Source organism: Lemur catta, chromosome 11, assembly GCF_020740605.2.
Source record: "Lemur catta isolate mLemCat1 chromosome 11, mLemCat1.pri, whole genome shotgun sequence".
Taxonomy (NCBI): domain Eukaryota; kingdom Metazoa; phylum Chordata; class Mammalia; order Primates; family Lemuridae; genus Lemur; species Lemur catta.
The window spans coordinates 23,163,477-23,307,655 of NC_059138.1; positions in this window are offsets into that span (position 1 = coordinate 23,163,477).

Genomic DNA, 144,179 nt, shown 5'->3' on the forward strand with positions numbered 1-144,179 from the left:
TAGTAAGATGAGCCACAGTGTTCCAACTAATATCACATTCACAACATTGGAGGGAACTTGTCCCAGAAAGAAAGTGATAGGATTTACTTGATGTCACATGTAATAAGAAATGGAGCTACGCCTAAAATCAGAAATACTTTGAATTTTCATTTATATTATTCAGTAAATTTGCCTTTTGCTTAAGTCAATTTAATTTAGTTTCTGCTTTGTATACTAACAATTCAGAGCTGATGCAACACTTGTACTAGTAGAATATTTAGTGAGATTTAGCCAAGATACACATCAAAAGATGTTTATGATAGCAAATCTAGAAAATACACAAATCCCTGAAATAAATTTTGATAAACTATAATAATACAATGAAAAACTATGTGTTTGAAATAGAAAAATTTTTAAGTCATGTTATTAAGTGGAAAAAAATAGGTACAAAACTATATATATAGAATAATTAATTTTGAGTAAATTACAAGAATATATTATGATATGAATAAATACATATATGTTAACATATAAGTATAAATTCTGGAATTACAAATACAACTTTCAATAATAGTTACATTTAGAAGGAGTAGAGATCGAGAAATGAGAGAGGAAATTTTGTAAATTTTATCACTTTCCTTACCTTGGAATTTTTTATCATATGTATATATTATTTTTAAAATGTAAATACATATTATCTTTTGGTGGGATTGTGAGCCATTTTTATTCTTTTTTGATAATTCTAACTTAAAATTAGTAATGAATATTATATATTTTTTAAATGTTTATTCTGAAGGCAGCACAGAGTGATGTGTGATAATATATATCAAACCTTCTCAGTAAGATGGTAGCTTCTTGAAGAGAAGGATCATGATTTCTTTTTCTCTTCTCCTTCATGGTAGCTTGTAATAGGTTCTGCATAAATTAATTTGATATAGTATTGATCAATCCATTTTGATGAGATGTGTTAATTGAGAACTCTCTTATAACAGCTACTATCCTTATTTGACAACACAAGATTCTTCCATAAAAATTGCCTGAAAATTTACAAAATTGAAGATGAAACAATCACTTAATCTATTATATGCTCAACTTCATGCAGAAAAATGAACTTAAAAGCAAGAGGAATTGTGTGATTTTGGTAAAATGTCAAAGACTTTTCTTTTTAAAATTGTCTTCCAGTGAATGGATTTCTTAGGTTCCTGGACAAATTGCAGGGTTCATCGAACCTTGAACATTCAGTCCATTTTCAATTTCTTTTAAAGAAAGCACTAGTATGCTGCTTAAGTAGCTTGTAGTCACATATAAATATAGGGAACATAACTTGAATGGTGAATCTCAAATTCTACTATATTGCTACATCTGTAGTTAATGAATAATGTAAATGAAAAATTCAAAATTTTCTATATAGCACATGCATTTTAATCTCTACTCTTTTATTTATGAATAGTTATAGCAGCTTGTGATTTTGTATCTCTGCAAGTAAAAATGAGCAGCAATTGTAACATGACTATAAAATATACCATAGTAACATTTTAGACAATCCTCTAATTTTTAGAGTACAAATGATGTTCTTTATCTCCCCAAATCTTTTTGTTAAAGTTTAGCTTTTCTTTAAGATTTATAATTGATCTATAATTCAGTGACAATGTTGCCTGAATGGTTTATTTTTACTATGTACTACTAAGGATAAAAATATGTTAAATGAATACTTACATAGTAAATGACTTGAAATGTTATCAGTTTCTGCATTCTAGTGCACTCAGGCATGTGAACACCTAAAAAAATACAGGATTTAGAATTATTTCCAAGGAAAATATCTAGTATGTCTCTTAGTGGCCTGATCAGAATTATATCACCTTAATGGTGACTCTTATGTACAATAAAATTCATTACCTTTGGGCTCATCCCTTAATGGCATGGAGAAAAAAATATACCACAGTAACAAAGTAAAAACTATTATATATTTAACGGCACTATCGTTTAACTATGTTCTTTAAATTACTCCCCACCAGTTTGAACTCTCTAATAGAATCTGTTATGCTGCATACCACAATAATTACTATTTCTTAAAGGAAATCCCTAAAATAAGAGACAAATTTTATGCAAATAGTCCATTTTATTCAAAGATAAGTTTCCTTTAATTTTGAAATGTAAGATTTTAGGAATAAAGCTTTTAAGGCAGCTTTGCAACACTGGTGTAACTAGGTGGTATTCAGGTATCTAAAATTGGGCTACATTTTTCCAAGAAATATATTCAGATGAATATCCAAGTAATTTCTGGTAAACCTACCATTTTTTAAAGGACCTTTTGAAACAAGGCAAATGTTATAGGAATATGGAGTATCAGATTATTTGGACAAAGAGTCAAATGGGCTTGCCTTGTTCCTCTATTAATAACATCAAAAGCTGCAATTAGTTTTAAATTTAAAAAAATTAGAGAGTACATCTAGACATTGATGATCTCTGAATAATTATAGAGTGAACAGTAAAATCTGGATTGGCATAATAAATTTTAATCTTCAGATATCTTTGCACAAATTCTATCTTTATTCCCTTACAGTTATTTTTAAATTTACATTTTTGCAAGTATTATTGACAGAACAAGTCTATTAGACTCATTTATTAATCAGGTTGACTTCTGTGTACTTGTATATTTAATTTCTCTATAACATATTCAAATTATCTCTTCGCCCAGGGATTGATGGTAAAACTTCTTTCAAAACTGGAGACTTTCTTATAAAACCTTGCTGCTGCTTCATCAATTAAGTTTATGGAAAATTCTGAATCCTTTGTTGTAATTTCAACAATGTTCACAGCATCTTCACCAGGACTAGATTCCATCTCAAGAAACCACTTTATTTGCTTATTCATAAAAGACAACTCCTCATCTGTTCAAGTTTGATCATGAGACTGCAGCAATTCAGTCACATCTTCATGTTCCACATCTAATTCTAGCACTTTTTCTATTTCCACTATATTTTCATCTACTTCCCCCACTGAAATCCTGAACCCCTCAATTGATTCTTGAGTGTAGAAATCCACTTCCTCCAAACTCCTGTTAATATTGATATTTTCACCTCCTCTCCTAAATCACAAATGTCCTTCATGGCATATAAAATGATAGTTTTTTTCCCAGCAGGTTTTCAATTTACTTTACCTAGATCCATCAGAGTAATCATTATTTGTGGCAGCTATAGCCTCATGAAATATATTTCTTAAATGATAAGACTTTATTATCTTTAAAAGTCAAAATTACTCCTTGATCTAGGAGAGGCAAAATGAATGTTGTGTTAGCGGCTTGAAAACAACATTAATCTTGCACAGCTCCATCAGAGATGTTGAGTGACCAAATGTATTGTCGGTGAGCAGTAATATTTTGAAAGGAGTCATTTTTTTCTGAGTAGGAGATCTGAACAGTGGGCTTAAAATATTCAGTAAACCATGCTATAAACAGATGTCCTATCATCCAGGTTGTGTTGTGCCATGTATAGAGCACAGGCAGAGTAAATTTAGCATAATTCTTATAGGCCACAGGATTTTTAAAATGGTAAATGAGCATTGGCTCCAACTTAAAGTAACCAGCTGCATGAGCCCTTGACAAGAGAATCAGCCTGTCCTTTGATGCTTTGAAGCCAGGCATCGACTTCTCTCTAGCTCTGAAAGTCCTAGATTGTATGTTCTTGTGATAGAAGGTTGTTTTGTCTGCATTGAAAATCTGTCTTTTGTTGTAGCCATCTTCATCAATGTTCTTAGTTAGATCTTCTGGATAATTTTCTGGAGCTTGTACATTAGCACCTGCTACTTCACCTTGCCCTTTTATGTTATGAAGACTTCTTTCCTTAAACCAACCTCTGCTAGCTTCCAACTTTTCTTCTGTAGCTTTCTCATCTCTCTCAGCCCTCTTGGAATTGATGAGAGTTAGGGTCTTGCTCTGGATTAGGCTTTAGCTTAAGGGAATGTTGTGCCTGGTTTGATCTTCCAGGCAGACCCCTAAAACTTTCTCCATGTCATCAATAAGTCGGTTTCACTTTCTTATCATTCATGTGGTTACTGGAGTAGCACTTTCAATTTCCTTCAAGAACTTTTCCTTTGCATTCATAACTTGGCTGTTTGGCATGAGAGGCCTAGATCTTTGGCATATCTCTTGGCTTTTGACATGTCTTCTTCACTAAGCTTAACTGTTTCTAGCTTTTGATTTAAAACGAGAGATGTGTAACTCTTCCTTTCACTTGAACACTCAGAGGCCATTAATTGTCCTAATTTCAATATTATTATTAGTGTGTTAGGGAATAGGGAGAGAGAGGAGCAGCTGGAATATATACAACATTTATCTTTCAAGTTCACCATCTTATATGGGTGAGTTCATGGTGCCCCAAAAGAATTACAATAGTAACATCAAAGATCACTAAGCACAGATCACCATAACAGATGTAGTAACAATAAAGAAGTTTAACATATTGTGAGAATTACCAAAATGTGACGCAGAGACATGAAGTGACACATATTTTTGGATATATGGTGCTGATGATCTTGTTTAATGTAAGGCTGATACAAACCTTCAATTTGTAAAAATTCCACTCTCTGTGAAGCACAATAAAGCAAGGTGTAATAAAATGAGGTATGCCCTTGTTTAGGAAAAGGGACTCCTAGAATAATTTAAGAAACTTAATTACAATACTCAATCAGATTTTATGTATGTTTTAAATAACAAGACATAGTTCAAAGTAACACTTCAATTTAAGTAGATCCCTAATAGATTAATGCCATCTCAGTGGATTGAGTTCTTGCTCTCTAGGGACTGCATTAATTACTGAGACAGTAAGTTGTTTTAAAGGTAGGTTTCTCCTTGTGTTTGTTTCTTTGCACATACCCTTTTCTCCTTCCTTCTGCTGTCCACCGTGAGTTGAAGCAGCACACAGCCCTCACCAGATGGGCTACCCAATCTTGGATGTCCCAGCCTGCAGAACTGTGAGTTAAATAAACTTCTTTACTTTATAAATTACCCAGTCTCAAGTATTCTGTTTTAGCAACACCAAATGGACTAAGACATACATAAAGCAAAAAATCTAGAAAATAACATGCCAAACAGGTATATAAAGAGGTAATGTCCCTCTTTATAGAGGAACATTAGGCTTGGGCCTGGTGAAGTGGCCCTATCAATTTTGGTTTCATATACATCTGAATTGTAAGGAAAATTTGTAAGAACCATGTTTTTGTGGATTATTTATTATTTAAAAAATCTTAAAACTTAAAAAGAGTGAAAATCATGCTATATCATTTTAGTAGCCCACTCTGTTTTAGTAGTCTGGAATTCTGAATCATATCAGCTAAAACTTTCCAGGGACAGCATTTATTCTTTACAGAGTATCTTTTGGAGCACTTATGTCATGAGATTTTTGTTACAAATTTATAATTTGTTAAAACACAGATTGACTAACAATTTCGCAAGGCATTTTCATATGCCAATGGGCATACATGGGTTTCTTTTTGCTGAAAAAATGTGCACTGGTTTAATTATTTATATTTATTCCTATGTATACCCACTTTTTCTATTATTCCCAGAGTCACTACACTAAGAGAATATAAACATCTGCCTGAAGTAAATACACTCATATTTTTTACACTCATATTTTTCTCTATAGACAAGATTTCCTGAAATAAAGAACAAAGAGTATAAAAAAAGAAAGAAAGAAAGAAACTAAATGTAAAATAATATTGACTCCACATCTTAATTTCCACTAAGCCTGTCCTCATTTCTTTTTGACTATGGGCATATTTTCTTTTGTAGCTAATATAGCAATAGTAAATAATATTTTAACATTGTAAATGCATTTTTAATTTGATAGATAAAGAGAAAATGTTATTTGCTGTTTTTATTCCAATGTTCACTATAAGAATTATCCAAAAGGGGAAAACCTCAGAGTAGTAGTAATAGTCTTTAAAAATTCTAATATAATATTTTCTTGGGCTTTATAACTAATTTACTTTTTCTTCTGCTCTCTATCACATTTCTACAGATAAAAGTTATGAATCTCAAATAGGTTCTTAAAATCTATTAGGAGATTTCCTCAGAGATAAATCAATTTCTTGACAACATAAAAATGAATTCAACATTCTGTGATTACAAAGAAAATTATAGGAAATAAATTATTATGTGTAATTTTATCAAGATATTAATGATGATAAAAATAATAATTGGCAAAAAGAAGACCATACATTTTACTATTACTGTATATTATTTTTCCAGATAATATATATTCTGAATGACTAGCTAATAGACATAGTTCCAGCAAAAGTATTGCTTGCAATTTGCTGACAAAGTTATCCTGTTGATATTTAAATATTAAGAAAAGTTAATGGCTTTGAGTATACATAAATTATAACCAAATTGTTGTTTTCAAATATTTAATAGGAAAACTTAGCAAAATAAAATTACAAGGACTATAGAATAATAAAGCAATGTAATACTCATTTTTCATAAAATACATATTTTAAAAACAAGAAACATAAAATATAAACAATGACACATGATATAATGACATACTTTTACACTACAAGATGGAGCATGAATTCATTTGTAGGCTTTACCTACCTATCTTTGATGCAAGGGTCCAAGATAGCCAAATAACTTGTGTCACCATCATACAAGGTCACCACACTAAGGAGGTATGAAGATGGATGAGATAAAATGCTGACTAGTTAGTTTTAGGACTGTATTTTTCTATACTTGCCAAAAGAAAATAAATTTGCTAATAAATCACCATTGCCATTCTTATACAAATACTATACAAAATTTGCAACTTGTTTTATCCCTTACTCTCAATCTTGATCTCTTATTTTGAGTTCAATTTTGAGAAAAATATTTTTATCTATTATAATTTTCCCATGCCTTCTTTTGAGTAGCTTCTCTGACCCTATTATCTATGACTTTTAGTTTTTTTCTTTTTAAAGCCAGACACAGATTATGGTTGATCTTATAAAGATTAAAGAGAATATATGCAAATATACACTTTTATTGTTCTAATTCTGAATGAAACATGAAGTGCTTAAGGATACAAATAAGGGAAAATTATGGTAAACAAGAAGAAAATATCTATCATTAAATTCAAACAAAATTTAATTTGCATTAATCGTACATCTCTGGCTCAGAAGATATGGAATGTCATAGCTGTGGTCTCATTTAAAGGGGACATTAAGCTTTAAAAAACACATAGGCCAATTGACACTGGAGAACACTTGGTTTTTATCTTGAGACCTAATTATACTTTCATAATACTCAAACTATTATTTAATCTGGTCTTTATGCAATGTCTCATAAGAACTGAAGCCAGGCATGATAGAATTGATATTTATTTTCATTTTGTATCTATTATTATTGCTACTGCTACTCTTTTTCTGTGGTAGGACATTGGCTCTTCATAACCTTTAGAGGGACATAAATTTAAATAGTCAGATGAGTGAGAAGAGACCAAGCCTCATTTTAAGTCATTGCTGATGAATCATAAATGAATGCCCACAGCAAATTATTAATATTAGACTCGGTTATTAATTTTTGGAATTCCAATTAAATTAATTATAACTTTAATGTTTAAAGCAAACATTCAAGGAAATGCCTACTCTAAAATTTTGACTTATAATAATAAATCTCCACATTTGTATATTTACCATTATGACAATTTTCCTCATTAAAAAAAGTCAAATCTGGGTTTGCTCAGCCATATAGATTCTTTCAAAGTAATAATAACAGCAAAAAATTACTGTAATAGTCACTGTATCTGGTACTAATCTAAGCATTTTACATAAATTATGTTATTTCATTTTTATCACCATTAAGACTTTTAATATACAAATGAAAAATATGTGGCTCAAAGAGTTTAAATAACTTTTTCCTACACATTTACTTAATAAGTTCATTGTCTTGATTCATAATCTGTTATTTATTCATTTTTTGAAAATTTGTGAGGGAGTGCCATTGCTAATCATGTTTTACAGCTGTGGAGAACCATGTTTTGAGAGTGAAGTAATTTTCTTGATACTGGCCGGGCACAGTGGCTCGCACCTGCAATCCTAACACTCTAGGAGGCTAAGGCGGGAGGATTGCTTGAGATCAGAAGTTTGAGACCAACCTGAGCAAGAGCGAGACCCCATCTTTACTAAAAATAGAAAAAAATTAACCAGGTAACTAAAAATAGAAGCAAAAAATTAGCCAGGCATGGCAGCCAGTGCCTGTAGTCCCAGCTACTTGAGGGGCTGAGACAGGAGAATCGTCTGAGCCCAAGAGTTTGAGGTTGCTGTGAGCTAGGCTGACACCACAGCACTCTATTCAGGGCAACAGAGTGAGACTCTGTCTCAAAAAAAAAAAAATTCTTGGTACTAACACTGATAAAAAGCTGTAGATCTAATGTTTGAACTCAAAATAATATATCAAAATAAATAGACAAACTAAACATCATTGAGGTAAGGACCATGGAATGAAAGTCTAGAAATTTCTATGCACATCAACATGATCAGACATATGTTGATATTGCATATATGCATTAACTATAACACATTCACTGCTGCATATCTTTTAATAATTATGTAACTGAAACTTTGTCTTTCAGATTTAAAGTCCAATAAGTTTTATTATTAAATAAACAATGTGATAAAAGAAAAATTGTGAAATAGGGAAAAGTATTTTGTAGCTGTGAGCAGAGATACCAAACTATTAATACAATGACAAATCCTACAAATAAAGGACATAATCCTAGTTGAAGGGTATATATTACACATGAGTTGAACTACCCTTTCAATTTATTTCTCTGTTGTTTATACCATCAAATCTTTTCCCTCCACTGGATACATGACCAACAAAAATGCATTAGTCCTCTCATTTTAAAATTTAAAAATCCCGTAGGTTCTATATATTCTAACTAGCACCAGAGTCAGCATAGCGCTGCTATTTCCATTCATAGCAAAACTCAAGATGGATGTTTATATGAGAAGAATCATTGCTGTCAGTGTTCTAGAGATACTCATAAACTTTTGGTTCAAGAAAAGTTTTATAAATTCTATGATTTTGATTATCAAAATTTATGGCAAATATTTGTAGAAATAACATGTGAGGGAACTAGAGTGATTAGATTGTGTGTAATAGTGGAGGTGAAGGATAAACTATTATACCATAACAAGAAATAACCTAAAGTACGATTGAAGGCAAACACTAGTCTGAATCTCTCTTATATAGCAGTCCCTAGGTAAGTATAGTTCAGTTTAGCGAGACATCTTTTCTTGCACCTTCATCTACTGACATATTTTTATAATCTGTGAGATTCAAGCTTTACTTCATTAATTTATGGTCCCAAGAAGACAGGGAAAATCCAGAGTGCCCTTATTCTTTGAAGTGAGTGAGGCAAAAAGTTCACAGATTACTTCTGGTCCTGTTCCACTTGTGAGGTCTTAGTTATGTAATCACAGCTATCTGCAAGGGAGGATGGGAAGTATAGTCAGTCTCTAGCTACGTGGACAGTTATTCGTTTGAGTACCATGCACTGTGTTGTGTGCTGGTTTTACAAAATGAGGTAAATGCACACAAATTTCTGTCCTCATGTGGTTTACATAACATAATAAACAGGGACACCGTGTAGTATTAATATATTAAAAAGAGGAAAATGGTTTGGAAAAGAATAAACAAGGTGAGCGGCATTGCAGTGTGCTGAGCATGTTGCAGTTATGGTTGTTACGGGCCTCACTGAGGTGGAGAAATTAGAGAAAAAACTTTAAGCCCTACAGACATCTGGGGCGAGGAGAATCATTCCAGGCATACGGGAAGCGATTGGAAACATACAGAGGTAGGAAAATACTCTGTGTGATTCAGAACCAGCCATTAGGTCCAGTGGTTGGAGCTGAGTGAGTAAAGCAAGGAAATAATAAAATTTTAGGTTAGAGCAGTGACAGAGATCACTTAGGTCCTTGCAGGGTTGTTATATAGACTTTGGATTTTGCTCTGAATGACTCTGAAAGTCAATTGGAGGTTGTTAAACAGAAGACTATTTGAGAAAGTTTGAGAATGGATTGTTGAGAAAAACTAAAATTCTGCCACAACCAAATTTTTGGATTAGGCCAAATTAATTTATATGAATTTGAGAAAAAAAGGTGGTCCTTGACATCCAGAAACTTGTCGGAGGCCTAGAGCTAGACTTCAGTGTTATTACAAGCATTCCTATACGAAACATTCTTATAGTGCCATAAACAAGCGACATCTACTTCTTTACCAATTAAGCTTGATTCTTACTCTGTCTACTCTGTTCTCCACATAGGGAAGATTTATTGAGCTACCCAGACATAGTAGAACGTCCCCACTTTCTGACAATACTGAGTCTAGCTTAAACCCCTGCTTCCTTAGTTCCTTCCCCAAATTACCTACCGAAGCACAAATTGAATAAAAGCTTCTACTATCATCCTCTTTCTGAGATGCCTGGTGGTTACCTATGTTGTATATTCTCCCATCGTGCAATGAATTATAAATCCAATTTTTCCAACTGTAAGTATGCTCATGGCAAAGGCAAAACCATACGGACAGGGAGCATTTCTGTGGTTTACCCGATTTAAGGGTGGAGGAGGGTAGTTTTGATTAGAGAGAGACGTGAGGGGTTTTTGTGGTCCTCTTCTATAGCTTGACTGTGACGGAGGTCACATGATTTTATGTATTTGTAAAAATACATAAGGTATACCTATAAGTGAATTTTAATATGTGTAGGTTATAAATTCAGTATATGTAAGTTAGGGATAAAGTTTTTTTAAATTAAGAATGATTTTAAAAATTCAGGATATATAGAGCCTTTGAAAGTGTGAAACAACTAATTCTGTAATGCTGATTACTGCACTTAATTAAATATGTGGAATTTTGAGCTATCGATAATATCAGCTTAGAGATTGTCAACACTTAAATCTCTTTTCAATTCAGCATTTTTTTAATTGGTGGATCATCAGTGAATAAAGCAAACTAGTCATGCTGCTCTATAATGATCCTCTTTTAATTACTTTTACTGTTTTCTACATGGCACTATTTCTTAACATCTAAAAGATCACCAATATTTTTTGAACTGGAAACATTAAAAAGGAGAATTATCTTTATAGCTCAGCTTTTATTCCTTTATGTTCATGCTTTCTTCTCAGAAATCTCTTAATACCTAGCCAATCTTCTAATTAAGCAATTATCACTACTTGTTTTTGAGGTAACTTTATGTTCTGCTAAAACTGCTAAATGGCTTTATAGGCTCTCTATGTTCCTATTTTTAAGCTTCTGTTATTTTAACTCTTTACAAGCCTTGAGGAAGGAAATAGAGACTGCACATTCCTCTCAAATCACCATCATGGATCACAGCAGTTGAATCTTGACTCTGCCTGTCAATACTTATTAGTTTCTGGGGTATAATGATATGGAAAGTAAGAAACATTAAAAAGAAAAGGCCAAGAGAAAAATACTAAGAAAAGAACGGTGTAATACATAAATATTTGATACATTTGTATATTCCCATTTAAGTAAAGTCATTTAAGAAAGAATCAGAAATTGATTAGACTGACTCCTATTGCCGGAAGAAATTTAATAATAATAATAAAACATTTTTATTCTATTCTGTAAACAATACCTTGGGAGTGAGGAGAAGGTTCTGTTTCCAGATAATAGGTCCATGAAAACAAACGGCTTCTTTGTAAAAGAAATACATTGTATGAGATACCCTGTACAGGTGAACATAAAATACAAAGACTCACTTACACAAATGAGTACATTGTGGAATTTGGTTTGCTTTTCCGGCATGCCTTGGCTGTGAGAACACAGCTAACAATAGCTTGTCAGATTTTTTTCACTAAATTCCAGGAGAAAGTTACTAAAATAGTAACTTCTGCTGTAGTCTTTTGATCCGTCCAACCAATAGCCCAACCTCAACAGGTACATTGATCCATTTGATGATATTGGAAGTAAAGAGGGGGAAAAAAGAGTCACATGACCAAAAATTGGAAAGAAAAAGTCTGAAAATCACTGCATTGTAGTCTACCCTAATGAAGAAATGAGCATGGACTGAAAAGATTATGAATGATACTTATTTTCATAAAACATCATATTTTGAAAATTACATCCACAGTAATTATTTTGATGCTTAGGGAGTCTTCTAAAGCAGACAGATCAAGCAAAATCACTGGTTTGTTGCTGTGATAAAATTGAGTTTCAGAATAATATATCAAGTTAGTGGGACAGTCACTACTGGGATCTATGTCCTGTCATTTGGGCCTAGGTCTGTTTTCACAATACTCAGTAGCCTATAAACAAATATAAACAAACCAGAAGTTCACCATTTTTTAAAAATCACTTTCTATCTATATTTCAGTTGCTTCTCATTCTCCCATTTATTCTTAACAATAATACTAATGTTCTTAATAATAGCAACCATCTGTAGTTGTGGATTCTGGGGTGGGAAGATACTTTCAGTATCTCTTCTTCACTACCTATTTCTGATATCAAAGGATAAAATATAGTATCTGTGATGTCTATTCTCTCCATGTCTTCATTTTGTCTATTCTCACCCTTCTTAAATCTTTATTATTGAAATTCCTGATATTTATTCTGACATCTTATTACATTCAGCAATTTTGGGTAAGATCAGGACTGATCATTATAATTATTCTGGATATTTTTCTTAATCTAATTGATAAAGTCATTATTGACTTTTTTTCTGATGATGTAATGAGAGCTTAATGGAATAAAACAATGATAAAATGCTTGAACTTCCTACTATGCCAGAAGTAATCAGCCCCTATTGAGATGAGCAATTATAGCTAATCATGGTCAGGCACCTATGTAGTTAGTATTCTATTCATTTAGTTTTATGAAGCCTTTTGTTGATGATTGCATGGTGTTGATTCCTAGATGTCATTTTGGACCTTTATGTGAGATAATAAAGAAGAAGTTCTGCCACCTGGGTCATTGAAAATGTGCAAAGTTTCCATTGCATCGTTCGTCTGAGGAAATATCGCTATTGATTGCTGTGTAACTTATCTTTAGAGAGCACTAAAAATGATATATTATCTTACCTTGCTTCTACCCCAGAAGTCTTAACATTGCAAGGTTTCACTTGCAGATCTGGCTTAGTGATATCATTTACTTCAACAATTTTGAACAAAATATGTGAAAAGAAAATATAAAAATAATGGCTTTCTTATGATATACCTGCATTTACTTACTCTTACTGGAGAGAATCCTCCAAAAATTAGTGTGTGTGTAATTTTCTGTAACAAAGAACTCTTAACAAACCAGAATATGTTTGGAAAATGGAATCTTACCATAATTCAAATTTCAGCCCAATTACCAAATGATTTAAATATTTCCCAGAATCACTAGCCACAGTTAGTGTCTTTCTGGTATTTTTCCTGTAGCACTTTATATATATACATATATATATATATATATATGTATGCATTATATATATATATATATATATTACTCAATAGACTCTGAACTCCTGGGCATTAGAGACTATGCTTTATTATTGTTTTAGTAGTACTATTAGAGTGCCTAAAATATAGTAGGCACTCAATAAATTACTTTGAAAGAATCCATGAATGATTACAAATTATAAGTAATCTGCTTGTAAAGAATTCATGAAATTGACGTTAGGATCAATAGGGCCCTGTAAAAATTTTCTTTCCATAGATTACAGCATGAATATTAGAGCTAACTGAGAATAACAACTCAGTTCCAGAGCTCAGTACCCAAAGCAAAGTATCTGTATGTATGTCTGCCTATCAGTCAAACTATCTATCTACAGAGTTGCATATGTGTATACATACACACATATTACATATTATGCCTTTGAAAAATCAGATTATATTTTTAAGTAAGAGTCTTTTTTTTCCAATTTGGATTCATATTTTATGCTTGTGTTAAATGCATTTACACACTGCTCTCGTTAAAATAATTCATATTGATTAATCTATATGTTTTCAAATTATTTCTCCCCATCAAATGTCTACAAACACCAATCACACTATTTTCTAATAATAGCAAAATAGGATCTAATAGAATAATTTGGCTTCTTAATATCACAAAGCTGGATTGTGCTTTTTAAAAAATACCATGTCTTAAGAACACTTTAAATTCTTCCTTAGATAATAATTGCTTATATCAAAAGATGGAAATGTGTATTTTAAGATATAAAATTGAAAGCCTCAAAAATAACTTTAATTTAGTCATACATGATACAATATTAATGTGACAACTTTAGTCACTCTGATTCTGGAAGTCATGTTTCTAATATATAACCTTTAATACTAAAAGTTTAAATGAAGTTGTAGCATGCATTATGAAATATAGTAAAATTGCATAAAAGGATCAAAGATAATTTTTTAACTCTGCTCACAAAGAAAATGCCTCTAAAGTTTCTTCATGGCAAAGCTACATTATCACAGCCAAAATAAATAGATGATCATCTCATGAGAGATTCACAAGCAAGCAAGGATTCAGGGTTATTATAAAACTTTGAAAAATTTATATTATTCCCTAAATAATGTTGTTTTTTAGGTAGTCACTTCTATCTTAAGCATTTTAATGCTCAATTCTATAAAATACAACATACTCTGAATTTAATTATCTAACAAGACAGTTTGGTTTCCCAAGAACCTTGTGCCCTCCCTCAGGTGTGCCCCCTCCCCAAATACAACCATTGTAATCTGGGCCTTGGAAAATACTTGGTGGGATATCATTTTTTTCTCTTGTAGATAAGGACTAAACGTGAGACAAAATAAATTGATATACAAATACTACTTTATTAAACTTATCTGATGTAATCTCAATCAGATATAGATAGGAAAGGAGGCTAGTATAATTTCCCAAAGGGAAACTCACCATACAGAAAGTGGAAGTCTTCTCAAGTAATCATATTCAATTTTAGAGACTAGAATATATTATAAAAACGAGTGTCGGTTCTCTGCATAGAATGTAGCTAACGCAGAAAGAGTGCCCCACTCCAAAAAAAAAAAAAAAGGTAAAAATTACCATCTGAGCATTAGTGCCACATGAGAATTTGAGGAAGTTTGATTAGTTTAATTATAAAAAACTATAACATAAAAGACATCTCTGTGACCCTCCCTATTCTGTTGAAAAGAGTTCTGGTTTTCATCCCTCAAGGAGCCAACCTCATCTGCACAAATAAGCAATTAGAAGTGTCCATGATGAGGAAACACTGGGCTTTCAGTGGCAATGGCTTGTCTTGCTCTGTCCCAAGAATGAGGCCAGGATGATGAAGGGAAATGAGCCCAGCAAGCCACTGCTTTCAGAACCCAGCCTAATCAACACACCCAAGTTCCTAGGAGCTTATTCCAGGTAACCATGAAAAGACTGATCCAATGACAACTATAAGTAATTCTGGAGACCCTCAAAACTATATTTGAAATAAAACTCTGAAAAAAGATTGAATTTCATACTAATAGATAGACTTTTATAAATATTTATTTAATAACAGCTATTATAATTAACCCTAGCAGTTTAAGCCTAATTATATGGTACTTACTATGGGCCAGCCAGCCTTCTGAATTCTGAATTCCATTTAATGTGCCCTTCAATCCAATCCATTTAACAGATAGGTAATTGGGGTCCTGAGATATTAAGTAACTTGCCCAAGTACCCACATTTGGTAAGAGGTAGAATCACTGTCAGAACCCAAGTGTTCCGATTCCAGAACTCTACTTTTAAAATCTGGAAATGGAAATTTACTGTGGAGATAAGGCTAACAAGATATGGGATATTTGAGTTTCAACTGAACCCATCTTATTTACTTTAGCTTGTTTGAAGATTATTCAACTTATAAGACATAATTTCTTACATATTCCCAACTAAAAATGTAGTCATTTTTACCAATGGAGCTTGAAAAACAAATCTTCTTCTGATAAATAATCATCTTGCTTTCAGTATATAAAACTTATTACCAGAAACATACCTTCTGCCAGACAGACAAATGGTATTATTTTTTATCCCAATGCCTTAGGGTATGATAGGCATTTTGATTGTTATTATTTTTTATTGTGTTTATTTCTGGAATATTCTATTTCTTTGAGGTTACCATCCTTGTCATTAGCTGGAAGCTACAATATAAATTTTGCATTCAAATCTTTGTGCTTTTCCCTTTGCATACAAATACTATACAGTTTTCAAATGATAATATAATCTGTTTGCATTTTTTATTGGAAGGACTCAAACATTAACACTTTGTTCTCTTTAAAGATGGTGATCTAAGTTTTATGTAGTAAACATTTCAATCAAATTACTAGTTCAAGAGACATTTTATATTTTGATGTAAGATACTTGATAATGCTTTTGTAAGATTAAAAAGGCATAGCTTTACTTGTTTTTCAAACTTTATTTTGATACATGGATAGATAGCTTTGCTTTGATTCATGGATAAATTATTTTCAAGAATAGAAACATTTCCAAATTTCAGGTATATATTTAAGATGAGTATAAACATGCTTAGGTTGTTGCAACAAATTCACTATCTTTAAGTGAAGATTTGGATGAAGAAACTACTCTATTTCTGTCAATGCTCCTAACATTTCACAGAATATGAGTGATTATATAGAAGACCTAAACAAAAAGCTAAAAACAATATTATATATAAAACTAAAACCTATTTTCACTGCATATTTATAAAAGTAAAATTGGCAATTCATAAGAAGATATATACTGACATTTTGTAGAGCAGATGAATCAATTAGTATTAAAACAAAGAAACTGCATTCAACCAGGTGTAAGAGAATTAAACAAAATCCTTACCAACATTGCGTCTTCATTAACAAACCAGCTAAAAGATTAACAAATTCACTGCCTGTCTGGAGATATTCAAAATATCCCAGTGTGATGATTCAGGAATTATGAGAGGATTTTAAACAGCAAAATCTTTTGAAAACTTCCATGAAGAGCACCTCTGAAGTCTGAAACCTACATTTGACCAGGATTTGTTTGACATTCTCCATTGCCCTTTGTGATTGGATAAGAGGGGAACATACGGCACTGAATCAGACACTCTCTTATATGCCATGGTCTAGGATGGTCAAGAAAGGAACACCACTTTCATTTTTATTCCCGCTTACGTTTCTTATAAATTTGCCTCTTGACTTTAGGGAGCATTTACTAAGGATCACCAGACTTTGTTTCAGTAAAGGCAGATTGTGATTTAGACCAATCTTCTGCTCAGAACAATTAGAAACTCTAGACAAAAACACCTACTTGAAGATGTAAAAGAAACAAGATTGTGAAAAATAACCAGGCCAGGACCTAATGGGAGGATAAAGGCCCGGAGAGGCAAGTTCAGGGCGTCTTCTAAGTATTTTATGCCTCAGGAGGAAATGGCAGAAAAGATGAGAAGGTAAAAACGAAACAAACAAACAAACAAAAATGCTTTTAACAGTCCTGCTGTGTTAGGAGACAGAAGTCAGAGTTCAGAGATGGTAATCTGGTGAGACCATCTTGATGTGAAATAAGTATGACCAATGAGTAGATAGAACTCACAAAGACTGAAGCTCACCTTTAAATCTAAACAATCCCTGAAATTTGATTAAGTAGAAACTGCATTGCTGGTGTCTCAAAGTGCCTGGCAGAAACAAATATGTATTACTTTGAGAGAGGATAGCTTTATGCAAGGCCTTACTATTTCTACAGTAGTAGGAGTGCTGGACTGAATGGTATGCCTACTTTTAGAAGTCGTTTTATCAAAAAGACACTTGCCCGCAAATGTTTGTTACAGCAAAACTCACAATTGCAAAGATGTGGAACGAACCAAAATGTCCATCAATTCATTAGTGGATTAACAAAACGTGGTATATGTATACCATGAAGTACTACTCAGCCATAAAAAGGATGAATTAATGCCTTTTGCAACAATTTGGATGGAACTGGAGACCATTATCCCAAGTGAAGTATCTCAAGAATGGAAAAATAAACACCACATGTACTTGATATTAAATTGGAACTAAGAGATGAGCACACATTTGCACAGAGGTAAGTAAACTCAGTGGAAATCACGCAGTGGGGAAGGGGAAGAAGGGGATGGGCACAAACCTACCTAATGGGTGATGGGCACACTTACAGCCATGATTCAAGCATTACAAAAGCAATCCATATAACCAAAATATTTGTACCCCCTTAACATTTTGAAATTAAAAAGGGAATAATAAATACCAATCATTCTCAACTCTTCCAAAGAATAGAAAAAGAGAGATTACTTCGAAACTCATTTTACCAGACCAGTATTATCCTAATACTAAAGTCAGACAAGAAAATTAAAGACCAGAACCCCTGATGAGTATGGATGCAGTGATCTCAACAAATACAATAATCAGCATGAAGTAAAAATAATTAACAGATAATATGCTTTGGATGTTTGCCCCCTCTAAATTGTGCATTGAAATTTGATCCCCAGTGTTGAATGTGGTGCCTGGTGGGAGCTGTTTGTGTCATGGGGGCAGATCTCTCATGAATGGCTTGGTGCCCTGCCCATGATAATGAGTGAGTTCTTGCTTTATTATTTCATGTGAGAGCTGGTTGCTTAAAGAAGTCTGGCACTACCTCCTCTCTCATGCTTGCTCCCTTGCGCCATGTGACATGTCTTCTCCCCCTTCACCTTCTGCCTTGATTGGAAGCTCCCTGAAACTCTCACCAGAAGCAGATGCTGGTGCCATGCTTCTTGTGCAGTCTGCAGAACCATGAGCCAAATAAACCTCTTTCTTTTATAAAAAAAAAAAAAAAAAAAAAAATACAGGGGCTGGGTGCGGTGGCTCACACCTATAATCCTAGCACTCTGGGAGCCTGAGGCAGGCGGATTGTTTGAACTCAGGAGTTCAAGACCAGCCTGAGCAAGAGCGAGATCCCATTTCTACTAAAAATAGAAAGAAATTATATGGACAGCTAAAAATATATAGAGAAAAAATTAGCTGGGCATGGTGGCACATGCCTGTAGTCCCAGCTACTCGGGAGGCTGAGGCAGGAGGATCGCTTGAGCCCAGAATTTTGAGGTTGCTGTGAGCTAGGGTGATGTCACAGCACTCTAGCCGAGGCAACAAAGTGAGACTCTGTCTCAAATAAATAAATAAATAAATAATTTACTAATTCTATAATATTGCTAATATGTGTGGCACACAATATTAAAAAAAAAGGGGAATATATCTGAGGAAGAAGACAATGCTATACAATCCAAAATAATCAATGTAATAAGTAGACCTAAATATAAATTCATTACAATAGTCATACAAGCCAAATAAAATAAGAGACACCTTGTTAAATTTGAATTTCAGGTAAACATTGAATATCCCATGCAACATTTTGGAAATATTTATATTATTAATAAAAATTATTCATTGTTGATCTAAAATCCCAACCTTTATCTGAAGTTCAAATTCAACTGGGCATTCTGTATTATATCTGGTAACACTACGCATGGGGGACTCAAATATTAGACTTCTCAGAACCAGATTTTAAAATAACTACACTAACAATACTCAAGAAGTTAAAAGAAAAACAAGAGAGAAAGGCCTTCACAAGGTCACCAGCTAGCAGCAGTTGCCAGCAGAACAAGAAATGATTAGACAGACAAGAGACATCATCATTGCAGAGCCCTATGAACAGCACAATGACAGCTGATTCAATTTTAAAGTAGATTGAATACAGAGAGTGAAATGAAACTTTTTAAAATGAAGAGAAGGAGATTTGAACAAATGGAAGTTTCTTTTTTTTTTTTTTTTTGAGACAGAGTCTCACTTTGTTGCCCGGGCTAGAGTGAGTGCCATGGCGTCAGCCTAGCTCACAGCAACCTCAAACTCCTGGGCTTAAGCCATCCTACTGCCTCAGCCTCCCGGGTAGCTGGGACTACCGGCATGCGCCACCATGCCCGGCTAATTTTTTGTATATATATTTTTAGTTGGCTGGATAATTTCTTTCTATTTTTAGTAGAGACTGGGTCTCGCTCTTGCTGAGGCTGGTCTCGAACTCCTGACCTCAGGCGATCCACCCGCCTCGGCCTCCCAGAAGGCTAGGATTACAGGTGTGAGCCACCACACCCAGCCCAAATGGAAGTTTCTTTACTCCTCATCAGAGTAAGAAACGGTGAGGAAGACCAGATGAACCAGAGAGGTGATTTTGTCTCCAAGCCACATTTTTGAAAATTAATTGCTAATTCTACCCTTATTTCTCACAACTTTTTCTTGTTATCCTGATTTTTTTATAATTTATCTCTGTGAAGACATTCTGGTTTTTTTGTTTGTTTGTTTCCTCTACATTTTTGCAATGGTGGGAAGCTGATCTGTGACCTGGTTTGAACCCAAATACCATGCCTGTACCTAAATACCTCGTGTGATTTACGGAGCCTACTCTTTTTCTGTTCTTTTCGTTTTTTTCCTTTTATCATAATGCATGTCTAATGTTAAGACCTACATTGAAATCAGCTTTCAAAATTCAAAAAATTTCTTTCAAATGAATATAGTAATATTGTCTTTTGGCTAAGATTCCTGGCATGTCCTGTGAAAAAGGCAGGTACTGATTCAGAGGCCTTGCTTAGAAAATTTCCTTTTTCTTAGGATTGCTTAAATATTTTCTCTCTATTCTATTCTTCTCTTCCATAAAATTCAGAGAGAAATAGGTAAAAAATGAATTAAGTAAAAGTTATACTGTTCTAAGCATCGCCACTAATATTTCACAGATGGTGTAAAACATTATCTACAAAACCTTTTCAAGAAGCTAAAACAGGATTATAAATACACAAGAAGGGCATTATTTGTCCTAGATATTTTCAGTTTAAATGGCTCATTCTTTGGGTATCTTCTATTGACAACAATGAAAGCCCTAAACATTTGAAGAGATGATCAGAAAATCAATAAAATTTCAGTAGAAATAAAATCATAAAGCACCATGTAAATGAAATATATAGTTATATAAATATATGATGTATAAGAAAAAGGACATTTTCTTATAGTATGATTTAGTAATTTTATTCAGTTAAACATCTTAAGCAGTTAATCTTTCTCAATCTAGCAGTTTGTTTGCCATCCCCATTACTCAGGGGGAGATAAGAAGAAAAAATACATTTTTCAATTGTATAATAATCGGTAATGGTATTGCATTTAATGATTTATAAGTATATTTAATGAATACAAATTTACAGTTTACAAGGCTCATGTACCCTAGCAATCCCTATGGAAGTAGAGATATATGTGACAATTGTCATTTCACAGGCACAGATAAGGAGCTTGAAGCCAGAAGAGTTCAAGTTACTTGTTCCAGATAATGTTCAGATTTAGAAATGGAGGCAGGATTAAGATGGAAGTCTTTTTCATAGCAAATACAGTGATCTTTTTGCTATAATGTTTCTCTGATTCTTCTGAAAAGTTTATATTTCATAGGGTTGTAGTTCCCTGACGGTATGATAAGAACGTTTGTTATATTTTGCATTGATCTCGTTTAAAAAGAAAAAAAAGAAAGAAAATTGGCACATGCTTTTTTAATTGACAGCTTATAATATTCCAGCACTTTTTAAAGTGCTTGACATACATTAATTCATTTAATCATCCCAACATGCTATCAAAAAATACTACTATTAAACCTCTCTCCAAAAGGGGACCTTGAAACTTAGAATCTTGCAGGGCCAATAAGCAGAATATTGAACAGACAGAGTACAGTCTTAATTTGTTTGAAACCACTGGTCTCCAACTGAGACCACACTCCCTTGGACTCATTTGTTCTCTGTCTCCAGCTGCGACAGGACCATGTCTGTGACCAATGCCTATGCATCAGGGAAAATGTGTGGCTCTACTCTTAACCAAAGCACATTTCTTTCAGGCTTCAGACACGTTCTGCAAAGTTCAAATGGCTACTATTCCCCCAAAGAATGTTAGGGAGGAAATAGACCATGATAGTCAATATACCTGTTTTCCTTCATCAATGCCTAAAAAACAAGTCCCTGGTATATGCTGCTATCATCACAGGGCTCTGGGCTTTCTTGTCCTTAATCCAGAGCTCAACACTTCTGTTTACAAAAGCCTAAACACTGTGACTTCTATAACATCCACAGCATTACAGAGGGAACCCAACCTCCTCCCACGTAGTGTCTTATCTTCAGCATTATTTTTCAGGATTCCTGAGACCTGGGTTTTCCTTGAGAACACCACTTGCTATGTACCCACTTAAGTGAAGGCTGTTTATATTCTCAGAAAATAAGTAATCCAGGTAGTGTTCTTCTACTCCTCCAAAAATTAAGCATTCAAAGCATTTTAAGAATACTAATAGCTAACATTCAATAAGCACTTACCATACATCCAATCTGTTTTAAGCTTTTACATGTGATTATACGGTAAATACTCAAAATACCTATAAGAGAGAATTATTAATATACTGAAAGATTTTACATGTCTTAAGTCACGTAACCAGGAGGTGATCATTTTAACCCCAATTATTAACCTCTATGCTATACTGCTTCTCTGCATTTGCTGTTTTCAACAGTACTTTAAAAAATAGACAATCTTTTTTTTGCATAATAATTTACTGTTCTTATCCCTATTAAATAAACATTTTTTTCTTTTCTCTTCCTTCAATTATTTTCTACCACAAATTACTTGCATTTTTAATGAGAAAGAATCTTTTTTCATTCCTTGTCATTCATTCCTTTAAATTAACATTCAAAGCAAATTTAAGTAAGAACAATGTTGTTATAACATTTGTTATATATTGCTATTTAGTTTATTTTTGCTAGAGCTGTTAAACTTTCTCATGAAGAAAATAAGCTACAGATGAGAAGTCTGATGGAATATAAACTCTATTCTTTTTAAACCTTAATAAATAATAGCTGCAAAGAAGGAAAAGATTTCTGGGAGTCCAATTGTAACAAATATCCATTTTCTGATTGTGGCAAGATAGTATGGCTGCTCACTGGTGCATTAACTGACTTTGAAATAAAATCTACAAGCCACGCCATGGCTCAATATGACTGCAATAATTGCTGCACTTCTGCTATTGAACCGACTTTTAGTGTCAAAGATAACTTTAATGCACACATGTTTAGATTGTGTTTCTATCTCTAATAAAAGCTAAATAATTGTGGAAATGTGTCAGGACTTCTAACTAAACAATCACTTTGAAACTAGCTTCAGGATGGTATGTTATTATGTCAACATACTATAACATTATTTATGAAGAAGTCACCATTGAAAATATGCACAGAAACTTACAGCAAGCATCTAGTGGGAAAGAACTTTTATAACTTTTTTAATAGGATTTCAATAAAAAGCATTTGCCACCAAATTCATGTGGTAATATTGTCTGACAGCACTATGACCAAATTAAGTCACAAAGCAAGTGCTATGGGACCTCATACAACTTTCATGTTGACTTCTGGATATGTACATTTTTTGCTAAATGATGCTGCCTTGTAATGCTCTTTTTTAAGAACAAACAGTTCCCCCTAGCAATAAACCTTAGCTGAAAATAAAAGAAAGAATTGAAAAGTCATCCATATATTGTGGAAATTATTAAAAGGAACTTTGAAATTAGCATTATGGAGATCAGGTTTCATGAATTAAGAAAATGAGTAAAAAATCAGATTTATTATTATACTATGCAATATCACTTATAAGGTACTTTTTTGATTGACAGATATGCTACTGGGTTTACCTACTTTATTCTTTTTTGTTGTTATTTCTTTGTTTTTTGTTACTATAATTTTTAAAAGATTAAATGTTTTTCTAAACTTCAAAGATGTTTTTAAGTATCATTACCCTGAAAATTATGTTAGTATGTATTATTTGAAGTCTTTTCACCTATATTTATTAGTATTATTCTCTCATTATTACTCTAGTCATTACCATCTAATTCATATTTATCAACTGAGAACATATCATGTACTAAACAGTTTCCTAGAGTTTGGAAATACAACTGTAGTACCATATGATTGCACTTATAGGAGGTATGTAAAATAGTCAAATTCATCATAATGGAAAGTACAATGGTGGTTCCCAGGGGCTGGGTAGAGGAGGATAATGGGAAGTATTTTTTTAATGGGTAAAGGGTATCAGTTTTGCAAGGTGAAAAAGTTCTGAAGATTCATTGCACGACAATGTTAATGTACTTAATAGTACTAAACTGCATACTTAAAAATAGTTAACATGGTAAACAAAAATTTATAAAATGACATATTTGAAACATGCATAGTTTATTGTATACCAATTATACTTCAATAAAACTGTGTAAAAAGAAAAGACATGAAGGAAACTTAAATACATATTACTAAGTGAAAGAAGCCAGTCTGAAAGGGTTACATACTGTATAATTCCAACTATATGACATCATGGAAAAGGGAAAACTATTGGGACAATTAAAAGATCTGGGATTACCAGAGGGAGGAAATGAGGGAAGAATAGATGGGTAACAGGGGATTTTTAGGGGTAATTAAACTAGTATATGATATTCTAATAGTTGACACATTATACATTTGTCAAAACCCATAGAACTTAAAAACATAAATGTAAATTATGGACTTTATTTTATAATAATTTGTCAAATGTTTTTGTCATTTTTAACAAATGTACAATACTAATGCAAGATGTCAATAATGGAGGAAAGTGTCAGGGTGTGGAGAGGGTATATTGAATATTTTTATACTTTTTGCTCAATTTTTTAATATAAAAGTACTCTAAAATCTATTAATTAAAAAGAAATACTCTCAAAATTAAAACATAATCCAACCAGTTCTCACCACCTCCACTTCAGCCACCACTATCCTCATTTTTCACGTCGTTTGCCCTGCTCCGGTGCAGGGTGTTCTCAGTGTAGAGGCCAGAGTGAGTCACTTAAAACATGTCTCTCCTCTCTACAAAATCTTTATGTGGATTATAAATCAGAGTAGGATAACCTAAAGTCTCCACAGTGCCCTCCATGCCTGTAGATGATTTTGTACCACATGATCCCATACACTTTAACTTTAGGCATCATCTGTTCATATTCTTTGCCCAGCTCACTCCACTCTGGGTTCACTGTCTTTCTCTTTCTTGAACACATTAACTACCTTCTAATTTCAAAGATTTTTTTTTATACCTCCCTCTTACTGGAATGATCCTCTGCCAGATATCCTAATAAGCTTCATGTCTTCATGCTTTGATTCCTCCAGGTCTGCTCCATTGTCACTTTTTTAATAAGCAAAGACTTCCTTGATTGCCCAGAATAAAATAGCAAACATTCCTTCCCAGCACCTTCAGTCTCTCTTCCTGCTGTATTTGTCTCCATAGTATTTATCATAATCAGATATGCCATCTGTTTCACTATCCAACAGTCTACACTAAAATATGTAGGGAAGGAGGGAGGGAGGAAGGAAAAGAGGAGAAAAACAGAAAAGAAGAGAAAGAAAATGATAATACAAATTTTAGAGAAAACTAGACTTGCTATAGTTATCACACCAAGTAGGTACAGGACCAAGATTCAGACTTATTCTTCCACCCCCAAATCCAGTGAAATATGACTAATCTAAGAATCATGTATGACCATATATATATATGATTTTAATACTCGTATTTGTAGTTCTTACCTAATTTTGTTATCATGAAATATCTCAGAACATATCTATTTGGTTACTTTCATGTTATTTTATGGAAGAACTATGTGAATTTGGGAGAAATGTATTCATCCAGGGCACTTAGATAACGTTGTCTTTAAGTAGACGAAGAATGTTTTTTTTAAATAAAGATTGGAGTTTGGTTAAGGCTGATGCTCAGCCAGAGTTGGGTGAAATGCAAAAATAGCCTTTGCTTTATCATGATTGGCCCAAAAGAAGTCCTTGCATTTATTCATCAGGGGTATTCTTAAATGGGTCTGTCTAAAAAGCACATTTTCAACAATAGATTAATCCCCATGGCATTTTAAATCTTTGGGTGAGCTGCTTCAGGTTAGACACTAAAACATTCCATTATGTATCTACCAAATGGAGTTCAGTGCTTCAGGCTTTGAGCTTGTCTAAAAGTCTTGCAAAGAGTATCTGTTTTGTAAATGTCTTTTATAGCAAAGTATGAAGGGAAGAGTTTAAATGTTAAGACAAAAAAAAAAAGAAAGGCATTTGGAGAATAATAAAACCATAAATTTAAGGTCATGACAAATGCCATCATTCTTTTTTTTTCCTCCTATATCCCAAGTCATCAAGCAATACCATTATTCTTAAAAAAGCAACTAACTTGAATTTTGAAATATCAAGAAACATTAAAATTTAATTTAGGAATTTGTTACTTTGTACTTTTCTTGTTTAGAACCAAAACATTTCTGTACAGTTTAAGAAGGTTAGTCTGTCTCTTCATGCCATTACACTGCAGTGTTATGATTTTTGTTTTCCAATGTGTAATTTCTTTTCTTGGATGGACAAATCATCCTTGTTTCCCCTGCAGCCAACTCTAATGATTTCCACTGACTACAATAATGAGGCCAGAGCTGATTAACTTTAGGCTTTTCTTCTACTAAAATTAACAAGCAACCTATCCAGCAGCACATATAGCTAAATATATATCTCATTATGCATATAGTGTATGTCTGTGTGTATATATGTGTGTGTATGTGTGTATATATCTATATACATACACATATAAAGAAGATTCTTATTTTCCCTTCCAGCAAAAGAGAGAAAGAAAATCAATGAACCTACCAACGTGACAACTGCCAGTTGGCCAGAGGATCAGGTCACTCGTATGTCCTCTCTCAGCATGAGAGGATATTTGCATACTTGGCTGCATCCTTGTTTTGAGGGACAGCTGTGCTGGTGGTTCTAGTCTCTGAGATACAGAGACATTGTCTTCAACAGTTTTATTTTAACCCATTTAAACAAAGAGTTAAACTAGAATATAGAAGAACTGTTTTCAAGGAAAAACGTTATAATTCAGATGCATAAATGTTTAAATTGACCTTATTTTACCCAAATACCTAAAACATATCTTTTCTACTTAGCACTTGATCATTAGTCATTTACCTTGTTTCAGAGATGGAGGAAATGTACTTGGTACCACCTACTGTTTTGTAGTGCTTCTTCCCTTGAACAAAAGGCCACTCTTCTCTAGATGATTATTTTGGGCTTTGCAAAAGAACAAGGAAGTTTTATGAAGAATCGTATACTCAGAATTTGCTTTTATGCCTCTACTGGAAATCGCACATTGGTTAAATATACAGATAGAGATTTCCACACTTCCATCAGTATATTGGATCATCATTATATGCTTTGCAGTTTTCTTAGTTCTATGAGGGCAACAAAGAATTAAAAGAAACACAGCCTACTCTAATAAAGTTTCCACTTTAGATATTGACCAAAAGATATGTAGAATATGCAGTTACTATATTAGGTACTCTTAAGTTTTTATACATAATACTTCTAAACCATTTTTTTTTTTTTACACTTTAAGGTAGTTGTTTACATAACTCTCAAGTTTTTTAGTAATTTCTAGGTAGGGGCTAGAAATTGTTTAATCTCCAATCAGTGACACAAAATCAAGCTTATAGTAGGTATTTAATAACAGTGTTTTTGTATGATAAAATGTTTGAATTTCATAAGCAGAGATTTGATTTCTTTCATACTAGATACATATATTTTATGTAATATTTATATGCTCTTTTTATATCTAAACACATTTGTGTTTATTTTAGTTAAAAGGCCAACCAAAGAACTAAAGAGTCACCCTTCATTCTTTTCTTTCTTTAACTCACATAGCTAATCCACTTGTAGGTTTTCTAGACCCAGCAAAATATATGTTAAATATTTTCACTTCTGTTCTGTTATCAAAATCACACTACCATTATCTATTACCTAGACCTCTGTAATATTTTATACCAGTGGATCACCCTGTTTTCACTTTTCCTTCTCCAGTGTGATTTCTTTAAAATGTTAATCGGAGAATGTCACTCCCTAGATTAGAACACTTAATGCAGTACTCTTAGAATATCAAACACCTTATCCTGACTAACAAAACCCCACAAAACTGGCTCCTACTATATCTCTAACCTGATCTTTGTTTACTCTCACCCTTCCCATTAAGCTTTAGGAACAAGTTCTTTTTCATAAAGCTCATTCCAGCCATAAGTCTTTTGGACTAGCTGCTTTCTCTGTGTGGAATATATTAAATACTTCTTTCTAACTTTGTTGTAGATGGCTTGTTAAAGCTGGCTCTTCCTTGTCATTCATGTCTCAGATTAAATGCTACTTTTATAACTGTAAGAATGTTTACACTGCAATAAATAAAAGATGCAATTAAGTGTAATTTTATAATGGGTTTAATTATTTCACTTATAAGAATTCTGGAAGGAAGGCTATTACAATGTTAGTTAATAATGTAGTCCCGGGATATCAAAGCATTCATTCAGTTGCTCTACTCATTCTCTTTACTTTCTTTTCCAGGTTACTATAGTTTCAGCTAATTCAAGCATCTTTTCCAGGAGTGAACAAGTGAATACAGTCAATATTCTTTCAGGAAAGAAGCGTCAAGAGAATGACTGCTAGGTTTGCAACTGAAGATGTTTGCCATGCTTCCTCAGAGAGAGAATCTCTGACAATCAAGTTTACTGTTGCACTCAATCTTTTTTAGCATATCACCCATTTGCATTTTCTGCATAACATTTATGGTCATCCGGTATCTATTTTTATTTTTTTATTTGTTGTTTTGTTTATTATCAGCATTCCTTAATTAAAACATAAGCTGTGGGTTGTCTATTTTGTTCATAGTTGTATTTCCAGGATCTAAGATAACTGTATATGTCTTTTTGTGGCTGCCTTATTTTGTTTAGCATAATGTCTTCAGAATCCATCTATGTTGTAGCATATGACAGAATTTCTTTCTTTGTTAAGGTTAAACAATATTCCATTTTATATATCTGTCACATTTTGTTTATCCATTGATACATCAGTGCACATTTTATAAATCAAATCAAAACCATAAATAAAATATCACCTCAACCCCATTAGGATGACTACTATAAAAAATAAAAAGAAAGAAAAAAATAGGTGTTGGCACGTATATGAAGAAATTAAAACCCTTGTGCACTGTTGGTGGGAATGTAAAATGGTGCCACTGTTATGGAAAATAGTATGATGGTTCCCCAAAAAACTAATAATAGGATTACCATATGATCTAATAATTGCACGTCTGGGTATGTATTCAAAGAAATTGCAAGCAGGCTATTCAGAAGGTATTCACATACCCTTGTTCATAGCAATTTTGCTCACAATACCCGAGAGATGGAAGCAATCCTCCATGTCTTTCAGTGAAATACAGCTCATTTCTTTTTATCACTGAACAATATTGTACTGTGTGGATGTACCACAGTTTATTTATCCATTGACCTCTTGAAGGACATCTTGGTTGTTTCCAAGATTAGGCAATTATGAATAAAGCTGCTATAAATATTTGTGTGCAAGTTTTCATATGGACATAAAGTTTTCAACTAATTTGGTAAATATCAAAGAGCTTGATTTTTCAAACCATATGGTAAAACCTATGTTTAGCTTTGTGAAAAACTACTGAACTATCTTCTAAAGTACCCATAACATTTTACATTCCTACCAGCAATGGAAGAGAGTTTCTGTTGCTCCCCATCCTCACCAACATTTGTTGTTGATAGCATTTTGGATTTTATACAATATAATAGGCAGGTAATGGTATCTTACTTGGTTTTAATTACAATTCCCTAATGACACATGATGTTTAGCATTTTTCCTTATGATTATTTTGCTATATTTATATTTTCTTTGGTGAGGTATCTGTTTAGATCTTTTCCCCATTTTTAATTGGATTGTTTTTTGTTGTTATTAAGTTTTAATAGTTTTTTAATATATTTTGGATACAAGTCCTTTCTCAGATATGTGTTCTGCAAATTTTTCTCCTAAATTGTGGCTAGTCTTTTTACTCCCTTATCGGTGTCTTTTGTAGAATGAGAGATTTTTAATTTTATGAAGTTCAGCTTATCAGTTTTTTCTTTCATGGATCATGCTTTTTGTGTTGTATCTGAAAACTTACCACTGTACTCAAGGTCACCTGATTTTCTCTTATGTTATTTTCTAGATATTTTATAGTTTTACATTTATATTTAGGTCTATGATGCATTTAAGTTAATTTTTGTAAAAGATGTAGGCTCTGTGTCTAAATCCTTTTTTCTTCACATGTGGATGTGCAATTGTTCCAGTGTCATTCATTGAAAAGACAATCTTTCTGCATTGTATTACCTTTGATCCTTTGTCAAAGATCAGTTGTCTATATATACATGTGTGTATTTCCAGGTTTTCTCTTCTGTTCCACTGACTAACTTATATATTCTTTAGCCAACACCACATTATTTTGATTATTGTAGCTTTATAGTAAGTCTTGAAGTTGGATAGTATTCTGACTTTGTTCTTCCATCTTCAGTATGATGGTGGCTATTATAGGTCTTTTACAATTCTATGTAAATTTTCTAATCAGTTTGTCAATATCCTTAAAATATCCTCCCGGGATTTTGATTGTGGTTGCATTGAATCTATAGATCAAGCTGAGAAGAACTGACATCTTAACAATACTGAGTGTTCCTATTCATATTTGTGGTATATATCTCCATCTATTAGACCATCTGATTTTTTTCACTAAAGTTGACAGTTTTCCTAATACAGATCTTATTTTTTATTTTTATTTATTTCAGCATATTACGAGGGTAAAAATGTTTAAGTTACATATATTGCCTTTGCCCCACCCAAGTCAGAGCTTCAAGCGTGTCCATCCCCCCGATGGTGCACACCGTACCCAGTAGGTGTGAACATACCCATCCCCTCCCCCCCATCTGCCCGACATTCGATGAATGTTATTATTATATGTGCACTTAAGTGTTGATCATTACTGGGGATCTACGCAAAAGATCAAAAGACATTCTATAAAAAAGACATCTGCACTAGAATGTTTATAGCATCACAATTCACAATTGCAAAGATGTGGAAACAACCCAAGTGCCCATCAATATATAAGTGGATTAGTAAAATGTGGTATATGTATACCATGGAGTAGTACTCAGCCACAAAAAACAAGGGTGATCTAGCACCTCTTGTATTATCCTGGATAGAGCTGGAGCCCATTCTATTAAGTGAAGTTTCACAAGAATGGAAAAACAAGCACCACATGTACTCATCATCAAATTGGTATTAATGGATCAACACTTATGTGCACCTATAGTAGTAACATTCACTGGGTGTCGGGCAGGTAGGAGGGGAGAGAAGGAGATAGGTATATTCACACCTAATCTGTGAGGTGTGCACCGTCTGGGGGATGGACGCTCTTGCAGCTCTGACTCGGGCTGGACAATATAGGTAATCTAAACATTTGCTCCCCCTGTGATTTTCTGAAACTAAAAAAAAAAGTAAATTGGGGTCCTTATCTACTCAATGACAGAATATTTGAAAGTTATACTCAAAGATTTTTATTATGTTGGTTTTTAAAATAAATGACTATTTGGCCTTTTGTTACAAACACACAAAAGTGGATTAATTTATTTCGTTAAAGTTCCCCTAAATTATTTATTCTTTCTCTATTTTCTTTCTTCATTATTTTCTGTGACTGACTTATTTAAGACTCACCTAGGCCGGGTGCAGTGGCTCACGCCTGTAGTCCTAGCCCTCTGGGAGGCAGAGGCCGGTGGATCGCTCGAGGTCAGGAGTTTGAGACTAGCCTGAGCAAGACCCTGTCTCTACTAAAAATAGAAATAAATTATCTGGACAACTAAAAATATATATAGAAAAAATTAGCTGGGCATGGTGGCGCATGCCTGTAGTCCCAGCTACTCGGGAGGCTGAGGCAGGAGGATCACTTAAACCCAGGAGTTTGAGGTTGCTGTGAGCTAGGCTGATGCCACGGCACTCACTCTAGCCTGGGCAACAGAGTGAGACTCTGTCTCAAAAAAAAAAAAAAAGACTCACCTAGTTGAAGGGCTATAAAATTGTTGGTAACAATATTTGTTGTTAGCTTGAGGTATGCATAAGAAAAAAGCTGAGAAATTTTTTGGCAGTTTGTTTGTTTTAAATATTTCCTGAGGATTCTGATTCAGTAGATCTGGGGCATGGTCCAAGTATTGATATATTTCTGAAGTTTCTGTGGATAATGCTGATGCTGGCTGCCTTCTCCCAGTGATGTCCACTGGATTCCAACAAATTGAGGGGGAGGGGAATATAGGCATCCACGATTTTTCAACTTATATATTCTATCTACATTCTCTTAATATATTAAAAGAAAACAAACAACAGAAACACCATCGTGATTTTTACTGAACTGTAAAGAAGAAGTATTCTGCAAATATTTTCTCAAATAAAAGTTCTATTTCTATTTCATTACTGTTTTTCTACCATAGGTACCTTGGCATGCTTACTCTTTACCTTTAAAAACATTCCAATACTTGAGGTTATTTTTTTAGTGTCCTTCATTCCAACTGTCCTTGAAGACCACAGGAAAAGCCAAATGAAGTAATCCATCTTATAAAGGGCACTGTCTTCAAAGACAAGCTGTCTCCCTGGAAGAGGAAAACATCCAAGCACTTTTTGGTCTTTTTGTCCTTAGCTGTTTTAACTATTAATTATAGTTGAAATGTCTCTTTGAGTATTTGAGATACCCCAGAAGTGAACTCTAGCTGTTGAAAAATGATGTCTGAGTAACAGTAATACAAATAGTTAATGATTAAGTATTCTTTTCCTATCACTTTTGAGTCAATGATAGGTATATATGTAAGTCTATGTATTACATATATTTACCATGTGAATGTCATTCTATTATCTATCTATATATGTGAGTATAATGGTACAAAAATCATAAACATTGAATACACACACACATTTTTGTGTATCCACAGTGGTTGCCATCAAACTGATAGGAGTGTTTGATTAACATACTGAATATATGCATTAATGGACAAATTAATGACTAAATTGACTTAGAAGAGTCTGACTTTCAAAAGGTCACACACACACACATACATGCACACACACACACAGTGCGTGTTCTATCTGGTGTGCACATGTCTAGTTTTAGGTCCATATTATGCAAGTTCATTACTTCAAATCTGAATGAAACTCAAATCTCTTTGTCCAGCCAAGACTTTTTTTCAAGTGCCTTTTAAAACAACCTACTGAATATTTCAGAGTAATTCCCATTCAGGCATTTTCTCAAACAATTTCTATTCTTACATTTCAACATGATTTCTTCTGAATGTCCCCTTTTTTGCCACCATTTCATCTTTGAATTGAACGGATCAAACTAGAAACCCAGAAGTAATTTACGTTCATCCTTTTCTTCACCTCCTTCACAATTAATTTACTGATAATCTTAATATTCTTTATTAAAAATATTTCTCATATCTAGACCACATTTTCAATTCCTACATCTTGTGATATCATCACTTATTCCTAAACTATAAATGTTCCTTAATTTATGATGGGACTATATTTCAATAAAGCTATTGTAAATTGAAAATATATTTAATATACCTAACTACTGAACATCAAAGCTTAATTTAGCCTACTCTAAATGTGCTCAGAATGCTTATGTTAGGCTACAGTTGGGCAAACTCATCTGGCAACACAGTACACTGTAGAATGTCTGTTGTTTACCCTTGTGATTTTGCGGCTGACTAGGAGCTGCAGCTGTTGCCCAGCGCTGAGAGAGAATATTGAACCGGATATTGCTAGCCTAAGAAAATATCAAAAATTAAAAAAAAAAATCAAAGTATGGTTTCTGCTAAACATATGTCTCTTTCTCACCATCATAAGGTTGAAAAGTGTAAGTTAAATCATTGTAAATCAGAGACTGTATTAAAATTACAGACATGTGCCACATAACGTTTCAGTCAATGAAAGACTGCATATATGACGGTCATCCCATTAGATTATAATACCATAATTTTACTGTATCTTTTCTATGTTTAGATATGTTTAAGTACACAAATACTTACCATTGTGTTACAACTGCCTAAAGTATTCAGTACAGTAACAAACTGCATGGGGTTTGTAGCCTAGGAGCAATAGGCTATAACATACAGCTTAGACGTATAGTAGGCTACTCATCTAGGTTCCTGTAAGTATATTCTATCATGTTCACATGATTATGAAATTGCTTAAAGTTCTTCTCTCAGAACGTATCCCTGCCATTAATCCACATATAACTCTATTTAACTGCTTTTTCTGTCTCCAGTGTGACCTTTACAGCCATAATCTACACTACTGCTGGTAGTTTCCTGGGGATGCTAAAACGAAGTACCACAAATCAGCGGCTTGAACAACTGAAATTTATCGTCTCAAGGTTTAGGAGCCTAGAAGCACAAAATCAAGATGTGAGATGGGTTGGTTCCTTCCAAAGGTTGTGAGGGAGAATATTCCATGCAGCAATCCTAGTTTCTAGTAGCCTTATATGTTTCTTTGGCTTGGAAATGATGTTCTTTCTGTGTCTTCACATCATCTTTCCTATTCTGTCTGTTTCTATGTCCAAATTTCCCCCTTTTTCTTAGGGTACTGGTTATATCAGAATAGGACCAACCTTAATGAACTCATCTTAACTTGACCACCTACAATGACCCTGCTTTGGACTGAAAATTTGGGCCCTCTCAAAATTTGTATGTTGAAATCTAAACCTCAGTGTGAATGGTATTTAGAAGTGGGCCTTCGGCAAGCTTAAGTCATGAGGGTTAAGCCCTCATAAATGGGATTAACACCTTTTTAAAACAGACCCTCTGGTCTGAGGATACTAGGAAGGTCAGCAGTCTACAACCCTCACCAGAACCTGACCATGCTGGCATCTTGATCTCAGATTTCTAGACTCCAGAACTGTGAGGAATATATTTCTGTTGTTTCAAGCCATCCAGTGTATGGTACTTTGATATAGCAGCCAGAGGGGACTAAGAATACGCTATTTCCAAATAAAATTATATTCACAGGTAATGGGGATTAGAACTTCAACAACTTTTGTAGGGAACGCTATTCAACCCATAACAACTGCATAAAGATATCACTATAAAAATCCTTTTCATCTGCTCCCTGTTACTTGTAAGAAAGCCCAATTTCTTAGGAAAGAGTTAAGGCTGTTTTCAATCTACTCTCAATGTACCTTTTTCATCTCATCTTCTGTTAATGCCTCTCAATGGCCCCTTGCTACAGCCAGTATATTTCTGATGGTATGAAGCTTCTGAGCTTTGCTAAAACTACACTGTTTACCTAAAACATTTTCCCCATTTTCCCTTGGCTATTGAAATTTTGCTTAATTTTCACCAGCAAAACTCATATAGTGCATTCTCTAAAAAATGACGCTCGTTTCTCTGAATCCAAATCTGCTATCCCATATTCACATGGCATTTATTTAAACCTTTTAAATGGTACAAAAGCAATTTATGTAGCCAAAATATTTGTACCCCCATAATATTCTAAAATTTTAAAAAAAGAAAAAAAATGCAATCTTTACTAAGCCTGACTTCTGCCAGTGTCTTATCATTTTGTTTTCATTCTTTGATCAATGCTATTCTATTATTTTCAGCAGACCAAAATGGCAATGTAGATGGTAGATATTAAAGAATATTTGATTTATTTAATTGGTCTATGTTTAAAAATAGAGCTTCTGCAAACTTTCAAACCTAAGAGAATTGCAGAACCACTGATGAAAATGGAAAAGCCAGATACAGCTGCCTCTGTGTCAGAAATTATAATGAGTTTGACTGATAGAGGATACCTGTTGAATGTATCCTGGCAGAATTCACAAACCATTCCTGTAAATGTGAGCATCAAATTTTTCATATGAAATCTCCAAATGGAGAATATACAGAGAGTAAACAAAAACACTTAATGATCTTTGGGGAACCCTATATGGATTTGGTGGAAGAAGAAATAGTTTCCAAATACAGAAAAAGTGAAGAAATGAAAGGTCAAAAGAAAGAAAGGATGTATCTGGTATAAGATATAAATTTGATAATGATTGATTCTCATCTTAGTTCTACATTATAGAATGTAGATATCATAAAATTGGAAATATAAAGTTATACATATAAACACACACACACATATGCACACACATACACACACAGAGAACTAGCTACCTAACTTATTTTGCACTGGAAATGTTTTGGCAGACTTCAGCTTAAATATATGTACAAGATGTATTTACAAAGGGGTGTTTTTCCAACTATCTACCTTAGGAACTGAAGTAACAGCAAGGAGAACATTCTCCTTATAAAACTAGCCTATTTTTTTTCTTTTTATCTATGTTAATTCTCACATTAAGTCATAACATTTAGCTGCACTTTAATGTTCACACTTAACATGAAAACCTAAAATGCACATTTAATGAAATTCTTAAATCATGCTACTTTATGATGCATGATTTAAGAGTTTCATTCCAATTATGTATAAAGCTATAATTATTGCCAGTCTGCTTATTTATCTATACTTTTACCCTTCCTCAAAAGGCTTAATGAGTTTATTGGATAATTTGAGGAGATGAAACCTAAATCTTATAGCTTCGTTATATCATTTGAAATTCTAAAGACATTTCACTTTCAGCGTTTGGTTACAAAATGGCTAATGCGGTTAACCCATCTTTCCCTGATGATAATTCTGGCCTTTACTTAAAATGTATCATAATTTAAATGTTATCAATATAGCAAGTAGATGCTAAATTTTTTCCCTAGGATTATAGCAAGTCAGTTTGAGAGTAACTTCTGAGTTTCTCTCACCATCTGGCAAGAGCAGAGGAGCACTTCTTTATGGCTCTTTTCTTAATGGGAAAATGAGCAGGTTTATGTAGATCTCTGGATAATTTGGGGCCAAATATATCTCTTAAGAATCTTTGTTTCGTTTTAGAGAATGTTAATTCGGAGGCAATTACAGCATGACAGGTGGAAAGCACAGGAAAAACCACAGCTGCACTCTTTTACATGATGCCTGTAAACAACTGGGATATTTCCATGATCTTACAAGATAGGGTTGACAGAAACCCATTGCTGATCTTCCCAGTGGAAATCCCATGAAGACAGCAAGTGATGTTTTACATGTTGCCAAACTACAAAATACAATGTGATCTTGTTTGCTTTTCCCAGTGACCTGCCAGTGTGGAATTCCCATTTGCTTCTTTTGGGGATTGCAGTCGGCATTCTTACTTTTGAAATATGTCACCTTCTCCACTATGTATAGAATTCTTTGATTCTATACATGTATGTAAATACTGATATCTGAAATATTTTAGAAAGTAAAATGTTCAAAATTCCAGAGATACAAAACTTGAAATAAAAACAAATGCTATATTTAAAATAGAAATACTGTTTTATCGTCTCATGAAAATGGATTCCACTTATAATTTTGAATAATATCAAAATGATACATAAACATTTAAATTATTAAACACATTTAATAGAGTTTTGAATATTTCATTTCAGAGGAAAGAAAAATATCTTATGAACTTGAAGGTTTAAGAATTCCAAGATTTAAGTGTTAATACATGTGTGTGATATCAAAGAAAAATTATATATTCCATAAGTAATTGGTGAATCTGCTTTATAATTAAGGGATAGAGTCTTAACATCTTGTTACATCATTCAAGAACCCCTAACTTTTTTGAGTAGGTGAATCATAATAATTATCAATATGAGCAAGTAGCTTAAATTCTCTGAAAAGATAGAAGAATAACTGTAGCAATATGCTCACTGATAATTTTATGTTTAGTATTACTTGTTTACCTTCAATAGTCTTTGTTAGTTACATTAATAAGATGCTATACTTCTGTCCTGATTGCCTCTATGTCCTGATTGAAGCTATAGACAAGATGAATAGGAAGCTGGGAATTGGAGATTGACCCTGCAAGCTGATCCTGAAAACTTGCTGATTTCAAGTCATTCTATGAAACAAAGCACACACTCATGATTTAGCAGTCTCGCCCTTTGGAATTAGTAATATGAGAAAAAGTTTTTCCTTTCTTATTTGATGAGATTTTATCTTCCTTTATACAAAATGCTCTAATTCCCTTACCCAAGAGAATTGTTTTCCAACAGTAGAAGAGAAGAATTAACAGTGGTTTTGAGTTTTCCTCTAGCCTCAGGTATGTCTGAAGATTTTGAACCTTGCTAATTCAAATAATTGCTACTAGTTTACTTATACCAAATCTAAAATAAGGACTAAATACCACACCACTCATCTCTTATCAAATAATGAGTGATTCATATTGATAAGATGCAACTACCAAGGGCTAGTCACAGGAAGGGATTGCAAGACTAGTCACACTAGTAATAAGTACATGAGTAGGCTCTGTGACTAGCTAGATATAAAAGTCAAGGAATGTACTTTTAAATAACTCATGGATCAAAAAGAGACCAAAATTGAAATTAGAAATATTTTAAGAATCCACTTCTGGAAGAATACATTTCCCAAATGGAAACCAGGAAGCCTAGTTCCCTAGTCAAAAACTTGAATGAAAATGGCTTAGATTTGCTCTCAGAAATGTCAGTCTATGATCCCGCCAGATGAATTTCTAGCAAAATGGCACTGAATATCATCACAAAATATCATCCATATTTTAATGATTTGGACAAGCAAATTAAGAAGATGTAGTTTCTTGACAAAGTTTCCACCTTATATCAAGAACAGATAGTTGTATTTTTATTGTTAACTCTATTTTTGTCTTGTATATCTTTCTTTGTTGTAAAATTTAAGCTATATTTCATCTTCTAATTTCAAAAGTATAACTTAAAAATGTAAATATTCTATATAAATTTAAATATAATCTATATATGTGTGTAAAACAAAAAGAAACATTTTAACTGAAGGTACTTAAAGTATGATATAGTATGATATATGAAAACTTAGAGTATGCAGCTAAAGCCATACTTAGAAGGAAATGTTTTGCTTTAAATATGCATATTAGAAATAAGCTAAGACTAAACAAAAATAATGTGAATATCCATCTCAAAAAGATAGAAAAAGTATCCACCTCAAAAAATTAGAAAATGAAACCCAATGAAATAGAATAAAAATATAATAAAAGCAGAAATTAATGAAATACATCCAATTGCAATTGAGAAAATAAAGCTAAAAGTTGTTTCTTTCAAAAGGCCTAATAAATTTATATACTTTTAGTAAGTCTGATTAAAAAACTAAAAAAAATCAATCTTAGGAATAAAAATGTGAAATGGAATATCACTAAAGATTTTTCAATCATTAAAAATATGAGAGGTTATCCTAAGTGAAGTATCCTAAGTGAAGTATCTCAAGAATGGAAACACAAATACCACATGTACTCCCTAATAATTTGGAACTAATTGATGGGCACACATGGGCACAGAAAGAAGTAAAAATCTTTGGAAATCAAGAAGGGGGCAAGGAGAGAAGGGGAGGGGTAAAAACCTACCTAACGGGTACAGGGAACAATATTGAGGTGATGGACACACTTATAGCCCCGACTAAAGTATTATAAAGCTATCCATGTAACAAAAGCATTTGTATTCTTTTAATATTTTAATATTAAAAAATTAAAAATATATTTAAAAATGACAGGTTATTATAAAACACTCATGCAAAAAAACAATGAAAATTTAGATGAAACAATTACACAACGAACTCGTTAACAAAAATGACCTAAAAAGTTTGAGAAAAGTTGAATAATCTTACATCTGTTAAAAATAAATCTATAATGAGAAGACTCTCAACCAAGAAATCTCCATACTCGGATGTCTTTAGTCATGATTTCATCAAAATATAGACTAAATATATGAATTGAGTCTTACATACACGCCTACAGGGGAATCAAATAAAGCTGCAGTCCCCACCCCTGGTCCAAGGCCTGTCAGAGGCCTGCAGCGAGTTCCGTCCCCCCACCCTCCACCCTGCGCCTCCAGACACATCGTGGAAAAATTTTCTTCCGTGAAACTTAGGAATGGGCAGAGGGGTGCTCAGCTGCCCCATCGTTAGCATTATTGTCCGAGCTCTGCCTTTCCCTGCAACCCCGGTCCAGAAAAATTGTCTTCCATGAAACTGGTCTCTGGTGCCAAAAAGGTTGGGGACCACTGAAATAAAGGAAAAGCCTTCCCAACTTAATTTGGGAGGCCACCCTAACTTAGATATTGCAAAGAAAGAATATTGCAAGATAAAAAACTAACAAACAAAACCCTCTGGGGCACAGATATGTAACTATCCTAAACAAATTATTGACAAAATCTAGTAGATAAATCATGTAACCTCATAAACATTTCATAAAACTCAACATCCTTTATTTATAAATATATATAAAATTAATAAGAGAGACAAACTTCTTCTATATAGGTATCTATAAAAAGAAAAGAAAAGCTACAGCATACATCATATTTAATAGTGAAATACTGAAAGCCTTTCTCCTAAAGGAGAAAAGGATGTCTACTATCTAATAAACCACATCTAATAAACACTGAACTGGAAGTCATAGCTTCAGTAATAATAAAAGAAAAAAATAAAGGTATAATGATGACAAAGTGAGAAATAAAAACTTTCCTTTTTGGCAGACAACAGAGAAAGCTAAGTCTTCTAGAGATTTTCTAGTGATAAGTATTAAAATCAGTAAGGATTTACTGATATAAGATTGATGTATAAAAATTAATTGTTTTTCTATTACTGACTTAAAAATATCATTTACAATAGTAATCAAAGGCATCAAATAGTTATAAATAAATCTAATGTAATTTGGGAAAGACCATCTCACAGAAAACTGTGAACAGCTTCTGGTCTTTTTAGGACTTTCTTCTTAGCTTCTCTCATTCCGAAACTCCACTGCTTAGAAATCAAAAAATGTCTGATTCACTTCAACTTGAACTGAATTCTCCAACACTTTAAAATAGATTTTTGTTTGTTTTGTGTTAGTTCCATTACCCAGCTTTCCTAACTGTACTCAGAGAGAAATGTTCTACTAAAAGTTAGATTGCCACAGTAAGAAGCAGTAGTCAAAAGTTTTCCAAAAGCCTATTTCATTCCAGCAGATATCTTTCCTTTCTATATAGTCATCATAAAAATGTTAATGTCTGATATGAGAGCACTTTGCAAATACTTGCAAAGTATTTACACTTTAAATAAAGAAAGCTAATTGTGTGACATATTTTTACTTGACTGAAGACAATTAAATTATCAATTAAATGTTTGTGATATCTGTGCACCTATTTGAATAACACATACATTAGTTTTTATACAAATATTGTTTGCTCTTGAAATTTCACATAACATAGGAGAATGCATGAAATATTAAATTTTAAACTGAAGGTTTACATTCAGAAACTGAAAGATAATTTGATAAATGTTTCCATGATTTTTAATTGCTCCCAATATTTTAAGGCTTAGCTTTTTATTCATATAGCATAGCAATGGTAATCTAAATGTGTAGGTTTTAGATTCTCACTGCTCAGATTCAAATCCTGGCTCCATCACTTACTTGATTTACTTAAATCCCCCATATCTTAAAGGCAAAAGGTCATTTAACACTAAACCTACATTATAGGATGGGTGTGGGGTTGAGATAATGAATATAATGTGGTGACTTTAATGTCAGGCACAAGTAAAACTTTGGATAGCCAATTTGAACTGTATTATCTTTGTGATTTTACACAGAACATTCAGTCATTTTATTCTTATTACTAAATATGAAATTATATAATAGCATAATATTTTGAACTGAAAATGTATTCTGATACTTGAAAGGCACCTATACCCAAAATCTCCCAATTCACATCTAATTAATTATTCCTTCAACCACACATATCCGCTTTCTAAATGTAATGAAGAACCTGGAAATTTACAACATAAAGCATCAGTCCTAAACAATAAGTTTGTCTTGGAGTGCTAATGCAAAATGATTTTATTTCAATCATAAAAGTTTCCTTTCTTTTACTTTTCCTTCCTTTTGTTTCACTCACATCCATTAGATGCTGTTTTAGGAGCTCAGAATTCAGACATAAAAGCTAATTCCTATTGTCAAGGAATTCATATAGTATAGAAGAGACAAGAGTTGAAACAATTTACATGGAACGTTGTACGTATGATAAGAAGATGAGGACAGGAATACAAAGTGACAGTGGTGGTTTTTCCTGCAATTATTATTTTGTGTTCATAGTTCTGTTTTGTTTCGTTTTTATTACAGTTTGATATTATTAATATAAAAATTATTTTAAGTAGAAAAGAAAAGAAACAAGGTGTGCTTGAGTAGAATAATGATGGGGCTATTTATTGCCTGTCTTTAGAAGAAAATAATTAAGACAGTCATTTTTTAGGTAAAGAGAATGATGTGTTCTGCCAAAGATGACCTGCGTTCTAAAAGAACTGAAGGTCTCAAAAACAATGACATTTTTGATTTATGTTTAGTAAAGTAGTTTTTAGGAGCTCCTAAAATATTACTAGTGATTTAGAAAGAGTAAAAGTACTTGCCAGTAACTATTACTTGAAACAATAAGAAAGTTTGACTAGTAAGTAAAATGATGTCATGGATATACTTAGAATTCATCTTGCCCTTCAGAGCACATGTGCATGAATAGAAAATCTACAGGTATAATTTGCCCCAATCCCGTCCTATGTGAATATGTCAAAAATGTTTTTGGAAAAGCTATGGCCTGAGGAGCTCTATTGCCTGTTCCTGGCTTTTCCACAGGGACTCCACGCCTGGATTCCTAGGCTTGCTTGTAACATTTCCAGTCTTTAGATTTAGAGAAAAATTGTTTATGAGAAAAATAATATATGCTATTATTATTCATTATTATTATGTAATGTATAAAAATATATTCTGGGAATATATTTTTGTTTAATCATGCTCCAATCCTCCTTTACACTGAAGAGTAGATATATCACAGCCAAGCCTAGACATCCAGGAGGGAGCAGTTGTGGAAAAGCCAAAGAGGAGGTGATGGGCTCCTCAGGCCACACTTTTCCAAAAATGTTTTCCACATATTCACTGTTTAGGACAGGATTGTGACAAATTATACCTGTAGATTTTCTATCCACACAAATGTATTCTATTAAAGGGCAAGATGAATTCTAAGCATGTCCATTACATCGTTTTACTTTCTCATAATGCTTCAAATGCTAGTTATTGGCAAGTACTTTTTCTCTTTGTAAATCACTAGTAGTATTTTGCAAGGAACTCCTAGAAACTGTTTTACTAAACGTCAATTTACAAGGTAATTGTTTTTGATGCCTTCAGCTCTTTTAGTATGCTGGCAGGCCATCTTTGACAGGACATTATTGGGTATAGATCCAAAAGAAAATAAATCAGTATGTTGAAAGGATATCTGCACTCCCCTGTTTACTACAGCACTATTCATTATAGCCAAGGTATCAAACCTACCTAAGTGTCCATCAACAGATAAATGAATAAAGAATATGTGATATGTACACACATATTCAGCCATAAAAAGAATGAAATTCTGTCATTTGCAGCAACATGGATGGAACTGGAAGTTATTAAGTTAAATAAGTCAGGCACAGAAAGACAGATGTTGCATGTTCACACTCATATGTGGGAGCTAAAAAAAATGATTTCATGGAAGTAGCAAGTAGAATGGTAGTGGGAAGGTGGGTTAACGGGTATAAATATACATACGATCAGATAGAAGGAATAAGTTCCACTGTTTGATAGCACAATAGGGCAACTATAGTTAACAGCGATTTATTGTGTATTTCAAAACAGCTAAAAGAGAAAGTTTGGAATGTTTCCAACACAAAGAACGATAAACGTTTGAGGTGATAGCAATCCCAGTTACCCTGATTTGATCATTTCACATCATATGCATGTATCAAAATTTCACATGTACCCTATAAATATGTACAACTATTATGTATCCATAAAAGTTAAAAATATTTCAAATGAACTTTGAATGTCAGAAAAAATACTTGAAAACTCTTCAAATATTCAATTCTATAGGCTTTAGCTTTCTCTCTTTTACTTTTGTCCTAGTCTCTTCTCTACTTTAATGGTGATAATCTTACACAGGTCATAGCGCATTGTAGAGGATAGAGACCTGAAAGACTGGCCAGTGGGTCCATCACAGTTTGCTGCCAGCACCAGTTGGTCTTCTACAGCCTGAGGCCATCTCTGATATTTTCCAGACTATACCATGGGAAAAGATCCTTATCTCTACGGCACTCCATCGAAAATCAGACCCATTTAGAGGAGTCCCAGGAAGGTTGTTATGAAAAATTAAATGCCATCAATATTTTCATGCCTATGAAACACTACTCTACTAGATATTGAATAAGATTAGGTGCATTCTGTACTAAACTCTGAAATAATCTAAACATACAACAGACATTCTGAAGCTTAGTAGAGCACCAGATATCCACACAGTCCAAAGCCTTATCAATGTTGTAAACCAAGTAACACAGTAGCATGAAGTTTATGACATCCTTCCTTATATGAAGTAAAAAAAGAAAAAAGGTATCTCTTCTAAATGAAACTGAAATATGACATAGGTATTCCTGTATTTTTTGGGTTAAAAGCTGATAAATCAAGGAAAGCAAGGAATGCATCCTTTCATATACTGTCTCCATTAGATTAAACAGGTATAAACTTCAAATAAAACAGTTTAGCTATGCATATCAAGTCTTAAAAATATCCATAACTTTTTTTTACTAATTCCACATCTAGAAGTTTATAATAATACAATAAGAGATATGTAAAAGTCTAAATGTACAAAGATGCTTATTCTACAATTTTATAATATAGTAAATATAAAAGAAATTAAATGTCCAAAAAGAGAAAAATTATTAAATAATTTATATTAAATAATTATGATGGAAAACTATACCATTATTAAGATAATGCTAACAAATACAACTTTAATGGCAACTTTAACTTAATACTTAATGTGAAGTACAATAACGCAATAAAAATATCAGTTACAGTATGATGATATTAAAAGAGATATATATTGTTTGTAGGCAGAGAAAAAAATCATTTGTTTAATAAATTAGCAAATATCAAAATAAAGTTATTCAAATATTAACTTTAGTTTGCTTTGGGTGATAACTTTACAGATAGTAAGTATATTTATTCTTTTTTAAAATGTTTAATTGACAAATAAAGATTACATGCATGCAAAATGTACAATATGATGACTTTATGTGCATATACACTATGTAAATGATTGCCACAGTCAAATGGATTAGCACATCCATCACCGCCCATGCTGTAGCTTTGATCCCCAGAATTTGTTCATCTTGCAACTGCAAGTTTCCCTATCCCCCAGGACCTGATAATCACTGTTTGCTCTCAATTTTTTCAGATTCCACATATAAGTGAGACTATGCTGTATCTGTCTTTATGTGTCTGGCTTGTTTCACTTAATGTAATATCCTCCAGATTCATCCACGTTGTCACAAATGGCAGGATTTCTTTCTTTTGTTTGACTGAGTGTATAGAGTTACTCTGTATTCTAAATTTTTTTATTAATAAACATTTATGCTTTTTAAAATTAGGGAAAATACCTGTAATATTCAAGCCACTTACAAAGTTTTTATTTAGTATTTTCAAGTAAATATTTTCAAATATAACTTACCATGATTTAATATGGCACTCATTATCATTCAGGATTATCCATTTGTTAGTACCTCATACAGCCCACAGAACATGAGACATAATCTCCATGAAATCAAATGTATTTATGTACTTTATAGGTGATTGTAGGATATGTAGCACCTTGCTAATACTGCCATGGTGCATTTTTTAAAGTTTAATTTGTATCTTCTGAAATATAATAAATGGCCCAAATTATGCAATTTTAACAAAAATAAGTAGAAATCAAATAATTTGACAATAACCCCCCTTATATTGGGGAGAAATGTCTGCAGAGACCATTTTAATGTAATGCAATGCAAAAAATCTGGGCAGTTTATGCTTTGCTTTCTAGCACCTGCTACCTTATGTCCTCTGGGGAGGCGTCCTATGGCGTGTAATCTTACAGCTCTGCTGTCTATTGTGAGATCCCAGGACAGAACTTAACATTGAGAAACGTGATTTTAATTTGTGATAGGCCCAAAGAATTAAGGGTCTATAAATCAAAAAATATAATCCTTCATTACTCATTTTGTGAGCACCAGACTTTGTTTATGTGGTGTATATACTGTTGTTTAAATGGAAGCCGGTATCAACAAGTTTAGAAAGTTACAATATAAACCAGCCGAAAGTTTACAACTAAGTTGAAAAAAGTTTAAAACTTCTGCCAGGGAAAAACAAATATGGTTTATTTACTGAAGCAATAGCAGAGTTCTTGTTTCGAGTATAATATTTTTTAATAGAAAGATCACATATTATATTCCATTATATGTCTCATATGTGTATATAGACTGCCATTTTGTACTTTTATAGTCTTCTGTTGAGAAATTCAAGTCAAAATCAGTGTTAAAACATAAAATTTGACCAAAAATTTTGAAATGCAATGCCTATAGCCAAAATGCAATGGGAGAAAATAATAAAATACTCTCCTGTAATGATATTTTCTTTTTCTTTTTATGCCTTGATTTCTTTGTACTAATTCAATACATTGAGTCAATTACCTGAAGCACAGAGCAGGAAACATAGCTTAGAGAGTGAGGTAAGATGACCAAAAATAAATAAACGAATAAAAGAGAGAAGGAAAAAAAGTAGAGAGTATTATAGACTCAGTATGGGAGACGATACTCAGTAAACATGCTAGATTGCTAAATTTCTGTATAATATACATAGAGAGGCTAAGAAAACAATGTTGTCATTTTAAAATGGCGTAAAACTCCCCACACATTCTGGCCATCCTTTCTCTTGTCATATGTAAAATCACCTCTTTTTTATATCATGATCCAGTATAAGCAAAAGCATTCTCTTCTATCATACACGTTACCCATATATTAATAGTTCATCCTTACACTTTGTTTTGACAATGCCCAGAATGCTGCTCTGCTGGTGCTGTTCTTTCGTTGTTGTTGTTCAGTGTTGCCTACCCATTAAAATCATTACAATCAGCCCAGCCTTTGTTTGAATACACTAGGTAGCTACTAATACAGCTAGTGATTAGAAGTCAGAGCCTAAAAAGTAAGAAAGTACCGCAAGGTAACTCCAACTTTCCTCATTCCACTTTTGCCCTTGGGATGTTTGTCAATTCTTAGAATGAGGAACAAAAAGCTGATAAGTGCCTCAAAGGACCTCTGCTAACAAAAAATAAATAAATAAATAAATAAATAAATAAATAAATAAATAAATAAATAAATAAATAAATAAATAAACCAGCAGAGCTCAAAGCAATCAATGGAAACCTCAGAGGCAAATATTGAGTTTGAGATAACCAAGATATCCAGCAACTGAAAAACTGAGATGCCCAAGAAAGGGTAACAGAGAAGTGAAACAGACACTTCACAGTTTTTTTTTCTTAAGATATTTGTCAAAGGTAAGGGACTAAGAGGCCAAGTAGAAAATATCTGAAATGCAGAGGAGAGATTTAGGGTAGCTCACAGAATTAGGGCACAAAAATTGAGGTCCAGAGGTCACTGCATAGGCAAGACGCTGCAGAATTTCCATAATACACATCTGTAACTAATGGGGATTAAGGAGACTACAAGATAGGAGTGAGGGCAAATCCAAGAATAGAAAAACAACAAAAAATGAGGGGGTGGGGAGAGAGAGGAAAGAAAGAGAGAGAAGGAGAAAGAAAGGCAGGTGGGGAGGGAAGGAAGGAAGGATGGAAGGAAGAGAGGGAGGAAGAAAAAGAAAGGAAGGACTCCGAAATGGGATGATCTACTCCTCTGAACCTGGCAAGTAATAGTTTAGATTATCTTTGGGTAGAAACATAAGAGAAACATTAAAATGGCTAACATTGAGTAAACAAGAGTTCTAGACTATAGAAGAGAAAGGAGAAGAAGAGATATTTAAAGAAATAACAGTCAAAAACTTCCTAAAGCTGACAAAAGGCATCAAGTCACAGATAAACAAAATTTTACAAAACCCACATGAATGAATTAGAAGAAAACTACACCTAAACTGCTCTTGGTAAAATTGCTGAAAACTAAAGAAAAAAAGAAAAAATATTTTTAAAGCAGTCATAGGCAGGAAAATGCACTTTCTTCAAAGGTATGCAATAAAACTACCGGTCAATAAAATCACATCTTTAAAATGCTGAAAGTAAACTATTGCCAACCAGGAAGGAGTTCTAGACCTAGTTAAAATATACTTCAAATGTGAAGGAAAAAAAATCCTTTTTCCAAAATGAAAAACAAACCTGAATAATGTGTTGCCAACAAATCAATAATAAATTATAAGATAACTTCTTCAGGCAGAAGGAAAATGATCCTAGGAAAAGATAAAACACAGAAATTCCGAAAGGAATGAAGACTATCAAAAAAAGTAAATATTGGGATAAATGTATGTCAACATTTTCTTTACAAATTATAATAATAATTTATTGGGGGAATGTGTATATATTTATAAATGCAAAAATCATTTAGAAGAGTCTACATGATGAAAAGATGGAGCAATTGTGTGTGTTTGGTTATTTTCTGTTCAATTTACTGGGTCCAAAAGCAAATTTGAGATTCCCCTGTTAGAACTATATTGTTGAATACTATTGAAAATAACAAACCAGAGCATATGAATCTGTGTATGGAGATTTAATAGTATTTGAAAATAATAATAAGGAGATACAAATTTTAGAGGCACAATACACTCGAATATGAAAAAATGCGTTTAGATTACTATTAATAATAATAATTTTAACTGATAGTTATAGAAAAACCTTCATCCAAGAATCATAACGTAAATGAAGCATTCACAATTTCTGATAATGATCACAGTAACCATTACTGTAATATATACAAATTGCAGATGATATCTCTCTATCAACTTTCCATTAAAATGTCAAGTATTGAAACATACTTATTTAAAAGGCAATTGTAGTTGAGCACATATACTTTCCCAAGGTCACAATCAGTTAGTTGCAGAACTAGGATTATGATCCAGGTCTGTTGGATATCACAAGATACATCACTGAAAGTTGTTTGTTGCCCTGAATAGTTAGTCTGTTAAAAGATAATAAATATTTTCAGTACAGGTAAAATCTTTTCCCCTTGAATATCACTAATAAAATTTACATATGAGCCCCTATTATAACAGGGCTTTCTTGAGGAAATCAACTCAAAGAAAAATCCTGTACAACACAAGATGTCTCTGTCAATCTCATAGTGGCAGTTTTCTCTATGAACAATGCTTCATTGACTTATAATTCTACGATATGGCATTTTTGGTAAGGCAAAAAGTAAAAGTAAATTGAACTCTAGCTTTGCCTTTGTAGAGTTCCTATAACAATGACATTACCTTTCAATCTTACTCTTTATTTCAAAATTCCAAAATCTGTCAACCCATTAAAAATCTAAATTCACAAGTAGCTCAGTAAAATAAAATGATCCTTATAATAGTTCTGGAGCTTAAAGGATGAAGGTTATGTATGGGCACTGCTTTTCTTCTTGAGATCAAAGCAATTTTCATTTGAATTCATTACAGAAAAGCTGGCCTGAGCCACGTTTCATCATCAGCTGCTATAGCAATGAATGCATTATAATTTCTGACAATGTTCTCATTATAGGTATAATGAAATTTGGCTATAATTAAATAGCATGGTGTTCATTAAAATTGGATTTTACCTTTATTATTTCACAGAAATAAAACATCCATATAGTTGTTTCTTTGATTATGTACTTGCACTATTCTCTTTCATTTGCAAGATTACTATAATTTCTGAATTTCATGTTCACTGTTTATAAAATAAGAATGACATCAAATGTTTCTTAAAATATAAATATGAATGCAGAGAGAAAGAAAGAGAAAAAGAGAAGCATGCACTCACTTACATATACACACAAACACCATACCCCACACAGATATTCTAGGACATAAAAAATGATTGCTGTATTTTACAAAGCACCAAGTATAGCTCTCATCAAGTTTTTTAGCTCTTAGGAATAAAAATTTTCCCTTAAATAGGTAATTATTATTTTAATGTGTTTATAAAAATTTTGACCTATGCATTTTTCATTACATTTTTTCTGCCTTCAAAATAAGGGTATGTAAGTTAGCAATGCTTTATATAATAATATCAGTAAATATATAATAATAATAACCACAAGACCAATAATTAGCATTTTGAAATACCAAAATGTTGTTATAGAGTCAGCAGAACAAAGTAGCTTCCATCACAAGATTCCATTTCAGAAATCTTTGATTATATATATATTATATATGGGTAATATCCACAATTTTTGGTTATTGATACTGTACAACCCTTTAATCAAAAATGACATCAACATTAACCAGTCAATATTGTTGGTTTATACAAGCTGTCTGCCCTGCATAGAGGTGTTGTCATTGGTATCAGTATTAATATAGACATATAAATATAAATAGATCTATCACAAAGTAAGATGATCTTACTTTGTTTAACAACCAAGATCATCTCTTTGTCCATATATAATTTCTTTTGAACTAGTTATGTTGGCCTAGATTGATAATTACCCCAAAACTACTGTATCTAGAAGCAGCTATAAACCCAAAATTTGTAAGTAAGTTTGAGAGACCTATGTAACAACCAAGATTTTGAAAATTCATATGTGACTAGAATTAGGTAGGGAATAATAATAATTAATAAGCATATAATATTTATTGAGTTTATAATACATGGCAGGTATTTTTCTAAACCCTTATTTTATCTCATTTGTCTTCACAATAACCTCACAATAAGCACAACGAATGCTTTTATCATCTACATTTTTTAGGCAAGAAAGCAAACTTAAGAAGCGAAATAACTTAACCAAGGACTTAAATGAGTAAAATGATGGAGCCAGGATTCAGAGATAAAGCCTTCGATATTCTATTAAAATACTCCCTTGTATTTATCTAGAACTAACCCAGTGCACCGTATCTATAATTATATACTTCTTTCACTGGAGCACTTCTTCAAATGTTGCATGATTAAGCTATATATCTATGTCATAATATATTTGAGCTGCTGTAACAAAATACCATAAACTGTGAAGTTTATAAACAACAGAAATTTATTTCTCACAGTTCTGGAGCTAAGAAGTCCAAGTTCCAGGCACCAGCAGATACAATGTCTCGTGAGTTCCCATTTCCTTGTTTATAGATGGCACCTTCTCTCTGGGTCCTCAGAGATGGAAAGGGCAAAGCAGCTCTCTGGGATATATAATCTTAGAGATCTGAAAAATAATGGATTATTATGTCTTGGCTTTAGAGTGCAAGAAAAGGTCAAAATTTACTCCACCACAAAACTATAATTTCTACAAAAATGTCAAAAGTTAAAAAAATGAAAAAGGCATCTGACCTCCCCTTATTTTTAAATTTAATAAATACTTAAAATTAATAAATACTTAGAATCTAATACATTAGTGTATATCCCCAGGTCCTGGTGATATATCAATAAACAAACTAGATAATGTTCTTACTTTAATGAAGCTTATATTATAGTATAAAGAGACAGTAAATACATAAATGAATGAATGCAACAAATTAAATAAATTAATATGCCAACTTGTTATGAATACTATGAAAAAAAAAGTAGGCTTACTTTAATAGGGAGTGTGAGAGTGGGAAAGTTAATTTACATAGAGTGGTCAGTGAAGGTCTCTAAGTATGCAAGGGGAGAGCAGAGATTTGGAGGAACTGAAGGAAGCCCTGCAGAATTTGGGGGAAGAGCATCGGAAAGAGTGGGTATCACATGCATAAAGATCCAGGAATGGGGACCTGTAGGGTATATTCAAGGTACATTCAGGAGGCCAGTTTTGTAGAAGTAGTATTAAAGCAGGAGGAAGTGGGGGAAGTGAGGTAACAGCAGTAAAAATGGAGTAGATTATAGAGGATCTTGTTTGAATACATAAAGCACCATCTACACTGGACACTGACAAGGCTGGCAAAGCTGTTATTCTCCTTTTTAGGTGTATGTCTTATTTCTCCTAGATTGTAAGTCTATTGAATACAAGGGCAATGTCTTAGCCTGTTTGTACGTTTGTAATGTTGCATGGAATCTCCGGTGTAATAGAATGTCTTCTCTTTTTTTTTTTTTTTTTTTTGAGACAGAGTCTCACTTTCTTGCCCAGGCTAGAGTGAGTGCCGTGGCATCAGCCTAGCTCACAGCAACCTCAGACTCCTGGGCTTAAGCGATCCTACTGCCTCAGCCTCCCGAGTAGCTGGGACTACAGGCATGAGCCACCATGCCCGGCTAATTTTTTTTTTTTTTGTATATATATTTTTAGTTGGCCAGATAATTTCTTTCTATTTTTAGTAGAGACGGGGTCTCACTCTTGCTCAGGCTGGTCTCGAACTCCTGACCTCGAGCGATCCACCCGCCTCGGCCTCCCAGAGCTAGGATTACAGGCGTGAGCCACCGCGCCCGGCCAGAATGTCTTCTCTAAATGCTTTTTTAATTACTAAGAAAGAAAACTGGTACCTAGATATTTATATAACCAAAAGAAAAACAAGGCTAAAGGCTAAATACAACCTCTTGATGTCCATAACTGAAACATTTAGAAAGACATTTTAATATTAGAATGCAATTTTATATAGGTAATTAAGACAGTAAAAACATACATGGATCAAGTATTTACATTCTTTATTCAAAAGGACAACTAGCAACATTGATTTTGGAATATTTAGATGCTTTTATTTCTAAAACTTGGAGTTTGGCAGTCGAGTGGAATGAGAGAGAGGTTGGCCCAGGAGATTCTCTTTTGTTCTATAATAGAACTAAGTCCAGTATAGACTTCATCATAAAATGCTGTAATGGCTCATTCATCTCTGTAATTTCCACTGGATTTTCTTCATCTTTCCAACTCCTATATACAGACGTGACCAGTACGTAATGAATGTTCAATGAATGTTAAATAGCTTACGAATGAGTGCACTAAAACTAAACAAATAAGTACAAATGGTATGACATTCTTGGTATTTTTTAATACTTAGGTACATGGAAATAAACAATATAAGTAAAAAAATAATAAAAAATAGTTACTTTATGATTTTAGAATAAAAGCCATTGTTCACAGCAGTATTCAGCTGTTTTTTTTTTTCTCTTGTGGTTACAAAAAATTAGTTGTTAATGCAAAAATATAAACAAATTGGAAAATGGAATATATTTATTATTAAAAGTATAAGTGATTATGATTTATGTAATATTTCTGCATACAATTAAGAAATTAATAATTTGTGAGAATAATAATGTCAACTTTGAAAGTTACAACATTACATAAAACAAAATTTTAAGAGGTTATTTCTTGTTCATTTTCAGGACATAAATTATCTCATACTTAATAGTCCTATTTGCAGTGACTTGGGCAGAAATTTCAGACATATCACAGATGAATTTGAGAATGATATAGTCAATCATTCAAATGTCCCATTTTATTTCTGTTTATAGTTCAAAAATATTTACAAATATAATTTTTTCCTGTCAAAGAAGAAAACTATAATATCTAACTGAATAAATCATATATAATTTTTTTTTATTTAAGCAGAAACCATGGAATAAAAAACACCATCAAGCCACTTACTAGTAATTTACCTAAATGCTATTTGTATGAACTGTGGTCAGAAAAGCTGATATTTCCATCAAATAAAAAGGCATATAACAAAACCTGTATAAACAATTCATTTTAGTAAGTAGAAACTATATTGCACACAGTCTTGCATGTGTATTTTAACCACACATAATTCAATTTCATGGGGCAGTAAAGGGAAGCAGGCTGTCATGTTAGAATCTGAAGAAATGCTTCATTCCTAGGGGTAAATAGAAACAAACCTAGGTTACATTGTCACTAAAACTGTGTCTCCTGTTGATATTTATGTTGATCATAAGTTTTCTGTAATTGCAGATATAAGAATAGAAAAGGTTGAAAAATATAATTTTCAAGCATCTTAATAGGAAATGGGAAAATTCTATTAAGATAAAATGAAGATGAAAACCATTTAATAGTGCCCTAAAGTATAGCTAGAATATAAGATTAAAAACTATAGTCATGGAAGTATTCAAAGATAATACTAAGGTTTCAAGTCAATGTGAATGACCACATGGTGGTGCCAATTAACAGAAGTAGGATACGTAGAAGATCTGATTTGGTTGGAAGATAAGAAGTTACGTCTGGAATACATTGAAATTATATCACTGGCAAACTCCAGAAGCACACAAGTGTGCACTGATTATTTGAAAGTGGTGACTATGAAGCTTTCTTCTGGTCATTTTTGACATGACTACAACTGAATATAATATTCAAATTTTCAAACAGTAGAGTGATAATAATTTCTAGAAAAACACCAAAATGTACTTTACAGCAAAACAATTTCTTACAGTGTAAATAAAGGCTACAATGATGTAACTGAAAGAAGAGATGGTACAAAGTATGAAATATAACAACAGTCTACCTGACAAAACAGCACACTCTCCCAGCCTTTCAGTCTTCATGAAGGCATCACATCATAAATGCAATCACCTAATAGGAGTCAGAACCAAGCTCAGTCTTAAGAGATGCAAACTCCTGTTGTTAAATTTGCTACTTACTTAAGGTTTTCTCTTGACGATCTCACAGTCATATATGTATTGTAAGTGGCCTAGAAAACAATTATTCTACCTTCACAAACTCATTTTGGGAAAAGAAAAAAAAAACAGCAAAATACTATTCTTACCCAATTTCTTGTTATTAACTCAAGAAAAAGCTCTACATTCACCTTCTTCCCTATCTTTGAGCATGTGACTAGCTTATTTTGACTTCTCTACCTCAGTTCTAGTCCAGTCTCTATTATCTCTTGCCTGGAATATAGCAACAGCATCATCACTTGTCTCTTTGTTTCTATTCATGCCTCCCTCAGAGGCATAACCTACACAGCAAAGAGAATATTCTCAAAATTGTTTTACACCAATCTGTTTCTCACAATATTTCATTAAAAAATCCAAGTTTCCTGATCATCCTTAAAAGTAATCTAAATTCTTAATTTGGCTTAATTCTTCTCCATGATTCCTTTTTTTCTGCCACATCTGCTATGATTCCGTAGCCAGAATAATATACTTCAAACCCAAGAACAACTATTTCAACCCTTGTTTAAAATGTATGTTTTTATCTTCAAATTCATTCCCTCCTCAACATAGTAGCAGTAATATTTTGTTAGATTAAACAAACCTATTTTAAACTATCGGTGGGGGGGCTAAAAAAGTGAAATAAGCATATTGATTGGAGTAATGCTTGGCATATAGTAATGACCGATATCTGTTAGCAGTTTTGTACATGATATTGTTATAACTGCCATGACCCTCTTCTTTCTGGAAATATAAATAAATAAATCATTATGTTTTCCCTCATAAAGATAGAAGTCAATGGTACACCAAGTACATGTTATTTTAATTTTTTGAGAGTATTTTATTAACATATACAACATCTTAATCCTCTTATTGTATACCGCACGATGTTGCTACTATGGAAGACATTTAAGGGAAAATAATCTCCTAAAGAGTAGCACTAGTTAATTAGGCTAAATAAGTAAAACCCAAAACAGCCTTCCTTTTCATGAGTTTCTAAATAAAGGGATGCTAAAATTGATTTAAAAATCAAATTTGATAAATGTTCACAGGATTTTGAATGTGTTTACATTTCATATATTAACCATGACAATATTCCTTGTCTATTGAACAAAAAACAGATATTGAACACTACACAGTGATCAAAGTGAGAGGGAGAAGGAAGGTACTCTGAAAGAATTTATTACAGCTGGAGGTGCTTAAAAAAATCACTTTTCCTAAATATTAAATATTTCAGATGACTGAATCTTTTCTGTCTGTCCTCACCGTGTTATGAAACCAACTGCAATAAAGGTGAATGAGAAGCAAAGAAAAAGATATCTTTCATGGACTAGAAGATACCTATGACCCTGGCCCTCTGTATGAAAAAGGGCAACCGACCACCAGGTGAGACTACAACAGACTATGCAGAACCAGCAGAATTTTTCAGATCAAGTATATCCAAAGCTCTCCAAAAGAGGGGCAAAAACCAAAGGTTTCAGACTTAAAAGTTCAGGTTGTGCTATATGAACTTGTTGTGACAGCCTTTTCGAACCTTGTTTAGTGTTACTGAGAGACATGGGCTGGGCTGGGGATATCTGTACAAGCAAATGCCAAACTATTCTGCAAAAAGCAGGCTGCAGGGTGAAGAAGAAACTGAGTAGCAAGAAGTACTGGACTATAGGTGTTTGTCATCTGACAAGCACTAAAGGCTAAATCATACTGAGGTAAAAAAGTCTATACACAAACATAGAGACACATGCACACACACGCACACACACACATGTGTGCATGAGTGGACACAAATAAACTACAGCTGTCATGGCTTCATTGTGAACTAGAGAGATTTTCTACTTGCAAGGTGCAACAGAGCCACATTAAAATGTAGAGGCTGGTGAGGATGAACATTATTTAAGGATTTAAAAATTATCCATTGAATGTGGTTTATCACATTAGCTATACATTAGAATCACAAGGAATTTTAGAAATAATAACACACGGGCATCAATACAGATGATTTATATCCTTGGAGGTAAGACCCAGACATGGATATATTTTAAAGGTCCCTCTTGTACACTCAACTCTTGGAAATTCTAATGTGAAGCCAGACACAAATAATTGTGTTAAAAGAACTACAAAAAACAATAGGATCAACCAAAACTAGAGACAGGATGGCTTCAGTCTCCAATCCCTAGGTGGCAGCCCAGACCAATCTATGGCCTGTTAGGCACTGGTCCACGCATCACCGCCTGAGCTCTGCCTCCCCCACTACTGTCTGTGGAAAAATTGTCTTCCATGAGACTGAGGAACCTGGTCGCAGAGCAGGATGTGAGCAGTGAGCAGGGGCCCAAACTTCATCTGTATTTACAGCTGCTCCCCATCCCTGGCATCACCGCCTCTGCACCCCTCCTCCACCCCATCCTTGGGGACCACTGATATAAAGAATTCAACATATAATCTTTTCTAAGTCTAGACTGAATCCTTTACTATCAGATATTTCTTCATTTCATTGTTCTTAAAAAATTCTTTTATCACAGGAGGTCTCTAACGCCTATTTACATGGATGATCTAAACCAAACAAAATGAAAGATAAAAATTATTTTCAAAACCAGTAAGATATAAAATTCATATCTCTCTCTCTCACACACACACAGAAATGCACACACACACACAAACTATTTTTTATTTTTTGAATCACTTCATGTTACTAGGAATTTTATAGAACCTAGTAGATTAGTTTTCTTTCTGTTAAATGATAACTAGTTTCTAGCTAGTAAACTCAGTTTGATAAATTTGGTTAACAACTCAAGTTCCCAGAAATAGCATAGCTCTTATGTGTGTGTGGGGGGGGGGGGCGGTATTTCTCCTCTGACTCTACCCATGTTGTGTTATAGAAAGAATTAGCAATAATTGTACCCAACAATTCTATTTATTTTTGGACACAAGCAAAATCAGACTGAGTATATTCCTCAATGATTTTTTAAAACTGAGGACTGTGAAATGTCCCCAGAATAGCAAAACTAAAAGTATACTAGCCTGAGAGCTGCCAATGCCACATTTTGGCACCATAAAGAATTAGCTAGTCAGCAGTGAAAAGCTTGAGTACTGAAAGAAAGTACCAAGTTGAAGATGTGGAGAATGATCTGCACCTAACATCTTTCAAATCTCTGTTCTCAAATATTTTTGTGACTAGCTAATGCTTTGTGATGCCTAAAGTCTAGTTAGGTAAGACAGAAATTTCTCTTTCTAAGTGTGTTCCACTTGGATTTCTACAATTTACAATCAAAATGAGTCCTATCTGGATATTCTGATGAATGCCCTGTTTTTCTAGAAGTCATTTTCTCTTACCCATCTACTACATTCAGTAGCTGCAACAGTCTGTGACTGGATTAACACTCAACATAGGGGGAGAATTAGGTTTCCAAAGTAGAAGAATTTTTCATCCTTCATATTTTGTATTTTAACAGCTTGTGCTATTAGAAGACTGGAATATATTTTCAGTTTCTATTGCTAGGCCAACATTTTGGTAACAAAAATCACTGAAGTATACAAATATGAATTATAAATACTAAATAAAAATTAAATCACTGTTCAGTAATTTAAATCTATCCCTATTTGCCCCAAAAGAATGACCTTTCCTTTTCATTACCCCTTAACATCCATATGGTCATTTGTACACTCATTCAGAAAATATTTTTCGAAAACCTAATATGTAACAGGTACATAGTGAAAATATACTATAACTTGAAACTTACAACATTATGGAAAAATCACTGTACACTACTGTGCTGCAGAGCTGGCATTGTTAGCTATATTTATTTTACTCAGAAAATAAAACATGTTATAAAACACTGAGCATTTTTAGAATGTTGAATTAATCAGAACCAGATGAAGAGGTCAGATTCATCATGTCATTTATCACATGAGAAGTAAGAAAATCAGTCTCATATGTTAAAGTCTTATCATTTTAAATGAATAGTTTTGTATAATTCTAAAAGTTGAACTTTCCTAAAACACAAGTTCAAAATTTTAAGGTTACAGGTTAATTGTGCCTGGGAACTATTGAAATCTTTTCATATTATGGAGATCTTTCCCCCTTTTCATAAAAATATATTTTTAAGGAGAAAGATATAGATTAAGTGCAGAGTTCCCTTGAATTTCATAGTATCTGCCATGTAAATATTTGCTAGGTTTCATTCTTTTTCTTGTAAATGAAGGTAATAGATAATCTGTTACTTTGCCTGGTCAAAAACACTTGCGTGAACAGCCTCTTAAATGTTAGCATTAAAATTTTATCAGCAAATATTAGCTTAACATCAGTGGCCTCAGATGCCAATTCTAATTTGAATCAAAATTGTATAAAAAATATCTGGGTCTGAAAACACATGTCTAACCTAGAAAAGAACCAGAGTTCATAATAGAAACCACCACAGAAATACCTAAAAATATTACAAAGGTCATTTATGTGTCACTTAACAACAGGGATACATTCTGAGAAATATGTTATTAGGTGATTCCATCATTCTGCGAACATCCTAGGGTGTATTTACACAAACCAAGATGGTATAGCCTACGATACACCTAGGCTATGTGGTACAGCCTATTGCTCCTAGGTGACGAGCATGTCTCTGTACTGAATACTGTAGGCAACTATAACGTAATGGTAAACACATCTAGACTTAGAAAAGGCACAGTAATGATATGGTATAAAAGAGAAAAAACAGTACACCTGTATAAAGCACTTACCATGAATGGAGCTAGCAGGAGTGGAAATTGCTCTGGCTGAGTCAGTGAGTGGTGGGTGAATATGAAGTTCTAGGACATTACCGTACATTACCACAGACTTTATAAACACTTTTTATACACTTAGGCTATACTACATTTATTAAAAAGTATTTTTCTTTCTTCAATAATAACCTTAGCTTACTGTAACTTTTTACTTTATAAACTTAATTTTTTAAATTTTTTTACTCCTTTGTAATGGCATTTAGCTTAAAACACATACACATTGTACAACTGTGCTAAAATACTTTCTTTTTAATATCTTTATTCTATAAGCTTTTTTCTATTTTTAAATTATTTAAGTATTTATTTTTTACTTTTTAAATGGTGTTGTTAAAAAACTAAGACACAAACACACAGACTAGCCTAGACCTACACAGGGTCAAGATCATCAACATCACTGTCTTCCACATTCACATCCTGTCCTCCTGGAAGGTCTTCGGGGGCAATAACAAGCATGGAGCTGTCATCTCCTGTGATAACGATGCCTTCTTCTGGAATACCTCCTGAAGGACCTGCCTGAAGTTGTTTTACAGTTAACTTTTTTTTTTTTTTTAACAAATAGAAGAAGTACACTCTAAAATAACAATAAAAAGGATAGCATAGTAAATACATAAACCAGTAACATAGTTATTATCATTATCAAGTATTATGTACTGTACAAAATTGTACTTGCTATAGTTTTATCTGACTGGCAACACAGCGGGTTTATTGACACCAGCATCACCACAAGCACATGATGCTATATTGAACCACTATTTTATAAGGTTTTATGTGGCTATTTTTAAAATTTTTAAATTTTCTTTTTTTTTTCTTTTTTCTTTCTTTCTTTTTTTTTTTTTTGAGACAGAGTCTGTTGCCTGGGCTAGAGTGCAGTGGTGTCAGCCTAGCTCACAGCAACCTCAAACTCCTGAGCTCACGTGATCCTCCTGCCTCAGCCTCCCAAGTAGCTGGGACTACAGGCATGCACCAGCATGCCCGGCTAATTTTTTCTATATATCTTAGTTGTCCATCTAATTGGTTTCTATTTTTTTAGTAGAGACGGGGTCTCACTCTAACTCAGGCTGGTCTCGAACTCCTGAGCTCAAACGATCCGCTCGCCTTAGCCTCCCAGAGTGCTAGGATTACAGGCATGAACCACCGTGCCTGGCCTAAAATTTTCTTAATTATCAATTGCTTATTGTATAAAAACTTACTAAAAATGATTGAATTGCACCACAAGGAAATAACAGTTGTTCAAGACTGTGTTTTACCAGAATGAAGGAGATTCTCTGAGCTCTCATATAAAAGATAGGAAAGAGAGAGGTAAAGTTAATGCTGACTGGTTAATATTGCGTTCCCAGGATGAGCACTGTGACACCACTCTTTCTGCTGTCCTAAATTCCTGTATTCTTGCTTCAACAGAGCATATTGGCAACAATCATCAGTGCCTTCTGCCTTAAAATATCTTATCACCACCCTTCTATTTAATGGGAAATTTTAATATTAATAGAAAATGTTAAGGTTTACCATTGAATGGGTTGAATTGTGTCATACCAAGAAAGATATATTGGAGTCCTAACCACCAGTTCCTTCAAATATGACCTTGTTTGAAGGCAGGATCTTTACAGAAATAATCCAGTTTAAATGAGGTCATTAGGATGGAGCTTAATCCAATAAGACTGGTATCTCTATGGAAAGGGGAAATGTGGCCAGAGACACACTCATAGAGAGAACATGAGTTCTCCCTATGAGTTCAGGCTGATGTATCTACAAGCCAAGGAACATCAAGAATTGCTAGCAAACCATCAGAAGCCAGGAGAGAGGCATGAAACAGACAGCCACTCACAGCCCTCAGGAGGAACTAACCATGCTGATACCTTGATCTTGATTATGTACTTCAGAACCATGAGAGAGTAAATTGCTGTTGTTTAACCAGCCAGTTTTTGCTATTTTGTTATAGCATCGCTAGGAAACTAATACAAAACAGACGCACTCTGATGCTTAGATGGATTTCACAAGTAGTAAAGCATACACACAAAAATAGGAGGTAACAGATACAAGGCAAATGTCTCTGTGTTTAGAGTGAGGGTGTCTGTAGAGAGGTGACTCTTCAATCTCTCTATCCTTGTCTAGTCCTGGGGTCCCCTTATCCCCAGACTTCTGTGCTTCAGAAGGAGTAGATTTATTTCATATCCTCTATTATGCCATAGTCACTAATTCGTCTCACATTCTTTTCCCTCTCACATAGCATTTAAGTAAGCAATCTAAATGTTCACTTCCATGTAAAACCTCCTACCTAGACTCTCAAGAATAGAAAGTTACCCCAAAGCCCTATACTTCTCTGTCACTGTTCAAAGTAATAATGTTTTTGTAATTTTTATTTAGTATTCATTAAGACACCAGATGGTAGTATCCATTAGGGTCGAGGACTATGTATATGCTGTTAACTATCATATTCCCAGAACCTGGCTTGTTTCTTTGTACATATCTGTGTGCTAAAACACTGTTTTTCGTTGACCATGTGACTGTCCTACAATCTGATAACTCAGGACAATAATTAATTCAATATTAGAAATGAGTCCTGTTCAAAATGACAATTATTTGCACCTAGCTGAAATTGCTCATGTCCCTATTTTCTATACAATATAATGAAACAACATGAAAGTGCTGAAATTTCCTAAGGTTATTTGATCCAAATTGGTTTCTCTATTTCCTTTCTATGTTGCTCCAGGACCCAAAGTACTATCACGACTTAAAAGAGAATTCAACTAAAAGGCCCCTTAATTTTCTCACTAGAGTATTTTGCATGGTAATTCAAACAATGTCCTAGGCATGTATGCTCCTATAGCTATAGCTGTAGCAATTTAGGTTATACTTACTTTCACAGATAAAGTACTGTTTTGTTGAAGGTTTTATTGCTAGTTTAATGTTACTCAAACTCACATGTTCTTGCAATTAGAATATAATCTCATTGAAAATAAATTTGCATAGCAATAGGCAGAGTATTTTCCTAATAGCCTGGTATAAATATTTTATGTATTTTATGAGATATATTAAAAATTCATTCTTTAGAGCAACTGAATACACTTACGTGTGAATATTCTTGCTTCTATAAGGTACCCTATCTCTTAAATGTATGTTTTGAGATATACAGATAAATTGAAATCTCATTTGTGTTCACCTGAGAAGCTCTTGGTCTGTTTAGGAAATTATTTTTATATTATTTTGACAATTGAAATTATTTAATTATAAAAAGTATACCTGATTTAAAAAATATATATATTGCCATGTTAACAACAACATACAGATTAAATCTCCTTCTCATTCAAGATCCCATTTGCACTCATTAGAGATTACTTTTAACAGTAGTTTATTTTCTTTCCAGAAAATTTTAGTCACTGAATATATATATGTGTCTGCATATACATGTTTTTTGTTGACAAATAGAATATACCCTATGCATAATTTTGTATTTTTCCACTTAAAATACACTCTGAATATCTTTACATAGTAGCAAATACAAATTTATTCCAGTTTCATTAAAGCCTACATAATAGTCCATGGTGTAAATATATCATAATTCATCTGTCTCTTTGTAATGGATATTTAGGTTATTTATACATTTTGTTATTAAAACTGATAACATAGAAAGTATTCACATACATACATCTGTATATAGACATAAACGTATATGTTTAGAATCAATTGCTTCTTGTGTAATTGAAATTTTGCCAAATTGTCCTTCAAAAAATTCATATCAACTTACATTCTCATGAAGATATGTAAGAATGCACATTTCTTTAGACCCTAGTAAACCCTGTGAATTACCTACTTTTTAAAAATTTATGATCTGATGATAAGAATAAGAATACTAGGTACCCCTTATATGGAACTCACTGTATCCCAGGAATTATATACTAGGTGTGTCTGTGTGCATATGTATGTACATTTTTATGTATATTTGTGTATGTATATACACCCATAGACATATATTTTATATGAAATGTGTATATTTGTGGAGAGAGAGAGTTGAACAGGTATCTCATTTTTGTTAGTTTGAGACATGTCAGGATTACTACAATTGGAAAGTATGTGCAAATGCACCACAATACAAACAATATAGAGGTGTATGCGTGCATATATAGAGGCATATGAATAGAACACTTAAAAATATTTCTCAAGAAACTACTCTTTGTAATATTTCCACCAAAGAAGGGATTTGGCAGAAGGTGTCACAATTTTGAAATTGGTTTTTAAATGTGCAAATTTTATTTTTGTAATCAATAAAAAATATCTAATTGAAGAAGAGAAGGAGGAGGAGGATATTGAAGAAAGAGAAGGAGAAACTACACCAGTCCCAGATAGGTGTAGTGGTAATTTTTTTTCAGGGCTTCCAGAAACAGATAATAGCCTATTTAAATATTTCTAGAACATACAGAAAGTAGTACAGATTGAACATATTACTTCTATTTTTAGAAAGGTTACAATATCCTGTTTGTTATACATATTAGTAATGTTACTCTTGGAAAAAATAAAATTATATTCTATTTATAGAAAAAATTGAAATAGATTCTGTTTAAAGACTACAGTACCCTCTTAAGATTTGATTCATTTTACAAATGACTATATTTTCATCTCTATTTATTAGAGATAAGTACACACTAGGATATATTTGTGTATGTTATGATTTCAGATACTGAATTTGAATGGAAAGTTTGTAATTATATTTATCTTCTTGGATTTTCTTTATTTGTTTTGCATGAGAATACTCATGGTAATGATATATTTTTCTTTTTTAGGCTATAAGCTGTTCTTAGATTCAGTCAAAGAAATATTTAAGAGGTAGAAATGTGTTAACGTATATGAAGGCACTCATAAGGCCATATAAAGGGACATAGTGAGTACTATCCCCTGACATTTTTTCTTTTTTGTGTGGACTTTATTCTTTTTCATTTATCTGATTTGTCTCCAGTTCTTTTCTCTATATCTGAAGGTAAAGACTGTATACATTGTATACAGGATGGATGAAGGAAGAGGAGGTGTCGATGATTAGTACTTCTTATCTAGGAGAGATATCAGAATAACAGGGTGCCAATAGGATAGAAATAAGGGGATATTGAGAAGAGTTCATGTAGAATCTGGAAATTATGTCATCCCCCAAAGATTGGGAAAATGCACTCCTTAAAGAGGAGTCTCTAAGACTAATGACCAGTTGGTTGAGCTATCCTATTAGCAAAAGTATTTTTAAAAAATAAATTGATATAGATTTGGTATGAAAACTGGGGTTTGAGGATCAGTTCAATTTTCAGCTCTGTCACGTAAAATCTGTATTACTTCAGAAGATTATCAAACATCTGAAGACTCAGCCTCCTCATTTGAAAGCTATAGACAATGTCTACCCCACAGAATGCATCAAGTATTAAAATAGAAATTATAAACTGTGCCCCAGTGCAGTGACACACTAATAAGTAGAACATAATAAAAGCTGCTGTCTTTCCTTTGTGTACATATTCTGTGAGTGACTGGAAATGGCATTACACTGGAGGGACATATTACCATAGATATTTTCAACTTTAATTTATACTTATGCCTTCTATCAGAATTATTTATAAGAATAACTATTTCATATGAAAATATAAATAGCTGCATTAATTGCCTTACTCAAAATGGCACAGCTATGCTTTAAAAAATTAAGATAATGTATGTCAACTAAAAGTTATAGTGATTTATTTTATTAAATCAAATAAAATTATTTGTCATATTTGAAGAATCTTAAATGACATGGAAAAATGGCGTGACATAATTTTAAAAACAGTATGTACAAGTACATAAAATATGATCCCAATATAAGAAATAGTAAGCAAACACAGATAGCTATGACTAAAAGAAAATACGTTTTAACATAACAATGCTTATTTGCAGGTAATTGAATTATAGGTATTTTTCATTATGTGTGATGTGTATGTAAGTATGTGTGTTTTTGTGTATGTCTGTCTGTCTTAGAGACAGAGAGAGTTTGGGAGAGAGAGAGAGAATACGTATCTTCTCCAGAAATATTAGCATGAAAATAGAAAATTTCCAATATCTGATCATTTCTGGTCAGATTTATGTATTTCTAGGAAAATACATAAAAGCAATTTTATTTGAATTTCAGAATCCCAAATCCCACTTCCAGAGACTTAGAACCAGTAAACCTGTATTTAAAAACAAAGAAAAAAAAAAAAAAAGAAAGGTCATTTTAATGTTCAGCCTGTTTGTTCTATGCTGAAAACATGGTACAGCCAAGGTCAACTCATGCTTGACTCTGCTTTCCCCTCTATTTATCTAGAGCTTTTAATTTCATTTCCTGGTTTTCCCATTGAAGACATTTCTTATTTGCAGTATCTCACCCTGATTTTTCACAGTTCTGTCCCTTGGTGATACTGCTTTGTGTGGTGGTTAGTTTTATTTCTGTTTCCAGGAAAGATCCCGGGCTTCTGATGATGAGCTTTCTTCCGTTTTCCCAATAGGTCTTAGCCTCCGGTCCCTATTTATAAGTAAGCTAGCATCTTCGATTTTACTTTCACTAGTATCAACAAGACCTATCTCTACTCAACAGCTTCTATCTTCACATAATTGTCAACAGATTCATCAAGAATCTGTGTAATTAATATGCTTATGCTAGTGTTAATGGTACAATTGCAAACTTATAATTAACACTTCAGTATGTAATTAATACTAACATTTCAACCATATATTACAGCTGATAAATTTCTGATTAAATGAATGAACTGAATTCAACAAACATTTATCTGCAACTATAGTAATTAGATGAAGATTCTGGGACAATGAAAAATCAATTCCAAAGTACATTTTCAAACTCTTGAAAATGAAAAAAAAAAACAAAAGCCACAAATGGAGCCATGTTATGATTATAATAATGGTGAAACACTGGCAGGTATGTTACACACAAACCACGTACAATGAAATGTTTTATTATATTCAGTAGTAGTTTAATGCAGGAGTTGAATTTTTTTTTCTGTAAAGAACCAGATCACAAATACTTTCAGCTTTGTGGATCATACAGTCCAGTCTCTTTTATAGCTATTCAGCTGTTCCAGAATGGGTGTGGCTGTGTTCCCATGAATTTTATTTACCAAAAAAGTCAGGTGATCAAATTTTCCCTCAGGTTGTACCAATTTCTGCTTTAGTAGACATGCCTTGACCCATGGCATATTTTATATTAGTGCAGTGTAATATGAAAAGACTGCTTTCATTTTCCAAATCTTTTGAAGAGACGATAAACTTTGTATAGAATGCAACAAATTATTTTCACAATATCAAATTTCTAGAATTCATGTCAACAGATACATATCACATACTCTGTGTTGTGTGATGCAAGGGAAAAAAGAAGGAGGAAACATTTATTTGTATGAAATTCTTTCTAACAAACTTTGTTTCAAACTGGTTGCACTAGTTTCCTAAGACTGTTATAACAAATTACCCCAAACCTGGTGTCTTAACACAACACAAATTTATTCACTTACAATTCTGGAGACGAGAAGCCTAAAATCAAGGCATCAGCAGAGACAAGCTCCATCTGAAGGTCGTAAGGAGGAATGTTTCCTTGCTTTTTCCTACATTCTTTTGGATCTCAGCAATTCACAGCATTCCTGGGTTTGGAGCTACATCACTCCAATCATCTTCAATGACCTTCTTTCTATGACAATCTGTGAGAAAATAGATTTCTGTTGTTTTAAGCCACCAAATTTATGGTAACTTGTTACTGTAGACCTAGGAAACAAACACACGTTTTAATACACCTCTCAAAGCTGTGCTGAAGGGGCAGTTCTCTGCACTTTCTCAGGGTGTAAGAGAAGAGGTTACATAAACATACATTTATTAACCCACTCCAGCATTCCTACTACCTTAAGCATTGGACACCAAAGATTTTCTAGCATCTCAAGTATATATATTTCAAATATTGGCCTCTATTATATCCTAATTGCCACAGACAATGGGATAATTAATCCCTTTCAATTTAATCAGATCCGGGAATCAATTCTATTAGATTCCCAACCTACGTCTGTCCCCACGCAAGCACTCATGGTAACATGAGTTTTATTAATCCTGGTGTACTGAAGGAAGTAGAGCCACTGCAATGTCGGAGGGAAGAGTTTAATATAGGAATTGGAGCTTAAACAAATGTAGAAGAACATGTTAGCAAGACAGTCTGTTGCACTTCAGCCAAAGGGTTGGAGAAACAGCCAAACTGGAGCAGCTAGAAAAGGCAGAGCTTGTGGAGAAGGCTAAGCAGCTGCTACATCTGTCTGCCACAACCAGGAAGAGGGAGTTTATTGGAGAGCACCGTGGCTGCACTGTCTTAGCTCCCAAAAGCAATGGCTTATAAATCTCACCTAAGCTCCTCATTGGCAAACCCTAAACCAACACCATACAGTAAAGAGGAATTTGGGGAAACCTAGTTCCCAACTTTTTCAGGGATTGATGAGAAGAAGGGCATGGTAGCTCTGATGCAGGGCCCTTCCATTCCAGACAAAAACAGCTCTGAAATGTTTCTCTCTATATATTACCGTGTATAAGTTCTTCCTTAGAAGTGAAGGTAAGACCATCCCTTAAAAACATTACCTTAAACTGTAGTCCTGTTTTTAAACACTATTGATACAGTTCAGGTTCTAAGCCTCATTGCCTGTAAGTGGGTAACAAAAATATTGTAATTTTCTCTAGAGTTTAATTTTAGTATAAAAAGCAAATAGGAGATTTTTCATTGTAATGAGATTTTGATGAAACTGTCTGCCTATGTCATTGAAGTATCTGACTCAAATTGTGTGACAAAACAGGTAATATATTTCAACTAAGCCCTCTCATACTTCAAGAAAGTTGACTAGTTTACATTCAATTGACAGCATTATGTGAAAAGATGGTTTATGCTTAAATGCAAATTTTATTGTAAATTGTAGCCACTTATGTTTCTAGTATCAAAATGGACTCTGAAGTCCTGGGGTAATACTGTATTTTTACTTATACCCATAAAAGGCAAGACATTGTTTAGTCATTCTCATATTCACAAGAGAATACCATAATGTGTGTTCAATTGACTGATGATTGAAAAAGATTTTCTAAAACCTTTCATTAATTTTTAGATGAATGAGATTATTTTATAAAGCAATGGTGTTTAATATTTCTAAATTATCATCTGATCAATTTTTTTTGTTCTTCATCATTATAACAAATATAACACTGTTTTCCTAGCTGAAAAAGAAAATTCCTAACAGAGGAATTCAGTTTGCTCCAATATTCATAATCTGTTCATCTTCTTCACATTTCCCTCAAAAAAGATAAACAGAAACCAAACAAAGCTGGGATTTTGACTGTAAAAAGTCATAAGGTCTCAGAGCAGAGAAAGCAGTATATTGGAAAACAATGGGAAATCCAAATTAGACTGCATAGACTTTGATCCTATGTTTGGAAGAATATATAAATTTGTAGATACACATCTTGCCTCTTCTGATAATCCTTAGAAGATACTGTCACCTCTTCCATAATAGGTATCTTGTCGCCATTGATAAAGACAAAATACAGAATGAAAGAATCATGAGAAAATGTTCTCTTAGGTTTTCATATTCTTAGTACATTTTGAGAGTATATAGAAATAAAAAGAGAATTCGGCTTTCATGGGTGAAAGTTTTTCAAATCCATTTATTTAATAATTAAGATTTTTGAGTACCTTGAGTACTATTCTTGAGGACTATTCAAGATACTTTACTATTCATCAAATTGATAATAGTTAAACTTAAAAGCTATAATCATTTAGGAGGGCTAAATATCTCCAATCACATTATAGTCAAGTATATTCAGGGAAATTGGGTCTCTAATGTTGTTTTCAACACATCAGCTTTTATGTTATTATTTAGAGAAAAAAACATGTAATTACACTTAAGTTTTATCAAATTCTGAGTTGTCAGGTCATTGAGGTGTAGATATGTAGAGGTTACACGTGTGTGTCTGGTATAATGAGCTATCCCAGTTGAAGCTGCCAAATGAAGTTTATGAAGCTAAAAAAAGGAATATATTTCTAAAACAACATTACAGTGCCAAAGAGCACAAGCTCTGCAGTTGGACTACCCAGTTTGAAGTCAGCTTCTAAAAGACCTTAAAAATTCCTCAGTGAGAACTCTGGGAAGGGATTTAATTTTGCTGTGTTCGAGTTTCCTTTTTTGTAAAAACAAGCGTAATAATAATCCTAACCTCATACATAAAACATATAAACATTTAAAGCCATGACAAGTACATGGAAAAGGTACAACAAGAGTAATTATTATTACCCGTTAAAATTTCAAATGTATTTTGTCCAATTAAACAGAAACATGGACTGTACATTTTGTCCTTTAGATACCTACGTGCCCACAAATGTAGTTAATTGCTATGTAATTTATCTTTAGATGTTCTTGCAATTGTAACCTAGATGTGCCATATTTTTCACAGTTTAAAAGTAAACCTTTCTATTAATGCCTTACCACAGGAAGTAAGGTTTTTGGTTATCTTTTGAGGGTTTCTTTTTTTCCATTCCTTTTTTCTTCCCTCCTTCTGTCATGCCTTCTTCTTCCCCTTTCTCTCTTTTTAAACCAGATTTCCCTATCCCCGTATTTCTGGAAATTCTCAGGGAAGGTTATATAACCTCTACCAGGCAGCTGATTTCAGACCTTAGCTTCATTCTGAAGTTGTCCTAGGTGGTGGTGATTGAAGTATTCCCATATTGATTCATTCCAAATGTAGACATAAGCCACTCACTGTGATAAGACAGGTATAGTTAATAAAAATATCACTGTAACAAAGGAAAAAATAAAACCAAATTCTATAAATGACTACAGTCTTAAAGTAGATTTGCCTTCCCTGATCCCACCTTTCTCACTCCCTGAAGTTTCTGTCAAATGTAAAAGTAAATAAAAAGTCTTCTGTGGGACGCAACTCTTTCCATCATGAACACCTTCCTGGGTTCACGGCTTTTTTATTTTACTCTGGTCATTCTAAAAAATCACGTTCATAGTTTGATGGATAAATGATTTCAGAAGATATTAATCTTGAAATTTCAAACATCGATTTGACACTAAAGATGTAACGCAATAGGTAAAAAATAGACATTGTAGTTTATTAACTTCTGTTAAAGACTCAAAAAATGAATGGTTTATTTTTGATTTTTGAAACTAAATATACACGACCTCAAAATTTTAAAATATCCCGTTGGTAGATTTTGGCGCTTGAGATCCTCATTTTAAATTGCATAGCATATTTTTAAAAATTATGAAAACCACTAATGAAATAAACACATTAAGTAGGTAAAATGCCTACTTTTCAATTTGATTGCATGCATGTATTACTAATCTATTTGTGGGGGAGAGGTCTGGTGTATCAGATGCCTGTGCAATAGCAGTTGAGGTTTAGCCACAATGGTGAGGGTGATTTGACCCTTATGTAATGGTGTTGTTGGTCCTGCCTGTTTCAGTGCTACCTTTACTCATTTCAAGTTAAATGTCACTTATTTATTCATTTGAGCTTCTAGTGCATGAAGTTAAGTAAATTTTATTCCTTAGTTTATGACATACCACCTTCATTATAATATGTTACTCTTGTTTTAATTTATTTGATTATGTTTCCCCTGCATCTTTTGCCATCACTGCCATTTCTTTCCTCCCGTAAACATACAATCTTAAGATTTTTGTAAAATTCTGTTACTGTAGTTATTGTCTCTGGAAAGTAAATCTAGAACAAGATGCCAAAATAAAAAAGATGCACAAGTTTTTACGTATCATTGTGCTTGACAAAGGTCCCTTGTTTTCAGTGTTTTCCCCAGAACTAAAAACAACAATAATAATGCCATATTTAAACTAAAAAAAAAATTAATCCTTTCAAATGTTTTGTATTTACCATTTTAGGGCAATAGAAAAAAAGGTTTAAAGTGTAAGTGTATTTCCCAGAAATAACTGCATTCAAAATAGACTTTTCCCACAGATCTATATTAACTAGTTGAAATTTCTGAACAACTTGCATTATAGAATCATAAACTTTTATTTGTTTAAATTCCAATATAGAGGTGCAGAACCTATCTTTACATAACCTGTTGAGGATCTGAATCATAATTGCATGACTTTATGAGGCACAGAAAAACATCACTACTCCTGATTTATTATAGCTGCCTCCATAATCCTCAATTTTTAATGCAATGGCAATTATGCAAGAGGTAGCGAGGGATATAAGAAATAATAATATTCTGTATTAATTATAAATTGGTGGTGCAAAACAACAGAGAATCTCTCAGTTTTCTGACAGAACATGGTAGTGTAGGTTTTCTTGAGATAGTAGAGACATGGTAGTAGGAGGGGGCTGGGACTCCTACATACAACGTTTACTACAATTTATTCCCTCCCAATCAAATGACAAATGAGACCTATGGCAACTTTGTACAGGACGAGTCCTGTTTATATAATAAGTTCAGCATATCAACTATACTTTCCAAATTGCTGTAAAATATCCCAATATTTTTTATTGGTGGTCATAGCAGTAGTGTTTAAAAAATCAGTAATACTGCAACTCTGGTAGAGGATAGTAGAAAGAATTGAACTGGTTATTCCGACTTCTTCAAAGAAAGCATCATGCCTTTAATTTGTTTTATATTAATAAAGGTTCTTTTCATGGTAATAGACAAATTGAAGAACAATAAGTCTCTATTATGCAAGTGTGGATAACCAAATCAATTTCTATGCTTTAGATTAGAAACATCTTTCTCTTTTATATTCACAAACTTACAAGAATAACTCCATAGTTATAAGTTAACTTGATGAGAGTTGGCGGCTGGAGCAATAAAGAGACCATACAACAGTACTGTACTGAAAAAACAGGGCACTAAAATGAGAAATAAAAGTAGCAAGATGTAGAAACTGAGGGCATGATATAAATTTATAAGTATTTTCAGCTAGAGATGCCCAAGTCCTAATGAGAAAGGCAGTAACTGGACATTCATCTACTTTCATAGGGAGTCTATAAGCTAGGGAAATACATGTGGCAATGAGGCAGAGAAAGAAAAAACAGCTACAAGTTGAAGAAAAATCACTGAAGACTTGTAGAAGACCATTAAAAAGATGACATTTCAAAATAGAAAATATGGTGTATTAAAGTCAAAGGAACACAAAAATTGGTTACAGATGTAGTGTTATTAGATACCTATGAAATTAATCAACATCACCATTATCATCATCATAGCTAAAAATCACTAACTACTTACCATTGGCTAAACAAACATTATACTGATGTCTATCATGTCTATCAACTCCTTCAGGTAGCTATTTTCTACAGTTTACAGATACCTAAGGTAGGACTCTTAAAAGTTTCCTGTAGCCTTACTATGAAATCAAATAATTTGCCTTTGAGTCAGATGGAATTAGACTGGAATCCTAGTTTTCCCACTTCATCTATTAGTAAAATGACCTTGGCTAAATATTTTAACTTTTTAACCTCTTGTTTAACTGTGACTTATTTTATTAAATCAGTTTCAATTATTAAAAACTTATGCTGTATTTACTATATATCATTTGTCTCATTGATACAGCATAGTAGTTTAAATCGTTAAAGAACACTGTGCTTGCTTATAAGATTTTAAAATACAATGTCCCTTTATTGAATTAACTATTCCTAGATATGTTCTTTATAATAATAGCACTATACTTAGAATTTTCAAACAATAATAGTTTTTCACTTTTTTCCCCTAAACACTAAATGTTCTACCTCAAATTGACACTAGTGTACAAATTTTACTAATAGATGTCTACAAACCAATCTATTGGCTTAGGTATAGAATGTAGTTGTTGGGTTTTTCTCTAGGATGATTTCTAAAAATATTTTGGTGGAATATCAACAATATGGTAAGCTGATGAATTATGTATTTTTGGCAAAAGTACAACATTATATATTTGTATTTGTCCATGCTAAAGACTGAAGTCTAGCACATCCAAAGCAACAAAAAAATTGCAAATAGATATTAGACTTCCATGTGGCCTTAAATTTCATTCCTAAGATTATGCCTGAATATATAAAATACTCTCAGATCTTATACATTTTTCAAATAAAGGCAATACTGATATGAAGAATTTAAAAATTCAATTTTAAATTTTTATTGGTTGGTAGTATAAATAATTTTATTTTGAAGTAGATTTATCTTCTCAGGTGTACTTGTCTTAAGCTAAAATATTCTTCCAATCTTTGTATGTATGATCAGTTAAATAATTAATTAGGTCATAAGATGACCCAAAAATGCATGGGAACCAGAAAAATATGGTCCTACCCACCACTCCATGGGATTAAATTGAAAGAAATGTCCTTAAAACTGGACATAATTGCCAGATATTAACAAAGTGAAAACTTAGTATTTACAGTTTAAATTCAGCTATTTATTCCAAAATCCTCTTCTCTAATTCTAACATCGATTTTTTTCCCTTTTCTTCCTGCCTTCCTTCACCTATCAAAGAAATGATACATGGACACAAACAGGTTCCTCTGCTCCATTTACTATGAACAGTTTCATATTCTCCTTGGCAGCATTTACAATGAGGGAAGGAGGGAATGACAAATTGGAGCTCTCATTTGGTAAAATTTCACTTTAATCACTCTGATTTTTTAGCAAATTTCTCCTTCTATCCAATATATGTTCCAACCAGCACATAAATTTCAAAAATGTATGTTCATCCCCAATTTTGAATTTTGGTTCTTTGTCACTCTGATAAATAGAAGGGTGCATGTTTTAAAACTGTCATCTGGTAATGAGTCTATGTTCTGCAGACCATTGGCAGGTAGGCTAAAGAGTTATTCTACCAAATTATATTCCCAGCAGGAGGGGATGTAGACACTCTAACAAACTCTGGGCACAGTGGCATCTGTATCTGTGGAAAGAGACCAATTTGCATACCATCTGGCACCAGAGAATTGAGCTACTTGAAGTCGTAATGGAGACATTTTGGTTCTGGCAGTCAGGGTTACAGCTATGTGGTGAGTTAAATGCTCCACGCAGAGATGCTGACAGGAGTATTACCACCCTGAAAAAGACAAACTGGGTGGTATCAATGGGCTGGCTGGAATTATTGCCACAAAAGGAAAGCATCTAAATTGAAAATTTCTCTTCTTTTGGAGAATTTAGAAGGGCTTATATTTCATATTAAATCACTGTATTGAAGTCCATCATTTAAAAATAAGTTAGCTTTTCAGACATGATTCTTAAGACTCAATAAAAATGGATAGGAATGTTCTTTCTTAGGTGCAGCATACTGTGTCTGTAAGTAACAGCTTGAGAGGAAATTACAGTCATTAGGGTGCAATGGTAAAGAGTTTTTATTTCCATTTAATTCAAATTAAATCCGTTTCAAAATACATGGGGAACAGGGGTGGTTATTGCCAGGAATACTATTAAAGCTTCTGTTCAGCACTTCTGCAGACCCTTTATTAAAATGAGACTGACAATATCATCTCCTTCAGTGTCGTTCTGTTTGTTCCCCCTTCACCACAACCCTAAACACGATTGCTACTGGTTGAAACTATAATTGGAGATCAGAGACAGGAGAGTAGAGGACAAAGGGCATGAGTAGAAACAATTACATATCATAGTTTATGAAAGTATAAGTTTAAAATTTTTACTCACCCTTTCCAAGATTGGGTTTATAAAAAGAAACTGTCCTTGGCTTGCAACATCTGCATTTTTAAAATGAATTAAGGTATTGATTTTATTTCTTATTTTTTCTTGAAAAGGTATGCTCATGCTAAAGTAATTTTGTATAAACTTCTATAAACTTCTTGAAAGAAAATATTTAATATACTTGTATTAAAATTTCATACCCAACAATTCACATTATTTTCTGCCTGTTATCATTTGTAATGATTAATTCTCTCTACCTATACAGTTTTAATTTTCTTTATTCACACCAATGTTACTTATAAGAAAGCATCCTATTTCTTTCAATTTTTCTTCTTTCACTCCTTTCCTTTCTTACTTTTTTTTTCCATTTTATTTTACTCCTGGAAGCAGATTTTATTATCTTCCTATTGCTGCTATAACAAATTACCATAAACTTGGTTTGAAATAATACAAATTTAAAGAAGTCTTGAAATTAGAGTGTCGATAGTGCTGTGTTCCTTATGGAGATTCCAAGGGAGAATCCATTCTATTCCTTTTCCAGCTTATAGAGGCTGTCCACATCCCTTGGCACAAGGCTCCCTGCTCCAGCAGTGGCATCATTCTGAACTTTGCTTCCTATGTTTCCCTGTGGTGGTCACACTGGGCTCACCTGAATGATCTTGGATTTTCTCCCATCTCAAGATCATTTAATCTAATCATATCTGCAAAGTCCTCTTTGCAATGTAAGGTACCATATCCACAGATTCCAGGGATTAAGACATGTCCCAACTCTGTAGTGACATCATCTGACCTACCATATATGTAGAAAGGACTAAACCATCATATCCGGAGGTAATAGTTTCCACCAGTGTTAACTATCATTGTCTTTTGACAGATGGTGTGATACTGTTACAATCAGCAGCAACATTGCCTCCGATGGAAGGAAATGGAAGTCGCACTTCTGCCTACAGAGAGTCATTGATACACTTATGCATGAGTCTTATTGAAAAATATTTTGACTATGAAAGAAACAAATAATCTCTCTTCTCAAGAAGCTTAAAATCTACCATAATAGTTTGGCATGGTGGCACATGCCTATTGTCCCAGCTACTGGAGAAGCCGAGGTGGGAGGATTGCTTGAGCCTATGAGTCAAGTCCACCCTGGGCAACATAGCAAGACCCTCAATTCTAAACAGAATGAAAAAAAAAACTACCATCATAAAAAGTTATGTAAATAAATAATTATAAGGGAGAACAACATGGTAAGGTTTATAAGAGTCCAATCAAATGCATAAGAAGACAAAGAGAGCACTTCTAGTCAGGGTCATCAGTGAATACTTAATTTTATTTACTTATTTATTTAGCAAATATTTGTATAGTTTGTATTTTGTTCCAGACATTATTCCATATAATTCACATTTTTAAAATATTACTCATTTAATTCTTGCAATGATCATCTGTGAAACATTATTATTATTTTACCAATTTTACAAACAAGGAATCTAAGACACAAATAGATTAAAAAATTAAACAAGGCCACATGCCTACAAAGAGGTTTGAACCCAGGAAATTTAGCTCCTAGATTTTCTTTGTTAGCGACTACACTAAGCTGCCGTATAGTGTAGAGGTATTTGGACCAGTTCCCTTTAAGTATTAATTAAAAAGTTTGTAAGTTTAGAAGACATGTAACATTCTGTATGATAAAAAAATGTTTATCAAAGACAGGAAGGCAGAGAAGAATATAATTGTTCAGGTGAATATCATGGCCTAATTATGTAGAAGAGTATGAAGATATGTTGCTGTATGTCATTTTGCATCCACACATTTATAGATGACCAAAACTCCTAATCACTAGGCCATGCCACCTATCCAAGGGCATCTTACACGTTCAAAGCCTCTTAACCCGAATCTTTGAGTTAAGCAGAAACATGCAGGCTGCAGAGTCTTAGTTTGAGAAATTTTGGATTACCTGTCAGGGTATATAGATTGTTTCATATCTGGAACTTCCTCTGTCAGTTCTTGGAATATGTTTTTCTCATCATAAGAATTATTAAACTGTATATAGCTTTATGATACTGGAGGGCAAGAGAGTATAGTGGCAAATACTTTCAGAATCAGAATAACTTGAATTTGAATTATATCTCTGCTACTTGCTAGATGTACATTACATATTATCTTCTTGAGGCTTAGATTGTGCATCTGTAAAATGGGTTTAAAAACCATTACCTACTTCTTCAGATAGTAATTATAAATATTAAGTTAAAGAATGCATTTTAAATCACATGGTGCAGAACCTGGTACCTATCAATTATTCAGTAAATGTTATATACTACCATTATCACCCAATCATCTGATTTTTATTTTGATATAATATGATAGAGATTGAGTTCTTAGGTATTAATAATAAAGCAAAATGAAAATTTTCAATGTTTAAAAAAGCTCATTTTTGGACAAGGATATAGGAGGCATCAAGACATAGTGGCTAGAAGAATAGATTTTTGAATGACAAACTGGGTTGGAATTCTAGCTCCATGACTTACCATACTTTGGTAAGTCACTGTGTGATTTTGAATATTTTAGTTAACTCTCTGTGTCTATTCTCAGTATCTGAATAAAATAAAATAAATAATAGCATGAATAATATAATTTATTCAAAAGTTGTACATATAGGAACCTATTACATTGCCAGAAACATAGTGGAGAATAAATACAAATGTTTTGTTTAACAATTCAAATTGGACTCCTATTCTACCCTTCTCAAATGTTATTTTTGATAAAAGCTTCATCAGTAAGAACAGAAAAGTAGAAGAATAACAGATAATTAGCATATCAGTGTTTGAGTCAAGATGATACATTTTTTAGTTATTTTACATTGGGCCACAATAGTTATTTGACTAAGAAGTTATATCATGGGTTGTTTTTATTACATAGGTTTGTGTCTTAATTTGCTCACTTGTTTGATGAAAGCAGTCAAATTAATCATTATTTGGGGACAGTTGCATTTTCCCCAAAATATAAACTGAAAATAGTATAACTCCCAATTTTTTTGAAATTGGAGTTTTAGAATTTATATACATAATCTAATTAATAGTTTCTGACTGAATCAAAGAAATCAGTTTGGAAAATTTAAAATAGTCTATACCATCTGTTCTTCAGTCATTATTTATTGAACTTTACATCAGGAGGGTCAATTATTATAAAGTTAATTGATAAATTAAGCATTTCTACTGGCAGGAAAGAATGGATTTTATAATTGCAAATGGGTATGAAAAATTTAAAGCACATATTCAGGCAATCCCAGAATTGTATATACACCCTCCCTAATACCAATCATATAATCTAGCATTTTTGAGAACTTTTAGTGCCAAGCACTTTCCAAGAAGGACCACATTTAATTGACAGATTAAAATCTATGTGTAGCTCTTTTTTCCCCTCACCCCATTTTCCAGATGAATAAATGGAGGCTTATATAAGTTAAAAAATATTTGCTTAAGTCATATATTAATAGCAAGTGGCAGATTGAGGACTTGAATTCAGGGATTGGCCAACACTAAATCTCATTTTTTAAACTCTTCTATTTTGAATATCTTTATAGATAATCACAAAAAATAATGTCTCTATAGATAATCACAAGAAACATCTACTCTGGCCTGCTGTCTATAGGCATTATTTTTATCTCCCAAAGCTGTCATATGATGCTCCATGCCTCAATTCTTATTGCCTTCTTCATAGTTAGGACTCCATCACTACTGTAGCCTGGGCTTCTGTACTTCTACTAGCCCCCTGTCCCCAACCACCACAGACCCATCCCATTCATCCTTCTTGCCCAGTTCCTATTACTTTTTCACTGGGTCTCTGCCATCCTGACTGTCTGGAGCAAGATGTCCTTGGAGAAAAGATCAGAATAGATCATTCCCACTTTCTCCATTGCAAGTTCCAACACATTAATTTTGGAGCTACAAAGCAACTTTAATAAAGCAACTAGTATGTCCAATCTGGGGCTTTCTTTGAAAAATAAATGAATTTATTTCATATCTTTATATACTCAAAAAACTTCTGGTTTATAATCAAATTTTTTTTTCATATTTTTAGTCTTAATTCCAAGAGACAACCATGGTAGAACCAATGAAGGGAGATTTTTAAATTCTTTTTCTTTGTAGCTTTCAACAAAACCCATTTAAAACAAATAAAACAGCCAACACATAGTCATTATTGGCAACGACAGGATGAAGAGACTATTTTAAGATTCATTTTCTATAGAAGATCCAGGATGACAAGGAATTATGGGGAAAAAAAGAGAGAAAGAAGACAACTCTTTGAGCATAAATGTAAGCACAAGGAAGACAGAGAGCAAAGGATAAAAAATGAAAAGTAGTGAGGATGTGAAAGCAGAAGTATCCCAGGAGACTATTACAGTATAACCAATCCACAGATATTGGATGCATCTACCATCATTGTCCACCAGATCTTGAATGCAAATCTCAGCTCTGCCTTTTATCAGCTTCCAAGCCGGGGAATAGTGAAACTTTTTAGTCCTCATCTTCATGCTTTAAAAAGTTAGGGTAATGACCAAATGAGACAACATTTTATGCACGTTACAAACTGGACTTTGCAAAGGGATATGGTTACATACCAGGAGGCTTACAAAGCCACAGGATGAATACGAGATATGGCCATTGAGTGACAATCTGTTTAATGCATTTGAAATATTATTTGTATATTAAAACCAACATGCATATTTGGAAGTAGCAAGCAAAATTCCAAATTTTTTTCAGATAACCTTCAGCTTTTAAAAAGTTTAATATATATAAAGCAGTCCAAATAATGCTTGGCCTAGTAAGCATTTTTACCTTAAAGAAAATTAAATAACGTGAGAATTTTTAAAAGTGGTTAGAGATTTTATAGTGAAATACATTTGAAAAATGTGGTATGTTGTATCTTATAATACATATTAGCACATTAGCATTAAAGACATTATGGAATACTACGGTAAGAAAACTTGTTTAATTTCATTCAGTCTCTATTCAATGAAATTATATATATATGTATATATATATATATATATATATATATATATAGTAGAATATCTATTAATAACTCTGGGAACACAAATGGTCTCAGGAAAAACTTTGAGAAAGCTGTTCCTACCATAAATACTTCTCTTCCCTTGGGAACACACAAATTGAATCCTCAATAAATATCTTACAAAGAATTTTTTGAACATATCTCATTTGGAAGGTATGTAATACAAAAACTATTTTTATGTAATACAATTTTCCTAAGAGTTAGACTCATATTTTTCCTATTATAATCTCTGACCATAATGAAAAAAATAGTTCTATATTCATTTCCTATATGGAAGTTACTATACAGAGAGATTAAATATCTTCAGTTTTGTTTGTAACTTATAATTTTCCTCACAAAATTCAGCAAAACATTTTTGAAAAATTGAGTGCCTCATTAGATCCTGAATGATTTCATAAATGCTGGTCTAAATTCATTTGTAAGACTATTAAAAGAAATCCAGTTACTAAAATACTTTATAATATATGAAATTTTGTTATTTCTCTGAAAACATTACCAAGAACCTTCTATAGAAGTTGCAAAATTCTTGTGATTTTAATACAGTTAACTACTTATGCAGGACAAGTAGAGGACAAGAAAAGTGTTCTGAGATCAGATTATAGGTCCTTCAGTTAAGCTCACTATCTGACTAAAAAAAGTTACTATGAATTCTTCAAATTATCACCTCAACAAAATCACACTCTAGTATATAAATAGACCTTCTAGGTTCCTGCAGAATGATCAAAATTGCAAATGCTGAATACTACATTGCCAATGTTATACTTTCGTCTATAAAAATATGTTCTAACTAGTAATGCCAAGTGAGAATTTCAGTGTGGAAATTAAAATCAAACTCTTATTTGAATATTCCAATTTTCATGCAAAAATGTCAACCTCAATATTCTTACAATTAATTACGTACATAAAGAGATCTTTATCTATTGTATATTCATCATCTGTTCATCATATTCAGTGACATCAAAACAAAGTTTTCAATGCAAGCTATATGGTTGAATGATAACATAGGCTTCAATACAGAGACCAGTGATTAACAATCTCCTCAGATAGTGGTTATTGGTTACTTTCTCTGCAGTACTTCAAATGAAAACAATTCAGACAATACTGATTTAAAATATTTGATAATTCAGATAAAGTAACTTAAATTTTCTCTATGAGTAAACAATGTTAGCTCAATATATTAGGGAAAAATTGTTTTTGAGCATAATTGAAGGATCTACTTATATTCTATCATTTGAAATACTAATCATAAATTATTCTTACACCCTTCACCCTGAGTCCTAAATATAGTTTCCAAGTTGTCAATATTTATTAGCTCAAAGTGGAGTTACTAGATTAACTTAAAAAAAATAATTTTTGTTCTAAAATTCAGACTGTCCACCAACTCAGATTTTCTTTTTTAAGTTATTTCTGTGTAAGGAGAACATTACACATCTCTTCCTAATATTAATACATTTTATTTGTTACATTGATTTTATTATTATTACTCATAAAAAAAATCTTCACAACATAATACTATGTACTTCAAACAATGGCTGGAATAGTGACTCTTTTAAAGAGTATTAACATCTATTAGGATAGACAATAGAATCTTATGAATTACTAGGTGTTTTGAGACCACAGTCAGAAGCTCTAGAAATAAAGTAGTTGCTGTAATAAACAATTGCAATACTTCTAATTACAGTTACTGATGTTAAATATATAAAATTATGTACCTCATATTTGAGAATATATTTCAGAAAATGTAAAGAAAATTCCTATAACAAATCTTGTCATCTCTACTTAAACCTAAGATTTTTCTCAAAACATTATTACTAAAATTAACCTCAAAATTAATTTCAAATTAACTTCAAATTATATTATCTCCACAAATAAAAAATTAACCATTTTGAATCATTTTTTTAATTGTAAGAACATTAAACATGAGATCTACCCTCGTAACAAATTTTTACTTGTACAATGCAGCATTATTAACTATAGGCACAATGTTGTACAGCAGATATCTAGAAGTTCATCCTCTTGCACAATTGAAACTTTATACCTATTGAATAGCAACTTCCCCTATACTGCATGATGCAATTTATCACAAAGATAACTCATTTTATAGTTCAGGACAAAGTCTAAAATGAGGTATCTGAAATAATCAAGCACATAAAAACAGAGGGGAGAATAGTGGTTGCCAGGAGCTGTGGGGAGGAGAAAATGGGACGTTGAATCCCATTACATATTTTTCAAGTTATACAATAACAAGTCACTTATTGTCTTTAACAAAGAGAAAATTGTTGAACTGATAATAGGCTGATGATTTCTCTCTAGCTATCATCAGAATCAGAGGAGTAATGAAATGCAGTACCCCCATAGTATCCTGAATTAAAAAAAAAAGAAGTGTAAATGTGAGATATCAGGCATTGTAGGTATATTTGAGGGGAAAAAAATCAATTTAGCTGAGAAAACAAAAACCCAGATTTTTCACAGCAAGAAAATATTTAAAATACATTTATGATATAATAGGATACATCCAAAATCATGTTGTGAAATTAACATTTATTACAAAATATTTTTATTTAGGTTAAATTCTACGAATGCTATTAACTGCTCAGAATGATGCCTCAGAGTCGGTGAGAAAACTGGATCTCAAAAAAAGCAAGTTATTTAAACATTACTACAGGCATCTGAGCAAATAGATTTGAAATATATGACAATGTATATTTTGTAAATCACAGATATATTAACAACAAAAATCCTATTTTTTTCCGTCTACCATCAGATTTCAGTTCAACTTGAGTTAGTTTTCAGTAATGTAGCCTTTTAAGATGACTGAAAATGACTATGTTATGCTGCAATTATTATACAAAAGAACGAAACAAAACAAAAGCCTAAAAATCTCAGTGGATTAAAAAAACACAAAGGTTTATTTCCTGCTCACTTTTGTTCATACCTCGTGTCCATTAGAAGTTTAGCTAGTGGCTCTGCACCAAGCCACCCTTGTTCTTGGACCCACACTGATAAAGTAGCCACTAACTGGAAAATCATTTCCATGTCAGAAGGAAGAGAGAGTATAGTGCATTACAACCTCAACTCTTAAAACTTCCACTTGGAAGTGCTTCATGCCATCCACACTAACATTTTCTGGTCAAATCAAGTCATTTGGCTATTCACACCTTAAACGTAGAAAAGCAGTTATAAGACTATCAATTTGCCAAGGAAAAGCAGCAGAGAACATCAGAGGCTATAACAATCTGTCCTTTGGGTCAACAAAGTTGCAGCTTGTAGTCCTTCCTGCATTTCAGAACACAAATACAAACCAAAAATCTCACCTAATCTCTGCATCAAGCAAGTCTAATATCTGAGCATGATGTCAGGTGGTCTTTTCACTTTATTTGAATGTCATTCCTCTTGATCCAGAGATCTGTAAACTAAAATCCAATTTGTCTGCTTCCAATGCTCTTAATACATGAAGATGAAGCATCAAAAGGAAAGTCATGATTAATATTCCATTGATATGAGAATGATAAGAGAAGCAGCAATCACTTATGCACAGAAAAACTACAATCCCACTTACATGTGTTGCAAGGTCTCCTACATTAGGATATGGAATATGTCATAATTAGTCTTTAATTCCTCTCCACTGAAGACCTCATCAGTTTGTTATGCCCAGGCTCTGACCTCTGGACAGTTCTTCCTTTCAGATTTGCCAGATCTCAACAGGGAATTTAAGAATATGAGATTCTCGACACTCTCTATGCTATTATAGAAACTCCAATACAAGTTTTTTTTCTAGCCATACTTCTTAGATTTGTTATCTTTTGCCGCTTTGCATCTATTTGCCTCTTTGTTTCCCATCATTTAATTTTATGTTCATTGGCTATTAGGTTTTGGTTGGTGTGGTAAGTGGCATAATAAACCTTCCAAAGATATCTATGTTCTAATTCCCAGAACTTGTGTATGTGTTACCGTCCATGACCAAAAGGGACTTTGCAAATGTGATTAAGTTAAGGACCTTGATAGGGGAAAATTATCCTGGATTTTTCAGGCAGATGCAATGTAGTCATAAGGCTCATTATAAGTGAAAGCAGGTGGCAGGAAATGCTGAATCAGAGAAGGAAATGTGATGATAGAAGCAGAAGTAGGAGTTATAGAAGAAAAAATGACTCAACAGGCCATTGCTGGATCTAAAGACGAAAGGCAGCCACAAGCCAAGATATGAGGGCATACTCTAGAGGCTGGAAAAGGCAAGACATGAATTCTACCCTAGAATCTTCAGAAAGGAATGCAGCCCTGTGGACACCTTGATTTTCACTCAGTAATACCCATTTTAGATATCTGACTGCCAGAAATGTAAAATGATAAATATGTATTGTTTTAATCTACTAAGTCTGTGCTAATTTGTTGCAGCAGTAATAGGAAATGAATAGTGATTTGGGTATCAGAAGAGGGTTGGTGCTGTAACAAATACCTAAAAGTGTGGGCATGGCTTTGGAATTTGACAAAGGCTGCACAAAGACTAGAAAAATTTTGAGGAGCATAATGGAACAGGCTTAGATTGCCAGACTGTTAGTATGAACATACATGTTACTGATTTTGCATGTGAGGACTGAGAAGGAAGTGAGCAGCATGACAAAGAAAATCTGTATTACACTGGCGAATACCTAGTCATGACAAGACTGTCAGTAGAAATATGGACAATAAAGGTTTTATTGTAAGGGATTGCATGGAAATGAGGAAGATGTTGCTGGAAACTGAAAAAAATGGGATCCTTGTTATATAGTGTTATATAGAGGCAGAAAGCTTAGCCAAATTGTGTCCTGTAGTTATATAGAAAGCAAAACTCATAAATGATGAACTTAGATGTTTAGCTAAGGAGTTTTCCAAGCAAAGTGTCAAAGGTACAACTTGGTTTCTTTTTGTTGCCTATAATAAAATGTGAATGAAAAGAGATACGTTGATGGAAGTACCATTAATCAAAAAGAAACTAGAGCTTGATGATTTTGAAAATTCTCAGTCTATTCAGATTGGAAAAGATGTTAACACTGGGATATTTACTGTCAGGAAAGCTGGTCTGTAGAGAAAGCCAAGTGTGTGGCTGGACAACCTTTTGTTAGCGTCTTGGAGGAATCAAAAGGTTGTAATGTTCAGTCACATAATAGGTTCTTTGATAAGATGTGTGCATGATGTATGGGTCCCCTCAGCCACCTCAGCAGAAGCCAAGAATAGAAATGGGATTATCAGGCCAGGTGCGGTTGTTCACACCTATAACCTCAGCACTTTGGGAGGCTGAGGCAGGAGGATTACTCGAGGCCAGGAGTTTGAGACCAGCCGGGGCAATAGCGAGACCCTGTTACTACAAATTTTTTTTTTCAATTAGCTGGGTGTTGTGGCACATGCCTGGTCTATAGTCCTAGCCACTCAGGGAGGCTGAGGGAGGAGTGTTGCTTAAGTCTAGGAGTTTGAGGTTGCAGTGAGCTATAAATGACATCACTGCTCTCTACCCTGGGCAAGAGTGAGACCTGGTCTCAAAAACAAAAAAAAGAAAGAAAAAAAGAAAAGAAAAGGAGGAGGCTGGGCGTGGTGGCTCACGCCTGTAATCCTAGCCCTCTGGGAGGCTGAGGCAGGTGGATCGCTCGAGGTCAGGAGTTTGAGACCAGCCTGAGCAAGAGTGAGACCCCATCTCTACTAAAAAAAATAGAAAGAAATTATCTGGCCAACTGAAAATATATATAGAAAAAATTAGCCGGGCATGGTGGCGCATGCCTGTAGTCCCAGCTACTCGGGAGGCTGAGGCAGTAGAATCGCTTAAGCCCAGGAGTTTGAGGTTGCTGTGAGCTAGGCTGACGCCACGGCACTCACTCTAGCAACAGAGTGAGACTCTGTCTCAAAAAAAAAGAAAAAAAAAAGAAAGAAAGAAAAAGAAAGGAAAAGAAAGGAAAGAAAATGAAAAAGAAAAAAGAAATGGGATTTTTAAGAAAAGTACTGTGGAGGAACTTGTGTAATGGAGCAAATGTCCATGACATGCGCAGGAGACTCATGGTGTTCTTGAGAATTTTATGCCATAAGAAACACAGCCAATTTTTGCTAAAAAAAAAAAAAATAGTAAAAGGAAGTAAGGAAAAACAGGTTGTTGGTGTCCAAAATTCTAAGGGCAGGAAGCAGGCTGATAAAACTATTCAGCTACTGTGCTGCCCTTTATGAAAAAGGAAGGTTGACTATAAGGGCAGAACCACTAGCCTCAGAGGATCATTCCCATGCCTTTAAACTAGATGGAGTTGTTAGAGTTACTTTGGGATTGATGACTAGTTTTTTCCTTCCATTATCTTCCTTTTTGAGTGTGAATGCCTATAATTGGTGTTCTGTACCTGCCCCACCATTGTATTTTAGGAACAGATAACTTGTTTTCTCTTTTCATAAGTCTAAAGATAGCACAGAATTTTTCCTGTGGATGGATTATACCCAGATTCTTACTCATACCTGACTTAGATGATTTAGATAATGAGATTTGGGACTTTGAGCTGATAAAATTTAGATGAGACTTTTTTGACTTTGAGTTGATTCTGTAATGGGCTGAGACTTTCGAGAATACCAAAATAAGGTGAATGCATTTTGCATGTGGAATGGACATAAATCTTTAGATACAAGGGATCCTAACACAGCAAGTTCCAACCTCTCCCCTGGGGCTGTAAGTTCATTAGGTAATGACCAGCCTTCTAAGTTATCATGGCAACAACTTTACCAATTTTTTCACCACTACATAAGATAGATTGCATGTTTTCTGACATCTAATTCTTTATTCACCTCAGTAGACAGAATAATGACTCCCCAAGTATATCCACATCCTAATTCCACAAACTTGTGATCATGTTACCTCACATAACAAAAGGGACTTTGTAAATGTGATTAAGGATTGTATGGTGTAAAGATTTCACTGGATAATCTAGGCTCATTGTAGGTGAAAAGAGGAAAGTAGGATAGGTACAGTCATAGAAGGAGATGTGAGGATAGAAGCAGAGCTTAGGGTGACATGAACTGAGAAAGATCCAACTGCCCATTGTTGGCTTTCAGTGAGAAAGGAGGCCATAAGCCCAGGAATTTGGGCAGTTTTTAAAAGCTGGTCAAGTCTACATGCAGATTGTCCCCTAGTCCTCTAGAAGAAACATAGTCTTTTTGACACCTTGATGTTAGTCCAAGATCCATTTTGGATTTCTGACCTCCATAAATGTAATATAATAAATTTATATTGTTTTAATCCATTGAGTTAGTGATTATTTGTTACAGAAGCAATAGAAAACTAATACAATGGGAAACTACACCTTTCACCTCTTTTCCCTGAGCTATTTTGTCCAACTGGATGGACCTAGAACACACCACTTTAATCCATTTAAAATTTGTAACTATCAATATGTATTCCTAGTATTAAACTGATCTGTGCAGCAAGGTTGAGATTCAAATAGCTCTTAATATCAAATTGTTTTCAGTATCATGTTTTATATTGTATTATATTCAAATACGTCATTTTTATCTTATTCATATTGAAATAATATCAATATTTAATAACATTATCTCAATATTATTTTGAATTATTTTGAGTTTTTGTATCACTTTTATTTTATTTTATTTACTTGGTAATTGGAAGCAGCTGCCTGTTCCAACCTCACAAGTTCCCAATTTTGTAGCTCCTGTCTATTCCTTTTCATTTCTACCAGCAAAACGATCAATTATTTTCTCATCTTGTCTCTTTCTTTTAATACATGGCCAAATATAGTCAACAGAAACCAACACATGCTCCTAACACTGCAAGTTCCAAACTCTTTCCCTAAGGCTGCAGGTTCATTAGGTATTGACCTGCCTTCCAAGCTATCACAGCAACTTTATCAACTTTTTACCATTACGTAAGAGAGACTGCATGTTTTCCAACATCCAATCACCATTAATTCACTACTTGCCTGTCAGACTCCAAACACATGTCACATATTTAAGTGTTTTCTCTTGTGGAAACATTCATTTATGTATCAGTCAGAATAGTAGGTTAAGATGCAGAACAGACTACTTAATGATGTAAGCAATGAAGGTTAATTTTTTGTTCACATTATATGTCCTTTGTAGTTAACTAAGGATGTGCTTGGAGTTATTCTCATTTTGGGACCTTGGTTGACAAAGAAGCTATTTCTCGGAATATCACTGGTCACAGTGGCAGAGAGAAGATAAAGTGTAATGGATTACTTGTTGGTTCCAAAGTCTCATTCCATAAATGACACAAGTCACTTCTACTCTCACAACCCATATGGCCTCCCAATTGCAAGGTGGCAGGGCAGGAAACCCAGACATAACTGATGGGCTGTGCTTACAATTACCACATACATTACTTGAATCAAAACTGTGATACAGGTATGCTTCGTTTTCTAGTTGAAAATGAGCAGTAGACTTTCTAAGAGAACTTGTAGGCATAATTCATAACTGCATGCAACCAGTATTCAAGTGTGTGATGTTCTGAAATGCAGAGCACAGCAACAAAATTTCTTTGTACTGTATGACACAGAATTTTAATGACAAAACCATTATTCTTTCCATGCTTGGATTCCTTTCACATTACAGCTAGGCCCATATTTCCAAGAATTTTAGAGGAAGTCATTAAAACATCATTTTTATGCATTACAATATTTATATAGAATGACAGTGTTTATCACACAATATTGTTAATGCTTGAGAAAATGAGAGTGTAAACTACAGTTTTACCTCATTTGTTTATATCTGTATGAAAAAAGATGCTTGACTATCTCATAAGGAGATCATTCTCGTATAAAAATTAGTTGTATGATGACAGCTTTGCATGGGAAAGCAAAGTCAGTAAGATTCCTTTTCAGAAAAGTTAAAAGGAAACATAATGGTACATCAGGACATGAGTACTTTGTAGTTTCTGTGTGAAGGGTCGGTTAGACAGTGTCTATCCCAGCAGGAATTCCCAAGCACTTGTCTGAGTCACTCGGGCATGGCCTTTGGTAGTGAGGGATAGAGATGGAGAGTTCCATTCTAGACACTGTCCACACTGGTGTACCCTGGAAAGTGCCTGAAGAAGCTTTACACATGAGCCTATTGATGACACTGTTTTCAGACTTCACTGTGGTTTACCATAAAGCTACATAATCTTCCTAACACTAAAAATTACAAAATGATAAAGAAGGAATGAAACATGATTGTCACAAAGAAGATGAAGAATGAGTATTGTTAATAATATATATTCTGCATTAAGTTACCAATTTTATAGAATCTTTCAAGCCATTTTATAGTCTTTCTTGTAGGAAGGAAAACTTATCATTCTGTAAACAAGCTGTCAGAGTCAAAAAGGAAACAAATTCCATGAGCAATACCAAACCTGAGATCACCACAGAGTGCAAGACTTATTAAAAATCCATGATTCTATAAAGCTTGTGAGAGACAGAGAGGGTAATAAATGAACTAATGGCAAGAACCTATAGTGAGCAATTACTCCTGTAACGATGCCTTAGTGACCCTCTAATAAATGCTTAATTTGTTTCTTGGCAGGATAACACTCTTGGAAGGCCTAAGGTGATATGGTCAAAGTACTATGAACAAAAAATTGCTTTTTAATAGCTACATAATGAAGCTTGCAGGATTTTAAAACATTGAAATAAACTTTACTATTTTACATTGGTGTTTCCCTACTCTGAATTCCAAAACTACAATAACAGTGCAATTTTAATACCTTAGTTATCTGTATATTTGTCAAAAAATATTCTTTTAACTTTTCACACTTATTAGAATGTGTGAATAACTTTAAATTAAGATATAATACTTAATACTGTGTAATATTCTTAAACACAATGGCAAATTTCACCAAATTAACAATTCATAAGTATTAGTTTTAGATAAAACACTTAAATATAGTCCTATGCCTAAATTACTTATCTTCTATATTTACCATATTCTACCCATTCTTTTTCTAATTAGAATATATTGTCAAAGAATCTGGCTGCTTAAGGAAACATAACTCTTACTTTTTTCCTTCATACTTAACTAAGGAAAACTCTAAAAATTGTTGCATACACTTATACACTTTTGTTATTGTTGCCCAGGCTGGAGTGCCATGGCGTCAGCCTGGCTCACAGCAACCTCAAACTCCTGTGCTCAAGCCATCCTCCTGCCTCAGCCTCCCAAATAGCTGGGACTACAGGTGTACACCACCCCGCCCAGCTAATTTTTCTATTTTTAGTAGAGACAGGGTCTGGCTCTTGCTTAGACTGGTCTTGAACTCCAGAGCTCAAGTGATCCTCCCGCCTCAGCCTCACAGAGTGCTAGGATTACAGGCGTGAGCCATCATGCCCAGCCTACCTGAAAGTTCTTTTAGTGGAATAAGAAACACTAAAAGGTTGAGAACAAGCAGTAAGAGAAAACAAAAGAATTCATCTTCTTTCTGTGAATTAACTGTTTATCCAGGATAATAATGATGGCCTTTGAGAACAATAATATAGATTGTATAGACATTCAGCTGAATGATATTTAATTTGTTCTCTTCAGCTATTACAGTATTAATAGTGATTTTTGAGAGAGAAATGTAGAGTGGCAGTTGGAACATCTGGGCTGTAAGTACTTGTCAGGCATTATATTTTCTGGCATTTTTTACAAACCTCTTCCTGACTACACATTCCAAAACTTACACTAAGAAGACATATATTCTCATCTTTTTGGAGTACAAGAGTATTTCAGTGTGTACTTTTTCTAAAACTATTTCATCTCAAATAATTTCAGATTTATCAAAGAGTTGTAAAGATAGTACAGAGAGTTCCAGTACACCTTTCACTCAGCTACCTCTGTTAACATTTTACATAACTAGAGTAGATATATTTTGAAATTATCCCCATGTAAACAAGTACATCTATAGTAAAAATAAACTTATAAACATTGTCATACTGAGTGTGAAATCAGCAGCCTGCCTGGAGGCTTTAAAAAAAAAATGACTCTGGTAGACTAAGGAACAGATTATATGAGTGAAATTTCATTAACAAGAGAAAGCATTTTAGTACCCTTTAAGGCTTTCAGTAGTGTATAAAAAGTTATTTAGAAACTAGGAACCACTTCCGCATCTCATTTACCTAACTGATGAGAGATAAATGAGCTAAGCATTTAAAGCACAGCCTTGAGGTATTTTTTTTTTTTTTGCACGTGAACCACAGTCTAACTCTACTAAAAGACAAGAGAATCATTAACTTTCTGCTACCACAGTGCCAGCAGCAGTCACTAACCTTTCCTACCATAAATAGTTTCAGAAATAGTAATAGAACAATTATAAATCACGATTCTCATCACTGATTTAGCACATTTTTATAAATCTAAGCCAGAAACACTCTAAATGGTAATACTTTATTATGTGTAAACAGGATATTATTATTTATTAAAAATGTCATTAAATCTCACTGTGGTAGTGTGAAAATAATTTATACTGCCTCTTGGGAGGTCTTTTTTATGAAGCAACTGAGAAATAAATACTCTGTAGATTGCTTTAAAAACAGATGAAAGTTTCATTTGCTGAGGAGAATGAACATCACCACCATTTGGGTAATGTTGAAATCAGACTTGAGGCTATTGCCATGACCAGAATCTCCCTTGCTGATACAAAAGCTGATGATAAAATGTCTACATTTAAAATGAGATGGAATTAACATTAATTTGAAAATATGAGAATGCATTCTAGCACTGTCAGCCCAGGGAAGCATTACTTTGCTTTCATACTGCAATGAGATGGGTGACATTAACATTGCACAACAGCACAGTTTATGTGAACGACTGATTCGGGTTTTACCTCCATGAAGTCTCCTGACAGCTAAATACTAGTAAGTGATCCAAATGTTGACACCAAGCTTATGTTAACACTATTAAAGGAAGTGATTCAGGCCCTTAACAACGATCTAAGCTGCAACTTCCTGGGTCTGTAAAACACCTTAGAAGATAAGAAATCATTTATGCATCTAATGTAAAAGTTGGTTCATTCGTATCACAGTGATATAGCAACCTAATTCTTGCCTACAGTTTGGCGTTACACCCACATCCTTTCATTTCTCACAGTTGAGATGCTTGATCCTCCTCCCCCCCAGTCCCTCCCTTTAATCTTAAACAGAATTCAGAGATAACAATGAACTAGTTCAGTGACTGAGTGCTTCCCTGGTCATTTATGCCTACAAGCTGGAGAGGAGGCTGAACTCAAGCCCTGCTTCTTAGATCTCTGAATTTGATGTCAAGTGGAAGCTTCATTCAGTCAGCTAGCATTTTGGAGAATCCTCTAATTTTCCAAAAATTAGTTTCTTCTTTCTTATTGTCTGATATATTATTTCACAGACTGCTGCCATGATAGCCAAATGATTTCATAATCTTTACAGATTACATTTGCTTAAAAAGAGAATGTCCTAGAAGACACAGAAGTAGACTAGGTGACCCAATTCTACCATCACTAAGACTTTCCTTAAATTTGCTCGAAGGTTCTGAGCATTCATAGACAACAAACCCATGAAGATCTTAAACCAGAAACAGTGTCAAAACAGTGTTATCCCTTCTTTCCTTCCATCTCATCTGTTTGGATGCTATAGATATATTTTTTCTGATTCTCTCTGGCCATAAAAATGAGAATATTTCTTTGAAATGATAATCAGATTCCTGGGAAACATTCAATAGGATGTTGTGCTGTTCAAACCACAGAGGATCCTGGCCTTATGCCGAGACCTGAGGCCATTTAAGAGCAAACTCCTTAAAATTAGCAGCTCATAAGATTGAGTAAAATTACTCATAGTATAAAATGTTGAATGCAAAATGACACTATGCAATTAAAGATTAACTTCTTCGAGGGTTCTTTTTTAAAAAAATCAAAAAGAAAAGTAAAATATTGATTTCAGAATAATTTCCAAGATAGATTACTCAAAATTGGATTTTTTGCATTTTATTCTTCTGCTTTGGTAAAAGAGTTGGCTGCCTTTTGCTGAAATTTTTAGATAGATTTCCTATTCTGAGCATGTTTGTGAGTGAGTGCATGAGTGAGAAATGTTCTCCTCTAATGTAAAGAACCCATTTTTTTCAGTTACAATAACATTTTTCTCTTCCTACTTCTAAAAATGTTTACATTTTTTGTTGCCAGGGTTACTTTTTCTTGGCTTTGCTGCTCTGATTTTCTTTCTCACAAGTATCCTTATGACTTCTAATACTTTCTACCAATGTATTAATGTATCTCTTTGTCAGTGTTCATTCTCTGTTCTTTCAATAAACTCATTCTTAAGAGTTTTCTTTGTATCTCCAATTTCTAAAGTGAAGCAATTTATTCACATGAATCATCTTCATTTTTAATCCCTCCCACACACAATAGTATTGAGGTATTTGAGCAGGCTGCTTAGACAATATTATCTATTTGTCTGAGAGTAGCTTAAAATTTCACACTGATTGTATCTGAAAATATTTTGGTTGAGACTAGTCAGAGCGAGCTTAAGTCAGAACAGACTGTCACTGTGAGACTTACATGAACTGAAGAAATGACTCTTTGCCCTCAAATATTTCTTATATTGATAGAATATTTCCCCCATAACGTGCTTATTAATTGGACTTCAGACATGTCACATCTGAATTCCTATTACAATATAGACATTCTTTTTGACAAGGCATTTCATATGTAAAATGGCTTTGTTTAAAACAGAAAAATTTCCCTGAAATGTCATCATTACTCCATTTCCATGGCAGGGAAGTCCTTATCTCCTCAAAGTTCGAACATGATATCTACCACCTGAAGGGTTAATTCCTTCTCAGCTCCTGAACCAAACCTAACAGAAACATGACAAATTCTTGCAAAGTCAACCATGTAAATCATTCCCAAAATACAGCACAAAGGTTAAAACCTAGACTCTAAGGCTGGTATGTGTGGGTTTTTTAAAAATTATTATTTACTTATTTAAACCTCAGAATTGTACCTACTAGCTATAAGACCATGAGTAAACTATGCAGCCTCTCTGTATCTGTTCCCTTAGCTGAAAATTGGGAAATAATTAATGTACAGGCTTCCTAGAGTTTTGCTGAGAATTAAATGAGTTGGTAAGTTAGAATAACATCTAACACAAAATAAGCATTAATTTAAGGTTATTATTGCCTGCTTACGTAGTCAGTACCAGTTGGCTATCCTATTGCCCTTCCAAGTATTTATGACGTGAACCCAGGCCCATATGTGTTGCATGTCTTGAAGTGGTTTTCTCCAGTTCATTCCTTGTAACTCCATCACCTTGCCTCTGTTTTTGGTTACTCCATAGAAGAGAATACTATCTGTGTGTATACTTTATATTTTGTTTAGTTAGCCTCCCTATTACACTAGACCTTCTGAAAGGCCATGGCCCAGGGGACTAGTTACATGGATGATTTTTGATGGCTTTCCTAATTAAAAAACATTACCTTCCTTCAGTTACCCTGACATTAGCTGATTATTTATCCAGTCAGTTTGCAGCCTGGTAAATTTTTATGACCAATTCTCTGTCCTAGTTTTCAATTATTTTGACAACTTCTCACTATTTTGCTTTCCCCGATTATTCTGAGCATCCTTAGCCCTAAATCATAATGTAAATAATATAGATATAACCCTTGATTGACTACCATATGAATTTATGTTGAGGTATTTTAAAAGTTATGGTTATGTAAGAAGCAAATAACAGAAAACTTAAATCCAATTTCTTAAATAAACCAGAATATGTTTTCTCAGATACTAGAGATTTTCTATATATAAGAGGTAAAGAATTTCCAGGGGGGGCTAATTCAGTTGATCAATAATGTCAAGGACTCAGGTCCCTTCTATCTTTTCATTCTGTTAAAGAAAATAACAGAATGAACAGTCATTGGGAGCTACATAAGCCCCCATCCCTTTCCTTATCTCTCTCCACGTAATCTCAGGGCCTCTACTTGTGTTTCTCTACATGGGCTGCTTTGGGCTTCTAAGAGCATGACAGCCTCAGCAGCTAGAATGCTTACATGGAAGCCTAGGGCTTCCGAGGTGAGTCCTTCAGCTAACAGGATGGATGCTGCATACTCTTACAAAAGGCCTCTAAAGTTTTATATATATATATTTATATGTAAAATATATTTTATATATGTATACACACACATATAGCCACACTCTTCTGGATATCTATGAGTCATAACTCTGCTCAGAATTAAGGAGAGGGAAATTTACCTCCACCTTTTGATGAGATCTAAAGGATCTAAAGGATGAGATCTCAAGGATCTAAAAAGTATATGAGATGAGACAAAACATATTGTATAGCCATCTCTGGAAAATACTATTTGCCACAGACATCATAGAAGAAGAAGATTCCTGTTGGGTATTCTGCCACAGAAATTATTCTGCTTATCCTGTGCAAATGGAATGTAGGGTAGATGAGTTTGGGCAAAAACTCAGCATCAGGAAATGTCCAGATGAACCACTCATAGAAAGAGCCCTTGGGTAGATTATAAGCCCTTGGATGGAGAAATATCATGTATATTTGTTTCAAAAGAGAAAAGAGAGTAGAAGAAGGACAGGGAAAGAAGAGGAAGGTTTCAAAAACAGAAATGAAAGCTGTAAAAATGCCAAGAAACTAATTTTTTCCCACAGTATTGCCAGTGGTTAGCCTTTTTTGAGCCATTCTGAGTGCTGTCAAATGTTTATGACTGTGCCTCTGGAGTGCCACAGATTCAACCAGCCTCTAGTTATGTCTGTGCTCAAGTGCTTTGTCCATTAGAGCTTCTTTCCAGCATTTACAGCTGCGGCATACTGCTTAAAGCTGTGCTTTTATGTGTCTTTAGAGAGTTTTTTCTTGATGTTTAAATAGTAGCATCCTTCAGCTCTGCATATTATTTTTAAAATAAGTTAGTATGGTTAAAAATAATATGGGGCTTCATAATGAAGAAAAGGAATTTGTGATTGTATTAGTCTGCTCAGGCTAATAGAACAAGGTGTCATAGACTGGTTGACTTTAACTAACAATAAGCATTTATTTTCCACAGATCCAGAGACTGTAACTCCACGATCAGGGTCCCAGCATGGTTGGGTCATGATGAAGGCCCACTTCCTGGCCTGGGGACAGTTACCTTTTCATTCTATTTTCATGGGGCCCAGAGAGAATTCTAGTCTCTTCATCCCTTTATAAATGAACCAATCCCAATATGGGGACTCTACCCCCATAACCTCATCCAAATCCAGTTACCTCTCAAAGGCCCCACCTTCAAACTTCATCACAATGGGGATCAGGGACTCAACATATAAATTTAAGGGAAGGGACACAAACATTTAATCTATAGCAGTTGATCATATTGTAAAGATCTTATATATTATCCTTTTTTGTCCAAGATTTAAACCAAGTGTGAAAGTAGAGAATACCATACTCAAATCTGTGGAAAAGAAGACTCAGAGAGCAAGAGACATCACAAGAAGGCTCAGTTCAGGGATTCAAAATAATTAAGAGAACTGAGAAAGGAAGTCTGAACTAATAGAGTTATGGAGCGGTGGGGAAGGATCTTATATTTAACATAGGCAGAATGATAAGAGTGACTTGGTAGCCAACTGATATGAAATTGAAGGAAGGCATATCAAAGACGCTTGAGTTTTCACATTTGTGCACATCAAGGAATAATAATGCCATTGACTTCATTTAATGAAACAGGAAATGCAGGAGACTGTAGAGATGAATTTAGTTTGGCCTTTTTAATTTTGCTTATTTCAGAAGATCCATTAATGTTAAGAAAATCTGCAGAAGAGAATATCACACATAAAGCATGTCTAATGGGTTAAAGATCAAGGATTAAACCATGGAATTTGCCAATAGCTGGGGATAGAGTAGAAGGGAAGCAAGAAAGAGAATAATTAATGGGATAAGAGAGGTAAATATGTACTATAGTGAAAGGAGAAAAGCATGATACATACTATTCTATATACTAGTCAAATTAAATAAAAAGCAGTCACTGGATTTGATGATTACAGTGCATTGTTTATCTTATTAAAATCAGAAATCATATCAAAGTGAGTTTACTAGCAAAATGGACATGAAAGATAATAAATTATTTTTAGTCTTTTTAGCAAAGTTTGTACAAGGGAGAAAATGAGGGCAGCTGTTTGCAAGGAAATGTATGTGAAATTGTGTGTTTTGAGGACATGTTTGTAGACTGACGATAAGAATGATACTGTCAGAACAGTTGGAGACAGTGAACTTGAACAGAGAAAGGGTCAGTTCTTTCTCTGAGAGAAGAGGGGTAGGGAGTAATGAAGATTGATGGAGGAGAAGACAGATGGACTGTAAATGGTTTGGTGAGTATGAATGACATGGAATGGGTTTACGAGACTTGAAGTGAACATAAAATACCCACCCTATGATGTGTAATTCAAACAAAAACGAATCCCCACATGACCAGTCCAGGCATGGAGTTAGATTGAACAAAACAGAATCTAGCAACTGGAAGTAATGAAAAGAAAAGAAATCATTTTATTACTGGCATCTCTCAAATAATGTCAAAGGGTAAGAAATATATTCACTTTGCTCTAAAATCTTTAAAACATTTTATATTTCTGTCATTAGCAATATCGTTCCCTTGAATCACAACTGATTCCTCAAAATCCCCTTTCCCCACTGCAACTCTGAACCCCTACTTATTTTTCTTTAATCCGCAATTGTTCCTTCTCTGTAGAGTAGACAAAGCCCTTTCCATCACAAAAGCTCAAAGACAGCTGAAACAAAGGAGATACTCATTAGATGTGGGTGGAGATGGAGAATTGCAATGGAAAAATATTAAGAGTCTTCTTCAACACAGAGGAAGCAAGTAGACTGAAAATACACAAATGTAGATATTTTTATCTTCCCACAGATGTGAAAGGAAACCAATGTTGCAAATAGTTTGTTCATCATTTTCTGCTAGACTTGCTAAAATATTGATGTTTCTTCCAGGGTAATTAAAAAACTATATTGTTCATAATTTGAGTGTGCATTTTCCTAGAATCAATTACTAAAGTATTATATCTTACTGAATCCTCATATATCACCTCATAAGTCCTACCACATTCCATCAGTATATGTGGGCAGTGGAATTTTTAACCTCATTAAGGTGGTTGTAAAGTTATATTATTTACCACAATACTGATAGCTTCTTAAGTATCGGATGTGTGCCAGAACCTTCTAAGCATTTTCTCTTCACAACAACCCTGAGTTGTGGTAGTACTTTTATTGCCTTCCATAAATGAGAACATGACAGCATAAAAGTAAATTTTAAAAAAACAAAGACAAGTAGAATTGACCTAAATGGAAGATGCAGAAATGTGGTAGGCAGAATAATGCACCCCCCCAGGATGCTCATGCCTTAATTCCCAGAACCTGAAAATATGTCACCTTACATGTAAAAAAGGACTTTGTACATGTGATTGAGTCAAGGGTCTTGAGACAGGAAGATTGTCCTGGGTATCCCAAGTGAGTTAAGTGTAATCACAAGGGTCATTATAGAAAAGAGACAAGAGATTCAGGGTCAGAAAAGGAGACGTGATTATTGAAGTGGAGGTCAGAGAAATGTGACCCCAGCTGAGAACTGTGGGCAGCCTCCTAAAACTGAAAAGGGCAGAGGACGGATTCTCCCTTAGAATCTCCAGAAGGATCACAGCTATTATGACACTTTGATTTTAACCCAGAAGATCCATATCATATTTCTGACCTCTGGAACTGTAAGTAATAAATTTGTGTTGTTTTAGTCTTCTAAATTTTTAGTAATTTGTTATAGCAGTAATAGAAACTAATTTGAAGCAGTAGTAATGAAAGGCATGAAAGTTTTGAGTAGCTGTGAGGGAATTGGCACTAGAACATAAGAATTGGCTTTTGGAAAAAAATTAATGTATTTTTTTTCTTTTTCTTTGATACTATTATGGAGATCAATACATATTTGGTAGATTATAAATGGTTATAAATGGTCCCCAAATTATAAACTATTCCTCTCTATATTTTGAAAAACTATGTAAATTTCTATGACATGATGCTTTCACCTGCCCTGTCCCTTTTAAAACCCTGCTTCTACTAACATGGTCTTTGAAAAGGCTAAATGAATGTTTGCAAAACTGGAGCGGAGGGAGATGCAAAAACAAACAAACAAACAAACAAAAGCATAAAACCTACTCCAGAAACACCAAGTACATTCTGAGAGTCATAGTACTAGGGACAGCAGATAAAGAGCAAGCCCAGCCAATCTGCAGTTGATCACTTATATGGGAAGATTGACTCTAGTCAGCACGTGGAACCGTCACCAAGAGAAAGAACTAGTATTTTGCTTCTCTGGAGCAAAGTGAAATGGCATTGGAGGTAGATATTATCCTGTTAGTTTTTCTTGAATATAGAGAGACCACCTAGAAAAGGAAACATGCCAATGGTCCTAATATGCAAGAGAAAAGACTGTCAGTGGCCTCCAGGCAGCTGAATCAGGGTGGCCCATTTTGCTTAACTTGGTGATAACATAATAACAAGTAAGATAACTTTCATTACAGATAATTAGAAGCAGCCACCAAGGACTCTTTACTCTTATTTTCTTTTTCCTGTTGCCAGATGCCTGGATAATTGAAGTAAATCCATAATATATACAAGCTTTTTTTGTCTTCTACAGTAATGAAAAAATATGTATTGTATATTTGTATAGCCACACAAGGTACAATTTTTTTTCTATTTCCATTTTTCTCCGTGAGCAGTTATGATTATCTTTGTAAAATACAAAACTCATCCTGAAGTTTCTGAGCTGGAAACATGTAAAGGTTTCTGTTGTCCTCAAGATTAACTCCTGAAGCTCTCCTTATGTGGATTCTGCCCACAGAATCCCCGGCCTCAAAACTCCTCCCACAAGTCATGCCTTAGAAACATGGAACAGTTCTTATTTCTCTTAAAAGTTCAATGTTCTATCATCTCGGGGACTTCGCACATAGGGTAGTTTTTCTCTGTTTGAAATTTCCTGCCTCACCCACCCTACAAGTCTCCAACCTTATAAATCTAGAGTGGCTGATTTAAACACATTCAGGTCTCAGCTGAGAAGTCACTTCCTCCTAAAGACAGGTGTTCTTTGACCCACCAAAAAGAAAAAGTGTTTGTGTCTCCTATCTGTCCCTATAGCACTCAACACTGTCCTCACAATGTGCTCTATTTCACATTATGGAAGTACAAAAAAATATGAGTATCAAAATCCCTCTTTGGGAGAGCACTGGGGGTTTTTTTTTTTGGCAAAAAATACATAGCAAGCTATGGAGAGTGATTCCCGGGAAATTATCATCAAGTGTTATACATGATTCTATGAGGAAAATTTATTTTATTTTGTCAGAGGGAGAAGCAAGAAGAATATAAGAAAAAGAATAGAACAAAAGAGGGATGCAATTAGATGACCCCAACTGCCATATATTAATATTTACTTGTCTGTGCCCTAACTATATCACATGTCTTTGACGATTATCTGTAGATAAAGATATTCTTGGTAATTTTTAATTCTCTTTTTACTTCTTTATGTTTTTAAGAGTTCTAAAATAAGCATTTTTACTTTTGAAATTAAAAAAAAAAGATTGCTGGTTTGTTCATTTGTTAAAAAACATATATTAAAACTTTACTAAGTGCCAGGCACTTTTCCAGGCACTGGGAATAAAAGAGAGAACAAATTAGACAATATTCCTGCTTTCAGGAGGCTTGCATTCTAGTAGGAAGTATAGAAAATAAACTAAAAATAAGTAAGGAAATATCAGATAGGGAGCAGTAATAAGTAATATAACAAAGTGATATACTAGAAAGTGAATACATTGTTAGGAAAGGAACTTCTTAGTGGCAAGAAGACACCATTCTTGTAAAGATGTAAGGGAGTAGCCTTCCAGGCACAGCAGAAAAGTTCTGGGATGTTACAGAAGTCAAAGATCAGTGTAGATGTAGTGTGATGACCAAGTGAGAGAGATATCTATGATAGAAAGTAAGAGTTATGCAGGGAACAGATTATGTAGGACCTTAGAGTTTGGGATGATGAATATGAATTTTATTTTCCACGTGCTGCTAGTAAATTTATTATAAGCATTTTCCAATTTTACAAAGTATTCTTCTAAAATACCATGTTAATGGCTTCACATTATTCTGTCATATGGATGCACTAAGATTCAATTAATCATTCCCTTATTATTGGACATGTAGGTTATAAGACTTGGCTAAAAGCCAACTTGAATCAATTAGTGGAACAGAATGAATCCACCTTTTTACCACTTCAATCAAATGCCAGTTAGTAGCAATTAGTATTCACTGAAAATGATATATGATACTGAAATTATAATCAGGTAAGAAATATGCATTATTTTCCCTGATATAACTTATTTTGACATGTGTGAAAAATAGTAGATGCTTAAATTAATCTCGTGCATGTTTTTAACCATCTCTGGGGAGCTATTACAAATCTAATAAGTAGATATGCTAGAATAAATAATGTGACAATCTAAAAAGTGTTTTATTTGAAATAAATTGAATATTCATTTCACAAAAGATAGTCAAGAGGTATCAAAGTAAACATGGCATATAGATTATTTGAAATGATAATAGAGAAGATTTTTATATTTGTAGTGGGAAAACCCATCATTTTAAACGGAGAGTTATGTTACTGTGGCATGTTCCTACAGTGGTCAGGGATGGCATCCTACCTACCACTTCTGGATTTCTGAGATTCAAACTGCATCTACAATAGCTACAATTTCTCTTCCTGTTTTCACATATTTACTGACATTACCCCTTGATAGTTAAGCAAAGCCTACAGATCCTGTCTCAGAATATTGATTTTAGTTGCATTAAATTAAACACACAGGATTATGCAGGAAACTAATCATATCAAAATGTAATTCTATCCATCCTCCTGGGACTCAAATAAAGACCTAGATTATCAGTTTTCCATGGATAATTTCTAGGTTGTAGTAGAAGACTCCTCTGACCCTTGGCTCAAGTGAATATATGTGCAGTATAAAGAATATTGATGACAGTAGTGTGGAGTGTGTTTATAAAAATTTGTCCCTCAGGGTACAAGAGCCTGAATGCATAGTCAGCATACAGGCAAATTAAAAATGTCTGATTTTGTATCTGGGCCCCAGGAATGCCAGTTCTACCCACTCCATTACTTAACTTTTGTTCAATCATTAATGTAGAACATAGAAAGTCCCTATATTTTCTTAAAACTTGTCATCCTCTTGGCCCCCTATGAATTGGAGGGTAGCAGCCAAGGACTGTCATGGTAGCCCCACATGGAGTCTGTTGGTTATAAGGAGGGCTACTTTCTATTACAGTTGCACCTGCTTCACTGGCCCTGAGGCTAGTGAACCTGTGTCCTGCTGGGATGGAGCTGCTAGGATGGGTTTCAAACCACTCAGTACACAGAGGTGCTGTGCCCTTAGCCACATTCTTCTTATCTGCACCCATGGCAAACATTCACTCAAAGAAATTACACTATATAGACCTAGAATCAAGGTCAGACCATATCTGGCCACAGACTTGAGCTTTCTTTGTTGTTTGCTTGATCTTGTTTTCTGGGATTTTTGTCATTGTTGCTGTTATAGCCTTTTAAATTCCTTCTCAGATCAGGAAGTAATGTCTATTTTTCTTCCCCACTGTCTTCCACAGAACTTCTCCACACTCTCCCCAAGAAAACAAGTTTTATTCCTACTTCCTATAGTTATTGGTCAGCTACTTCTCTCAAAATTCAAGCAGCAAACCAGATTCAAAACTAATTTTTCATGGCCATGTGGTCTTGATAGCCAAGTTTGAGTTGTATAATTATTTCCCTTGAACTTTGACTACATATAATGTGATTAACTTTTGCTTTATCTGCCAGTTCTCCCCACACCCAGCTTTCCAATATGCTTATGTGTATGTGCATATTAGTGAATAGAGGATGCTTGTTTGTATCTCTATGTGAATATCTGCTATTGGAACTTAAACATTGGAAGAAATATGTGTGTTTATAAAGATTTTTTTCTTTGTAGATATATGGAGGGTTGTAAAGAAGAAGATATGCACATCTTTTTCTGAGTAATTATAATTCTCCATGAGTATCTCTGGGCATGTATATGGAAATCAATGTGTTTTAAAATCATTCTGTCTGATTGGGTATTGAGACAGAAAACTAAAGGAGGAACAGAGATTCGAGAATTAAATACTTAGCACTGTTTAGAGAATCAGTATATGTGATCGATAAGTGAAGGGCTTCCTTCCTTACTTCAGTCAGCAAGTGGTGTTTTTTAAGACCTTAAATGCTTAATGATCAAATTTGTATAGGTCCATAAAAATAGCAACTTTTATTGAGTAGTTAATATACAGAAGGTGCTTTTCTAGATTCTTTAAATCTTTCACATAATTTAGTATATGTAAAAATCTAAGAGATGGGTATTTCTATATGTACTTTACAAGTAGATAAACTGAGGCACAGAGTTAGTAACATGCTGAAGATGACAGAGCTCAAAGCTGAGATTTGAGTCATAGCAGTCTGGCTGCACAGCACATGCACTTTTACTCTATGTGCCAAAATATCTCTTACAAAGTGGGTAGAATTCAGATATCTAGGCAGGATGCAGAAGACAGGGAGGCTTTCCCACAGATCCAGTTTTGGAGGAATTAAGAGTGGGTAAAATGGTCTCTTCTTAGGGAAGGATGGGAAGTGAGTCAGTATCATACAATAATCAGGCTGTTTGAAAAAGACCCTGGGTGCTCAGTTTGCATTCCACAAAGAACTGGCTGGGTCTCAGGGGACTTCTTATTGTCCCAGCTAGAGAGGGAACCAAACTCAGCTTTCCACACGATTAGTGGTTCCCTCCCCCTGGCATATAACATCCCAAGGATTTTGTTGTTCAGCGTTCCTTGATCGATAGGTGCAGGGTACTTGTCTCTCCCAGACATTATGTTAGCAAGTAGCAACCTCTAATACAACCTGTCTATGCTTAACAGCTTACTTAATTTTCTCTAAGCAGATCCCTTCTTCAAACTTACCCTATATGAAGATATTCACAGGTAGAGGTAGTAGTGGAATGAATCTTACACTCCATGGTTTAATGAGAAACTGGGGACTGTCTGCATTCTCTACTTTGTTGACTTCCACCACAAAGGATATCTCTTAGACCAAAACATGTGACATCATATAATTTGTCCCAATCCCATGCATAACAGGTAACAGCCCTGAAAGTGCTCATCATGCATGAGAGTTATCAGCAACATAGGGGAATAGGAGACTGTTCTGTTCAGCCACTGAGTGGCTGAAATGAAATGCTTTTGTCAGCAGGTTGATGATGATGATAAGACCTCACAATCTTATATCACTTTGCAGTTTAAAAAGCATTTTCTTATTTATTACAATATTTTATCTTGAGGAAAGGGAATACAAATTATTCACATATTACAACAAAGAGCACTAGGACACTGAGTAATAAAGACTTTTCTTAGTTTGACTGCTAGTGAATTCAAGAATCAGTACTATATCTCAAGCCTTCTGATTATTTTATATCATGGTGCCTGAGAAATATCAGGCCATTAATTCAAAACTATTAACTTCAAACATCAGTTAGAAATTGGTCCCAGACAAGTGGGAATCCTGTGTGCAATAAATTATAATATTAACTAAATATAACCAAGATACACATAAATTAGAACTAGTCAGAACAAATTGTAGCTTATGCTCTGTATGTTTCCTTTGTACTGGCAGCAAGTATGAAGGTCAGCTGAGCTGAGAAACCTTTCCATTTAGAGTGTATTTGGATATGGTTTAGCATAATTCTGCTATCAGCATTCTTTTTCTTTCCTGGCAGATTGACTACTATTCTTTATTTAGCAAGATAATCTGATAGGCATCCAGCTAAGTGAAAGGAACAAGGATGATCCTATTTTCCCCCAAACCAATGTTCTTCTATTGCCCATTGCTTTTCTTTCCTTAATCATTGCAAAATTATTACCTCTAAGTGGATTTTTTATAAATATGTATCTTCTCAGCCAAGCTTCTCATCTTGGTACAGAGAAACTGCATGCACAAATTGAACATGAAGATAACGTAAATGGTGTGGACGGTAGTCCTATAAAAACTTAAGTAGTTGACAGCACTCTTGTATTTGTGTCATTTTCTTTGCCATGCATAGACTTTTTGTCAGTACTGCAACCATTGCCAAAAACTGCTGAAACTCAGGTCTGAGTAGTATTGATCCTCTGTACGTTAACTTTTTACTGAGCATCAGTGAAGACCACTGATTTTTTAAGGTTCATCATAAAGGATTGAGTATGATATCATTTAACCTTTAAGCTTTTACCACATAAAAATAATAACTCTTCTTGTGTGCATTTCTCTGTTGGATTTAAAAGGTCAATACCTTTTCACAGGAAGAACTAGTCAAGAAAGTAACAAATGATGCATATCTAACATAGATTAGTTTACTCTTAAAATCCCATAAAGGTATCTTCTCTGCCATCACCCTAATATTATGAGATCATGTATACTGATACAGAAAACAGAAAAAAATATGTTATTCAGTAACTCATTTATTCACTGGGCTACCATTTTAAACATAATATGTATACTGTTTATATGTATGCTATTTTTCTTGTTATATCTATATTATAAATATGTTTCACTTTTGTTGAAGGAGTTTGCATTCTGAATATTCTATAACTGGCTCCTCGTTGGGTTCTACTGATGGTCCATACACACATACTTTGAAATAAATTATATAAATCCCAGATTGACATTATAATTTTTTAAAAAAGAAGTAACTGACCAGGCACAGTGGCTCACACCTGTAATCCCAATACTCTGGGAGGCTGAGGCAAGAGGATTGCTTGAGGCCAGGAGTTCTAGACCAGCCTGACCAACACAGTGAGATCCCATCTCTACAAAAAAATTATTTTAATTAGCCAAGCATGGTGGTGCATGGTTGTAGTCCTAGCTACTTGGGAGGCTGGGACATGAAGGATCACTTTAGCCCAGGAGCTTAAGCTTAACAAGGAAATAAAAATGAAATATCAGAATGGTACAGTTTCGATTAAATTCTTATTTTTTATTTTTTTCTCTATATTTGGTACCCAGGCAAGTTATTTATTTTCCTGGGTGACAAATATCCCAGGAGCTTTATAAATTTCCACATTCTGGTATTTTGAAAGTCATATATTAACAAATTAACAGTTCCTCCATTGTCTGGTAAACAGAATATAAAGGATTGGTTTTTAGTATTATTTTTCACCACCACCACCCACAATGTTAGAAGCCTCAATATTGATATATCCAAATGAGTTTTTTTAAATAATATAAAAATAATCAGTTAATTTTTATCAAATACTGCTTTGTTAAAGAAAATGTATAATTGAATTTAATAGAACCAGTACATTACTGTTTGCACTCTATTTTGTATTTTGATATTTGTAACCCTACTCTGTCAAAGTACAGCCAGTTCCATGTTGTCTTTAATCCACAAAGAACTATTTGTATCAAATACAAATACTAACCTAGATATTGTAATCAAACGATGATGATTCAAGACCTTTCACTAATAAATAAAAGTAGCTGATGGCTGTGCATTATATTTAATTTTGCATATATTCAATTTTTCTTTTTTGTTTTCAAGGCAAGAACAGATTCAAGATAAGTGGTTCAGTCTAGGGTTCCTTGTGAATTGGTTGAGTCAGAATGGGGAAATTTCCCAAATGTCATGTTTCTAAAGGCATCATCCCCTTTCCTTTATTTTGCACTCCTTTTTCCCAAAGATCCCTTCTCCAGCCAATTTAAAAGTGCTAAAATTTTACCATTATTATTGCTTTATTCCATTAACTTCTGTTAAATGCAAATTCCCTTTGGCAGAATAATAATTAAAGTGATTAGTGTTGATACGTTCCTCAAAGTATATTTCTCCAGTAAAGATTTTCATAAAGGAAAGAGAAAATATAACTCAAGAAATAGAATAAATATTGAATGAAAACAGACTTCACTCACTTTCCTGTTGTTTTTCTGTGGTCAGCTCTAGAAACTCAGAAGGTTAAAAACACAGAAGTATATAGTAGAGCCTATTACTACTGAACTGTGAGCCAGAGGAGGGCTCCCAATCATGTAGGTACAAACATGTAGTGGATTTTCTGACCTCCTGAACTGCAAATCATTTGTAACCACACACACACACACACACACACACACACACACACACACACACACACAAACTTGAAATCATCAGCAAACATCATTCTAAATTTTACTAACAAAGTGTAAAATGATGTTCAGTTGGGTTTATGTATCATGAGATTGTTTTTAAAGGGTGCTTCTGACAATCAAAAAATAATATTGAAAAATAAAAAGTCTTGCTAATAAATATATATTTATCCAGCACCTGCTAAGGGTACAAAATAATTCTCTAGGGTGGTTCAAAGGTCATCACTCAGACTGGTATATGCATGTAGTGAAATACCCCATGTCATATAATTTCTATTTACTAAACACTAGCTACTCTCCATTGCTTTCTTACCAACAGAAATTGCAATTTTTTGTAGAGGGGCAATAAACCCAGATTCATAATATGAGAAAAGCACAATCAATTTTTTTAAAAGTTAAACATAGATATATTATTTAACACAGAAACTGTATTCATCTAGAAATAAAACCAACAGTAACAAAAATTTGATTTAAACTTCACTTTAAACCAAATGGGCCTAACAAGAATTTACAGAACATTTTATCCAGCAGTTCAGGATACATTCTTCTCATCAGCACATAGAATATTCTTCAGAATGATAAGACCACATGGTAAGCCACAAAACAAGTCTAAACAGATATAGGGAATTGAAATCATATCAAGTATCTTTTCTGACCATGATGAGATAAAACTATAAATCAATACTCAGAGGCAGTATAGAAATTGTAGAAATACATAGAAATTAAACAATATGCTCCTGAATAACCAATGAGTCAATAAAGAAATTAAGAAGGAAATTTCAAAATTTCTTGAAATAAATGAAAATATAAACACAACATACCAAAACCTATGGGTACAGTAAAAGCAGTCCTAAGAAGAAAGTTTATAGCAATAAATACCTACATCAGAAAGGTACAAAGACTTCAAATAAACAACCTGATGATGTATCATAAAGAACTAGAAAAGAAAGAACAAACAAAACTCCAAGTTAATAGAAGCAAATAAAGATTAAAGCAAAAATAAATGAAATTGAGACGAAAACAATACAAAAGATCAGCAAAATAAAAAGGTGATTTTTTTGAAAAGATAAACAAAGTTAACAAACCTTTAGTCAGACTAATAAAAAAGAGAGAAGATCCAAAAAAAAATAAAATCAGAGATGATAAAGTAGACATCACAACTGATACCATGGAATTTGAAAAGATCATTAGAGAGTATTATGAACAAATATACCAATTAATTGGAAAGCCTAGACGGAATGGATGAATTGCTAGACACATACAAACTACTAAGATTGAACCAGAAAGAAATACAAAACCTGAATAAACCAATAACAAGCAATGATATAGAAGCAGTAGTAAATAGTCTCCCGTCAAAGAAAAGTCCAGGACCTGATGGATTCACTGATGAATTCTACCAAACATTTCAAGAAGAACTAATCCTCATCCTACCCTTCTAGTCTGTAGTATTTTGTTATGGCAGCCCTAACAAACTAATATAGTAAATGACAGGAACACAACAAAAACTAGTTAAAGTAAGCAAGAGATTAGAGGACACTGAGATGGCTCACATAAATTTGGGATGTCATTGCACAAGAACATCGGGAAAAGATGTTCTAATGTCACTAGGACTTGTCCTGTATGGTGTTTCTTTGAATTTCAGCAGACAGTCACTTTTAACATATGAGAATATGCCGAACAATTCCTGAGCCTCGTTTCTTAACTTCTAATACCAGACAGGGCCTACCTCTTCCATCAGTTACACATCACATAATTCTGAACTCTGATTTCCCACTTTGGGTCACTATTAAAATGTACAAAATTACACAGGATTGTAAGACTTTTTTTAAAAAGTAAAATATCTCACTAATAACTTTTACATTGTTTGCACATTTAAATTATATTTATTATATATTGAGTTAAATATGATGTATTATTACAATTAGTCTTACTTGTTTTACTTTTTTCCGTGTTACTACTAGAAACATTAGAATTAAACATGTGGTTCACATTTATACCTCACATTCTATTTCTATTGGGTAGCACTGTAGAGGATATAAGTCGCAAAGAGTAAAAATAAAACAATTGGTTCCTAAAGCAGCATTTAGATTGATTCTGCTCAATTAGCAACAGGATAACTGTATCCAGTTCCTCTTATTGACAGAGATCGTATTACAAATGCATGTGATTTAACAAAATCTTCATTATGTCAGCTGGATATTGAACATATAATTCTGTAGAATTATGTTCATCAATATATAATTCAAAGAGAATTTTTACTATGCTTAGAGAAGCCTAAGAAAATTTCCAAAGTCACAAAGCAACCTGCAACACAGATCCTTACATTTTCTTCTAGTAATAATCCTATTCTTACTCCTGAACATCTGATTGATTGTTAATTACGCACCTTCCTTGCTCTCTAGATTTACTCTCATGGTTCTGTTTTCACTGATTTTGTTTTTAAATAAATCCTAAATCTGTTTCTTATCAATGACTTTGCTTTGGTCTTAAATTTGGCTTTAATTCCTTTCTTCATGGCTTTACTAGTGCCATTCTCACTCAGGAATAGCTTTGGACCTAAGCAATTTTCAGATTCTCTATTCTTTATTCTATGAATATAGGTATAGTAATCGAAGTGGTAAAGTATGATGAAAGATGTTGCGCTCTGTATCATTAATTACCTGTAATGTTTGAAACACTGGGCAATTTTCAGGAAATATTCAAAACATATCTGGTACTATAAATATCCCAGTAGAAAGAAAGGCATAGATAGGACATGGGGATTTAAAAAGTACTCTAGAGGAATATACATTTATAATAAATGCATTAAGATGGGTTGTAGCTGTTCTAACAAAATATCAGTCCTATAAATTTCAATTTAATAGGAGAAATTGGGGCTGCTACTTATTTCTATTTCTTTATCCTTTAAATTCATTATTAGGTATATAACAGAAGAGCTTCACATTTCTAAACAATGTATTTGTGAAATCAGTAAAATAGAGGGGTCTACAATGCCAGAGACAGTGTGTGATAGGTTGATGACCTTGCCTTGGTCTTAAATTTGGCTTTATGTAGATTTTGTATATCTATATATTTATCATATAAATTTTAAATCTGCAAAAATTTTAAGCACACAAGTGTTATTCCCTGTGAAAAGCAGAGTAATTTTAGAAATAGAATAGATTCAGATAATAAAGAAAAGTGTCTTTTTTCTAGGTCTGACTTTTATTTAAAATCTGGAAAGAGAAGACTTATAGTGGAATGTCCTATATGCAAGTGGCATTGCATTTGAAAATACATTATTTTGAGGAGATTCTTAAGAAAAGATTTCAAAGTTAAAAAACAAGTTTTTTAAAGCAACGTGAAATTTCATGAATTAAACAGTGTTTGTGGAGGAAGTATGCTTAAAACTTCTTAATTGTTAAATGGACAGAATTTACCTTCACAGATAATTTTTCAAATGAGATTTAAAAAATATGACTCACTAATGCTAAAATTAATTAACTTTCGAAAAACCCACAAAGAGTGGCGTCTAGATACAATACTGATAATTACTACTAAAGAGCACATAGCGGTATATGGGAAATCTCTACTTTCCACTCTACTATGCTGTGAACCTAAAACTGCTCTGTAAAAGAAAGCATATTTTCTGAGATCTGTGTGTTCTGCAACATTAATTGTACCAAAACTAATAAGTATGGTTTCTGTTCTAAAATGAAATGGTGTTGGTTATTAAATATGAAATGTCCGATTTCCATTTTTCATTACACATAACAATGTGGTGTAGAAATGGGTTGACTTTATGTCACAATAGCAAAGAAAGGCAAGTTTCAAGACGATTTCTGTTCTGATGTTCGTTTAATTCATATGGAACCCAACTGTCCAGCTTCTTTACCTTGCCAATTTGTTTCAAATGGTCCAATATTGTTGGAATAGTAATGTCAAACCTTGCTGCTAATTCATATGTAGGTTGAAATGGATTCGTGTCCACTACAGCTTTTAGGTCATCATTATCTACCTTAGTCTCAGGTCACCCATGTGGCTCATTTTCAAGATTTAAATCACCAGAATGGAGCTTCTCAAACCATCGCTGTACTGTGTGTAGCTAGAATTTAAATTCCAGCTATCAAACTCTACAGTTAATCCTCTCAACTACTAGTATACTAGGTAAAATTATCCTCATCACCTGACATGATGCCCAATAAAGATAAATCCAAGCTGACCAAATTACCAAAAGATGAATCTGGTTCAAACAGATATCAATATCCAAGGGGGTAGGGCAAGGCACCATGGCTACAATTTATTAATATATTATGACAAAATTTACTGCCTTCATGGAGCTTACAAATTATTAGAGAATAAAAGATAATAAATAAATGAATAACAAAAATATAGCACCATAGCATCAGCTAGAGATAAGTTCTATGGTAGAAAGTTGAAAAGGAAAAAAGTATGAGAAATCTCAGAAAAGAATTTGGAATTTTGAATGAGGAAGTTCTGTGTTGGGAATATTCTCTCAACTATCTCTTTTCCTTTTTCTTTTGGTCCACATTCTACCTCTCAGGATTACCTCTTCTCTTTAGACTTGGATAAAATATTATATCACAAGCTATGGGATATGGCTTAATGAATGGCCAGCCAGGAGCTGGCCATTGTCACGGAGGAGTGAGCTGAAGTCCTTGATAGGCTCAAAAAAATAATGCAACTAAACATTAGATATTTTGAATTACTGTCTTTTCATTTTCAATGAGAGCATATTTATTCAATAAATATTTTCACAAAACAAAATTCATGAAATGGGTTGTTCCTATATAATAATTTTTTAATATTGTAATAAATATCAATTTACAAAATATTATTGAAGATAGACATTAAAAATAAAGTAAGAAGGCATAGACTATTAATTTATCCAATTAAAAATTGGAGAAGGTCCTTTCCACAATTTGAGATATTCCAAAGCATAATTATGGAGTTTCTAAGTTAAATATTGTAAATTATTTGAATTGTAATCATTTAATTTGTTCTTTTTTTTTTTTTTTTTGCTTTTACAGGACTAAATTTTAGTGTTTTCTTGTTTGCAAGCTTTATCATTTATTTTATTTCATTTGCAAAAATCTTTGAATCTCAGATTTTCAAGCAATTCATTCTTTTGATTAGATATTTCATTTATTTTTAACATAAAGTAATAACTTAGTAATGGTTATTTATTAAAAAATCAATAATATTTTAGTGCACTTAAGTTGACTTACAAAGTAATTATTTACAGCTCAACTATTTCTGAAACACAAAGCATTAGTTAAAGAGAGAAGACCATACGTGCTGCCATGCTGAGTTTTAACTTGTGGGTATGTTCAAAATCAGTTTTGCCATAAAATTTTTAGTTTATTTATCCTAGGTGTGTATAGGAAAAAATTTATACATTTTGATAACATCAAGCTTCTTTTTCCATTGGTAAGTTATCCATCTGGTTTGGGTATAATTACGATTTATGTGTACTCAAAAACCAATTCCAAGTGGATTTCTGCTCCATAGATTTCTTAATTTAGTGCAAATATTGTTTATATGACAAAGCTTTTCTCTACCAGAATTTGTTCAAATAGTTGTATCATTCCTGTTGAATTTTAACTGAAATTCTAATAGCATGTTAAATGTTTCACTTTTAACAAAATAAATTTCCAAATCTTTATTTCCAGTCAATGAATAAGCAGCAAAAAGAAATATTTAATAACACTAACTTTTTTAAAAACCACTGGACTATTTTAACTATTTGTGAAGTTCCTCTTGTACTAATGGAGCCAAGACATTAACATCTATCACGTTATCCTTCATGATGTAGAAGAAAACCAGGATTCAATCATCAGGTTAATTAATAGGGAACAGTAATTTGACTTAAGTCAAAATTCATACTTTACAGAAACATATACAAATGCATAAATACACCCTTTACAGCTTTGGGCAGTGTTTTATTTAATAATCTTAATTTTGAGGTAGATGTTTAGACCATGACAGAAGCTAAAAATAAAATGTTTTGAGTTTTAACACACCCATTCTGTTTTATTTTAATACAATTATTTATAAAAATTATTGGTTAAAAGATGAAAAATCTGAGACAAATGCTAAACTACATGAATACCAGGAAACTAGACATAAACCTGAACTGTCTCAGGCAAACAAGAATGTACCCATATCAAATAGCATATTACACTTGGTCATTTACATATAGTATGGTGACATTTGGAATAATGTGCTTTAAAAATTTGACTTTAATTTTGTAAAATGTATAGTCACATTATGAACCTAATCTAAAAGGTTTAGAATAATTTTCATGAAGCACTGAAGAGGATTTTACAAGCCTTAAAAACTTACTTTAAACATTTGGATACTTTTATTCAATAAAAGGAAGCATGCTATAAATTTTTTTTAATCTACAGTTGTCATAATATTTTATTTTATGTTTCTTTTCCCAAAATAACTTGACAAAAGTGCTATTGTTAAATATTCGTCTTCATTTAAGACCAACTGCCTCATTTTCCCCTATGTTAAAAAATTAGGAACTATTATTTTTTCTCATTGATTTATTTTATATAAAAAACTATTAGAACTAATAAGTGAATTCAGTAAAGCTGTAGGATAAAAAGTTAACATACCAAAATGAGTAGCATTTTATATGCAAATAATAACCTAACTGAAAAAGAAATCAAGAAAACAGTATCATTTATGATAGTGTCAAAAAAATAAAATATTGAGAAATAAATTTAACTAAGAAGGTGAAAACTCTGTACACTAAAAATTATAAAATATTGATGAAATAAATTGAAAATCCAAGTAAATGCAAAAATATCTTGTGCTCATGAATCAGAAGAATTAACATGGATATGTTCGTACTCTAGGCAATAAATATACAGATTCAGCATAATCCCTATCAAAACCCCAATGGTATTCTTCATAGAAATAAAAAGAAATCCTAAAATTTGTATGGAACCATAGAAGACCCCGAATACCAAACAATTCTGAGAAAGGAAAACAAAGTTGGAGGCATCAAACTTCCTGATTTAAAATTACTGGATATTTCTTTAGTTGTCCATAAAAAATATATATGGAAAAAATTAGCCGGGCATGGTGGCACATGCCTGTAGTCCCAGCTACTCGGGAGGCTGAGGCAGGAGGATTGCTTGAGCCCAGGAGTTTGAGGTTGCTATGTGCTAGGCTGACACCATGGCACTCTAGCCCAGGCAACAGAATGAGACTCTATCTCAAAAAAAAAAAAAAAAAATTACTGGATATTGCAAAGCTATAGGAATCAAAACAGTATGGTACTGGCACAAAAACAGACACATAGACCAGTGGAATAGAAGAAAGAACCCAGAAATAGATCCAAACATATACAGTCAACTAATATTTGACAAGGGCACCAAGAGGACACAATGGGGAAAGAAGCGTCTGCCTCTTCAATAAATGGTGCTGGGAAAACTGGATGTCTAAATACAATAGAATGAAATTGGACCCCTACCTTACTCCATCCACAAAAATCTACTCAAGTTGGAAAATAAGACACAAATATAAGACCAGGAACTATAAAACTCCTAGAAAAGAACATAGAAGAAAAGCTCCTGAATATTGGCTTTGGCAATGATATTTTGGATAGCACACCAAAAGCTCAGGCCACAAAAACAAAAATTAATAAGTGGGACTACATCAAATGAAAAAGCTTCTACACAGTAATCAAAGGAAAAAATCAACAAAATGAAAGGGAAACCTATGAATTGAAAAAATATTTTTCAAAAAGTATGTTTGATAAAGGGTTAATATCGAAAATTTTTAAAGAATTCATATAACTCAATAGTGGAAGAACAACTAATATTATATAAAAATGGGCAAAACACCTTAATATACATTTCTCTAAAGAAGACATGAAAATGGCCAAGTTATACAAAAAGGTGCTCAATAACATTAATCATCAGAAAAATGCAAATCAAAACCATTATGAGATACCACATCATATCCATTAGGATAGCTATTTTGAAATACTCAAAAAACAACAAATGTTGATAAGGGTGTAAAAAAAAGGGAACTCTTGTACATTGTTGGTGGGAATGTAGATTGGTATAGCCATTATGAAAACCAGTATGGAAGTTTCTTAAGAAATTAAAAATGGAACTACCATATGATCTAGCAATCCCTCCTTTAGGTATATACCCGAAGGAAATGAAATCACCACCTTGTAAAGATATCTATACTCCCATGTTTATTGCAGCACTATTCACAATAGCTAAGATATGGAGACAACCTGAGCATTCATCAATGGATAAATGAATAAAGAAACTGTGGTACCTACAGTAGAATATTATGCACACCTAAAAAAGAACGAGATCTTGCCATTTGCCGTAACATGGATAAGCCTGGAAGATACTATGCTAAAGGAAATAAACAAGACACAGAGAGAAAAATAATACATGATATCACTGAAATGTGCAATCTAAAAAAAAATTCAAATAGAACAAAACAAGTCTAGTGATTGCCTTGAACTGTAGAAAAATTGCAAATTATTTATGTAAAAAGTTGCTGGTTTTCACTTCTGGAACATATAGTATTAGAGTCTTACTAGCTATCATTTTTTGAGCAATTAAATATTAAATTGAATGAAGTAAAAAATGCCAATTATGGAATTGATTAGGATTCCAAAAAATTGAATTAGAAATCACTGAAATTGTTTGAAGACTGATAATTTAGTTTGGCAGTGCACACAGAGAAACTATAACCTTCAGTTTTGTCAATTGTTTTAGAGTGTATAAATTACAACTGTTTGCCTTGCTGTTAATTTTCTATTCAAAACCACCACAAATTAATCACATTTCCTAATTTACAGTATGAAAAGGATTACTTTTGACAAATGTGGGAGGCATATAAACTACCAGAAACACAATGTGCTGCTTTTCAGGTTTCCCTGAAACTTTGGTTTAAGATAATATTAAAACATCTTACCCATATAAGTCAAAAAATATAGAATGACAGATGGTGGAGATTTCAAAATGACAGAAAAACAAGATATCAGAGCATACAAAATTTTTATTCCCACTGATTCTGTTTCTGCCATTTAAATGTAAGGTATTCATGGACAGGTATATAACCTCCCTGTGCCTCAGTTTTTACAATTGTAAAATCGGTGATAAAAGACAATCTCAAGGTTAGAACTGATAGAAATTATTATGCTCTACCACAATGCTTTCAAGTATATCTGCTTGAATTCCAAGTTGATTAATATATTATATATTTACAACTGGTTTTAGAGAATGGGTTCAATCTTGATTTACTTAAAAAAATTTAGAGTTAATAAATAAAAGACTCATATTTAAATATGTTGAGGAAAAGCTTAAATCTGAATAAGATTCAGGTAAAGACTACAGGCCTTATCAGAGACATGATATGCTGTTATAAAAGTTGACAAGGGCAAAGCCAGCATGCATTGATTACCAAATATAAAGTCATTTTTTTTCAATGAGTGTCCTAGAGCTAATTTCCTTTAGCAAACACTGGGGAGCATTCATCTAATTATTTTTAAAAGAATCCCATCTTTATTGCCAAGTGTTGTGAAGCTTATGCAATCATTTAGAAAAACAATATTCTATTTTCACTCATTAATTTCAATCTATGCTTTAAACCAGAGAAACTATACATTTACACTTATACTTTTTTTGTGTTTTTTTAAATTTACTTTTGAGTTGATTTTTTTAAAACAGGAAAATAATGCCTGTTTTTCAAAAAACATGAGTCCATCTAAAGCAGATGTTATTTGTTTCTGTTGTGTCAATTTAGGAAACGTTGTCAGTATATCCATAAGGCTAATTCTTGCCCACAAAGCATATCTTTCACTTGTTGAAGTATAAAATATCCAGGAAGCAGGAATAAAGGGGTCTTCTGGTAGGGCTGCACAGCGTGTTCAGAAAAAGTATTGAGCATTCTCTGAGCAGCATGTTATGGGACATATGAACATTGCCTAAGCTTAGACTTGATATACCAAAGTTGATATACTAAAAATTTAAGTGTACATATTGTGTAATTCTTCACATATTCCAGTGAACTCCAGGACAATGATAATGAAGATAAGAGAGACTTCTTTATACAAAAATCCAACAATGGTCCTAAGGCAAGTGACTGTATTAGTTTCAGATTGCTGTTTTAACAAATTAGCACAAACACAGTGGCTTAAAACAAAGGAAAAATATTATTTTACAATTTGGAAGTTTAAAATGGGTCTCGTGGTGCTAAAATGATGGTGTCAGCATGGCTACATTCATTCGGGAGGGTCTAGGGGAGACACAGTTTCCCTGCCTCTACCAGCTTCTGGAGGCTCCCTTCATTCTTTGACACGTGGCCCCTTTAATAAAAGTCAGCAATTAAGTCACTCAGACCTCTGCTTCTGTTGTCACTTCTCCTTTCCTGATTCTGCCTCTCCTTCATGCCTTTTTCATTCATAAAGACTCATGTGGCTACATGGGGCCCACCCAGATAATCGAGGATCATCTCTCAAGATCCTTAACTTAATCACATCCGCTAAATCCCATTTGCCACGTCAGGTAACATATTAACCGGTTTGGGGGTTTAGACATGGACATCTTTGCAGGGCCATTTTTCTACCTACGACAGCAACCTTTTTGTTCACATTCAAAAAAAAAACAAAAACAAAACTAACACAATCAAAATCTTTCTTTGAGTTAACAATCATAATTCTCAATTTCCTGAACATCAACAGTAATGATTTAGATTTTCAGAGTATTGACAGATTTACTTGCCAGATGATTGAATAATGTAAATTGCACCGGCAACTGAGTTTAGAAATAGAGGGCATTATTTTAGAGTTTTTATTGCATATGGCTTACACAGACACAGAGTGATTTTGTCTCACAGCTACTATATCCATCAACTCAATTTTATCACTTTGTTTTTCTAAACAAGGACATGTTTTATAAATCATCTACATCTGTCATCTTATTTGTTGCTGTAAGAGACATCATGTGTTAAGAACAAGTGTTTAGAGTTCAAAGTGATGTATTTTCTCTTAATAACTTGTCTCCTCCTGGTGTTTTCTCACCTTGCAGCAAAATTTTAGAGGTTGCAATGTTCTCCAATGAGCTATTCTATTATAAATCCGAAGAGGTTTACCACATAAAGAAAAGCATCTGTTTCCTTGATAATTCACTGAGTCTATTCTTCACATCAGATAAATGCTATTTGACCATGTGAGATCTAATAAAAGCCGGTGCCAATTTTGTTAAATTCCCCCTCTGCTGCTTCTGTGCATGGGTCATTAAACACCTTCAGCATATCATGTATGCCGGACATTAGAGCCAAACCTGGTCCATCTAAATCAATTTGTAATTTATGTAGTTCATTTATGGATTTTCACTGTAAATGCTTCATAATATGACCCAAGTATCCTCTTATTTAAGTAACTGATAAAGTACAATTCTATTCAAACTGAGAACAATCTCTTTTATTTGTTCTGTCAACTTCATTACAGTTTTGAGTCTCACTTTTCTTATATTCAAATCAATTCACATAAACCACAGTTACAAATAATTTGGGGCTCTCAGTAAGCACAGTGCGATCAGCAAACTTGTGCTGTAACAGAATAGTGAATACTCTATAATGCAGTTCCCTGAATACTCTGTCCCTCCTGGGGGACATCAATATAGGAGAAAAGCGTAATGAAATTATATTGATATTTCCATAATTAAATTGTTTTGTGAGGATCTAGATGGATCTGACTTACCCTGAATTCCATTCTAGGATGAGTTTTCAAACAAGATTTTTGTTTTATTCAGATATCAAAATGGGGCCTTTCATAAGAACTCAGAGGAAAGAAACTCATTTGGCAGCTTACTGTTCTTTCAGAGATTATTGTGCAAGACTAGTCTAAAGAATAAATTACTGATGTGAAAGCAATGTGTTTCTACAGGATATGTTATTTTAACCTGCTCAGGTACGGTTATCAAGCACCCTCTGTCATAGTCATAGGTGATACTATACTCATCAGTGAACTAGTACCAGGCCAAGACTCACTCCATGAAACATGGTGCTAGTGAGAGCCAGCAAGAAGCTCATGATGCCCTTAGAGCTAAGAAGGCTCAACACCACAGCAGTCCAGGAAGGGACTCAGTTCTTCACTGATGCTGTGATGCCAAGCGGTGTATAAAGAAGTCTCTAGCATAAGGGATGCTGGGCAGAAGACTAGGCTAAAGGCCACTTCTCTGAAGTTGATCAGTAGAGGAGGTAGCTGAAGACTAATCTATCAGAGGCTTATTTGGAAGGGATACTAGAAAAAGAACATCCAGAAAAGAAAAGTCAAAGATATAAGAAGGGGAAAAGAATGAGACAAGTTCTTGTTTTGAATTAAAATAATTTACTAGTAATAAATAGCTTTGTTTAGTGAAAATTTATAGATAATCAATTAAATAATTTTACATAAAGCATTACTTTTGGATGGAGCCAATAGACATTAGGTATCCAAGATTGCCAGCCACTGGAGAAAGTAAAAAAAAAAAAATGCGACAATGCTGGGCTCAGTGCTATCCTATCACTCTTACATCTCCTTTGCCCGCAAGAGTTTCCCACCCTAACTGGTTCTGCCTATTCTTCGCTTTTGAAATGTGATCCTACATGATCTTCTGCTAGTCACTGGCCCTACTTTTGGTTTCCATTTTCTGGTTCGGCATTCCCTGACTCATCTTTTCATCACCAATTTGGAGAGTTCAGGTTGTCTCTTAGTTTTGGGGCCTCTACAACTATTTTTTGCTCTTGGCTGACTGCACACCATACAAATCACCTGTACTCCCCAGCTCAAATCACCCTTGATGTCATGTTTTCAGTGCTGCCCATGAACCTTCTGCATCACACTATTTTGGTGGGTGCTTATTAAAAACACAGACTCCCAAGCCCTACTTTGAGAATATGGGAAAGTACATTTATAACAAGAGATCTCAGAAGATGGGTTTGCACAATACATTTTGAAAACCACTATGTTAGCACTTCAAAATTACTAGAAAAGGACAAATCTCTGTCCCTTCTTTTTGCCACTGTCAGTTGTTTATCTGACTTTTTCATGTAAGTCAACTCATACAGAAATAAGTAGAAAAGTATTCTGAGCAGACACTTCGTAAAACAAAGTAAAAAATAAGAATCAAGATTAGATTTTATATACACAGATATATAATGTTATTAAATATTTAATGATGTTTCTTAGATTAACCCAGCACACTGCTGAAAACAGCAGATGTCATGCTATGTTGCTCATCATTAAGGTACAGATTAATTATGTAGAAATCAAAAATGGATTTCCAGGGTAACTTTCTCTCCTAACACAACCCCCCATTACCAATCTAAGTTTGCCTCACAGTAGCAAAATGTAAGAAGTTTCAGTGACACCCCTTTACAATGCATTAAAGGCAGTTTGAGGGGATTAATAGAGCTGCAATCTAATAGCAAATATATTTCACACTGTGTAGAAATTTTTCACTATAAGTGATCCTTATCAAAACTATTAATCAACACATGATGAAACTATATCTATTGTGTAAGTGGCTTTTTCTTCATAAACTTCTTTGAGTTTTTTGTGTTTATTAATTAATCTACTTATCTTCCCAGTGCTTTTCAAAATAATCAAAGTTACAAAATTAGATAAAAGATTCATATCAACCTTTAATGGAGAGAAAAGGATCTTGGTTGGCTTACGAGGCACTATGAATTAATTATAGCTTTTCAAAATAAGTTACTAAAGTTATGGTTTGTTGATAGAAGTATAGAAGTGGTTTGAGAAATTGCTGCAGCATTTGAACACAGACAGGAATACAATCACAGAAAAAATTTAACAATTTAATTATATATTTATATAGAGGACATAACTAAGATCCATGCCAGCTATTTTTGCTCGAAATAACAATTTAATTTTTTTCACTTAGCACTTTCTCAATATATGCAAATTACTCAAATATGCTATTGTGTTTTCCCAAGAACATTCACTAATTGTTAGGGAATAAAAATTATAAATATGGTTGTACTTGTGGAGTTGAATACCTTCAAGTGTAAATTACCCCCAAGTGGCCAATATGCTGACTCAGCATTAGGGAATGCACAAGGAAATAAGTGGGAAATGACAACCTAATTCTTCATATATTTGATGGCAATGGGAAAGGGAATTGCAGCCACTGTGGTAAGTCTTTTAGATTAAATTAAAAGAAGTTTGTGCCAGAATTCTCAATGTAAGACAGATAATCAGTAAAGAACCAAAAACTCTTAACATTTCATATTATAAAGGACTTATGAGTGGCCATATGGTAAAGTGGTGCAAATTTTGAAAGTTATTTTTATCCTCACAACATGGCTATGCTACTCCACATAATATAAACGTTTATAGAGAGCTTTCATTGCTCAAAGTTTAAACTATATATTTATTCATGGCACTGAGTCGATGAGGAAAGCTCTTTTGTGATTCAAACTTCATAAATGAGACAAAGGAGAAGAAAAAAAGAGCAAGGCTGAGAATTCCCTTAACATGATTATAATGCAGCCTGCATCTTTAAACACCATGCTCTTTTGCCTGATCAACCGTGGATTGCTTGCAATTATACATGGGAAGTATTTTATATGTAGGATATAGCAATTTTCAAACTCTTCCAAGTAGGACAACTGCCTAAATGTATGATCTAATATTGATATTGTTGAAACTGTCCTTAAATAATGGCATTGTTACATTGTCCATTGTATGTAACAAACTTTCAAAAGGTGTGTATGCGGTTTTGTCTCTTATTCGTGCCATTTCTTTGTTCTTTAAAAATTTGTGTCACACAATAAAATCACCACTAGTGAAAACTTTATTATGATCAAATTTCTCTAAAATGATTGAACATGATGATTTTTAACACGTATAATTTTTTATTGATTTTTTTCAAGAATTGCATCTTGAGTTTTAAAATTTAACCAAAAGAGATTCCTTAAAAGATAAGTTTTCAAAATATTTAAATTTGACAGTAAACAGAATTATGGATTCCTTATTACTCCTTCTTGCAATTTAGGAAAATAGTCCAATTATTTTGTAATTCTAAGAAAAGAGTTGGTTATATAGTCTATATTTAACAAATACTTGATTGATAAATTGAATTAGCTTGTTTCTGAATTTTGCCCCTTAGTAAATTTTACTATCATGCTATATTAAATAATTCTTAATGGTAACTTAAAAATGATCTTTGCTTGAATTGAAAAGAGTTTTTTTCCTAAATACATCAAGTAATTCATTGTTTTGCAAATTTTAAAACTAACAAGTCCCTTTTCCCAATTATTTAATTAAGCCATTGGATGTATGACTTCAAAGATTTCAGTGAATTCTTCACTTTCCTATCACTAAATCTTTTTTTATTGTTTTGAGTTCTCTAACTTTTTGTGAGAATTAGTAGGTAATAGAATGTGAGTGATGAATTTCAACTTTGACAACAAACTTCCTGTTCTAACCCACGCTCTGTTCAAAGCAGTCATCTCATCTTAAAGAGTTCTTACTTGTTTCATGGTGCTTTTCAGATTCAATTTTCTCTCATCCTTGCTGGTTGATTTCAGATGTTAACTTTGCCAACTCCCAGTTTTGCCTTTATTAACTATTACTCCAATTAGATTTTCAGCTAATGATGTCTGCTGCTCTTTTACCTATATTAAGCTCTGCTCTTGCCTACCTGAGGACTGTTTGTTTGTTTGTATGGTTGTTTGTTTACCAAGCAGAAGCTGAAAAGCCTGGAAACCAAGCTCCTGCTATTGAAGCTGAGTGGGCTGCTATATACTCGTTCCACCATAAACGTGTGTGGGTGAATGAGCTGGTATCATACAGAAATGCATGAGGTGATGTCAGTGGCTCTCTTTCATGTGCCATCATGATACTTTCGTGTCATGCACTCATCATGACACTGAAAAAGTTATTTACTCTTTCTCCTTTTCTTACTCTTCTACTTTCTTTTTCCTAATTTTGTTTTCATTCTTTTTTTTTTCTTCCTCTCCAAACTGTACTCTTCCCCCAGCAGTCAGGGCTGAAAAATTTCTGATCTTGCTTTAAGAACAGATTCTATCATTAACTACTCTGCCTTCTTATTTTGAACAATCAAATAGAGATTTTCGTGTTTTCACTGAAATTGTTGAAAAGTAAAACACGCATCTTTCAGTTTTTTATATATCTTTTGATTTTCAGTGGCATAGCCGATGTTAAGGCATTTGGCATGCATGGAAAGCTAATGTATTCTTTTGAGCCACAGGTACCATCCAAGTCACTTAAGAAAAGAGTATATGACATTTTTGAAACATAAAAAAAAGAAGAATGAAAAAGAACAAGTGAAAAGATTAAAATAACAGCAATCCACTGATGCCTCCACATCAAAACAGGCTCATTTCTTCACAGTCTTAAAAAATTTGTTTTGATTTTATGAAGACATATTTGATTGAGGTGGCTCTATTTTTTAAAAGGGGATTTAAGATTATACAAATGTGATTATTATCCTGGGAAGTGTCTCCAAATTCCACATTTAGAATCATGGAAGGTGTGACTACTGATATAATGTTCTATTCAAATAGGAATATATGCCAGTGAAAACATTCTTCTGCCCTTGAAATTATGTTTGATAATCTCACATATGTGGGTGAAAAAGGAACTTTGGAAGTTTTGCAATAACTATATGGGTCTCAATAAAAGAAAAAGAAATCTTTTCCTTTTTTTTCCTCTTAAAATGTTTTTTCTATATTCCAGATGTTTGTGAATTTGTCTGTTCATGTTTTTTCCCCTAGGGAAAGTAGTTTTCTTTATGTATACAAAATCATTTTTAAGGCTTTTTAGCTTGCCTTCTCCATTGGTCATAGCCATCTTACACCAATATGGCATAAGAGTTTTCTAATTGCAATATGTAGGCTATTAAAATGAACCAATGAGGTAGAACTGGTTGCAAGTCCAAGAGAAGTGGTAAAAATTGTATGCAACTAATCCTTTTGCTACTTGAAGTGACTATAAAAGATAATGGATATGTCAGCAGACAATTAGATCAGCAGTGCAAAGAAAAGGAAATGCAATACACAAAAGAACTTCAATATAAAGCAATTGTTAAAAAAAAAAAAAAGTCCCCTCAATTGGCTCTTTGGAATCACTCCCCCAGACATCCAAGTTTGCCTTGAATGTATTCCTTTTCAAATTTTGTCAAACTGGTGATTAAGTCTACAAGTATACAAATTATTAGGAATGTTTTTAAAACTATGACCATTTGATAAAGAAGCTGCCCGGAAACAGTCAAACCTCTAAACAATAGAAACTACATAATTAAAATATTCTACCCTTTTCCAGGATACTGAGTATTCCAGAATTTACATGAACTCTCCTTTTATTTGCCTGTGTGCTTTGGAAATCCCTGTTACAAAACTGAATATAGAAGCAGTTACGAAATGATAAAGAGGAAATAAAAGAGATTACTTCTTTTGCAATCTTAACTTCAGTGAGAAGTATCTTAACTTCATTATCTTAAATGCTTAGAAAATCTGGTCTCAGCCACCTTTATGTTAGGAGAAAACTAAAAAACAACTTACAACTAAAAATCATAATTTCAGAATTTTGCATTTAGAGAGACTTTAAAGAGCCATTTTTATGTTTACCCTCTGCCTCTGGGGCACTGTGGTGACTCTCCCTACATTTGTCTACAATCCCCATGTTATAAATAAGGTGAATTTAACAACATGAAGAATTTTGTTTCACACATTGCTAAGCAGGTAAAGTGTTCCATAAGTGAACTGCATTGCTAGCTTATGTTTCCTGAATGAAAGAGTGGGTGATGGATGATGAAATGAACTGAAAATTTGAAAGTAAGTGTGTATAATGGAGAGACTTGGAACATGGCTGTGTTTCTCACCAAGTGTAATTGCCTGAGGATAATACAGAAATTGCCTTTTGCTTGATAGTATAAATTTTAAATCAATCTCTCTCAGTTACCCAGAAGAAGAGAGGCTGGTGTGGCTCCTGCCACAGCTCTTATGTTTGTTATTAACTTTGCCCACAGAATTTATGATTTATTTATTTTTTAATAACCAACTTACACAGCAGACGCTGATGGATCAGCTATGATTTAGGTTTCAGGAGAATTCTCAGCCTATATTTTATAGAAAATTACATGTCCTTTGAAATATCATATTATTTTCAAAACCATTCGCATGTTTTAGGTAAAACAACCACATTTAGAAAATATAAATAAAAAACAGGTTGTGATAATATCCACCTTTGTGCAGAAAATAAAATAACCATAAACCAAAAGGTGTGTAATTTATACGAGTACAATGTAAGAGGTTTCTGTATTATACACCTACCTAAATTCTCCTTCCCCTGCTTAGTACGTTATTTCATTTTCCTTGGTAAATTTCCTTGATACACTCAAAGTTAGACTTGCCCTCTGTAGACCTCAACCAATGGAGGCCCAGAACTTCCTCCTGACATGACACAACCTCCAACACCATCTCCTCTTTCCCTGAATTCCATCAATTTCTGCTTGGAATCATCAGGCCTAAAGTAATTGTGACCTTTATCTCTTTTTATATCAATCGCCACAGGAATCTCAGGTCTCCAGGTTATTACCCATTCCTCAGATTCCAATTCCTAGAATGCTCTATATCCCGTTTTCTACCCATCTTTTCCCCCTCCCCAGCTCCTGAAACCTTTGGTCCTTACAACTCACTATATTCTCAAACTTTTACTAGTATTCCTGTCACTTTCCTAATCTAATGCACTCCGGCTTCTCACACAACTCATTTAATTGGTATTTGTCTCCTCTCTTACCTCCTCAACTACTGGGCCTGGAGATGTAGTAGACATTCCACTTATACTAATTGTCAATTTCAACATATTCTCTTCTCTTCTTCTCTAAAGATCCTCAGTCCAAATGACTCAAGTCATTTCTCCTCATTCCTTGAAGGTTGGACACCTGAGTCACTATTACTATCTTCAAAACTACTCCTTCATAATTTTTGGTGATGGCAAATCCAAAAAAAAATTGTCTCCATACATTGGCCTCTTAATTACCAAAACAATCTTGTCCTAACTCTCCCACAATCACTCACTTTCATATCCATACTGTAAACTTTGTCATCAGTAATCAAGGTAACCCACCCATAAGCTCAGTTTCAAACCTACTACTCTCCAATCACTGCCTACCTTTTAAGCTCAAGCTCTCTACTCTTTCTCCCTATTTCTTTCACCCCACCAAGCTTACAATTCATTTATCTTACTGAATTTTCACAAGTACTCACCCCACTCATGTTCTAATTATCCTATTACAACAGTTTGAAATTCATGATCAACATTTAAAATCCTTCCCTTGCATATCCTCTCCACTCTCTTGCCACTTGCCCATATACCCTATTTCTAAAACTCCTTGTCCTTAATGAAACTCAATTCTCTAACTATTATAGTTCTCCTCTTTGTCCATGACTGCAGAAAAGCACATGGCTCTGCAAACAGATCTCCCTTGTTGATATTTAAGAGCTTGACTTTAAATGGTCTATAATACTGCCTGAACAACTTCTTAGGCCATTTCCTCTCTTACTGATAAGTATTTCATTCATTCTCTTATCTCTTTGAATCTTACAAGACTTGTCTTAGTCCATTTGGACTGCTATAATAAAATACCATAAACTGGATGCCTTATACACAGCAGAAATGTATTTCTCACAGTTTGGGGGTTGGGATGTTTAACCTCAAGGCATCAGCAAATTTGGTGTCTGATAAGAACCTTCTAGTTTGTAGATTACATCTTCTTGATGTGTCCTCAAATGGTGGAAAGGGACACCAAGTTCCTTTGGGTTCCCTAAGATTATAAAAAGCACTGATCTTATTCAAGGAAACTCCACTCTCCTGATCTAATCACTGTTTAAAAGCACTACCTCCTAATGCTATCACCTTGAAGGTTATGATTTCAACACATAAATTTTGGGGAGATACAAACATTCAGACCATAGCACCACCCCATGTTCACTGAGTGGGAAACATAAATTCTCATTTCGCTGAGAAAATAGGAGTAATTAAAATAATTTTCACAAATTCTCATCACTGTATTTACCTGCCTACCTGCACCTGCTTTCTCTTCTGTTGCTATGAATGAACTGAACTTTGTCCTTCAAAAAGGCTTACTTTGCAGTGGTGAACTACATCCCACCACCTCTTGCCTGCTCAAGAGTTTCTCCTGCAAATCTCCTCTTTGTAGCTCCTTAATCATCATTTGTTTTTGTCTCTCTATCATAGCTTTTCCTTTACCATATTAATACCAATATTTCTCCCATTTTAAAAATTAGATTCCCACCATTTCTGTCTTCCATATTATAGTTAATTCATTTGCTCCCTTAATTTTCTATCTTTTAATTCTCCCCTAAAAGCACTACAAACTGGATCCCTGCCCCTACAAATATAGTGAAAGTACTCTACTCTTGCTGAAGTCACCAATGATCCTATGTTGCTAAATCCAAAGGTCATTTTTTTCCAATTCTCATTGTGTTTAAACTTTCAAGGAACATGGGATGCAATGAATCACTTCCTTATTAAAACACTTTCTTCTCTTCTTCTCATTCCCTAGATAACATAATCTCTTGGTTTTCAACCATCTCACTAGCCATCATTCTCATTGTTTTTGCTAGTTTCTTTTTATTTCTTTGATTTCTTAAGCTGGAGTGACTCAGAGCTCTGTTCTCATACCTCTTCTTTTCATTTTTAACAATATACTCACTCTATCCAGTACCAAGGCTCATGTATATATTGGTAACCCTCAAATTTATGTTTCAGTCCCTACCTTTCCCATCAACTTCAGACTCATATAGCCTAATGATATCTTGAATTTTGAATTAGCTTCCTACACTGAATATCTACAAAACAGAGCTTCTGACAGTTCCTGTAATTCTGATTCCATTCAAAACCTTCCCCATGTCTATTAATAACAGCACTCTTTGCTGTTATTAAAAACAAAAACTTTAGTCTCATCCTTGATTTTCTTTTCTCTCACATCCTGAATCCAATTTATTTTGAAATCATACTGACTTTATTCTCATAAAATATCCAAAATCTAACTACTTTTCACCCCTTCCACTACTATGTCATGTACAAGTCATCATTTTTTTCTCACATGGATATTTGAAATAACTTCCTAACAAGTGTCTTTAACTCAGTCCTCAACTCTTTTCAATCTATTTTTCCAGCAGCCAGAGTTTTCCTTTTAAAATAGCTGTTATATTATCTCTGTACTGTCCCAAATTCTCTAATAGTTTCCAATTTTCCTCAGAGTAACCTAGCCTACAAGGCCTCACTCTATCTAATACCATCACCGGAGTTCAACACTCCTCTCTCAGTAATCAATAGAACAAGATGACAGAAAATCAGTAAGGATATAGAAGACCTGAACAACACTATTGACCAACTTGACCTAATTGACATACATAGAACACCTCAGCCAACAAAAGCAGAATATTCATTATTTCAAGTTCACACTGAATAGTCACTAAGATAGGCCATATTTTAGACCATAAAACAAACCTTAAGAAATTTAAAAGAACTGAAGTAATATAGAGCATGTTCTCAGATAATATTAATAGTAGATTTCAACTTGAAATCAATAATAAAAAGAAATCTGGAAAATCCCCAAATATTTGGAAATTAAATAACATATTTCCAAGTAACCCATGGGACTAAGAGGAAGTTACATAGTAAGTTAAAAATATTATGAATTGCATGAAAAAACAACATATCAAATTTTGTGGGATGCTGCTAAAGGAAAGCTTAAAGAGAAACTTTCAGAATTAAATGTTTATATGAGAAAACAAAAATGGTATCAAATCAATGGTCTAAGCTTCTACCTTAAGAAAACAGAAAAAGAAGAACAATTCGAATCCAAAGAAATCAGAGGGAAGGGCATGATCAAGAACAGAAATCATTGAAAAGGAGAACCAAAAAAAAGAAAAAAATAATATAAAAAATATGAAAGCAAAAGGTGGTTCTTTAAAAATATCAATAAAATTAATAAGCTCCAAGAAAAGTTGATAAGGAAATGAGAAGACGAAGGTTATAAATACCAGGACTGAAAGAGGGGCTACCACTCCAGACTTGAGAGGTATTCACAGGATACAGCAGAATACTCTGAAAAACTCTGCTCATAAATTTAACTAAGTAGATGAAATAGCCCAACCTCTTGAATGACACAAACTGCCCATAGTTACTCAAAAACAAACAGCTAATCCAAATCACCCTACATTACTAGAAGAAGTTCAATTTACAGTTAAAACTCTCCAGTCCCACATGGCTACTCTGGCACAACATAGACGGGAAACAATAGCATGGAATAGGGATTCCAGAAGTAGAGTCACATATAGGTAGAAAATTAGCTTTCAACAAAGATACAAAGGGAATTCAACAGAGGAAATGTAGTCTTTTAACAAATGGCACTAAAAAAAACTTTGGATGTCAATAACCAAAAGAAAAGAAGAAAGAAAAGGAATGGAGGAAGGGAGGGAAGGCAGGAGGAAGGGATAGCAAAAGAACAAGGGCCTTAAACCGTACTTTGCACCATATACAAAAGTTAACTCAAAATGGACCACAGGTATAACAGCACAACCTAAAAGCTTCTACAATAAAACATAGGAAAAAAATCTTTGTACTCTTTAGTTAAGCAAAGATTTCTTAGATAAGAAAACAAAATCACAATCCATTCAAAAATTGATAAATGGGATTTTAGCAAAATTAATACATTTTACTCTCAAAAAGACACTTTAAGAGTTCCAAAGAACTCTCTAATTTTATTAAGAAAACAAAGAACTCAATATTTTTAAAGTGTGCAAAATAATTCAATAGATATTTCTCAGAGAGAAGATGGCAAATATTATAATTATATGAAAAAACTGTTCAACATCCTTAGTCACTAGGGAGATGAAAGCTAAATGATCTGCCATTATTCACCTATTACAAGAGCTGAATTTAAAAAAATGGCAGTAACAAATGAGAGTAAATCTTCAGAGCAATTGGAACTCCTGCACGTTACTGGTGGGAGTACAAAGTGGTACAGCAACTTTGGAAAACTGCTTGGTATTTCTTATAAAATAAAACATACTTAATATATGGCCTAATAATCCCAATCCTATGATTTCATCCAAGTTGAAATAACAACTTGCATTCATACAAAAAGCTCTATGTAAATATTTTCAGCACCTTTATTCATAATAGTCCAAAGATATAAACAATAAAATTATCTCTCAAATGGGGAATATATAAACAAACTGATACCTCTATACAACAGAATTCTACCCAGATATGAAAACAACAAATTACTGATTCATGAAACAACATGAATGAACCTCAAATGCATTATGCCAACTGAGAAAAGCCAGTCTCAAAAAACTACATATTGTGCGATTAATTTATATGATATTCTGAAACAGGCAAAATAATAGGGACACAATGCAGATTAGTGATTACTAGGACCTGATGATTGAGAGGCAAGTTGATTACAGTAAAGCACAGGGAAATTTTAAGGGGGTGACAGGACTATTCTATATCTGGATTTTGATGGTGGTTATAAAATTTTATGCATTTGTCGAGACTCATAGTACTGTATACTAAAAAACAGTAAGTTTCATTGTAAATAAGGGATATAAAAATTTTAAAAGAAAGATATACAAATGACCAATATGAACACTGGCTGAACATCATTAGTAATCGGCTATACAAATTAGAACCACATTGAGATAACACTTTATACACACTAGATTAGGTAAAAATTAAAAATGGACAACAGCAAACTTTGCTGAGGTTGTAGAGCAACTGGAACCCAGACATTACTGAGAAATAAAAAGTTATTTGGCTGCTTCTTATAAAGCTAATAATACCTTTACTCTATATCTGAGTATTTACATTCTTAATTATTTACTCAGGAAAAATGAAAACATGTCTACAAAAAATGTACAAGAGTATTGATACCTGTGCATTACCAGAGTACATGTAAATTATAGAACATTAATATAGTGGATAACCCTTTGATAAGAAAAATGAAGGGACTACTTGTACATATAACACCAAGAATTTCAAAAACGTTGAGATAAAAGAAAGAAGTTAGATGTAAGTTGTATATACTGTATTATTCTATTTATATGAAGTTAAAATACGCCAAATCCAATCTATATGGTAATTCAAAGTTTGAATGGGTATGAGGTAGAGATTGACTGAGATGAGACACAAGAGGAATTTCTGGAGTAATGGAATTGTTCCGTATTCTGATTGAGTTGTTACATGGGTGTATACATGTGTTGAAACTCATGAAATTATACATTTCACAGTAATTAAATTTTATCTCGATTAAAAAAAAAAAGAAAAAGAAAAGGCTCACTTGGAAGCTGTAGCAATTCTTAAGAATCTTTGAGAAGCTTTCCCCAACACTCTCAGCCTGCAGCCATGAAGTGGTTGATTCTCAAGAGCTTACCGGGAAGCCAGTGTAAATCTCTTGCCTGCCTGTTCACCTCACCGCACCACTTACCTCCAGAATAAATAGCTTCCTCTTCACTTCTGACTGCCATGCCTCATGCAACTTCTCCTGCTTGCAATTCTAACCTGAAACGACAAAAGGAAAGGAATTTTGTTAATAGAAAGGAGTGACAGTAATCCCACATTCAAAACAGACACTCCAGTACTCAGGGAAACATAGTGCAAATGGAAGAAAATTCACTGAAGCTATTTGTGAAAAATTATGGAGCCAAAACAAGCAATTAGCTGCTTTAAATATTTTTTAACAAGCAGTTTTTTCTGATATCATTATATCCTAGGTAATCAATAATCCCCTTTTTATTTTTTATAATCAATTATATAATACAAAGACTTAACTCCCTTTTTAAATTCCACTAAAATGACAGAAAAATACATATTTTATATAAAAGTATTTAACTCTAGAGATTAGAGAAATAAGAGATGTCAACAGACTTTTACATGTTACAAATTGATTAGGCTAGTAACATAATAACTGTGAGAGCAGATACAACAGAAATCTAAGTATCTCAGGGCTCAGAACATGGTACCCCCAAAGTATAGCACCTTGGTATACTGAGTATTTAAAGCTGCAGAAAATTGAGAAAAACACAGAAGGAGAAAAGTAACTCTCTGATCTTCTACCTCTCTCCTCTGAAGCATGGTCATAAAAGAATTCTCTGAATTACCGCCCCTGAAAGTAGGTCATAAAACCTTCATTCCAGAAGGGTCTGCCCCATACCTGGAGGCCAAGAAGAATCTGAACAAACAGGCCTTGCTAAGTTTCCCCCAGTTTATTACTATTAGATCATACCTTTTTGTCCTCTAATTATGCTTCTCCATGATTGTCCATAAAAAATGCACAGTTTTCACTGGGTCTTTGCATCTTCGTTTCTGAAGGCTCCTGTGTCTCATAAAACTTATATTAAGTAAATTTATATGGTTTTCTCTTGTTAATCTGTCTTTTGTTAAGGGGTGCCAGCCATAAACCTTGTTATGGGTAAGGAAAATATATTACCTTTTCTCCCTACATGCCCCAAAGAAGCAAGTTGATATGTAAAACAGAATTCTACAAAGTTCAGGAAGTGGAAGCCCTCTCTGAAGGCAGGGGAACAGGAGAGCTGATACTGGGAGATTTATTTGAAAAACTGCGTAGGAAGTTAGATTACTAGAGGTCCTCCCCTATTTCTTTCAAACCGGAAGATTACCCTCACACGCACTGGCATTAAAGAGGTTGTTTATTCTCTGGAGAAATTTAATCAAAAAGGCTCTGGACCAAGAAAGGAAAGGAATAGATGGAGGATGGAGGCAGAGTGTTAGGTCTTTACTATTCAAAGTATGGTCCATGGACTAGCAGGATTGATACCCCCTGCGACCTTATTAGAAATTCAGATTCTATACTGGACATATGAAATAAGAATCTATATTTTACCATATATTTGTATGTATATTGCTCAAGAAGCAATGACCTATGGTATTAATTCTTAAAATGTGCAATATAGGCCAACTGCAGAACAAAGAGCTACAGATGCTGACGTTTTAGGGAAGTTCCTGTGGAAGAGATAGCTAGCTGGCAGCAAAATTAATGTTCCCTCTTCCAGAGCTTAGTATTGTCATTGGGAATCAGTTGCCTAGGTTGACACTGTGTTTCCCAGCCCACTCCAAACTATACGTGTAGCACTATACATGTAGAACTCTTCGGGCCACTCTAGTTTGAGCAAATGTGTGTCAGTGCCAGGCCCAGGGTTTAAAAAGTAACATATTTTCTTCTAAGTTCTCTTTCCCTTTTTGCCACATGGGTACTACAATATCCTGGGGTACAATATCCTGTAGCAGGATCACAAGATGAAGAAAGTCTGTGTTTTTGAATCTCTGCAAGAAACATTCACCCATTAACCAGAGAAGCGAATAATAAAAAATTTCTGTCATGTGTAAGCCTTTACACATTTAGGGTTTATTTTTTATAGACTCTAGCCATCCTTTATCTGATACAAATATCTGGGTATGTATCTGATCAACTCACAGTGAAGTTCAGCAATCTCAATAGGTAAGCTGAATTCTGTACAAAGTCTCCAATACCCGCTTTAGTGCCTGACCCTTAAATATGAATGGACAGCAGACAAGACCAAATATCCCAGGAAAGCCTCCCAAGCTTCTAAAAGGCAAATTATAGGCATATAAGAAAACAGGCATATGGAAAAAAAGTGATTATTAACATCACCAAGAATAGCAAAAAATTATACAAGAAAGAATAGGTATCAGATTACAGATTACATGATTTTTATGAACAATTTTTACCAAGTCAAAATAATGTAAGCAGCAAACACTGGTTTGATAAATAATTGTACTATAACTATATTGAGCAGAAGAGCCAGGAGAGAGAGTGGGGAAATAGGGGATACAAGAGAGAAGTCTTTATCTTCAAACTAAAATTGTATATCTACATTTAAAAGATCAAGAAATAGCAATATAAGTACTTGTGTATGTATACAGAAGTGAGTACAAGAAGATGCAGTTAAAGAGTTGGAAATGTGGGGCTCTCCAGACTCCGTGGTGAGAAGAGGTAAAGACAGGGTGAATGCAGTTTTGAGGTTCTAAGACTTACTAGGCATTTTAACTTTTTAAATAATGTACATGTATAACTGAGAAAAATTAAAAAATAAAAAGCAATGTGAGTTATTTTACTTTTCTTCTTATTTAACTCAGCATAGTAGCATTATACTTTACTTGAATTAGTTAATCCTACAATTCTGAATTTTTTTTTTTTTTGCTATCTCATTTTACCTATCACCAAATTTTGTCAGTTTGCTCATTTTGAAGATGAGGATCTACGTTTCATTGGAAGGCTTGTTTGTTAAATTTGCATATAAATAAACACAAATAAACATAAATAAAGATAGTCATGGAATGAGAAGTCTTCACTTATTCCATTAAAAGTATTATTTTACCATAAATATTTTGTAAGTTGCCTCTAAAATAATGCATTTGATTGTCTAGTTAAATCACTAAAAATATCAAATAATGAAACTGCTTTTATTAATATACTGTGACTCTTAGAGGAGGTAAGAGGAGATAAGAAATTAAATAAGAATAAAATCTTACCTTATCAAACCCTAAACAATGTGCCGTTAAATCATACATGTCATTTTGAACCACTATAAACAATCTTCAGTGGTGAAGCTTCAAATATAAATTAAAATATACTATTTACATGAACTAGGAAATATCAGGTACAAAACAGCAATGGTGTTTACCTCAGTTTCCCTTAGAAATTATTGCTCAATTACTTACAAAACATAAACCTTCTCCATATATAAATACCAGGCCAATACTGCATGAACAGGCGTGATTAAATCCATAATGGGACAGGCTGAGCCAGAAGACCTCAGTTCTAAAATAGCTTAATTCCATACTAAAAGTGAAATTTCAGGTCAAAATACTGAGCATTATAATTGATAGATTTGTTATTGAATAGCTAAGAAGAATTTTTTTAAATCTGTGATTACTTTACATTTATGACAATGTTTTTTCACCAAATTTACCAGCAATATACAAAATGCTCCTGCTAGTGTGAAATACAAGTTTCCAAAAGATTTATTGCCACAATGTGTTGATGCATTGTTTCATTACTGCTATTCCTGCCATAGATTATAAAAAGGAACAATTATTTCTCAACTTCAATCGGATCACAGAGACTAGACATAGATAGAGGATCAGAGATAGAAAGCAAGCTGAGACTGATTCACTTCACCCTTGTATTTCTAAAGACTGCAGCTTCAAAAAACAAAATCATCCCATGCAGTAATTATATTTTGGCACTTTACATAATAATACAGCTTGCAGTCTACTTCTGTTTTCAAAATCACCTGGAGATTGCAAATTGTTCTTGCAATTATCTGATTTTCTGTCTGACTGAGACAGTGTTTCTCAACTGAGTTTCTCAACTGAGGCTAATCACCCTGGGGAGACTTCAGTCTTTGCATGGGGATGTGAAAGTCAATCCAAAGAAAAGAGTGCTATATTTCTCTGCTTACTAATTATTTTCACTAATGGCTGAGAAAGCCAAAGCATTTAATTAGGAATTTGGGTACTTTTTTAAATGAAGTATATCATTTCTCTTCCATATGGCATCATCAAAAGCTGTGTTTCACTTGCATTCAGTGGAAGATGTAATTTATTTTGATCATCAGATTAATAATTTTATATATTATATATTGATATATAATTAATAATTTTCTTTTATCTGTTTTTTAAAATAGGAAAAATGTAAAGATTTTAAGAATTACAAAATAAATAAAGGTTTTACTTGCTTTTCAACATATCCTATGCATGCATACTCACTAAAAAAATTACAATATTCCAATTTCTCTTTGACTTGATAAATCATTATCAATCCTTCTAATTTGTGCTATGCCCCCTCACAAACAAGCAATATTAAAATACTGCAGAATATTTTTCATGCTAACAATTTTAGAATGAGATCACGGAGAAGCTATTTGTAGTTCACATTCTGGTCCCTGATGAGACGGGGTGCACAATTAGAAGTAACAGTGCCACTGAAGAGAGGATTTTCTCCAAGGCCATGTTGTACATATGTGAGAAATCCTCGCAGCTCAATGGTATCTATTCCCCAGAACTGGTGTAAACAATTCTTTACTATTTGAAAGTGGAATATTCATAGAAATAATACACATATTATATTTTAACTCTACCCTGTTTAACTAGCCATAAGTCTAGCTTTTATATCCTTTTTGATATATCATCTTTCCAATTTAAAGAATTCTGTTGATACCACCCCTATCTTACACTTTTCTGTAATGAATATTTTTGTATTTACGTTTGCAAAATTATCTTTCATTATTAATTCTACTTGGTTTCCAAAGATTATCTAAAAAGCAGAGAAATATATAATAGAAATAAAAATAATATAACCATTGTTCGTGTTTTTATGTATTTCCTACCAATAATTTTTATAGCCTATATTTTGTAAAGAAGGTAATTATATCTTTATTTTTCTTTTTGTTCTGTTTAACATTATTTTCTGTGAATTTTCTATGCATGCAATTCAAAAGCATATCATGACATGCCAAAGCCTTCATAGTCATGCTGGGAGACTACTAAACAGATAATGCAGTGTCTTACCCTGGCTAAAGACACATTAACTGAGAAGACTAAAAATTAAGAGACAAGAGAGTTCTGTGTATATCATGCCTTAGTCTAATGAAATGCATTTGTTTCTATAGAGGAGTAAAGAAATCAGAGAAATTAAAATGACATCACATTGAAATGCCAGAGTTTACCAAACTAAACAAAATTAATTATATTCATAGATCAGGTAGAAAATTAATAAATGAATAACATATGTCTCACTCAATACAGTAGCACTTGGTGAGAGCTATGGTAAGTGGGATAATATTTATACTGCCTGTAGCCAATTAAATAGAATTTATTATACCAAACAAAAAAATATGTTTATGATAATCTCCCAGCAGGTCTCTAGTTTATAACCTCCAGACAGCTAATGTTATGTCCTAATTGTGCTTGAAGAGAATTTCAGAACATCAGACCTCATTGTATGTAATTATAATAACACTGTTCATAGACAAATATTAAAAAGTTTCAATCATTTAAGTCTTTTGCAATGCCTGTGGCTTCCATTTTCATAAATTCTTTCAGATGGTATCTTCTACTTAACAAGATATGTTTAGTTACACATCTGCTACATAACTGCTCATATACACTCAGTAATCACCACGTGCTGGAAAGTTCCGTACAATCTCAAATGTTCTCTGTGTTTCTCCCCTAGCTGTGGAGCCCTGTAAGACTTAGTTTCTCCTACAAACTTTTCTCAGACTGTATGTCATTTCAGTGGCATGCACCGGGATTATTCACAGGCTAGACGTGTCATTCATTTGGTTCTCACTATTAAAATGCAATGCTATAAACTATTCTTCACTCAGAAGACACTGCCACAGCTTAAAAAACAAGCCAAAAACTGGTTCAGAGGAAAATTTATAGACTGTTTGGAAATTAGACTAACAAAAATGTCTCAATGAACAGAAGTAGAACTATGCATTTGTTTATTTAAAATGACAAATGGCAATCTTAGTTTCAACTTTGCCATTTATATGCATTTTTAACCTGAATCCCCAGAATATTTTAATCTGCTCAAGGATATATTTTTCTGTGAGAACTTACTTACATGAGTGTTTTTGGTGATGACTATGAGAGAACTTTATATATGATATTGAGTAAAAATCATAAACTTTGGTATGAAACAGACCTTGATTAAAATCCCATTCAACTAGTTATTATAAATAACCTTAGAAACTCTCGTGATATATCTATAAAAATGATGAAAATAATTCCTACTAGAAATAGTTGTTTTGAATATTTGAAGTAAGTGTCCAGTTCAACTGCTAGGTTCATTCTTGCACCTCCTTCACCGTAAAGTGGGTCCCTTTTCAGATATCGTGCTTGTGTTGGAATCCATTCCCCTACATCAGATGTAAGCCCCTAGATAAAGGTGCTGGCTGAGGCCCTGTGGTGGGAAAGCCAAACATAGCCAGAATAGGTATCTATCCTTGGAAGGATGAACAAGGTTGGAAGGGATATTATATAGTCAACTTGATACCAAGTAGTTGGTTAGTCTCATCAAGGAAGAGTGCCATATTGGCGGCTTCATGTTGGTTTCAGTTATTATGAATTTGTATATTCAGAGGGAGAAGTAGCCAGTTCAGTATCAGTAAATGAGAGGTCATACTGACAGATTCATTAGTGTCCTCTCTCTGCCACTGTAGCCACTTTATTCATGCACTCATTGTGCCATGTCTGAAATGGCTGATGATGAAGACTGAGTCATCTTGACTACTCGGTTGTTCAGTGCCTGTTTCTGAGCATGGTGGATGGTGGATGCTTTCTGATGGGTTTCATATGTTACACAAACTCTTCCCAATTTATGCCTGCCCTTATATGTCCAACCACATCACATGCCTCTACCCCAGAACTCTTTGCCTCCGATCTTATAGTCCCTTCTCTTCCAGGCCCCTAAATAGACAACCAGACCAGTGATCACCACCCAGGAATATATGTTTCCCTCTCCACTGCCTCTCACAGTCACATAATGAAAGTGACAGTAATGCAGCTACCATCCCCTTGCATCTTGTACCTACTTACTGAGCCAACTCATCTGTAAACCAGGCTCAGGCTTTTTTCTCCTCTTTCACTTGGTCCTGTAGGACCCTATCCCCACCCAACACCTAAATAGATATAGGTGAAGAAGGGGACCATTGGCAAGAATTGTGAGAGACATGAAGGTCTTTTCCACCTGCTCAAAGGCTTATTCATGCCCTCTGGTTCCGCTTATACTTGACCCTGGATACACCATTTCCAGATTACAATGGACTCCTGGAAGGCCTGTCCAGTACTATGACTTGACAGGTCTGACAGAATCCATCTGATAACAGGCATAATGGGTTGGGATCTCATGACTGATTTTTCAATCTCTGTCAGGACCTAGTAACACACCAAAAGCAATTTCAGAAAGGGTGTGAAGTTATTTACTGCAGATGGTGTGGCTTTGCTACAGAATCTGAAGGGCCTGTATTTTGTTCCACTTAAGCTTGCCATATACTTCATATGACGTCTTTTCCTACCAGGAATGCCTCCAACACTGTATTTGCCAGGCAATCAGACCCAAGTGGTAGGGACGATTGCATTGTGACCTGGATCTGATGCAGCAACCTTTCTGGCTCTGAGCACCACTCAAAGCTGGCAGCTTTCCCTGCCACTCAGTCAATGGGCTGGAGCAGTATTCTTAGGTACAGAATGTGTTGTCTTAGGAACCCAAAGTGGCCTTGTGCTGTGCTTTTTTGTACTATGGTATGCAAGACACAGCTACCACTTGGACTTATTCCACTTCATGCTCAAGGATGTAAATAAGACTGGGTTTGTGGCTACCTCTCTAGCCATCCTTCTCAGACAGGTTGCAGAAGAGAGCCAGCACTGAACTTCTTAGTTATAACCACTGTATTTCTGATGGCGGTGGTGAACGGTGTGGCCTCTGGGAGCTCTCATGGAACAAACCTTCTTATAGGTCATTGGGCCCTCTGAGTATGTCTTCAATTCCCTCATGCTCACTCACTTCAGCCTCTTTATTCTTTCCTCCAGCATCTACCAAGGCAACTGTATATAAGCAAGCTTATATGATATAATTTACTCTTAAGTAGTGACCTAGAATAATTCTTCTTTGCATTCAAAACTTCTAAAATCAGATGCAAATGACTATTGTGTTTTAAACAGAGTGAAATCAGCAAATTTTAGAAATTCCCCAAAGGTCAGGAGGATTATAGCCACTGAATTTCTGTCAGACCTCTGAATTTACAGTTTTAATTACACCACAGACTTTAAAAACTAAATATGCAATATTTTAACAATCTCCAAATTCTCTCTGAAAAATTAATTAGTAGGGTAGCATTTCTTAAATCATTAATTCTATTAAAGCGAAATGTGCATGGATAAGATCTAAACCGTACCGGAATTTTCATTCCTCAAGTGGATAGCATAGGTCTACAAAGAAAGAAATTAATTTCAAAAATTAGTTTCATCATGCTAACAGAGACTCTGAGGGTTTATGAGTGACTGCAGCCCCATAATGAATATTTGTTAATCATTCTTGAACTAAAATGTCATGGGCTTTTTAAGAGCATGAAGGCTCAGTCTTTTTTGACATGTCAAAGTGGGGAAATCACATACTTTATGGCTAGACTGATCTGTTATTTAAACTAACTTTGGCAAGTCACCTAAATTCCCTAACAGTTGTACTGTTTTTGCAAGGATTAAAATTAAATGAGATAATTTATGAAAAGCACCAGTAGAATTTGTAGCCCTGAAGTCCTGACTTTATTATTAGCTCACATAAAATTGAGATTGAGTTCTGTTGTACGGCTCACACCAGAACAGGTACAAAGGAACTCTGAATTAAACCTAATCTGAGTGGATTTAATCTATAAAGTGAAAAGTTCATCATCTTATCTCCAAGCCAATTCCAAAGGGAAAGGCCCCCAATATAATATTGTAACAAATGTTAAGTCATTTATAAAATATTTAAAATGAAAATATTCCCACCTGGGACAAGAAAAGATATGTCTAATCAAAATCTCTATGCATGTTTTTTACAACAGGAGGCATATTTATAGCATAGACTACATGAATGATGATCACTAGGGTTAAGTAATACATAATCTACACAACTGTACCTAATGGGTCTGTTTGCTTCTAGAATGCCCTGAGGCCCTGACATAATTCACACTTCCTGCTTACCTTGATTTACTTATGAGTATAATTTTGTGGTATCTCCAACTTAACTTTTAAATTAATACAGATTTATGAATTTCTTCTAGTAATTTTCCTAGATGATACTTATATTTCTTGGAAATCAATGGAAATTCTATCAAAACATTTAGAAACTCATTCTTATAAAATACACAGTGTTTGTCAAAATGTTTCTCAAACATAAACATTATCTATTCAGATTGGCTTAAACAACTCTTGTTTCCACCATCAGGAAAAAATAGCTCCATTTATAAGAGAATTCAATGATTTTCAAATTTTAGTAACATACAGACCCTAGTAAAATAAAATAAAATATAAAGGACTCACCTATAGCTGAGGATAATTTTTATTACTATATTTTAAACAATCCATGTATATAAATTCAATATAAAATCACTCATGGCTTCCATACAAAAATGAACCTAAAACTGGCTTACAAATTAAGCACAAATAAAAGCACAATACCTTCAAAATTCAAATAAATGTGATGACTGCCCACTGTTTGCTGACTATTCATCTCATGTTCTCTTGATTTTCTCTTGGCTACAGTGTTATGAACCAACCCCAACCTTGGCCCCACAATTTGTTTCTATTTGAACGATTGCTAAACTTTCATTTATAGGTTTCTGTGATTCCATTTGGCTTTCCCTTGTCTTCATCATTTACCTCATTTTGACATTAAACCTAATTCTTTGCTTTTCTCCTTGGTCAGAGACAATTAATGTATCTGACATGCACAGGATTTAAATAAAATCTTCAAACATGGGCACTGAAATTGGGGACAGTGATCTCATAAGATACCATCTATACAATCCTAAACACATTTATAGGGTATGTTTTAGTTTTATTATAAAATAAAACCATAAATATAAAAATTATCACAGAGAACTTGAGAGGCCTTAAGAATGCAAACACAAACCCTCAGGGATGTGTTGATCTTGCATGAGAATTATTCTGGTAATATATCCAAACAATCACGTTAGAGAAAGACACCATTTAAAAACCATGAATGTAAGCTGATTAATGGAAACCCACAGCAATATCCAAATAGCTGTAAAGAATGGGTACAATTTTTTATGAGGTCCTGAAGATATAATTGTTAATATTTAAAAAACTATGGTTACAATCACCAAATTAGTCTTCCTAAAATAGTGAGAACAGTCAGACTAAACAGAAAACAATGACAAATGGACATGGGCTTGCTTTTATCTTCTGTATCTTTGGACCAGTTTGTCTTCAGTTAACAGTGATCTAGATCTCTTAGCAGGTTTATGCATGACTGTTACAAAACCTTGCTGATAATAATTCTGAAAATCTATTCCTCCAGCTCCCCTTTTCACCCAAAAAGTACACGGATCTCTCCTAGCATCACTTCACATACAGAAGAATCTTCTTCAGCTACTACTGTTCATCTAAAACCCATTTCTTTATATCTTACTTAAATTTATCTTCCAGCAGAAAATTCTCTTTTCTCAAATAAACCTAGATTTGGTGAAAAAGAAGTCCAAAAAAACAATAGAAAGAAAGGTAAATACATTTCAACCTGATTTTTATTGCACCCATTCACTACTTAATTGCTATTAGATTAGACAAGATTTCTTCCAGAAACTTAAAACATAGACTTGAAGTGTATATTTATATTATGTATGATATTTAGGAATATATACCCAGAAAATTAATGCTGTGCATTGTAATTTGATAATAGAAGTAAACATTGTACATTCCTGAATTACCATTTGTTTATTAAACAGAAAACAAATATCCTGCAGAAATTGAACATCCTCTATTTTGTCTAGCTTCCATCCCCCGTCCCTGATCCAATGATATGCATGTCTATATAACAGCTTTGCTTTCACATATAAAATGTAAGCTAACATACAAATGCTTTATACATATTTCTAGTTTTCCAGATCTTTACATTTTTTGAGAACTGGATTAAATATTAGAGTTGCAGTGTCTCTAAATGCATACACTAGAAAAAGATTAATCCCTCGAAAAGTGAGAATATTTCCTTTTATTAGTCTTTTTTACTTTATGAAAATAGAGAACAATGAGTACTCTAATCACAGCATATTTACACTTTCAAATATTGCATTTAATTATATCATTCTGCTTAAACAAAAAGGAAACAATTGAAGGTAGTTAGAAGCATTTTCCATAATAGGTTTCTATTATAAGATGAGCTAAACCTCTAAGTGGTGAGCAGTAGTGTTTCTGAATTACAATATTGCAAGTCTATTAATTCTACCTCAGGGGAGAGGAGTTAATAGAAATATTTTAATAGTAAAGTCTGAATTTTTATCAGAATGATGTCTTTTTTCATCAAATGGCCAATCACAAAAAAATTATCCATTGATATGGAATCTATTAACATGTGGAAATATGCACACAAACTCAAGGGTATAGACTTAAGCTTATCCTTTTGCTAGTAGGAAGATTATAAGAAATAGAATTTATAGTAAATTGACTTCTTAGCAGGTCAATGTACTGAAGGTAAGACTGTATTAATGAAGACTATTACAATGATCATTTTGTCTAGTAAATATACTTGAACTATTCCTCCTTTCAGTTAAATAGCTGTTCTCTTTGATACTTTCTTCATGATTGTACAACCAGCTCAAAATACTGTTCTGGATTGGATTTAACATAAATTAACTAGATGACAAACATAACTTGATAAATCTATTTAGTTGTCCTTTGGAAACAACTTTTCAAATTTGCAAAAGAGTCATTCAAGAATGAGGGTTTCTTTCAAAAGTGGAAATATCAAAGGTTGCAGAATGTAAGTTTAAATTTGAAAAGGTGAAATGTGGGAAAAATTAAGACTGTATAGATAAGCTAGAGAATAACTCCTCTGTTTAAAATTTTCACATTGTTATCATAAACATGACTTTAAAACTTACTAAAAAACTCAAGGAAAATTCGATTTCTGAAGGATAGACAAAAACTCAAATTTTCCCTTATTCCTAAAACATTGGTAGTCAAAGCATTTTTCACACTGACAATGCCAAGCCCCAGTAATATGATCACTCTTGTTTTAGGTTTAGATATCAAACTGTGACCATCATCTGTCCTTA